Consider the following 144,179-nt stretch of genomic DNA (forward strand, 5'->3'; position numbering starts at 1 on the left):
AAACTCCGCGCAAAACGATATAAAAAGGGAGAGAAGTGCTACAAAGGGGATATTGCCCTTCTACGTATAAGCGCAGCGAGAGATCGTTAATTCTGGCCGGTGATTACGATCTAAATGAAAGGAACGCGTCCTGAATAACCAACAGCGTGTTTCAGTATTTCCTTGGAAATTTATTTGACATTATATTTTCAACATAAATGTTGCAAACGGTACAAGTGTGAATACATAATGTAAAACAGGAAAAGAGTAAAAAGTGTTTCGAGTAACTGTACTTTCGAAAATTCTTTAAATAATTAGTGTCGATATGTTTGTAAACAAATTTGAAAACAATGAATAAAAATTCTCCTGGGTTACTCAATTATACAAATTACTTTTCAAATGTTATAGAGTATGCTTATCGATATAATAAATAACTAAATAATTGTTAATCTGGAGCAAACTATTTTTGCTATTAACATTTCAACTTTTGAGTTTTGAGTCATCTTGAGAATAGACATAATTATGTATATACTTAAAATCAGAAACATTTAAGAAAAATAGTGGTAGTAAAAACGATAATAGAAAAAAAAGAAAAAGATTAGAAAATACAATAATAATAAAAGTAAATTAAAAGATATATAAAGATTAATAACAATATGTATACGATATAATGAACACTTGATAATATAGAGAAAACAAAACTTTTTAAAAATGTACTTATTTTTATTCATTAAACAATTTATTGACGTATAAAAGGACAAAAAATTTATAAATAAAACAACGTGTTTAGAAACGAGAATCAGTTACTCATTTCTAATAATGTTACAATTAAATTGATTTAATGTATAGTGTTTGCATCAAATATCTGAGATGGGTTTCCGCAAAAAATACGACTTAATATTTTTCAAACAAATATAAAAATTATTTCAATATAGAAATATAAGTATCATTCGTATCATTTGTACGTATATTGTTTGAATCTGAACCATCATCCAACCAACTCTAAAAGTCACTATCATCCAAAAAGCAAACTAATGCGAGTGGCCAGTGTCTCGAAGATATCGCCCTCGCTTCTTAAAACCTACAATGTCGCAGATACCGTTTGGACAGCTCCGAAAACTGGCCCAAACCGTCGAGTCCATTTGCCACGACGCGGCGCGGCGCGGCGGAGCACGATCTCACTCCCTTTTCAAGTCTCTCACCTGTTCCCAGGCTGAAGGGATGGCAAGGATGCAAGGAGGGTGGAGAAAGCGAAATATATTAGGATTGCATCCCCACCCGGGGTGGCTTCCCCTTCTCGCAGTCGCGCAAGGGGTAGGAAACCGGACGAGGGGGTGACTTGGTTGTGGCTGCGTTGAACGGGGTGTCGGCAGCCCCGCCCGTCATATTCCGCGAGGGCCAATCCCGCGTGCGCTTTTTATTAGATCCATAAATCCATCATATCGCGCTCACCCCCCACGATGCAGCCATTGGCCAGGCTTATGACTTCGCAACCGAAAACGCGAGCCCAGTTTATGGCGGTGGCGCAATGCGGACGTTCCTTCGACCCACCTTGTTATTAATATTGAATTTTTACCCGCGAACGAGACAAGAAAGCCACGAGTGAGGGGGAGAGGAAAGATCGGGGGAGGAGGGAGGAGGGAGGAGGAGGGGGAGAGTTGAAAGTAGCGCAAGCGCACGCTCGTGTCCACTTCTCAGCCCGAGACAGCCTGCCGCCAACCCTTCCCGAACTTATCACTGTCCATGTCGATTTCCCTGCACAGGAACAGCTGAGTCTTCTTGAAAAATGCAGCATGGCGAGGCTAGATGATCGCGAGGTAGCTCCTCTGCCGGAGGCTGAAGGGTAGTAGTGCGACTGAAAGACCAAGGGACTCCTTGACGGACGCGGGGATCAATAACCTCCGATAGCATACTCGGAAAGCTATATACGAAGCCATTTCCAGCAGCAATAAAACGCCATAGCTACGTGTATTGCGATTCTCTTGCCGACCTCCTATTGGCCGTAAAACACTGGCCGGCTGAAAGGTTGAATTTTATCGCGGGGGAAAGAAATATCGATGCGAAAAGGAGAACACCATCCCGGCCCGCCGTGGAATACATGCATTGGGGGTGTCTTTGGCTGGGGTTAAATTGTTCCAGGGATACGTTCATGTTGGCCGAACGGAGACTTTGATGGGACGAGGATAAAGAGTGAAAATAATCGCGCTCTGTGCGTGACGGGGGCTCCGCGTCAAAGTATTAAACGTTGCAAAATAATTTCAGAAGGCTTACGTTATTCGTCGATATTACTTTACTATTACATTTGTTCGTATGTATGTTCGATTAACAGTTTCGTATTTAGTGTTTAGTGTTTAATTTATTTGACAGCAATTAGTATTTAGTGATACAAGCAGTAGCGAGGCATTCGACATGAGAAAGTGAATTGAAAATATGCAATACAATTTATTCGTACGATACTTCGTTTTCGAGAAATTGATTTTAAAAAATCGTTTGATATATGTGCGATTGAGTATCGTTTTACAAACGTGTCCGTTAATATGGCATATTATTTGCTTTCTGTTGATCTTGCTGTTTTCTAACTAATTAGAATCGTTTAAAATAAGTCATACCATGCTTAAAACACCTAACACAAGTAGAAATAACGAGTAATGAATAGATACCTTAAACAAGTTTTACACAATTGCACACCTATCGTATGAATGTCAGTCATCTTGGAAACAAACACGCTTGACAAAAATTTTGTTGTATATTTTCAATTCATTTTCTCAAGTAGAATAACTATATTGCCAATTGTACTACTAATTACCGGATACCTTATGTATACTTTTATCGAAATCTTTCTCAAATTTATCATGAGCAAATGTTTGCTACATATGAGTATAATATACACAGAGTATTTAAGGATCAACAGAATAAACTATATATAAATGTAAACATATATTATGTATATATATTAAACATAGACAGGGTTTTATACATATTACAGATAATATGTATGATTTTGTTATCTAAAATATTTCTTTCAATTTTCAAAATTTACAAGAAAGTGATGTCTGCAAATATTGTATGGCTTCTGTATAAACAGATTAACGAAATATTAATTATACGTATTTATAATTTTCTCAACGGAACAATATGTTTTTAAAAATATGTTCTAGTCTTTTGAATATAACGTTTCAAGAATGAGATTAATAAAATAAAGCAAGTTACATTGTTTCTCGCTTGTGTATATTTATTTATTTTGTTTATTTAACGTCTTCGTTGCATACTATTTGTAGTATTATTATATATATGTGCATAATAAATATTCATTTACTTTTATAGATAAGATATAAAAAATTAAAATATGGAAAAAGACGGGGGGAGTGTGAGTTTTAATTGTTTATATAATTCAAGTGTTGGGGCTGTTTTCTTTATCCTCCAAATCCTAACCAGTAGGGACGGGGTTTCGAACCACAAACCTCTAGCGTTGTAGCTAAACACCTTACCGTCGCAGCTACAACTATTTAATGATGCCCTAGTTTATGAAACAAATCTAATGGTATGTAAAATTTGACACTCAAATTTCTTGAATACGAGAAACATATTACGACTTCCACCTATCATTCCATAAGCAATTTCCAAGTCTTATTTGATAAACATCTGTAAAAAATGTTCAAGGAAATTGTAAAAATGTGTACATTCATAAGTTGTAAAAATTAAAATAAATTCGCAGTTTCCTACAAACCAAAAATGTATATTATGGTTATGTAATACATAAACTATTTAGTGTTGAGATAGAGATGAAAATATAAATATTGTTTGAAAGCGTAGGTGAATAATTATTCAGTTGAAGAAAAAGGAAGATGTTTCTTGATCCATCTAGTTCTATATAAATGATTTGCTTAAAAATTTATTTTCACTCGGATAAAGTTTCTTTCTATATACTCGAAATTAAAGATGTAAATACTCGAGATTTCAAACTTGTAACTCAAATCAGTGAAACCTGATTTTGGATACCCACAACCCACAAATATTTTTGAATATTTTTGGATATTAAAAATGCTCGTAGAGAATATTGCAAAACATTATATAAAAGAAAATATACCACGTCACATGCCTTAACTTTTTTGCTTTACTTCGTTCTTTCTTTTACTCGTCATAGCTGGATGCTAACTATATTAACTCACACACGTCACATTTAAACATGCACATGCCTTTTTTCTGAACTTCAAAATTCCAATTGAATACATTATTTCTTTGTATTTACCCATAATCAAATCAAAAGTTGTTGAGAGAACGAAGAAACCGTATCTTTGCTCAAAAAACATTGGAAACACGATCTATAAAAGATATAAAATTCATCAAACAATGTCTACTAAAGAAATTAATTCCACTTTATTAATGTAATGAAAAATCTGTGAATTTTAAGATCAAGATTATCGAACACATTTCTGTGTGAATACACGCAGCGAAAATGAGAACAAAGTGTTCTGAATAAATATATCCCTAAAAATGACTGAAAAATTGAGGTTGGAAACATTTTAGGCGACCATGTGTATTATATTTAAATTAAAGAAATTACTTGACTCAACTGAATAATTACTAATTTTATTATTTGAAACGATTCGAATTCTTCTAATCGAAGATTTTTTTTTAAATTCTTCAATGCAAATATATTACTAATAAGTTATGCAAAGCGTATAACATTGATTTTTGAGAACATGTTAATTTACGGTGGACGTCGCTAAGATGTAGAGAATTGATTGGCTTGATTCGTATGAAGAGCGAGTTGGTGGTGCTGACGGTATGTATCGATTGTTCAGCGATATAATGCTAGTCATACACACATGCAACTATGGGCGCAGTCCTCGTGCGAATCGGCGAATTTGTGTGTTCAACACCACCGCGTTGCGTCTTTTCCAGCGTGTTTTATTCAGCCCGTGCCCCACCAGTTGCTACGTCCCGATCTGGCGAAGGGTAGGTAAGTTCAACCGGTGCCTGTTTTTCGAACTGCCCTCACCCCTTACCGCTCGACATTCTCCCAGAGACTCATTTGTGCGTTGAGTTTCCACGAATGTTCCGATTCTTTTTTCTTTGGGGACAGGGAATTGGATGGGAAACTTTGTATATTTTATTATTTCAATAGAGGAGGTGTCTTAAAGATTTGGAAGTTGAGCAATAGGGCGGTACAGTTGAAAATAAGAAAGACCAGATTCCCTATAAATTCGTTGGAGATCAAAGATTAAGTGGAAGGCATTTATCGTAATTACATTATTATGTATTAAAAATGCTGAATAAAGGAACTGTTTTAGACGTTTAAATTAAAAATTATAGAGTTTACAGCTGTATTTACAAAGAGCTTTATACGATTAAAATAATGTTTCTTTCATAAAAATTTATTCAAATATTTAAAATCACACTACTTATTAAGAAATTCGAAATTTGTAAGCATACTTGAAAATTAAGAATTAAAAATAACTCTTCATAATTTTTAAGTATTACGCAAACTTATGTTTAGAAACGGTTTAAAACTTTCTTTCAGTCTAAGAAAAAGCATATCGCTGGAGAATACTAACAAATTTCAACGTCTGGAAGATACTAGTAAAATGTGAAAAACAACGAACACTCAGTTTCCGTGCTAAACGCTCGAAAAATTCGGAGAACGATTGGAAAAGTTTTGATAACGTTCCACGATCTGGAAGCAGCATGAAACGTTTGCAAACTAAACCGAGTCAAAACTGCACGATGTCTTTCGCGGAGGCTACATCTCGAAAACGTCAATGACGAACCGAGTTATCTTGAAAATGGAGGTCTGAACAGTTAATAAACCTACATCAAACTGGAGAGCAAGCTCAGAGCGAGCAGCCATTACCCTGTAGAAGGTCCAGCTTGTCGAGAGAGTCTGTGCTCGAAGGAGGTCGACAAGCGAGTAGCGTCGGCGCTGCCCTTGCAAGCTTCCTCGTGTATTGATCCTCATAATTCGGGGGGTTGGAGGGCACTGGGAATGGTAGGGAGGGTTGAAGAGGGTTGAGAGTCGGCTGGCGGGGCTGAGCCCCACCTCGACGGCCGAGAAACGTATGTGTCGGGGGTGGCTGGAACGGCGGAAGAAAGGACGGAGCATGGAATACGGAGTAGGGTAACTTCGACCAATAATAATCCTGCCGCGTTATGATAATATCATATCATAGCGCGGGTCATATCCAGCTATTTTATGATTGGAGGCTCGGATCATCCAATGAGGTTGCGTGACCAGTTTTGCTCATATTTATACACGTTTGCTTCTGCGTAGATGAAAACTCTCCTCTGAGACTCCGTTGATTTTACCCGGTATTCCACCTATATTCAGCTGAAATGGCGGAGGTATAATTTTGAGAACGACAATTTCTTTTTGTAACCAGGAATCGCAAATTTTCGGTAGAAATTCTTTTCAACGACACAATGCTCTGGCGACAGAAGGGTGAAATTCTATAATTAAGTTCTTTTATTAATCTTCTGAAAATAATTAATTTTAATCGCGTAATTGGTACTTGTTTCTTTCTTCTAATCAACGGCTTAACACTAAAACTATTGACAATTATGATGTACTTACTTATACCAAAGACATTAAAACGATAAATTCTTGAAGAAGTGTATAATGCAATGGAAATAAATGTTTATTCGTTTTCTTATAGAAAACCACGGTTTTGCAAAACTTCAGTCGAGTATATTTTTTACAATTTTTTTTAGAAATAATGAATGTGTCATTTTGACTACTTCGGTAGTTCTAGTGTTAAGTAACTCACTATTGGAATAAGAATTTAATTCGTAATTATTTTTACGATAAATAAGTACATAAAAATGAATAAACTGTGAAAGTACAGGATAAAATAAACCACATGTACAATATTCTTTGGAACGATGGATATCTGTTCCCGAGAACAAACATTCAATACTCTACGACTTACAGTGTTACTGTTCGATTTACAAATCTACGACCTGTTCGAGATAACAGACCCCGATGTTGTTAGGTATCCAAATCGATCTCACGTTAAAACCCTGTCACGCGATTCAGACGAAACAAAGTGTTGTCTAGATGAAACTTTACAATCTTGTTTTCACCTTTTCTAGAAAAATGGTTAACGTATTGCAATAATTATTAACAATAATTAACAGATACTTTGCGTCATATTAAATTGGAGTAATTTCTAATCATTTACAGTCAATTCAACTTATTTCACGTATATTAAGAGACAAGTAAAACATTTTTGGCCAGATCATTACTCGTAAGAGAAAATAAATATTACTTACACTTTCCATTGTTATCGCGACTAATTGTACTGTTGTTTAATTATACGGTCAGTTATTAATTTCTTCATAAGATTACCTTATGGTGCTGAACATTATACAGGGTCCTAATTATGAAACAAACTTGATTAAATAGTAAAATTAAAACGATAATCAAAAGCGAAAGAGATACCCACAATTTTGGACTTGTGGCACCGACAACGATCATAAAGAAGAAATGTATTTGAACGTGGCTAAATTAATACGAAGTTCAGTAACTATGCAGATTGAAAATCCATATTTTGCTAATTAGTAAATGAATTTACATACGTTATAATAAAAGAATGAATTCAATATCACCGTGTTCACGTTCAGAATCTACGTTTGTGAGTTGCAATGAGAAGCAAATAAATATATATTTATGGACTGTAAATAGTCATAATGAGTGTAACACATAGAAAATTTGTCATCGATTGTCACATCCAAACATGCAAAAATTATGACATGAAAGTGAAAATGTTAAAAATAGATATTCAAGATTAACAAAAAGAAGCATATCTGATCGCAAATACGTATATACAGTATTTATCAAACCAGAAGATAAAATTGAAATTAGTATATCCGTCTCCTCAAAGAACAATTACCTCAAATTTAAAACATAATTACGAAAAAGGAGCAATGTATATTGCAGAACAGTTATAAGAAACAAAATAGAAAAATAAATTACTTAGCCTCGCACCAATTTTCAAAATAATCATGCAAAACTCACGTCATTTTACTATCAATGGTAAATTTAGAAAGAAATAATTTACCAAATTAATATGGGAAACTCAGAAATTCTTCGTGAAACCTATACTTGTACAATAATAATTCATTCATTCACAACATACAACTACAAGAAAAAGAAAATGGAAATATATAAGAAATCAGACGACTAAATGTCGGTTGGGACTGAAGAATTAATAAATATAAACACGTTGACAATGTAAAACTTCCAAAAGAAGACGTATAGATATGCTAGGTACGAAAAGTTATAGAAAAATGGATCGAGAAGTGGTTAAGGTTCAAACGAACAGGTTTTCATGATCTACAAGAAAATATACTTTTAACCCCTTGACGTACGATTTAATTTCAAATAATTCGTCAAACGTATACTGTTTAATTTTATTTAAATTTGTTCGTACAAAGAATAGCCATGAAAAAGAATAGATTTGTTTTACGAATATCTTGTGAACGTAAAAATGTGTTGATTTTAATATGTAAGACTTGGTCACGAGAGAGTAGCCTTATAATTGTGAAACTTGACATCAAGTACTTGTAACGAGTCAGACTCGTTATTGTACGGCAAGGGGTTAATTCATTCTACGTGGGAGAAAATCTTAATTATTCGAGGATGCGATACGTTAGATTGATGATGATTTACAGAAGATAAACATCCCCTCTGTACAAATTGTGATAAAGGACTAATAATAAAACGTGTCAACGTATCCAACATACAGAAACATAGAAAAATAAGAAAGAAAAACTACATTGTTAGGTTAAATGTTGTTATGCCGATGGTATATTTAATAAATAAAATAATAAAAAGAAAAAAGTATTCACATTTCCTTATAGATTTCTACGGAAAATATTTGTAAATCTTTCTACGAAGGTCCCTGCGAATGGTCAAAAGCCCCATGATCATTGCACATCGAGGAAATGTAGCTCCATCACCAGTGAGACAGGATGCACCGCCAGCGGGCCACTTTCGACGAGACATCGCAACGGGCCAAAGGTGTCGGCGTGTAAGTATCCCCTAGAAAATGGGATGTTGCGGGGGTGGGAGTCGGCCGGTGTCCGAGAGGAAGCAAGGCGACAGGGTCCTCGGGCAAAAGGAGGAAGTCGAGTGAATTTTTTATCGGTAAAAACTCCATTAGAGTGAGAGAAGCGCCGGTGTTTGTTATTGGTCATCCTCGGAGGGAAGACGCCGAGCTGGAGGGGCTTGTCCGGCGCAGAGATATCCATTGATCCAGGGGATGGTAGATCGCAAAGGGAGTTGCATCCCCTCCGCCAGTAGCCGAGGCATCTACAATGTTCCTTTCGTGCGGCTGCTATCAAAGAAATCAATTACCCGGCAACACACGCGAGTTCCAAGCTCCGCTTCGCTGTAAGGTGGTGCTGGTGGTGCTGGTGCTGGTGGTGGTGGTGGTGGTGGCCTGGCGGGAGGAACGCGGCTGCCCGTTGCACATATTTATTTTATTACTGCCCACTCCTTGAGCTTCAGCGCGGATGGAATCCTTTATCAAGTTGTGCCGCGCGGAGAACTCCGCCTGCCTTTTTCTTCCGGCGCGATCGATGGGAGAACCGCGTCAATAGTGACGAGCTACAAATTCTTACAAATTATTTTAACCGTATCGCACTAACTACCTACCTACTCGGTACGATACATACAGTTGCGGATAGAATTAAGTAGACAGGTAGGAAAAATAGGTATGAATTAAATTTAATCAAAGTACTATAACTATTATACACTCAAATTTTACACACTTCAGCAGTGTGTTCTACAAGTAAAACTAAGAATAAAATGTTATATAACAAAAAATTCATAAATGCTTTGGTAAGGAGTTATGACAAAAATATGAAATGTGATGTAAACGCTGTTGAATATACCTATGTTTCCATTTTAACCCCTCTCCATAGAATGACGAGTCTGACTTGTCACAAGTTCTTGATGACACGTTTCACAATCATGAGCCTATTTACTCGTCATCAAGTCTTATCTATTAAAATCAATTTTATATTCACGAGGTATTCGTAAAACAAATCTATTCTTTCTCGTGGTCATTCCTTGTATGAAAACAAAATTAAATAGTACACGTTTCAAAAATGATTTGAAATTAAATCGTACATCAAGGGGTTAAAGTAACGGTCGTTACGGTTTGTTAAGACACTTTTGACATCGACGTACTATTGAATTTATTATTGACTTTAGTTGATTGTGATTTTGTCGAATCTCTTCATATGCGATTTTTGCAATTTATTGTAGTATTGATGTATTGTAACCTTTCTTTCTCGTTCGTAATACAGTGTACGACTTGCTGCCATAGAGACTCAACATTACAAAAACAGTAAACATATCCTAATTTACATGTTTATGTTACTTATGGTGACATCAACACTACATACGTATCTCGTTTTGTCCTGTATTAAACTAAGAGAAACAGCGTTATCATATCTTTCACAGTTCATATTTTTCTCATAACTTCTTAATAAAGCCTTTATGGATTTTTTGTTGTATAACATTTTAGTCTTATTTTTACTTGTAGAACACACTGCTGAAGTGTGTACGGAAAATGTAGAACACCCTGTATACAGCATTATATATCTTCATGGTACATAGATTATTTAGCGAATAATTGAAATAAATATTTACATCTGTATTGAAATAAAGTGTACTTAACGAAAACATTGCTTGATTGTCGAGAGACAAGAATAAGTGGACACTCGTTCAAGACGTTATTACAACGCGAAAAATGTAAACAAGTGCGAAGTATTCTTTTCACTCTCACACAATAGTCTCAAATGAATTATTTGATGTGTAAGCTTTGCATACAACAGATTATTTGTAAGGAAACAGCAGACCGCCAGTAAGAAAAGAATTTTCAAATCAAATTCGTAATTTGATTATAGCGAGCTGTCGAAATAAAGTTACTGTGTAGTAACAAAAAAGTACAGTTTTTCTAAAAGTACGGTCAACGAAATTTTTTAAAAACATTTACTACATAGTACCTTTGAAAATGTAAAACGTGGACGTAAACGCTGTACCATCGCGAGAGAAAATCGTCAAATTACTCGTAAATGTCGACAAAACCCAAGAATCTCAGTGTGAAATATTGTTGAAATGTTAAAATTAAGTGCGTTATTGAAAATGGTAGAACGAAGTTTGCAGGAAACTGAGTTAAGATACTATAAATCCAAAACGTAAGCCGCACATTAACAACATCAATACGAGGAAAACGCTTTTGCTAAAAAATATTGTATACAGAGTGTTCCCTGGGAAAAATTGTAATGGGAGATTCTAGAGGCCAAAATAGAACGAAAATCAAGAATATCAATTTTTTGACTAAGGCTTCGTTAAAAAGTTATTAAAAAATTAAATTAAAAATTTCAAATCGTTCTAAAAAAATTATTTTCGATTGCAAGAGTCGATTATAATCATTTTTGGTCATTATACATACCACCGAAATCCTACGAATTTTCGAGAAAAAAATTCCTCATCGAAAATCTAATGTGAAGCCAAAAATGCTTCCCTGAAATTTCATGCGAATCTTTAAAATGTCATAACTCCTGAACGGATTGGACGATTTTAATGTTTCAAAATGCAAACAACGCGTATTTTGGTGAAGAATATGTGGAAATTTCCAAAATATTCTTTGACCTTGCAAAATGAAAAAACCCTATAAAAATGATACAATTTTCAAACAGTCATAACTCTTACGATAGTGAATATATTTCATTGAAATTTGAGGAGAATGTAGAATTCAGGAATACCTACAAAAAAGTATTACACAACTTTTCTGTACAGTGTCAAACAAAATTACTAAAAATGGAAAACAAATTTTTAAGAAAAATCGACAAAAAAATGGTAGGCGCTGAAATTTTTCGGCGAAATTGAAAAGATTCAAACCATTCTACAAAAATTATTTTCGGTTGTGGGGGACAATTACAATCATTTTTGGTGAATAGACATACGCCTAAAATCCTACCCACTTTCGAGAAAAAAATTCGAATAGATGCTGAAATTTTTTGTCAAAATTAAAATTTTTCCAATTGTTGTAAAAAAAATTATTTTTGATTACAGGGGCCAATTACAATCATTTTTGATAAATTGACATACCTTCGAATTCCTGCGTATTTTTGAGACAAAAATTCCTTACCGAAAATATAATCTGAGGCCTGAAATGGTTCCTCGAAATTTCATGCGAATATTTGGAACATCATAACTCCTGAAAGGATTGGACGACTTTAATGTTTCAAGATGCATAACGTGTATTTTAGTGAAGAATATGTGGAAATTTCAAAAATATTCGAAAAGTTATTCCTTGACCCCGCAAAATGAGAAAAACCCAATAAAAAATGTCCAATTTTAAAACAGTCATAATTGCTGCAATAGTGAACGTATCTCATTGAAATTTAGTAGGGAACTAGACCTCATGGATACCTACAAAAAAGTATTAAACAACTTTTTGTACAGCGTCAACCATTATTAAAAATGAAAAACGTATTTTTAGGAAAAATCGATAGGGGGTAGGTGCCTAAATTTTTCGGCGAGAAAAAAAATTTCAAACCGTTCTGGAAAAATTATTTTCGCTTGCGGGGGTCAATTCCGATCATTTTTGGTAAATAGACATATCCCCGAAATTCTGCGTATTTTCGAGAAAAAAATTCAGTACACACGGAACTTTAAACGTTAATAACTTCTTAACGAAGCCTCCATCAACAAATTGGTATTCTTGATTTTCGTCCTACTTTGGCGTCTAGAATCTCCCAATGAAATTTTTCCCAGGGCTGGCCGAACACCCTGTATGAATATACCAGTATCATTCTAGAGAAAGATAATATGGAGTGACGAAAACAAATTTAAACTGCAGCAATTAAAACAGAAGCATCATGTATGGAGAAAAAGAAATAAAGCATACAAAAAGCTGTTTGTATTATTGCTGTTAATTTTGGTGGAAGGTCATTAATGTTGTGGGTGTGTTTTTCGTGGAATAAAGTTGGCAATTTGGTACAGATTGACGAAACAATAAATGCAAACAAGTATATTGAAATAATAAACGAAAATTTAGAAGAGGCAGTTGCAAAAATGAAACTCGAAGAAAAATGTATTTTGCAATTGGGCAACGACCCAAGACACACAGCTTAAAGAAAAACAAAAAACTTTTTGATGATTCCAATATTAAATTATTGGTATGGCCGACACAGAGTCTGGATTTTAATCTAATTGAAAACTTATAGAGCATACTGAATGCAATCGTGCAATTAGAAAAACGGCAGAACAAGAACAATTACTTTAAATATTTACGATTGACATTTGAAAATATTGATAAAAATCACATTGTAAATTCGATAAATAGCATTCCACGATGTTTAAAAGCAATTATTGCAACAAAGAGTGGTCATACTAAATATTGATTTTATATTTTTATATATTTTATTACCTGTCCACTTATTTTTGTCCCTCGGCAATTAACCAACATTTTCGTTAAATATACCTCCTTTCAACACTAATGAAAATATTAATTTCAATTATACGTTAAATAATCTATGTACCATAAAGATATATAATATACAGGGTGTTCGGCCACCCCTGGGAAAAATTTTAATGAGGGGTTTTAGAAGCCAAAATAAGACAAAAATCAAGAATACCAATTTGTTGATGGAGGCCTCGTTAAAAAGTTATTATCGTTTAAAGTTCCGCCTGTATTGCATTTTTTTCTCGAAAATTCGCAGGATTTCGGGGGTATATCTATTCACCAAAAATTATTGCAATTGACCCCCGCAACCGAAAAATAATTTTTCCAGAACGATTTGAAATTTTTTTTTTCGCCAAAAAATTTAGGCACCTACCCCCTTGTCGATTTGTCCTAAAAATTCCTTTTTCATTTTTAATAATTTTGTTTGACGCCCTACAGAAAAGTTGTCTAATACCTTTTTGTAGATATCCATGAGCAGTACTTCGGGAAAAAGTTTCATTGAAATATATTCGCTATTGTAGGAGTTATGGACGTTTGAAAATTGGTCCACTTTTATGGGGGTTGTCGCATTTTACGGGGTCATGGAGCAACTTCTCCAATATTTTTAGAATTTCTATATATTCTTCACTAAAATACGCGTTGATTGCTTTTTTAAATATTAAAATCGTCCAATTCGATCAGAAGTTATGACGTTTTTAAGATATGCATGAAATTTCAGGGAAGCATTTCTGGCCTCACATTAGATTTTCGGTAAACAATTTTTTTCTCGAAAATGCGTAGGATTTCAGAGATATGTATAATGACCAAAAATGATTGTAATTGGCCCCTGTAATTAAATATAATTGTTTTAGTATAATTTGAAATTTTTTAATTTCGTATAAAAATTCCTGTACCTACTCGAATTTTTTTCTCGGAAGTGGATAGGATTTCGGAGGTATGTATATTCACCAAAAATGATTGTAATTGACCCCAACCAAAATAATTTTTCCAAAACGATTTGAAATTTTTAAATTTAATTGCTAATAACTTTTTAACGAAGCCTCCATCAACAAATTGGTATTCTTGATTTTCGTCCTATTTTGGCCTCTAGAATCCCCCATTAAAATTTTCCCCAGTGGTTGCCGAACACCCTGTATAAAACTTAAATGTATAATACTTATATTACTTTGGCTAAATTTAATTTATATTTATTTCCTTTATGAAACGAATCAACACTGTGAAGCGACGTAAATTCCAAAAGGAAACTAACACTTATTTATTCATTTTATAGAAAACAGATAAAGCAAGAGGATCTCGATAGAAATGTGATTTGTAGAAATAAAGAATTCTAGAAATATGTTTTTTATTTTGTATTTTTTGCATAACACATGTACATATGTATATGAAGTGTTAGTGATCAATTTAAAATTTTCGTTTTACGAATGTATCATTTTCGTTTAAAAACAACCATTCAAGTTAATCGTAGAATTCTTCAACAATTATTTTTAGTATTTTCTTCATTAATACCTTTCCATTCGGTAATATTGCCCGCGAGTCGTACGAGTAGTAACTTAAGATGACTAAATGTAAGAAAACGGAATAATAAAGTCTCTTCAGAAAACTATGTTTGTACCATTATTTGTATTTTCCAAGACGGACGAACAAAATGTCCAGTGACATATGAGCGGTAAATCGAACTATGTACACGTAAGTCAAAGTTAAAAAAAATTTAGACTGCATACACTCGCATACGAAAGTATTCGAACTCTTACATTTATAACATTTATCTAACGAAATATATATGTATGTTTAACTGAAGAATTTTATAAAAGATGGGTTCTGAGAGTAAATAAATCAAATTATAAAATAATTCAACAATATACACAGTGCGTCTACGTAGTTCCAAGACTAGATCCATGAAAAGTTAAACTGTCAAGAAAATAATTTTATTCCTTTTTAGTCATACTCTGTTTCTGAACCTATGCTTCTGAATTCCTTTGTAAAAATCAATTTTTAGAACATTATTCAGCTCACACGTTACATTATTATAGATTGAAATGATTAAAGTCAACAGTTAGTCTGGGTTGTTATGACTATAAACATTTATGGACTAGCATCTCTGTGTAAACATCTTGAACAAATATTTAATTCCATTTTCTCAAGAATATACGCCAGATGGCTGGATATTTCAAGCTGACACGACCCTAAAGCATGCGTCTCGTAAGAGAAAACAATTTGCTTTATTATGAATTAAACTAACTGTTGTTTTTTTAAATTATTTAGAACTACCCGAAAATCGAATTTGTAAAATAAAAGTACACTTATATTGCAAAAATGACTTTATGAATAGAAGAAAAAATTAGTTAGTAAAGAGTAATCGTTTTTAATTAAAAGGATCAAAACCAAGTGTGTATGTTTAATAGTTCCGAATACGAAAACCCTTCTACGAAAATAATTTTTATAAAAATTGGTGGAAATTGCCAATTATGAGAGTAAGTATTTCGTAAACAATTTTTAAAACGAAAAAATAATAATTTAATCTTTCCTCTTTTAGATTGGTTTGAGAATGATGTTTAACACTAGAACTACCAAAGCAGTCAAAATGACCTATTCGTAATTTCGAATAAAACTGATAAAAAATTTACTCGACTGAATTTTTGAAAATTTACCATAGTTTTCTATAAGAGTATGAATAAACACTTATTTCTATTGCATTATACATTTCTCCACGTATCTATTGTTTTAATTTCTTTGGTATAAATTAGTATGCTATAACTGTCGGTAGTTATAGTGTTAATCAAACTTTACTTTTGATACTCAAGGAAAATACTTAAGAAAAAAAAACTGTTCTCAATTTGCTAATGTTTTTTACGACGAATTAAATAATTTAAACAATTTTTATTCTACTGTATATCTGTTATCATATGTGAAAATAGACACTGCCTACATACAAGGTGGTACGTGTCTTGATCACATATTAGAAAAATTGTTGAGAACCGATGATTTGTGCCGTTTCGCTATAGTTGTGCCATCTAGTGTTTCAACTGCACAACAACTAGAACCTTATTGAAAAGGGAAATGCATTCGTGGTTGCAGCCACAGACGAGGTATACGAATAGGTAGACGTTGCATCATAGATGAGATACACGAGTAGACCTTTCACCCAATGTACTTTTTCGGTCCATTTTTCTGGGGCTCTAGAGCCCCATTATCATTTCGGCGTCGCTCACAACATTACCAACAGGCTAGAGAAAGCGACCATAGCGCTTCTTATTGTAGGAAATGAAATTACAAGAATTCTTTTATTTTCCCAACGGAGTGAAAGAAGACAGGTTGCGGAGACCAAGCTGACTCCTGGACCCTACCCAGAATATCAAACGTGAAAAAATAATCACAACACTAAAGACAAGTGCGATCAAATTATTCATATTACTTGCAACTTGCAACGTGTTTAATATTCGTATTTCGTAACATTACTGCAATTCGAGATTAATGTTTATACGTAACCCTATACTGGAAAAGAAAACGCGAAAATTTTCATTATTCGCAACTCTCAAGTTAACTATAAAATTAATTATAACACTAATGCAAACAGCGATTTAGTCCAAAATACTGATTGTTGTAATAATAGTACCATCTGAAAAACTACAACTACTATAATTACAGACACAGTGACAAAGTAGTCATCCTCATTCGAAGATGAAGATGAAGAGCCATTTGTAGTAGCCTACTCTTGAGACAATTTGTCAGGGCTCTTCGACTCCATCGAGTCTTTCCTTCATTCGGCGGTCCTGCCGATGCCTGAAACTTAATACTAGGCTCAAGGTTCCGTGCAATACACAGTCCTCAAACAATTCGTAGCATTGTTTGAGGAGCAGGTGTGGAGAACCTCGAGCGGGACGAGCTACCGCGGGCGACCACGACCGCGAAGAGCGACTGTAAAGCCGCGCGATTCCAAGAATCGAAACTAAAACCAAAACAAACGGTACAATCCGTTTGGATCGGCTAACGTTTTGATTCTCCAAATCTAGCTACAGGAATAGGTCTTCCACGGAAATAAAATTCGTGACAGCCCTGCCCTGACCCTACCTACTTAAATCTAACACACATACCAGAAAATAAGTTACCTACCTACCTAATCCTGTATTTCAAAAATTGCAAAACTCATTCTCGCAAGCAAACACTCCACGGTTCTCAGACATAATGTCCGGGCGCAAAAGCCTACACTAGAGAGGATTCCTCGGGGTTCCTCCGACACCCGAACATTTTACACAACATTCATTCTTTAATGTACGTACCAAATTCTTGAAATCGGCTGACAAAAACTAACGACCATTGCGTGTTTTTATTATATGTATATATAAGCATTTATACAGAACGTTTTAATATTGCCTATAATAAAATATAATATGTGTAAAGTTGAGAAGTTATTCTATTAAGCATTTTATAGTATTGCTGTTATGTATGCAATATCAACTATTGCCAAATAAATGGTAAATAGAAATTTTATATTATTATTATAATTGATGAGAGTCTAGTGTTAGAAAATTCTAATCTACAAAATAATGGACCTTTGAAACGACGTACTTCCACAGCCTAACCACACACACACATGTGAAAAGTACATCGTGCACGATACACTAGCATAGCCAGCCGCACATATACATATAGATTATTGTTATAAATCTAAGTCAATCGTGCCCGTTGCCTTCAATCACCCAAGTAGCACCTGGGCACTTGAGTGAGATTAGGCAATGAACACGGAAAATAACCTGAACATCCTGAACTAGAAAAATGATTATAGTGAATATTAACTTTATAATAAATAATAATAAATTTAATGTAGGATCTGTGATTGTAAAATAAAGATAAAAATATATCAGAGAAACAATTAATTACTTAATTGACGTTATAGTCTTGTGACGTCAGAATGCAAGTCGCTCATTGGCTCTGCTTGAACATTGAATATCGACCTGTTATTGGATGCACAAGCTACTAGATCGATTCAAATATATTAATTCTAATCATAAAAACATATAATGTGTTAACATTAGTTTTCAACCTAAATTTCAAACAGTTTCTAAACAGATCCTAAATATGTATATCATCAATGTTATTCGAAATATAAGGCCTATACTCCTTATTTTAGTCAGAGCACCGGGGCGGCTCTCTTTGCTTCATGAATCGCGATAGTAGAGTCAGTGGGTCACTGAACAGGAGTATTTGGCGATGCCCACGAGCAAAAAATGTGAGTATCTTCGTACTTTGTTCCGAGTACGTTTAGAAAAAAATTGTTTCTTTGAAATGTTGCTACATTAAATTTTCAATATAAGCAGAAATTTTTTTATTAAAATTACAATCTCTACGATTTAAGAAATAGAGTGTTATATTTACCGTTTCTTTTTATAGGATCTTAACATCCTATCAACGTATATACCTACTTATGGATCCAGGAACCTCATGGATGACTTCGTTGCTGACTACGTTGCTGATTTCGGTGATGATTTCACTGATGACTCCTACTAGCCAACATCGTCGTGCGAGTGCTTGCATTCTACAATTGGTGAGTTGCATGCCAATTTTTATTCCTCTGGCCCCCAATCACGTCGTAGAACAAAAAGGTCAGAATCGACGCGGGTGACCAATTGTATACGTGCAATCTTTGACGAATACAGTGAGCACGGGTATGAATCATACACGTGAGTAGTAACATGTACTATTATATTTTGTTTAGTGTAGGCTAAGGTTTCCTTGTGCTCCGCGATTTCTAATTAGACAAATGAATGCTCTATAGTATGATAAACTATTTTACTTAATTACATTTACTATAATCATGATTATTGGATATATAATTTTGAATATTGACTGTCTTTTTACATTTTTTACGTCTCGCATGTAATTATAATCTAACAACTTCGTATCAAAGATACCAAAGCCTTTCCGTACATATTGAAAAATATGTTTCAATTTATGCACAAGAAAATATTTCGCGACGGATAAATTCTTGAGTCAGGCATTATGAACTATTCTCATCTTTAAAAAATATGCTTTGATGACAGAATTGCCCGAGGGTTGAATATTTTAATTAGTTTGCTTCAATAATTTATCTTCAATTTTCAAAGTAAATTATTTTATCATAAAATCTTGATTAAAGTATTTTTTCTTAAATAATTCAATTTTAATCACAATAATTTTCATTATTAATGTATACTAAACGTTTGTTCCTCATTTATCACAAATAGAAAGTCCAGTAAAAGAAATAAATAAATACTATTTCGTTATTCGTTAATATTCACTATCATCATTTTTCTAGTTCAGGACTTTCAGGTTATTTTTCGTATTCATTGCCTAATCTCACTCAAGTGCCCAGGTGCTACTTGGGTGATTGAAGGCAACGGGCACGATTGACTTAGATTTATAACAATAATCTATATGTATATGTGCAGCTAGCTATGCTAGTGTATCGTGTACGATGTACTTTCCACATGTGTGTGTGTGGTTAGGCTGTGGAAGTGCGTCGTTTCAAAGGTCCATTATTTTGTAGTTTAGAATTTTCTAACACTAGACTCTCATCAATTATAATAATAATATACAATTTCTATTTACCATTTATTTGGCAATAGTTGATATTGCATACGCAACAGTAATACTATAAAATGCTTAATAGAATAACTTCTCAACTTTACACATATTATATTTTATTATAGGCAATATTAAAACGTTCTGTATAAATGCTTATATATACATATAATAAAAACACGCAATGGTCGTTAGTTTTTGTCAGCCGATTCCAAGAATTTGGTACGAACATTAGAGAGTGAATGTTGTGTAAAATGTTCGGGTGTCGGAGAAACCCCGGGGAATCCTCTCTAGTGTAGGCTTTTGCGCCCGGACATTATGTCTGAGAACCGTGGAGTGTTTGCTTGCGAGAATGAGTTTTGCAGTTTTTGAAATACAGGATTAGGTAGGTAGGTAACTTATTTTCTGGTATGTGTGTTAGATTTAAGTAGGTAGGGTCAGGGCAGGGCTGTCACGAATTTTATTTCCGTGGAAGACCTATTCCTGTAGCTCGATTTGGAGAGTCGAAACGTTAGCCGATCCAAACGGATTGTACCGTTTGTTTTGGTTTTAGTTTCGATTCTTGGAATCGCGCGGCTTTACAGTCGCTCTTCGCGGTCGTGGTCGCCCGCGGTAGCTCGTCCCGCTCGAGGTTCTCCACACCTGCTCCTCAAACAATACGTAGCATTGTTTGAAGACTGTGTATTGCACGGAACCTTGAGCCTAGTATTAAGTTTCAGGCATCGGCAGGACCGCCGAAGAAAGAAAAAACTCAATGGAGTTGAAGAGGCCCTGACAAACTGTCGCAAGAATGGGCTACTACAAATGGCTCTTCATCTTCATCTTCATCTTCGGATGAGGATTGAGAGTCATTCTTTGTTACTACTAATGTCACTGAATTCGTCTCTAATTGTAGTAGTAGTAGTTGTAGTTTTTCAGATCGTACTTGTACCACAACGTCCAATATTTTGGGGCAAGTCGCGGTTTGCATTAGTGTTACAAAATACAAATGATCGCGTATGCCTTCACGATAGCGTTACGAATATTATAAACTTATCGGGATTCCATTTAGCGTTGCGAACTTAATATTTTCGCGTTTGCTTTCAGAGTAGTGTCGCAAGTAAGCGCTGATTGTGGTTTGCATTGGAGTTGCGAAACGTGAATGTTATTCGCGTTACTTGTCTAGTTATTTCTGCAAATAATTGGTTTTATAGTTAACTTTAGAATTACGAACGATGAGAATTTTTCGCGTTTTCGTACAGAGTAGTGTTGCATATGAAAACTGATCTCGGATTGCATTAGTGCTGCGAAATGTAGGTATTATCGCGTTGCAAATATCCCGATTTTGATGACTTTTAGAATTGCGATCAGTTATATTCCTCGCGATTGCTTTTGGTGTAGCGTTGCGAATAATCACTGATCGCGTTTGTTTTAATGTAAAGTTGCGATATAGAGAATGCCTCAAATATAATACAGATACCTACCTGCTTCAGCATCAATTCATCCAGCCTGGAACGGCTGTCATCGTTAATAAAATTAGCGTTGCGCATTCTTTAATACGCGATTTTATTAGTGTCGCGAAATATCAATATTAATCGCGTTTGCTTATAGGATAGCGTTGCAATTAATATCAATATATCATGATTACTGTTAGAGTTGCTAACAATTAATATTTTTCGTGTTTTTTTTAAAGCAGTGTTACGATTAAGAACAGATAGCGGTTTGTTATTAGCGTCGCGAAGTATAAATTATTCGCGTTTCTTTGTCTAGTTAAAGTTGAAAATAATTTTTATTAATTGTATAGTTCCATTTAGAGTTGCGAATAATGACAATTTTCGCGTTTGTTTTTCCAGGGTAGAGTTGCGTGTAAATATTAATCTCCGTTTGCAGTTGCGTTGCGAAATACGAATATTAATCGCGTTGCAAGTTGTAATAATATAAATTTGATTATAAATTGTCTTTAGTGTTGCGATTATTTTTTTGCGTTTGATTTTGAAATAAATTTCCGTTAGTTTGGAATATTTATTGTATTTCTTTTACAATCACGATTCCTACCTATGATAACCTCGACAAGAATTTTTTTCTCGAAAATGCGTAGAATTTCGAGTGTATGTGTATTCACGAAAAATTATTGTAATTGTCCACTGCAATCAAAAATAATTTTTTCAGAGTGATTTGAAACTTTTCAATTTCGCCGAAAAATTTAGGCACCTACCCCCCGTCGATTTTTCTTAAAAATTTATTTTTTATTTTTAATAATTTTGTTTGACACCCTACAGAAAAGTTGTCTAATACTTTTTTTGTAGGTACCCATGAGCTCTACTTCCGAAAAAAAGTTTCATTGAAATATATTCACTATTGTAGGTATTATGGTCATTTGAAATTTGCGTTTTTCAATCCGTTCCATAGTCAACTCACATGTATTTACGCATACACTACAGCTGCTGTCCATAAATACTAATTCAGTGAATAGTTTTTCAACTGACCGCCATCCATGAAAAGAGGCTGCTAAAATCACATCCGAATTTTCAGGTCGGTATAGCAGTCAGATTGGGCCACGAAAGTTCATAAGGTGAAAGGTCTACTCGTATACCTCGTCTGTGGTTGCATCCTATGTATTTTATCAGCCCATTTCTCTGGGGCTCTAGAACCCTATTACCAGATTTGTGTCACTTGCAACGTTACCAACAGGCTATGGAAACGGACACAGGAAGGAAATGACACAGAAAATGAAATTACAAAAATTCTTTTGTTTTTTAAAAGAATGAAAACTGTACGGTTCAGAGTTGAACATCGAAGAAAGACGCCACAACCTCTGAAGGACTTTTAATTTAAAGCCGATTAGACATAAGCCTTCGTTCAAAATTTCTTCTTACAATTAGTGGAGTTTACGCACGACTCTCTTTTTTATAGAAATCGAGTTATCAAAGGACAGACGATTCGATCTTAAGACCTGTTGCACGGTGCAGCATCGCGTCGCCCTCAATTTAATTTCATCCTCTTTAACGAAATAATTGCTTGACATAACTAAACTAAAAGATCGATGGAAGTTTGTTTCCTTCTATCTCTTTAGTTTAGTAATCTAGCTTCTAAGAATGTAAAAGGGAAATAAATGAAACTTGGATTCCAACTATCTCTCTTCCGGTCTCCTTACGCAGCAACCTCCACGTTATGAGATCTGGTAGTCGGTGTTAGGCACGATATGAGAGAAAATTATGTTGTCTAAGATTTCGTAAGATCTAAGAATGTACAGGCCTTAAATGCTTTAACGAAATTATTAGATTATTCTTAAAAGAGAACATAACGAAGTGTCGATCGTCCATTTAATGAAAGGCGATTGACACTTCGTTATGTTCCCTTGTCAGTAACATGAACTCATTCCTTGCCTTGGTGGCTATTGTCAAAGTGAATTATTTGAAAGTTATAGAAGTTCATTTCGTGTATCAAATGATATACATTCCTAATTAATAAACTCACTGTTTGTTCTTTATGTTATTCTGATTCTACTTATTAAAATTATACTAGGATTCTTTGTACATTTTATTAAAAGCTGCGAGCAAAACGAATGCGATTTACTATTCGATGATCATATTCGGTAAATTTATTTAACCAGACAATAGTACGCTAAAGAAAATATTCTTTCTTGCATTGGTATGGACGTATTCTATTTTGGGCATATAGTTGTACATAACATGTAATGTACAAACTCTAGGTACAAATAGATGCAACTTATTTTTAATAGAAGTGCAGGTGCACATTATTGAATGTACACTTATTGAATGTACACAAAAGCTTCAAAAAAAAAAACGTACTGGAATGATAAGAATTTCACTTTGTGTAATTTTAGTGTCATTGACTACCATCGCATAATAATGAGCGTAATAATGAAAGTACCTGACGCTTGCACTTTTGTGAGAAATTTATTATGTAACTCAATCTTCATAAAAATAACGTTTTTACGTTTCTTACTTCATGGAAGTCGCCACATTGATCTTTCAATGTAACATGATACTTTTAACAATCACATTTTAATGAATAATAATCACTATTATGCATTTTGTATATACATAATTACTTATTATTCGATGAATTTAATTTAGACAAGAAAATCTAATTTTTGGCAAAAGCGACAAATCCATGTTACCGACCGCAAAATGATCCATAGATCGTACATGACCATTATAAGAAACTTCTGTGCAACATTCAATATTACTAATATCACAGACGAGATATACGAGTAGATCTTACATCCAATGTATTATTGTGGTCCACTTTTCTGGGGCTCTAAAGCCCCATTACCATTTTCGTGTCACTCGCAACATTACCAACAGGTTATAGAAATGCGCACAAGAGAAAATGAGACAGAAAATAAAATTACAGAAATTTATCTTATACCTTGGAGACCTCGTCTGTGATTGCATGCATTACTTTTTTTATCGGTTCACACTGGAATTCCCCGAAATTTCATGCGTATGTTTAAAAAATCAAAACTTCTGAACAGATTGGAGGATTTGAATGTTTCAAAATGTAAATAATCCGTATTTTGATGAAGAATATTTAGAAATTCTAAGAATGTTCGAAAAGTTGTTCCTTAACTCCGTAAAGTGCGAAAACCCGCATAAAAATGGTCCAATTTTTAAACGACCGTAATTCCTACAATAGTGAGTGTATTTCATTGAAATTTATTTATAAAGTAGAGCTCATGAATACCTACAAAAAAGTATGAAACAACATTTCCGTAGAGCGTCAACCAAATTTATTAAAAATCAAAAACAAATTTTAAAGTAAAATCAACAGGGGTGAGTGGTAGGTGCAGAAATTTTTCGGCAAAATTAAAAAATTTTAAATCATTTTGAAAAAATTAGTTTTGATTACAGGGGTCAATTAGAATCATTTTTGGTGAATACACATACCCCAAAAATCTTACGCACTTTCGAGAAAAAAATTTTTTACCGAAAATATAATGTGTGATCAGAAATATTTCTATAATTTCATTTCCTGTCTCACTTCTTCTTGTGTTCATTTCTGTAACCTGTTGGTAAGGTTGCGAGTGACACGAAAATGGTAAAGTGGCTCTAAAGTCCCAGAAAAATGGGCCGAAAAAATACGTTGAATATGAGATCTACTCGTATACCTCGTCTGTGACTCTAGAATCTTTTTACCATTTCGGTGTCGAGTCCATTATTATCGATTCAGAATGGAATAAGTCTGCAGCGCTACCAACTATGAGAATCAAAACTAATGTAATGAAGAAGCTCTATATTTATGATAACTTATGCAAAGCGGATCGCAGCCAATTTGCTCATATTATTTAGTTTTTAATTAATAATTGTATGATTCAACTAAGAGTGATACGATTATTAATTAAACGCTAAGTAATATTGTCCAGGTCTCACCGCGTGGAGGTTACTGCAAATGGAAACCGCCCTAACCGAATCCCAACCACCCTCCATTAATAAAAAAATTTTTGTAACCAACGATCTAAGATCGAAGAAGCAACAAACAAAAGTGCAACCAACGAAGATGCAGAGTTTTCAGAAGAATTTGCCGGATAAAGGCTCACCAACAACGAGACAAAAATTGACCGAATATGGATTGATTCTTCCAACCAAAACGAGATTTCACATTCAAACAGAATTAGCCTTCCTAACACAATGACTAATGCAGACAACCAAACACTGTGAAGTGTTCACTCTTTTTATATGACCTGCTTAACTACAAATCTAAATTCATTCACATCCTACCTATTTATGTATCTAATAAAACAGATGAAAATATAATCTTCCTTGTTGATTCCTCATTGTTGTTTCTGTCTGAATCATACTGTTAGAGCCTGCCTAACTATAAATCTAAATTCATTCGCATCCTACCCAACTATAAATCTACATTCATTTACATCCCGCCTATCTAATTATCTAATAAGATACATCAAAATATAAAAACTTTGTCTTTTTTACCATAAATTTCACGATGATTTCCTAAAACATAAACTAAGCAATATAAAACAAAATTCGATAAAGTTTGGGTTACCAGGAACATGGAATTCCCATATTATAGCAATTCTTACCACTCAATTCTTTAGATTTATATCAAGTTCCACTTTTAATATTCTTGCATTCCATTTTTTGATCCTTCAGAATGTATTATTTAATATTTCTGTAAACCTATAACTTCGATAGGAACATACTCTCTAACAGATTAAACTTCTTTAATGGTTTAGTAAATGAACAAACAAAAATTTGATAGTTGAAAAAAAACATTTCAACGTTAACAGTAAACCTACTATATAGGCACTATATACGTTATCAAATTATTAGTAGATATACACAAAAATTATACAGAGTCAAAATATACATTATTCTTTTTCAATGATAGTAAAATAAAACTCAGAAAAGTAAAATTTAAATTCAAAAATTGTGAGATTTGAAATTCGAATATTGTGTAAGTAAATTTAAAACAAAATATTATTTAATCTCAGATCATATCTCGACGTAAATTAAATTAAAGTAACTATATTTTACTGCATTTAAATTTAAATTATTTTTCATATAAAAAGATGTAATAACGAGCACGTATCAATACCTACTGGTTAATACTCTATCAATGTAAACTATCGAATTGCATTTGTATACCTTTTTATTGCAAGCTTTTTACTTATCATTTTATTATAAATAAAGATCGCGAGCAAATTTTAATCTTAGATAGAATTCAAAATATTTATAGAAATATACACTATATTTATGTCATACAGATATATTTGTTATTTATAACACAAAATTTGTTATTGATATTAATAGGAATTTATACATTAGACTAAACTATATTATGTTGTTGCTTGTCTCAAAAATGTATAATTATAATAAATAAAATAAACAATTTTGGATAAAATGCACCTTTATGTAATATTATAAAACTGCAGTAAATCTGATATTGATAAGATGAACCTATCATTATTTCGGCCACTATACGTTGCAAATTGAACTCGAACGTCTCCTTCGTTCTCTATTTAGTAACGTTTGCATTCCATGCTTTACATGCGTTTCATCCTAACATCTCTGATTCTTCGAATATCAAACCAGCGCGTCAGGTTGTGACACGTCCAGGGTGGGGATGGTGGTTGAACAGGTGAACGAGGGAGGGTGGACGAACACGATGAACGCCGGCCGGCTGCAGGAGACCGATAGGATACGGGAGCGGTGTAGGATCTCTTGACGCGTGCATCGATGTCCACTGACTCCCGAGGGAAATCCACTTCATGATGGGAATCCCATTATTTCCCGAGCGATATAAAAGTAGGTAGTCCATGTGCTGTCCAGTTCAGGCCATTCCACCTCCATCCTACCCCTCCACTCACCTACTTTCCACCCCCGCTAGACCGTTCTTTTTCCCCCTTTGCGATTGTCTCTCGGTCCATTCGCTATTCGTTCCGGGCCCGATACTTGTTTCTTGCCAAGGCGACACCGTAAAAACACATTTACTTGGAATTAATACACGGGTTGTCCGATTATCAGCTTAAATGCAGCATCTCAGCGGATGATTTCTTTTTTCAAAAGCACATGGATTCATATACACGTGTATTAGAAGTGGGAATCGAAGTTACGTTTCTCAATTACGGTATGCTTAGTTGACGTACACCTGAAACAGTATAAAACAGTATTAAAACATGGATCTATATGACAGTACCTAGTTTAAGACAATCGGGTTGGAAGACGGAAGGTTAAATCGCCTTTAGATATCTTGTTGTGGTCAACTGATGGTGTACCCTAGTGTATGCAAGATGTTTGTAAAAATTTGTATCAGCATCTTTTTTGTAAACGGTACACATTAGAAAAAAAAGAAAGAGGTGGAAGTTGTAGTATATTTTACCGGCAATATGATATCCAGTTTTGACAATAACATCGTGTGTAATTTATAATACATAATACGCATTTTGGTGAACTGAGAATTCGAAAAACGGACAAATTTCCAAATACGATTCAAAACAAATGTTTGGTGTAGAATTATTGATAACATTTTACTAAGACCATATTTTTACACTGGAATTCTAAATAGAAATAAGTAGTTATAATTTTTTAATTGTGAATTACAAAATTATTTAATTTTTACAAAATTTTTTAATTGTGAATTATAAAATTATTAGGAAGCGCATAATTCGTTCATAATTGTAGACCGGTAAAAAATTTGTTGCATAATATGTTTAACAATAAATGGATCGAGACATACAGATCCATAAAATGGCCTGCAAGATCCCCCCATTTGTCCCCCCTTCGTGGCTGTTGCAAGTCATGTGATTGTGTTAGCCTAGATGCACACGAGCGGTGCGTTGCCGTTGCATTTCTATGTTCTTCCTTGTTTTGCAATTAAAACAACGAAGACAGACAAGATCGGCATTCCTACGTCTGCCTTGGTTGTTTTCAATTGCAAGGCAAGGAAGGGCATAGAAACACTTGTGACGGAAAAAGTTACTCGTTTGCATCCAGCCTTACTAAAGTTCATTTTCTCGTTGGATTAGGCATACCTGTGTGTGGAAATCTTAATTTAAGAGATAAACTATGGCCACATTAATAATAATGACAGTTCACTAAATAACAATAACGCATAACGAAAACAATTAACAATATGTCATTTACTATCGCAATCAAATGTATATAATATATATTTGAGTGCTATTCGCCCAAAATTAAAAGTTGCTCATCTAGTGTATACGTCTGTCATAGTCTCTAGAGATGGCATGAATTGCTACTTTTGAATCACTCGTGATTCGATCACGTTCATTCCCAATCATAGTGATTCGTAATTCTTCGAGATCGCTTTTGATTGGTGGTGAGCGTTCTTTTCACTTTTCACGAATTACACATATCTTTACACTGTATATGTATCTACTATATTATAATATGATCTAAAAGCAATGTTAACATAATTTTCTTATTAGGAAAAAGAAAAGGAAAAATTAAAAATAATAAATAGATGTAAGTATATGTTTTATTTCTCATTGTATCAACGTTCGTTTCATAAATGTTCGTGAAATTTTTCAACAAAGTAATGTATATGCAAAACTAACCTGTTTGTAATTTGAAATTCTAACTTATTTCTTTATAATATAAATATATACAAAATGTCATATTAAAGTATAAAAACGTATATAAATGTATAATGTGTATGTTTTCATATAAATGAACATAAGAATTTTCATTACTGATGATTTTATATTTTTTCTTATTTTTAAAGTGAGTATTTTACACCTAAGCAATACTTCTTTTTCATGGCAACAAACTTATCATTTATTTAAATAATCGACTGAAACAATTTGACATTTAAAATGTACAAAATATACAATTAAGCAGCCTTTTTCATTGCTTAGACTACATTACTTTACAATTTAAATTTGGCGCATTTGTAATTTTTTGAATTTTCACTGAGGGGAGTTAGCGGTCATGCTACTAAAACGTCATCTTTTGAATCACGGTCGTGAATGGAGTTCAATGATTAAACTTTAATCACGAGCGTGATCGTGATTTTGTGATCACTGTGATAAATCACTATTAGTGATTTTGCACGCCATCTCTAGTGTCCACCAGAGATGCCAGGATTCAGCATCCGATGTACTACTCACACATGCCAGATCACGCGTACGTGAACTCGTGGAGTTTCGGAAAGTCGACAAAGGCAAACTGACACATGCCCTCTTTCTCGATTCTCCGAAGCTGCCCGAAGTAATTTCGGACCGCCTCGTGGGAGTTGAGAGAGAAAGGCTCACATTTGCCTTCTCGCTCTTAACAACTGAAATCCGACCTCCCGTCAACGGCATACGATTTGGAATCTCGAGTCGAGATTCTCGACTGCCCAGGCATTTTTACTTTCCGACCTATGTACTACTATACAGAAATGACTTGATGGCTAGGCACGCTGATTGGCCGTAGCGTAATAGCGACGCCTGCTCTCACACGCATTGTCATTATTGACTGAGCCGCTCACAACTACAATTCCATCACGTGACAAAGGACGTGAACAAAACGTATAGGGACAAAGTAGGATAGAACAAGACTGAGAGGCATTGGCGTAATCGTACGCTCAAAATACTAGCCGTGAATAGGACAAAAATGTATTTTTTGTGGTATGGAGACCCTACTACTATGCAGCGTGGCGTCAGAGCGAGCCTTTCCAGTTGAAATAAAGCGGCGCGAAGCCTTCTCTCCTTGCCCTTGCTCCGTTTAGTTTGTAGGTGCCTAGCCAACAAGTGTCAAGAAGTCATCACTGGATAGTAGACGCACACAAGCAAAGTACCCACAATGAAAAAAAAATTTTGTAAAATTTATTTTACGGAAATACACGTTTTAAGACCTGATAATATTTTAATTATTGAAAAAAAAGAAATTTTTTTGTATTATTCCTATGTATGAGCGTAAGTACATATGTATATTAAGTACGTAAGTACATTTAAGTTTTATGTTCTCATTTCAAAATCCGGTTCGACTTTGACTATAATCAGCCCATGGATAATAATGAATATACCTCTTGCTTTATAGTTGTTAATTAAATCTTGGGAAGAATTCAATTTTATGTAAAAAAAATTAAATAAACTTTTTCTCTATCTTCTCTAGAAAAGAAAAACTTAAATGAAATCTTATACATTACATGCTTACTTAAATCGCATTGAAAACGAATACCACAAATGTTTTAGAATAATGTGCAAAATGGTCTCACTCGCAAAGGGTTAATTGAGAAATAAATGTTTGGTAAATGAAAACAGGTAAACAGCTTAACCAGCTGTGATTTTCGCTAAGACAAATTGAAAACTCGATTCTAATAAGAAAAAATTGAAATGGTATCCGGTTTTGGGTTAGGTTATTACAAATATTTATCTTCAGAAATAAAACTATATCTACCACTAATAGCATAAGTGATAAGGTGTTTGCCTGCAAGTTCGAGCTTCTTTCGCTCTGCAGGTTCGAACCCTGGCAGAACAAATCTTTTTTTTATTTTTTTCAATCATATTTTAATTGTACACTAAATGTGATATTATATTTTTGTCTGACCTTCGAATATTTTTTTTTTTTAAGTTAAATTTAACCACTTACATTTAACATATGTTATTTTCAATGTACGAAGTACATGAATCTGGATGGTACTTTTCGTAAAAACAGTCAAAACATAAAAATGTCAAGCAACACGTACATCTAATGAAAGTTTTGTTTTCACAGAAATTACAAAATTTTGTATTTAACTCTAATGGAAAGGCCGCTTCATTTACATTGATAAAATGTGAACAATTTTCGGATAGTCGTACCTTGTACCTTCTACTTTTTATCTTATACTTCAGGTAAAAAAGGATATAACTGGGTAAAATAGTTTTATGACATTACCTGCTAACTCATGTTACTGTTCTAAAATGAAACGCTATGTTTTGTACCTTTAAAAATATTCGACCATGTCCTTTTAAAATTTAAAATTCAACCCATACTTTGTATTAAACTGGCAAACGGGATCACTTTTCCTTTGTTTCTAAACGGTTTGATGGTGCACGTTATTAATTTTGATGGACCGATACAATTATTTTTTTATACAAAGTTAAGCCAAATCAAACATAATATTTTATTCGTCATAACAAAGTGATACGATTATCCCAAAACATATCGAGGAAAATCATTATTAATTAATTTCTGCAACTATTAATTCTACTATTTTGTTTACGTTACAAAAATAAGAACTCTTCTTATTGAAAAATGTCACAGTGTGCACGATACTGGCAAAAAGTGGACTCTCATTTTAATTTATTAATTTTCAATCTAAAAGTATTTTGATTTTGAAAAATCGTATTAATAATATACATATGTTCGCCCACACATAAGAATAATGAAAAAATTTCTTTTTTTTTCAATAATTAAAATATGATCAGAGGGTCTTAAAACGTGTATTTCCGTAAAAAAAATTTTACAAAATTTTTGTTTCATTATGGGTACTTTGCTTATGTGCGCCCACATAAGTCGGAAAGTAAAAATGCCTGGGCAGTCGAGAATCTCGACTCGAGATTCCAAATCGTATACCGTTGACGGGAAGTCGGATTTCAGTTGTTAAGAGCGAGAAAGCAAATGTAAGTCTTTCTCTCTCGACTCCCACGAGGCGGACCGAAATTACTTCGGGCAGCTTCGAAGAATCGAGAAAGAGAGCATGTGTCAGTTTGTCTTTGTCGACTTTCCGAAACTCTACGAGCTCACGTACACGTGATCTGGCATAATGTGCGAGAGCACCTTCGGTGCACTTCCTGCACCTCTGGTGTCCACGCCTGTCGTAGTCTCCTCTAGATGACGTAACAATCATTTCGCCAACCTTTCAGAGACGAATTTTAAACCTAGGGACAATCACCTAGAGTGTCACTACACGTGTCATCTTTCGCAGAGCGTAATGGTGAACATGGTGAAAACACGAGGCTTTCGGAGCGCCACCTTTTCAGGTTTGGTCCATGTTCTTTTCAGAACGGTCGAAACGCTGCGTTCGTGTTGAGAAAACGTGACCACAGAGAATATCGTGTGGCGATCGTGATTAGAGGAACGGGTGTTATGCATGATATTGCATATTGACGTACATTAAGATTGTCGTGTGACGGCATGCAGTTGTCGAAGTAAATAGGCCGCAGTTACACGGGCACGGGATTTTTCACAATAACACGGGTATCCGGAAGCCGGCACATATCAATATACGCGAGCACGGAGGATTGGTTATTGAAAAAATGGCGGCGGAAATGCCAAACAAGAATCGAATGATGGTTTTTAAGAACAAAGGCAAAGATCAAGAAGTAAGTACCCAGTTCGTTCATCATTGTGCGCAATTATCTTGTGCGTCTGAAATATTTGGCCGTCGTTCGAAGCATACGATTGCGAGATTATTGTGCTCGCTAGTTTTCTCGAGATAATGAAACATATTTCTACACTTTGTTGTTCCAATCGAAGTTTTAGAAATTTCTATGCGATTATTTTCTATAAGACACAATAATTTAAGATCGATCACAATACAATTAATCATTGTATTCGAAACAAGCGGAAAGTATCGTCGATCTTCCAAGTATTGTCAAATACATCTCCAAAAAGGATAGGGTTGGATAGTTAATTACGAGAAATATGATGAACTTTCTAGAAACGATATTGTAAATGTTCACTAAAACCCTTATTCGTGTGTTTACAATGTTTTTACACATTTCTTCATATAAATACTTTAATATGCTATAACTCCTGTAATTTCTTTATACTTTTATATTATAATTAGGATGATTACAAACAAAAATATTATAAACAATATTGAAATGTCTTAAGATTTAAATCATTTACATTTAAAAGATAATAATATTATCCCTTCAGAGAATCATAATTTATTCAAGTAAATTTGAACTTTTAATAATGAATTAAACAAATGCTATCTAAGAATAAAATCTACAAGAATATTATACATGTATGTCAAATTTTATCTTAACCTTTTAACTTATTATATAGTCTGCATTAAAGTAATATAATAAAATATAATTCTGTAATTATATTAGATAATAAATATATAGGTTAATGTATAATAATTCTAGCAAATATATTTTTGTAATATTTGGGAATATGTTGCTATATTATGAAAAGTTTGAAGAAAAACATATCTTTGGTGTGTAAATAGCATTCTTGGGCAATAGTATGTTGCAAAGCTGAGAGATATGGTTCTAAATAAAGTTGTCAACTATTCTGAAAGATCCATGTGTTTCATGGTTCTATGGTTCTTTCCTATAGAGTTTAATTCAAGGCCAATAGAGTCTTGAAGTTGTTTTACAATAATAGGTATCTTGTGAAGTATGGTAAACACTTGTTACACAGCACTTAATTTGAAAAAATTACATTAAATGCATGAGTATATATTAAAATTGTATATATTTTTATATTTATCATGACTTTGTACAACCATTATATATTTAATTTTGTATAATTTGGTGCTATTGCTAAAATGGAGCAAATAAATCTTATTACATAGTAATGATAATAATCTTTCATAATACTGAAATTATTTAAAATTTTATATTATTAAAATTAGTTGAGGAAATTTGAAATTCATATTGAAATTATAAATGTTAGTTTAATGTGTTGACTATGAAGCAAAATGTAGTGATTTCTTCATGATCCTGATCGCTGTTTAAGATATATCAATTCTTTCATAAGATTATGGTATATCGTTCCTTCTCAATTAGCTTATTGTATTATCTTCGGATAGATCAGATCATCTGATTGTTATAAAATTTATAAAGACATATGTTTATAAAAATAAAACTGAAAATTAAATTTTGAATCACAGTCTGGCACCGTGCTGTGCAAATACCATGTATCAGCTCAGATAACTTAGTATGGCAGACAATGTGTTAAATAATAACATGAGATAATAGGAAACTATTTATTTTTCATTATTATATTTTGTTTTTATAGATTTAAATTGGAATATGGTAAATTGCTTTTTAAAATAGCATTATATTTGAAAGGTATTTAAATTACTTCTTGTTATATGTGACAATGAATAACAAATATTTTAGGAAATGAGAAGAAGAAGAAATGAAGTGACAGTGGAATTGCGCAAGAATAAACGTAATGAGACTTTACTAAAACGAAGAAACGTGCCTATTGTAGATTCTACAGGTAAATTTTTTTACAAGATCGATAGAAGCATTTATTAATAAACATAATACTAACATTTTCTTTCAGATGAAGATGATGCTGATAAATATTTGTCAAAAATTAATTTGAAAGAGCTGGTAGCAAATGCTGGTAGTTCAAATCCAGATATTCAATTAGAAGCTGTTCAATCTGCAAGAAAGTTACTATCGTCAGATCGTAATCCACCGATTGATTTATTAATTGATAGTGGCATTTTACCAATCCTAGTTCATTGTCTTGAACAGCACAATAGGTACGGGAGTATGTAAATTCATGTGTTGTTTTTATGATTTAAAATATCTGATTCATAACCTATTTTATAGCCCATCTTTGCAATTTGAAGCTGCATGGGCTCTAACAAATATTGCAAGTGGAACGTCACCCCAAACACAAGCAGTTGTAGATGCTGGTGCAGTTCCCCATTTTCTGCATTTGTTACTTTCAAGTCAACAGAATGTTTGTGAACAAGCTGTATGGGCGTTAGGTATACAATCTAATATGAAAGTAAAAAATATAAAAATTGTATTAAAACTAAAATAATTTTCTCTGGCTACTTGTTTTACATTTAATTCAGCATTCGCTGATGCTACGTGATATTATAGTTTCACTTCTTAGAACATTCGTAAATATTTGTCTTAACTGCTTAATATTAAAAAAAAAATACTATTATTTAAATAAACAAACCATGTTGTTATACAATATGTACAAACAGGCATAAAAATTTCTATAGCAAGGCCTAATAGAAAGTTCTATGGAAAAATAAACTAACGAAGATTTTATTTGTCGAATATAGACATCTATAATAGAGCTTAAAAATTAATTTGCTTTTATAAAAGTAATTCTAAAAATGTTACATTTATTGACAATATGAGATTTAAGGCTTGAGTGTATATTTTAATTCATGGCTTCCAGATGGATGCCGCGTCTATCCGGAAACCATGAACTTGGTTCATTGATAATATTTTTCTTTACAGGAAATATTATTGGAGATGGTCCAATATCTAGGGATTATGTTATTAGGCTTGGCGTTGTACAGCCATTGTTAACATTTGTTCAACCGGATATACCTATTACTTTTTTGCGTAATGTAACATGGGTGATTGTGAACTTATGTAGAAATAAAGATCCAGCACCACCTGTTCAAACAATTAAGGATATTTTGCCTGCTCTTAACGTGCTCATCCACCACACAGATATTAATGTAAGCGATGAAAGTAATTTTTAATGTATTTGCTGTAATTAACAATTGAAACAAATCATTACGCCCAGTGTGTATTGCAGATACTTGTTGATTCAGTTTGGGCATTGAGTTATCTCACTGATGGTGGTAATGAACAAATTCAAATGGTTATAGACAGTGGTGTTGTACCTCGTCTTATACCACTTCTCTCGCACAAAGAAGTTAAGGTACAAACAGCTGCTTTAAGGGCAGTTGGTAATATAGTAACGGGTACAGATGAACAAACACAGGTTGTATTAAACTCGGACGCGCTTTCACACTTCCCTAACTTACTGACTCATCAGAAGGAGAAAATCTGTAAAGAAGCGGTTTGGTTCATTTCTAATGTAACTGCGGGGAATCAATCACAAGTTCAAGCTGTAATGGATGCTGGTTTATTGCCACTTATCATTAGCAATTTGGCGAAAGTAAAAACACATTCTTTATAAAATTATTGGAAACTGTTAAATTAAACTGATATTACCTTACTAATATATTTCATGTTAAATAGGGTGAATTCCAAACGCAAAAGGAAGCAGCATGGGCAATTAGCAATTTGACGATAAGTGGTAATAGAGGACAAGTTGTGCAGCTTATACGAGAAGGTGTTATTGCACCTTTCTGTGACCTCCTTTCCTGCAAAGATACTCAAGTTGTACAGGTTGTTTTAGATGGTATACATAACATGCTCAAACTTGCTGGAACACAAGTTGAACAATTGGCTAATATGATTGAAGAGTGTACAGGTTGGTCTTCACAGCATTGAAATCATTTATTTTGGCACCTTGTTCAACAAATTTATTTATATCTTTTAATGTGGACTTACAGGTTTGGACAAAATCGAAGCACTGCAAAATCACGAAAATGTAGACATTTATAAACTAGCATATGATATTATTGAGCAATACTTTTCTGAAGAGGTGTGTATTTATTTTGATTTAGTAACTAGTAGCTTACATTCCTTTTATAGTTTTAAGTTTCGAAAAAAATGTATTTCGTAATGATTTTAGACGGATGACACGAATTTGGGGCCACAGGTCGGAGAAGGTACATTTGAGTTTGACCAGACGTCGACTATTCCGAGTGAAGGTTTTAAGTTCTGAGAGGGCCTCCATTATTTCTTATCCGATCGTGCCGTCCCTCGACAAACTTCATTACGAAGTCATTCTGCTTACCCTTTCCTATTCTTATGTCTCATTCTTGCTCCAATGACAACACGTGGCATTATCAATATGCCACCGCTGAACCAAGAATCATGTTTTTTTTTGCTAATCCAAAGGCATAACATTGACTGATTTTTTGCCCGATAAAAGAGATATCGGATCAAAGTAAGGGCGAAAGTTACGGAGCAAAGGTGTTTCTTATCGAAACGAGAAAGTCTGTATTCTTTTGTTTTCCTTCTGATTTGTTTTAACGATATGTACGTTAATTTTTTTAAATTGCACATAAAAAAAAATCTGGCAGAGCGGAACTTAGTCGGACGCAGCTAGGATTATGCAACGTACCAACTAAATTATTCTAGTGTACCTACTAATTATTTTGCTCTCTAAATCGAGTAGCAACAGAGGAAAGAAGTAAAAAACCATTTTATTGCTTGATCATGCTGCTGTCCACTCTAACTCGAGATGAGTCTTGGTTAGCGATGTTACATTTATAAAACAATTCGTGTATATTTTAGGCATGTTAAATTTATAATATCGATTACTAAATAAATGAATCGATTAACTACTACTCTTTATTAGTTTAATTCGCAACTATGGATCATTTCTGTAAGAGGAAGTAGATGAACAATAAAACTATAACGTTAATTTGGTAACATTCACTGTCAATTTTTACTTGAACTTTTAATCACACAGAAAAGACGGCTAATAACTCAAAATCGATTTAATTTCCTTCGAGAAACATGGTATTTTTATTACTTGTTACAATTATGATTCAGATGCGAATTCGATCGTGGCATCATTGAATACGTGAACTTCATCATCATAAATATTTTCAGGAAGTGTATCTTCGTTGGTGTTTGGTAAATACGTAGGAAAATGCGGCGAAGATATTCTTTTCGTTGGAAGTATCGAATCGTATAAATAGCACATGTTGTTCGTTTCTCCTGGTACATTTTGAGCCAATACCCAAATTACATTATATTTCGTGTTTATTCGTAATATCTGCAATACAAAAATGTTTGTTAATGATAATATTAATCTTTACACTACAAAACATAACTCATTGATCATTGATATTGACTTAATCCATTTCCTTTGTTGTAATTATCATCTCTGTTAAAATTATATCAAATTGAAGCTCTTTATTTGCTGTTATACATAGTGTAAATCATGCAATCAAGGCAAGTCATCTATTTTTTACTGAAAAGTAGAAGAGAGTAATAGAAAACAAATTTTGTTATTGAATGGTGTAAAATTTTGATTTCCTTATTCAGTGTTCCCATTTTAAATGACAAAAAGAACCTTCTCAACTTTTTCTTAAACTATATTGCGAAAAATAGAAATGTTTACAAGTTCAATGAAATATTTGATATTTTGTAGCATTCTCAATGACAGTGACGTTATTCAATATTGTATAAATATCAGAGCTCATTTGTTGCTAGTATTCTAAAGAAACATTGTTCTTAGCTTTATGAATAGAAGAAAAACTTAATGAAAAAAAGGAGATCCTTTACGATAAAAACTAAAACAAATGAAAAGGTCGTATCTTGAATTGTTACAGGGATACAAATTTTTTTGTAAAGGTAATTCTTATAAAAATCGATGAAAACTGCCAACATTAAGGGTCAATGTTTTTTAAAGAATTTTGAAATCAATAAAATGATGACTTAAACCCCCCTTAGTATCACATGGACTACAACATATTTCGATTTGAACGAAATCCCCAACAGCGAGTAGAATAGTAATCGATTTGGTGTGGAATGATGAATTGTTGCATATTTCTGGTATCAAAATATCCAGTAAAAATATTTTAAAAATTCACTCTGCATACAATTTTATTTACATATTAAATTATTAATAGTGTACGTTTTTTTATTCTACTAAATACTCAATATAATTTCATATTTTAGTTCAATACTTGAATAGTATACAATGAATAAAATGTTTATTTAATTTTTTTATTTTAAATTTAGTTCTCTTTAATATGTATTTAAGATAATTTTTAGATTTTTTACAAATGACAAATATATCAGAAAAATCAAAAGCCATAAGAGGTAACCATCATTATCCATGTATCTATTTTGCTAAATATTTAATCAGATCTTGAGATGAGAATATAGAATTTAAACATAAATTTTTATGGAAAAAAAAAGATTTCGTATATTTATTCTGTAGATAGTATGTATCGTATGAGATATATAAAATGTAAATTTTCTTCTTTTACATGTAGAAAATATAGAAATATGCAAAGTGTCTTATATTTCTGTCCAATACTGTAAGTCCGGTGAACAAACAGGCCACAAAAGTAGTCCCCCCCCCGCTCTATCCACCGATTCGGAGAAATACCATCAAGTGCACTTATTACACTTATGCACAATATACAGAATCTGCCATTTTGATACCACTTTCTCTGGTAATTGTTTAGCAGTATGTTTTCTGATAAAATTCTTAGTGCAAATCATGGATATGCTTCTATTCAATATAAATGGAATTTATGATGCGTGTCATAGGACACGCCTGCTGATTACAATCTTATATATTATTTATCTCGAAGTAACTATATGTTTATGAATTGCTATTGCAAATACACCGATTTACAGTAATGCCTTGAATATTGGTCGACATTCGAGGTCAAAACTGAAGGGATGTAGATTTTCCAGAAAGTTCAATGTGTCTTCTTTTTTTTTTAAAAACTCCGAATGAGATAGATACATAACACGGCACATCAATATCTCACAGGTTTAACACCAGAACTACCGACAATTATAGTGTACTTATTTGTACCAAAGAAATTAAAACGATATATACTTGAAGAAAAGTATAATGCAATGGAAATAAATGTTTATTCATTTTATAAAAACCTACGGTAAATTTTCGAAAGTCCAGTTGAGTAACTTTTTTACAATTTTTATTAGAAACTACGAATGTTACTGTTAAAAACATAAACATACTTGACCGCCGACATAAGAGCCAATTCCAAGAACTGGTGGGGAAAGTAATCGCCTAATTTCAAAAGAAAAATCCCGGCGAATTTCCAAAGCATTGTTGTAGTTGTCTTCATGACATTCTCTTTCGATGTAAACAAATGTAAACTTCATAGTGGTAGCTGTTTAACATGTGAATTGAGCTCTACCGATACCAACAACAAGTTCAAGATTACTATTTTCTAACAATGTCAATTTAAAAAATTCACTATTTACCGTTCTTATCATTTATTTGTTTATATGAACGCTACAAACTAGATCGTCAACATAGGAAAATAAATATTGCACTAAAAATAAAAAAGTATGAAGTTCTAATTAAAAAAATGAAGTTGACTTTGAAATCTCTATGCCTGCACAAAAAAGTTATGCTATCATATGTCCCCTATTATAACATATAACTTTTTTCTATAGAACATTCTTTTCTATGTTTAAAATAACGGAAATATTTCAGATAGACAGAGTTTCCGTTTCATCCTGTACGAGCAAAATAATTAACTAATAATAATTATTGACTACCTTTACACCTCTGAGAATACGCCAACGATTTCCCATATGTCCAGGCAACTTGGTCCCAGGCATTACTCTAGCTTTCCCACCTCCTGAACCTATATTACCTGGTCTTCTATGAGTTTTCGTTACACCATGAGTGGCAGGCATACCTTTGAATCCCCAGCGTTTCATAACACCCTGAAAGCCACGGTCTACCCTACATTTATAAATATTATAATTTATAATTAAATGTCTAACATAGAATAAAAGTATTAGTAATATGTTTACGTTTTTCCCCTAATGTCAAGGAATTGTCCAGGTTTAAAATGAGCTGCACACAAAGGAGTTCCTGGTTGAAGGGCAGCATCTGGTGTAACAACAAACCTCATTAATGTTTTCTTTGGTCTAACTCCTGCCATGTTAAATATTCCATAGTACTCCTTAGTAATCTGTAAAAATAAACAACATGAACATTACATTTCAGTCAGAAACATTAAAAAGGAACAAAAATCACAACATACTAGCTGTGGATCAATATTCTCTGCACCTATTACAAGGCAACCATTTTTTCTTTTGATTTGTCTTGCTTTAGGGCCAATCACTGGATTATATTCTTCTGGCGGCATATATTTCACAACTTCATTATCTAAGATCTGTAAAAAAAAATGAGGTACATAATAATTCAGTAAAATTGTTTAAAATAAAAAAATGATTCTACAATTACAATAATAAGTAGTACCTGTATTAAACTAGTTAGTACTTTTTTTCCATTTTTCAACCACATTGGATACACTCCTATCTTTTTGCCAATTAAACCAGTACGCCTGGAAAATGGGGTCCATTCTGTAACTGGTTCAATTACTTCCATATTCAACGGTGATTTGTGGTTAAAATTGAAATGTGTTTGGTTTAAAGCAGACATTTCTGAGAGAAATTCTTTGTTTTCAGGAGTAAGCGATTCATCATAGCGCTAGTAAAAAGAATAATATTACACATTATTTATAGATTGAAGAGAAAACAGAATGTAATTTTTATTTTAAGAATACATACTACGCGTAGTGGTTTTGGAAGCCATTCTGGATGACGCTTCCTTGGAGGTGGATTTACTCTACTGCGTACTCGTACAATGTCAATGCTAAGAACAAATTTTTGCAATATTGTTGTCTAACAATGAAATCATAACAAATGGTAATTATGTAAATAGCACATCATTTTTTTCGAATAATAATATATTTACAAATACCGAGGGTACAAGTATGATTGAAATATGCATACCTTACTTTCATACATTTGTTAAAAAGTTGAAAGCCATTCAAAGTTTTTAGTATCGATGCCATATTTACAGAATTAGTAACCCTATATGAATAATATTGTAACAGTGAGATGCTAATATAACCCTAAAAAGGAATACAAATTATTACTAAATAGATTAAGTTTTACATAAACACAAGTAGTTACTTAATGTTTGCACGTAATTTAAAAATGCAATAATTATAGTATATCAATGGTTTTTATCATAATTCTGTGAAAAATTCTAGCCACATACAACACATTTAAAATAAAAGGCTATAGGTTAGAGCAGTATGGTAAACAGAATTAAGTGCATCGAGAATGACAATAGTAACGATGAATTTACTATAACCTCTAGAGGAGCAATGGAGAACATATACATCATATTTTCTCTAATAAAAAAAAAATTTTTTTCTACTGTGCCTCTCCTTCTCTTTCTCTTTCTTTGAAAAATATGGATGTTTGTTACAGCTTCAGTACCTAAAGTAGAAATGTAAGGCTTATTCCATGTCAAATCTATTAACTCATTCTCTGCCAATGATGCTTTTTTATAATAAACGTATTTTGAAGTACCAGTTTAATTGTTCAATGATTATTTTTTAATGAAGTATCATTGTTCGATGGAAACTATGGGAAGATGATAGGCTTCTTTCTTCAGGAGAGGTGAAGGATAAGATAAGATCAGGCCTCGATGTATCATATGACTCATAACTAATTTGAATAATTTAAATAAATAATAATAAAATATAATTTTTGTAAATAATTTTTGATCATAACTTTTATCAATATGTCATCAGAAATAAAATTACAGAATGCATTGTAAGGCTACTGATTTTTCACGTGGTCGATATTTCAATTCATTAGAACACAAACTCTTATTAAATCGGTCGTATAATTGGTGATTAAACTATTGTTTATAAAAGATATATTTATTTTGAAACGTGTAATATTGATACGGTGAGTACTATGAAATGGGAAGTATCGATAGATCCACGACATTCTAACTTTACAACCGGTTCTCATTACAAAGAATAAATTTTAATAAAATACATATCATATTACTTGTTCAGAATGATTAAATACTCTGTCGAAAGAAGAATCACTTTTAGATCAATTTTTGATTTAAGCTGACCATGACAATTATTTTATATATCCAGAAACAAAAAGAATAAAAGTTTGTTTTATTAGAAGATCAAACATTCTTCGATCGATAATCGAATAGAAATGTTCGTCGTCTCACGTACCGTCCTTCCACGAAAAAAAGGCACAGCGTGTTTACATCCCCACTCCTGTTGCAGTTCGCTGACTCACAGGTATTGGTTGAAAACGGTGACGGAGATCGATGACAGCTAATTAGCGGACTGCAGCAAGTGTGGAGATGTAAACACGCTGTGCCTTCTCGTGGAAGGACGATACGCACTCTATGCGTAAGAAATGTGACTTTGTGGATCATAATTACATGTAATCCCTCCAGGGGTGCCCCCCTGAATTTAATTACGATCTCTTGTAATACAGTTAGAATTTAATAATTACTTAATTATAATAATTGTTCATGTATTTTAATTTTTTTTTTGCTTTTGTTACAGTCTCTTATTGGAATTCGAAGTCAAGGAATGTTTCGTTGGCACGTAAACGACGCCATGATAATGGGCAAACGACTTGACAATTTCACAAGAGATATTGGTAAAATTTAAATTATTATAACAATAAGTAATACATATATTCATTATTCATTTACTTACTTTTGTCTATTTGTTGAGATATTCGTTATAAGCATGATATATAATTTTAAAATCAATCAGTGTTAAGATGAAACATAAAAATGGTTAACAAACTTTTTATTTACTTCGATATATGTATATGTTTTCTTTTCTGTGATATTTCGAAATAGTGTCGGTAGACATTAACGGTAAATTGGAATGTTACATTCTAATCGCGATAGAATATTTCCGAGTATTATTTATTTAATTGATTGTTTGTATTTCTGTCTTTATGAATTATTGTAATTGCAATTTGCATACATATTTCGATGCCAGTTTAAGCAAATGTAAAAACTGCGTAATTGGAATATGCTATTCAAGCATGAATAATCAACGAACTTTAATTTTTTCAAATTTTGGAATATTTATAAAAATCACGAGATATTCTAACACTCGATAAAATAAACATAACCAAAAACATAATCACATAATTAGAACTCTTATTGCAAAAGTTCCTCTTATTAAAAGTAATTACTTTCTTGGATAATATTTTATCCACTTGTAATTATATAACATAATTATTAATTACATAACAAAAAATATGAGCTAATGGTTGGAATCTTCCTCGTATAGTTTAATATAATTATAGCTTCTTCATCACATTCAAAGCGATCAATACTTCGATCGTTTATCGGATCGTAGTTTTCGCTACATTTAGTTTTAATTCTTATAGTTGAATTTCATTCTCCCGCGCACCCATTTGGTTGTCTAGGCGGCAGGGGAGGTGAACCCCTTGGGGGCTCCGAAGCTACGTTCGTGGGGCCGCAAGGAACGTCCATCGTCGATTTGACGTGGCAACCCCTGCGGCCCTGCGACTCGTCTCGGCCCTGCGATTATGGGGGCGCTAGACTTTCATCGTGTGCCCCCATACCTGAGGAAGATAGTCGGGTCCTACCTGAGCGACAGGTGGATCAGTTGCACCGGCCCGGACGGAGTTACAATGCGGAGGGGAGTCGTGCGCAGTGTTCCGCAGGGGCCAGTTTTGGGGTCCCTGCTGTGGAACATCGGGTACGACTCGGTACTGCGGGCCCCTCTGCCCGCTGACGTACCACTGGCGTGTTATGCCGATCACACGCTGATGCTCGTCAGCGAGTCAGACTGGAGAGGGACAGCGCGTGCCGCAGAGGTGGCGGTGGCCATCGTCGTCGTCGAAATCCGCAGGCTGGGCCTAGAGGTGGCACTCCAGAAAACGGAGGCCATGTATTTCCAAAAACTTGGCCCTCAGGGGGTGCCGCCGGCCGGCCTGCGGATCCGAGTTGGGACAGCCTACGTCGAGGTAAAGGCCCACATGAAATACCTGGGCCTGATCCTCGACAGCCGGTGGCGCTTCGTCGAACATTTCGACCGCTTGACCCCCCGTGTGGAGAAGGCGGCTGCCGCGTTAGGCCGCCTTCTTCCGAATATCGGGGGGCCAGATGTTGGAGTCCGCCGCCTCTATGTGGAGGTGGTGCGTTCAATTGCCCTCTACGGGGCCCCAATTTGGGCCCCACAACTGGATGCCAGCCGGCGCAGCATCTCCGTGCTGCACCGCGTCAACCGTCGGCTGGCCATCCGGGTTGTTAGAGGGTATCCCACCATCTCCCACGAGGCGGCGACTACCCTGGCTTGTCTCCCGCCCCTGGAGCTCCTAGCCTGGAGAAACCAGTTGGTTTTCAGGCATTCCAGGGAGCTTTAGGAGGCTGGGAGGCCGCCAAAGGAAAAGAGGCGAGCAGTCGAAGCGACGAGGCGTCATGCCCAACAGACCGTTTCGTTCGTGTGGTTACAACTAATTCAAGTTGGCAGGAGTGGCAGGATAAACCGGATAGGCTGTCCTATAGCATGACACAGGTGCTCACCGGGCATGAATGCTTTGGTGAGTACCTGTATCGAATCGGGAAGGAGGCGACGACAGTGTGCCACCATTGTGGTGATGCCCAGGACACGGCGCAGCACACGCTGGAAGTCTACTCAGCGTGGGCAGATGAGCGGCGTGTTCTGGAGCAGGAAGTTGGGCGGAGTCTCTCGCTGGCCACCATAGTGGCTAAGATGATGGTTAGCGAGAGAGCATGGCAAATGGTTGTTAGTCATGTCGCAGAACGAGGCCGCCGAGTGGCGGAGCGAACGGGCCGCGCATCCCGCTCGAAGAGGAAGGGCTCGAAGGGGGCCCAGGGCGAGGCGACCTTCGCCTCCAGGCACCCTCCTATAGCCTCGAGGTCCATGTGTCTCTCACCCTTTCCCTTTCCTTAATCCTTCCCCCCCCCCCCCTTCCTATTTTTGGTGGACCTCCAAGACGTGGAGTAGCCCGTCAGCGCTCTCCACGCTCACCACATCGGTGGCTGGAGGAATGACGGGCCGCCGCTGGGGCCACGCACCCGTTTGGTTGTCCAGGCGGTAGAGGTGGTGAACCTCTACGTGGCGCGTCCCCAAGTGGCGAATAGGGGCAGCCGCTGGGATGGGATGCGGGGATGAGGTCATCAACCTGAGAAGGCTGGTGGCCGCATTCTCGCATGGTATTCCGGAGGTCGGAGCGAAAACTCCCGCGGACCAAACACCGGTATGAATGCTTTGTGTGTGTAAGTGGCCCGGAACATGGGATATTTGCCGCGGGTTTTACCTAAGGCTGCAGGTTGGTCAGGTGGCTGCGGATAAGTTCTGCGGCCAACGTGGTCACCTGGACGGCGGCTGAGTCCCATGTCACGGAGCCGCGGGCGCTGGTGACCAGGCGCCTGCGGTTGAGTGTGAATGCGGTGAGGAGTGCCTCCCACCGGGAGGGGCCTGAAGAGGCACGACGCGGCGGGGGACTCTGTGATGTCTCATTAGAGTTCCCGGTCCCCCGTTTAGCGCCTGAGGATGATCACCGGGGTGTTTTAACCGGTAAGAGTCCAGACCTAACCCGCCGGTCTTCCTTTTGAACGGGCCCGCGGGTGTCCATGAGGATTTCCCACGTACAAAAAAAAAAGTCGAATTTCATTCTGACTCGATACTGGAATTTGGCAACGAAATAGTAATGAGCGATTAATTCTATTAATCGTGACTTAATTTTGACGACTAAATTTTTAATCGCTTCCGTTAATCGATTAATTGCTCCAATGTAATTAATTGATTGATGCTCAACTCTGGACCGTAATGTTTTCATTTCTTTATAAAACAAAGGAATTCCCGTAATCCTATTTTCTACTATTGCAAGTGACATCACAGTGATAATGGAGCTCTAAAATCCCAGAGAAATGGGTTGAAAAAATCTCGTTTCTAATTATAAAAAAGTTTATAATTCTCTTGCTCATAAAACTACTACATGAAAGAGTTCTAAATGCTCTTATCATACTACAAAATAAGTCAGGACTGGCAAAAGATTAATTGATGATGAAGAAGTTTTTACATATTTCTGTCCTATAATACTGTGAATTGCTTCGACTACTCAGCAAACTTACGTCCGCATGTTAACATTGGGGGGAAATCCATTTGGATATAAAAATATGTCAACCTGCATAAATCTTTATCAATAATTAGTTTAGTTGAAATAGGTTGTCTTGTCAAATAAAAATAAAATACATGTTTATAATGACATTATTGTATTTCATTAATAAAGACACATATGAGTTTAGTCAAAGATAAGTGATTGCATCAACTACACAGATCAAAAACTCATTTATGTACAATACCATGACTGACTTTTATTTATGTCTTATATTCATAATGTAATAATGAACGAATATACAATAGTACATTTTTTACAGGGTTCATAGTGAAAAGTGCATAGCATTGTCACATTAAACTATGTGTTGTGTTGTGTTGTGTTGTGTTGTTGTGTGTGTATGTGTATGCGCGCAGGCGTGCATGTGTATATATATGTATGCATATTTCATTCTTACAATTTTCAACAGCCAATACATTGTATAATTTACTTACGTGAAGAAATGGTTTTACAAATATCAGGTACATATAACGTTCTACTAAATGTTCTTGAAATGAAACACTTTTACAAAGTAAAATTTTTCAAAAAACATTGATTTAGTTAAATTTATTTGCAATTAAAATTGGATGTTATTTAACATTTTTCTTATAATACAATTATAATTCGCAATTTTATCATAACAGACAATAAATAAATATTTCAGTCAAGTCAATGCGAATGTTCGTATCGTCAGGTACTTAAAATTCGAATCTAGAAATTTGTAAATTTCCTACATTATCTTTCAACTAAACACAATATACATATACTGAGATACAAATTTTCAGTGTGTCAAAGCTTCGTCAAAATGTTTTATAGAAGCAAGATTTTGTGTCTTGAACATCGTATTTGGCAAAGGAAAAAATAAATATCCATTTTTAATCGTAAACAATAATTTAAAAATCATTATGTTGCAATTTTAAGATAGAAAGCTTTTATTTTCTTGGATACAATAATGTCTATGTAATGTAAATTTGAACTGTAACTTAAAAAAGCATTAATTTACTATGATAAATATCAAATGAAAATCTATGCTACGAGTGTGAACAGCACTTTTCATCGTGAACACGTAAATTATTGATTGAATTATTGGTCACGAATTATTTAACTGTTCCGCTTAAAAAATCAGAAAATGAATATTGTCTTTTGTAATATTATATAAACGTTGAGTTACGTTATACTTCGCTTTGTTCGAAACACAATCGTGGTCATTTAATCAGTATTTGATGATCAAAACGTTGGTAGAAATATACCAAGTATGTAATTCGTACATTGAAAATTACGATTGCGCTATTCATATAATGCGTGAATTTATATTAAAGCAATTAAATTCATAGTTTTACGATCAAGTCAGTTTCTTTGGTACTGAACGATCTTTAATATCACGTTCATCGATACAACTAAGAATATTCACATTGACATAAGAAATTATATGCGCGAAAACGTATATACGCAAACTATTTTCAAAATAAAAAAGTATTTATAGTAATTATATATTTTAAACATGAAAATTGTATTACTCCACAAGCGAGTTTGTGACGTCGAGTGTCCTCTCGGTTATTTTGTTAAAAAATAAAAGTTTTAGCGATTGAAACATAATAATTCGTACACATTTATCTAAAATAATTGATTCGCTATTAATTTTTTAAGGATACATAAATTGTTTCACATTGAAATCGCACTTGAACAGACGAATCTATAATAATTTCCATGATAATCTAGTCATTTTCACAATATATTACACCGTTTGCATTATTTTTACACGCTGAGTTGCTTAAAGTAATGTCTGCAGAATATTGACATCATTGAAGGCGGAGCATCAATTTTACACAACAGCTTTTGTTCTTCTTCCGTTAATCTTTCTAGTGATAAAGTATATTCTTTGTCGAAAACACCTAAAACATGTCAATAGATTGTTTAAATATGAGACTAGTTAATGAACTAACTAAATATTTTAAAAATAGAATAATATACAAAGCATTACCAAAAATGTGGAACCTTTTTTAGGCATTTACCATTTTTCCATCTGAAGCCTCATTACTACACTCACACAAAAAAAAAACACTCATTCGTAGCTTTAATACATTTTTTCACTAATTTTAATAACTGAAAATGTGTTAAATGTAAATTTTTATGTTCACCAATGTGTAACAAAAAAAGAAAAATAAGTAATTGCAACAGGAGACTGTATAGGAAGACTATATGAACTTGAGACATATAATAAAGCAATGACTACTATGAATGGACATAGTACTAACTGTGTTCATGAATGGCATAGAAAGTTAGGATATAGGTATCTAGAAGTATTAAAGCTGATGGCAAAGGAAAATATTGCAGCTACGAAGAGGTACGCGAAGTATGCATAAACAGAAAATTAACATGGAAGTCTTTACCAAAGAAATCTAGTAAAGAAACAAAGGACATTCTAAAATTGGTTCACAAAGATGTATGTGAGCTCATGCAGACCCAGCCGATTGAATCAAAAAAGAAAAGATCATAAATAGAACGCATCATATTAACCGAAAATAGCATTTTGCTAAGCGTGAAACAGCGGAAAATGAAATTGAGCTCCAGCACGTTCCATTAAAAGAATTAGTGGTGGCCATTCTAACAAAACCCTAGTCAAAGGAAAAAATAATTAAACATTGTATACCATTGACTGGAATTGTATGATGATATGTAATCATTACTTAATGTTAGAGTAAAAGTAACGGTTCAGCATATCTAAAACGTTATTAGGAGTAACGAATGTATGTGTGTGTGTGAATAAAAATGGTATGACTCATTACCTGGAATAGCAATGAATGAGACATTTAATCAAAATAGAGAATACGTATAGAGTGGACGTACAAAATAGAGATTAAAGAAAGCAAAGTTAAAGTGGTGTGCTAAGTGTAATCGTGTAAAATTCGTATATTTCATTTCTCTTTTATTTTGTTATATTTTGTGTTAAAATCTGTGTATATAATAATTCAAAATTATATGTCCGTTATTCTTTTTCTCCTTTTTATCTAACAGTAAAAAATAGTTTTTGTTTCCATTTAAATAATTGAATAAAGATTTAAATTTGCGGTAAATATTTACTTTAGTGTGAGACACAGGGAAATAAGTACCGAAGGGCTGATTGGCTATTAATATTAGACATTGTGAAAGACAAAACGGTGGAAAATGATACAATTAAAAAACTTGAAGATATACAAAAAATAATCTGGAGTGTATTTTAAATAAATTTAATGTGTTATTTAAAGAGGGTTTAGAAAATTATAAAGGCTAAAATTAACAAATTAGTAAATAATGGTGTCTTAATTCTTGTGGAGAGTAGCGAATGGACGACGCCTATAGTGCCAGTTTTGAAAAGCAATGGACAGATTAGTATCTGCGGGGATTATAAAATTACGTTGAATCTAATCCTTAAAATTGATAGAAATTAAGGAAAATTAATAGAAATTAGAGAAAGATTCCAAAATGTTGACAACGATCTCAACACATAAGGGTAATATTTGGGCATGCTTAGCGCCATGTCTATTTCAGAGAGAGATGGAAAAGTTATTGTCGTGAATTAAGGGTAATTAAATTTTTTGATGATTTCTTAATTACTCGATTGAGCTTCTCAGGAGTGAGCTTCGTAAGCGTGCGTCAACGGTATCTTTTTAATTCTCTGTATCTAATCTCATTTATATATAATAAAACATTTAAATACATTATATAGTGGCTTTGTTCGAAATCTGTTAATTTTTTTTCGGAGTTTTATAAAGAAATATTAAGGATTATTATTAAAAGTTCTCATGTTTAATATCATTATTATCTTAATGAATTCTTCTTAGCATTACATTTTGCAAAAAGTATGTTTAAAGTTTGAAATTATTCACTAGCAATATATACCGTTGTGTTTCTCTTAACATTAGCTATAATACTGTAATGATAAAAATATTTAAACAATTATATTAAATATTTATTAATATAACTAATATTAAATATTTAATATAACTCGTGCAAAAAGTTTTGCCAATTACAACATTTGTAGCTTTGAATCAAATTTTGTTGACATTTTTTCGTATCAACAGCAACGGAGTTATGTTTAAGGCGCTCGAGGTAAATGGGACACCTTGTATATTTATTTGTTCACTTAATAATATAAAACTTACCTTGATCAATATTTCCTCTACCCAAAACGGTAAATGCTAAAAACAATATATCTCGATATATAGAAAATAGGGGTTGGTCAGGTGCTTGATTTCTGCTTCTTTCTAAGGCCACTCTTTTTATAGGTTCTGCTAAGTCGTTTCGACGAACGTTCGTAATTACTAACTGCATTAACCTAAAACAGATATAAGTCTTAGTTATTTATATATATGATAATGAAATTCATGAATTTTTAATTATAGAATGTTATACAACTATATGTTGTTTTATACATCACAGAATTTAATACTTTTACTAGTTTATGTATCATATATATTTTTTTGAACGAAACAATTTCTCTGTTAAAGCAAATGACTGATCTAAAGTTATGTAATAATAATTATAGCAACTAATAAAATGGCAAAGAAGATGATTTTGATGCTAATGTGTAATATATTATACATTACTGTAGACAAAATTTTCGACAAGTTTTAAATATTACAATATATAGAGTAACTCTCTAATGACAAAATTTAAACACAAAGAACACGAATAAGATTTTTTTCCAAGATCGGTGAACTTATGTAATTAGAAAGAGAAAAGCAAGGTAGGGTGAACCCCTACGTGGTGTGTCCCCAGGTGGCGAATAGGGTAAGCCGCTGGGGTTGCATGGGAGGTTGGCGTCACCCGATCTCCACGCACCTGTTTGGTTTCGAAGCGGCAGAGGAGGGGAACCCCTACGTGGCGCGAGGTGGCAGATAGAGGCAGCCGCTGGGATGGGATGCGAGGATGAGGTCATCAACCTAAGAAGGCTGATGGCCGCTTTCTCGCATGGCATCCCGGAGGTCGAAGATAAAGCTCCCGCGGACCAACACCGGTATGAATGTGTATGTGAGTCGACTAGGGCATGGGATATTTGTCGTGGGTTCTTCCCAAGGCCGCAGGTTGGCCAGTTGGCTGCGGGTGAATCCTGTGGCCAACGTGGCCACGCAGCCAGCAGCTTAGTCCCATGTCACGGAGCCGTGGGCGCTGGTGACCAGGCGCCTGCGGTTAAATGGGAATGCGGTGAGAGGAGTGCCTCCCACCGGAAGGGATCAAAAAAGGCACGGCGCAGCGGGGGACTTTGTGATGGCTCACTAGAGTTTCCGGTCCCCCGCCAGGCGCCTGAGGATGGTCACTGTGGGGTTTTAGCTGGTAAGGGTTTGGCACTACACATAGGTCTAGTGTCCATGAAGATTTCCCCACGTATATACATACATATATGTATATAAAAAGATATATCTATTGCTCTTTGAGGAGCACGAACGACAAATTAAGAACCACTGCTTTAGGGGAAGAAACAATTTAAGAGCGAAGCAGGACCGTAAAGGTTACCCATTACGTTGGACAGCACTGTTTTACAGTGTATTTTTGTGTTTTTGCATTCTACCATCTAAAAAGAGTAGAATAGGTATGATATGTACTTATTTTTTCGATGCCTTTTTCACATAATTCGTTTAGAAAAGTACACAAACTTCAGTAATGAATTGTATAATATTTCAGTTGAGAATGAAAGTCGCATCATTCTTATGGGTTTCAAACTTGATTATAAATATTTTAATAATAAGACTCCTTTAACAAACATGGGTAAAAACCATAAAAATGATATGTTATTTGCAGAAAACACGACGAAAAAGGGAACTGCCTACCGACTTCAGAACTAGAATGTTATGCTTCATTTGTAAAAGCGTTTCAGAGTTAACTACGTACAGATAAACTAGAAAATAATTCTATTACGGATACAGCTCGGAAAGATAAGAATATATAGAATTAATTCTAATATTTATAATGATGATTTTACATGTTGTGTATTTATGATATGGTATATGAATTCTACTTACATTTTATCTTCTGTAATATTGAGCTTCCATTGAAGGTACATGGGTAAACGATCCATATGAAGTCTTTCGTTGTCCCACATAGTTTTAACACCTACTGCACCATAATTTATTTGATCCTTTTTCTTATCATTATTCAACCATAAATCTGGGAGATGACTTGTTAAATTAATCCTTTCAAAGTACCATATAAGGTTCCAATATACTATTGGATGTTCTTCGATGAATTTATGTTTTGTAAGACATGAATCACCTTCTTGACTTAAGACACTTTCTAGTTCCTTTCTTAAAACAAGAGGATTTAAATATGGCACTGTGGTGGGTTCTAATAATTCTTTCGGTTTATCCAAAAGTTCAACTAGTGCTCCCATTAGAGGGTCATTTTTTCTTTCATTTTTCTCGCATCTTTATAAACATACAAATTCACAAGCGTTGTAAATACAAAGTGTATACAATATATAATGCTAATGTAATACATATATATTTATATTACCTGTAATCTAATATTGTTATAGTAAGTAGAGGTACTGTCGCTTTGTCACAATATTGACAGACCGTATTCAAATTTGAGTCCTCTGGTTGCCAACCAGCCATTATTTCTTCATCATAGAGTATAGAGGCACAATGATGACATCTACTAGCACTAGAGAGCACAAGTTCAATAGCAATTCGTTCATCCAATTCTCTTGAACCTTTTGGATATAAATTTTCGGCCAAATCACACAATGTGTAAGGATCTATATTTCCGTCTCCTATTATGAAAGAAAAATATTATATTGAAAATCGATATTTTGTTCTGCGTATTTATTTTTATCACTGCAATTAAGTTTTTAATGTTACGAACCAGATATTCTAAGAGCTTCGGTTCGATCTTGAACAGATCCGTCTGTCATGGAATCCAACGATTCATGCGATGCTCCATGTGTTATTTTATATTCACGTTCTTTAAGTTTTACTGGTGTACTAGTCGCAGAAATAGCTTCTTTAATTTCATCAAACTTTTTTGCTACTGTCGTAGCAGCCGATTTTAAGCTATTTAGGCCACCGAGTATTATTTCATTAGATTTTTTCCCAGTCAGACTAGTCGAGCTGAAACAGATATTTTTACAATAAAAATAATACGAAAATGGTGAACGATAATGTCGTGAAAATTAGTTAGATTTATTTTGAATTTAATTATAATACCCAGCTTTAAAAAGTATATACTCTCTATCAAAGAATACAGATTTCGTAAATACATATTCAACAAATCTTTGTTGATTATGAATTTTCCTCATAAAATAAAAAAATTATTTTCCTTAAAATCCACTAATACAAAAATCCATCATAAAAGACAATCAACATATTTAAAGTGGTCGCAATAGAAAATGTACATGTGAAGTCTGAATACATGAAAAAGTTTCTTATGAGTATGCATGTTATTCATGATAAATTATAATTGAAAAAAATAATATTTTTTAATTAATAAGAAACTTTTGAGGAATGCCATTACATCTGCTATTATATACTTTCTCTAACGTTTTGATTTTTCTTTCGGAGATTTTTTTCCAACGTAGATATACTTCACTGTGTACGGCTTTTCAATTTTATGGGAAGAGATTTTTATTGTAAAATACACCGTTTATCTGAAGAATAGAATTACGTCTCGTATTGTGTAACGTGTTTAAGTTAAAACGAGTATTAATTTTAAAAAGAAAACATTAACATAAAAAACGAAATTTACATCCAATGTATTGTTTTATAGCATTTAAGGCCATGCAGACAATAAACGTTTATCACAAATGAGAAAAACGAGAAACTCAAAATGGTGTAGATTTTATTCACGAATAACGAATACAAATTTGAAATTTATTTATAAACTAATTTTCGTTTATGTTTCATCCGCAATTTTATTTCTAAATTAGATTCCATTAATAAACGCTAGTAGACTGAATGAAATTGAACCAATTCTGAAAATGAACTATCAATACTTTTTCAGATAAAATGTTAAAAACAAGTATTTTTATGTACACTGGCCAACAAAATGATAAATGCTCGTGTAGTGCGAATGTAAAATAGCAAACTGTTATAAACTACACAGAGTGTTCGGGCACTCCTGGGAAAAATTTTAATGGGAGATTCTAGGAGCCAAAATAAGACGAAAATCAAGAATACCAATTTGTTGATTGAGACTTCGTTAAAAAGTTATTAACGTTTAAAGTTACACCTGTAGAACAGCAATCTGCGGGCAGCTGCATACGCGTGATAGTGTTTCTCATTCACAAAACTGTAAGACTGTCGATACGTCAGTGAGTAGAGTTTCTCATGCTAAATGAGAACCACTATCACACGCACGCAGCTGTTCGCAGATTGTCGTTTTACAGGCGAAACTTTAAACGTTAATAACTTTGTAACGAAGCCTCAATCAACAAATTGGTATTCTTGATTGTCGTCTTATTTTGGCTCCTAGAATCTCCCATTAAAGTTTTTCCCAGGGGTGCCCGAACACCCTGTATATTTACTTTTTTTAGAACAGTCAGTGTTGTTTAAACTCGTAAACTAACAATAGTTAAATACAAATTAAATACAAATCATGGAAATTGATAAATAGAAGACAAAAGTCAAATATGTATAAGAATATTTTCCACATCCATATGATTTCCATTAAATGGTAGCAATTTGAATATTTGTAACAATAAGTGCTACTGATAAAGAGCGAGTTCTAAAAATCTATTAACCGTATTAGACATTGTTGCACTTTCGTAACTTGGAGTCGTTTTTGCTTTGCTGTTACTGTAGCTATTTAGTAATAAGCATGACGAAAACAATTTGTGTAGCTAATGAGAAAATGTAAATTCAAAAGTCCACACTATCAAAAAAATTATAAGATTAGTATAATAATAAAAAAAGACTGTCTAATTAATTAGCGTTAATTTCAATCAATTGTCATATGACCAATTTAAAAGTGTTCATACTTACGAAAATACGTCTGCAAACAGAACAAACAGAACTATATCCTCATTTATTTTTAAATTTTTTAATTTGTCCCCACTTATTGTAGAATTGCATTTATTTAAAACAAATGCAAAAAAAATGGTTAACAAATGTTTTCGGACTAAAATAATTTTTACCTAGTATTCCTACATCTTCATTGTAAACACTCAAAGTTCATTATCATCCAGTAGGTAGTTCAACAGCTATAGTTTATTTAAACAAAAATAGTGCTATATTTCAAATAGCCATAAAATCAATAATTTAAAAAATTTTGAAAAATTCCCAGAGACACGTTCAAATATTGCTGAAGACTACAATATGTACAAATTTCAATAAATTTGAATTGTGACTTTGAAAAGTATCTCATATTGGATGAAAACTCCCATTAAATGTAACAAAGAATAAAAAAAAATGATGTATTGTATCTATGGAACACTCAATTTCTAATTATTAATTAATTATTAGATAAGTAATTTTTTATAATGTTGGCAAAACTGACTATGCATGGAGCATGCAGTCCCATGAAGAATCTGTGATATAACATTCGACCTGTCAATATCAAAATAATCCCTCCATCCCTGGTCTAAACATTATGTAGTATACAGGATGTTCGGTCGTCCTTGGGAAAAATCTTAATTAGAGATCTAGAGACCAAGATAAGACGAAAATCTAGAATATCAATTTGTTAATTGAGGCTTCGTTAAAAAGTTATTAACGTTTAAAGTTCCGTCTGAAGAACGGCAATCTGCGAATAGCTGCGTGCGCGCGATAGGTTGAGGCAGGCTAGTCCTAGTAGTTCTCATTCACAAAACTGTAAGGCTGTCGATATGTCAGTAAATAAAATTTCTCATGCTGAGTGAATACCACTATCACGCGTACGCAGCTGTTTGCAGATTGCCGTTCTACAGGCGGAACTTTAAACGTTAATAACTTTTTAACATAGCTGCAATCAACAATTTGGTATTCTTGATTTTTGTCTTATTTTGGCCTCTAGAAACTTCCATTAAAAATTTTCCCAGGGGTGGCCAAACACCCTGTATATTATACAAATTAATTTTCAACATCTTTACTATGACATAACAGCTTAAAACACACCTAAAATGTAAATAACAAGTTACATCGTATACCTTGAACTTATCTGGATTAATAATGTTAAAGATATAATCCTGACAAATGTAAGAAAATTGAAAAGTAGACGATGCGTACAGAATAAAGTGTATTATAAAAATAATAATAAATTATAACTAATGAAAGATTTTTATTTCTCTTTGCATCTCCTATTATCCAACATTCCCATAAATGCCAATTAAACACTTTTCTTGAGTAGGTGGGTTATTTGCATCATGTCCTATCTTTACAATAGCATAATTCCTTGGTCTGTGATTAAAGGAAAACTAAAAAGTGTCGTCTACTAAAACTACTGCTTTTTTAAAATATTCAAAATATTTGGTATTAAATAAGTTGACAAAATTATTGACGTTGATGTTATTGTTAAAGTCGCTCAGTGTACTGAAACACCTAAAAGTTGGTCAAAATACAATTTTTGAGAGTGACAAATGTTGCTTGCTTGGATTACAAGTTTGATTAGTGTTTGAGAATACCTCCATGTGGTAGACCTTTATAAACTATTCTAGTTAACAAGTTGGAGAGACTGTATATAAATGTAACATTTTATTCATGAATAAGGAATCGATAAAGCTTAGAATATTGTGTGGGCATCCAAGAAACATCTTATAATAATTGCTTGTTCTTTTGCCGGAAACAAAATATTTTGGGCTACTGTCGCGTATATCGTGTAACATTTTCTGCCATTCTTGACGTTGATTCTTGTGACTTCTGGATATTCCTGTAGTTAGGAGTATCCATGTTATAATTGATGATTTTTGATACTGCCCTCTGCCCATCAGAGGCCTAAGTTTTCAATTTGTTGAAGAGTTATACTGATAATTATACGCTTTTCAAATTCAAATAACAAAAGAACAGACAAGCGAGCGACGCACTACAGAACACCTCTCAGCGTTTGTACACACATCTAATTCGTTCAACAGTCAGAAGAACTAAACTGATTACTTTTGAGTTACTACTGTTAATATAAAAAAAACGTTTTTAAGTCAGAAAAATCAAATATAGTATTAGTATGGGAGAGGAGATTGCCTAGCTCATGATGTACATATTTCTCGTAAAGTTTAATCGAAAATTCCCCTGACGTTGTAATGAACGTTGTGTAAATAGACGATGAATTCTGGTGTACTTCAAAGTAAGTCACTGGACTTTTTATTTGTGGGAAGCTATAGAAACATACGTCTATAATAATAATCTCATTATACCGAAAAACATGCATGAACGTATTACAACTGAATGTGCTTAGATATGTCAAGAAACTATAAACAAAGTCAGAGAATTATTTATTTTCGATTATAGAAATGTATTAACGTTAATAAACATAGTTTTGAGCATTAAGTACAACAAATTTAAGTAGTACTTTTCCATACTTATTTTCAGATTTTAGAAACCTCTACCGAAATATTACCATTCTTCATTTTTCTCTTATTTTGGCCTGCAGAATCACCCCCTCAAATATTGACAAATGGTACGCGAACACCCTGTATAATTTACTGAGCCCAGTACAAGAAACATGTTCGTTCTAATTATTGTATTATACTAATTTTGAAAGATTGCATATAATATTTTGATTAAACAAAGCGGTTTACTAAATGCGGGGCTTTGCAAGTCGTGCAAGTCATTAAACTTACTCCAAGACTTGTAGAACTTCAAGCTTAATAGGTGTTTCTGTGATTCGGTTTGAGCCGTCTTGAATTTTATTTTTTACCTCAAGTTCTAAGTGCATATATAAGAAACTTGATTGTGTAAAATTACAATTATAACTGATGAATTTTATAAAATGTTTTAGACATTTTTAATCTTTCAGCGATTGCTGAAAATAAATAACCTTCGTCTCTCACCAATAAAATTTGTTTTCTTTGCACAGAGTTAATATTCTTTCCTTGGCTTATGGCTGTGAACTGATTTTCGACTGTTTGCATTGTTGAATATATTAAACCATGACAACCAAATTAACAATGATGGCAAATAAGCAATCACAACGATAAATGATCTTCGGTCTTAAGTAGCTGTCCACTGTATTAACGGAACAACATAAGAAAATAATAAAAAATATTTGTAATGTAGAAGTTAAAAATAAAATTACTTTCGTATTATGGTAGAATATAGTTCAATGTATATTACACTCAAGTTTAATATAGCAAACATCTAATTAATGAAATGTTCTTTTGTTGAACAAGTAGTATTAAGTAGCTGGCCATGACTTTATATAAAAAACGAGAATAAAATACAATTAATACGATATGAACAAACCTAAGAGGTACTAGATACGACATCAAAGCAATTTCACAGATAATACTGTAGATATAGAGTATTTAACAAAGTCAATTGAATGCGTATTCCGTTGTAAACATTTTATAGAATTCAATAATATTTTAATGATTTAATAATAATAATAATAAATTTGTTCGAATCTCTAAAGACATTCCTTTACATGATATGATATGGACTCTATATCCCTTTTTATATTAAATACCAGTTTGTTAGTAGAATATCGAGTGTATTAATATATGCATGTAACTCAAAGATATACATATCACAAAAATAAAACTCAAGCAGTGAATGTGATTATATACTTTATATTATATCTTTATATTATATTTATATCTGTTAGTGTAGATTCCAGTTAATAAAACTTATGCCTTACCCGAAACTCAGCTTCAAACTAGAGCCTAGATTTGACAGACTTGAGGTAACGCTATCCTTTTGAGACCAAAGACTGCTTATTTCTAGTCTTTCTTTTTCTTTATCTTGTTCGCCTTGCTGTGCCACAGAATAAGGCATTGTTTCACTTCTTTGCAAATGGCCGCCTATTGCTACATCACTTTCATCTACGGTTTGGTGAAATGTTGCGCTACGAGGCAAGACATTGCTGGAAGAAGTTATAGGATGAATATAAAGAGACTTGTGATAATACTATGTTTTGAATTACGTTATAGGTAATCTTACAGTGTTACAAATTCAATAAAATTCGTTGAAATTCAAAGGTATTTTCAGATACGTAGTATTTATAACTCTTATAATGTAATGTAATATCATGTAATAAGTACATAGTAAGAAGTGAATTTCTCCAAGTAAAAATCTGACTTATTAATTAAATTTTTTACGGTCATAAAGAATGAAATACTCAAATCAATGATTATGGTTTGATGGGCATATGAGTAATAACTTATGAGATGTATAATATTGAAGTTTTGGTATCCGTTTATCTGCTATAGTACAAGTACAACTTATAAGTAAAGTCCTGTAATGGACGGGTTTTCGACCTAGCGATCGCTATACCACCATATTAATTTATTCGACTAGCCAAGCCATCAGTCGTGACACGAAATGTTCAAACAGCCTGACTATGTCGTCAGTGTTACAGTTTGCTTGTTGACTCATTTCGCAATAGAATTTGTATTATCGTTTAAAAAATAAAATATTTTTACAGTAAATATGTGATTTGTCAAAACAAATATCTGATCCTTCATGAAATAACATCTATTCGTAGAACCATAGACATGTTAATGTCGTGTAATTCATAGAATGACATTATAGGAAAAATACCAGTATTGTAACGCCTCGCATTTTTCACCGCATGAAAACTCATTTTCCTAACATATACCTATATTTTTTATTTCGAAATCATATTTTGTACAAAAAAAATGCACAGTTTTGTTATTTCAAAATTAACTTTGTTTTTCTATTACAATGACAACATCATTTTCTTCCGAAAGATACTTCATTTCATTTAAGAAGATAACTGATCTCGAAGAAGATAATATGCCTACTTGCACGCTGAAAGTAATACCGCCGAAATATACACCTATTTGCCAATTGTGCAACGTGTATTTTTTTTAGGCAGATTAAAAATTTCCTTTCACGACTCGAAAACGCTCCAGCATTGATCCGCGAAAATAGTGAACTCACAAATAGACAGGATATAATAAAATTACATTCTATAATCCATTATCAATTATCTGCGTCAAAGTATGCGTTTAAACTCACTCCTTCAGATTAGAAAAAAGAAATATTCTGTAACGTAAATCAAGTATGTTTTCCACACAAAACATTCCGCTTTTGTTCTTCAGGAATGATTACTTTACAATATGTCTCACACATTAAAGACTCCTACACAGGGTCCAGATCTTAATCTAATCGAGCACTTATGGGCCCAAATAGGAAAAAAACTTGGGAATTACGAAATGACATCGAAAAAAATGTTAAAATCTAGAATAATGGAAATATGGTATTCCATACAAAAAAATACAATAGAAACGCTTGTATGTAGTACGGAATATCGATTAGCAACAAGTAATTAATACTAAACCTACCGATACTTCGTGTATACCCATTTCTACCATGACCGATCAAATGACCAGGCTTTCTTTCTCTTTTTTATGAGGTAATGTACTCTTAATGTTTGCATCATACGTATAGAATGTTGTGTTTTTAAGTTTATTTGTAAGACTCCTTTTTCTTTTATGTCGCGTATCTATTCTTCAAGCGTGCATTTTAAAAATCTGTACAAAAATATTCAATACTCTTACTCTAAATGTGCATACTTAGTACTTACATTGAAATTTTTTTATTTTTATGAGATAGAAAATAAAACACCCTTAAAAACGAATTTGTTTCAAATCGGTACCGTAGTTAATTCCGGAGAAAACAATTATTTACGAAAAAATGCTAGCTAGTAATTATGCAAACATCTTGTATACAAATTAAAATTTTTTTTCAATTAAGTAAACAATTTATAATCCAGTTTTATCGCATACCAGTTGTATAATTGATAGAAATTGCTGAAACTTCTTTGGGCGCATTAAGTCAAAGCAAATTTCAAAGTAAACATAGAAGACAGTATAAATAATAATAGTTAATATATTTGTTGGATAGCGCAGTTCCAGAGATTTAACGACTTTTGTTTCAAATTGATAGTGTGGCTAGTTCCGGAGATATAAGGGTTCGAAGCGTTTGTTTATTTTTCGTTGTTGACATCGGCGTAATGCCATTGACCTCACACGTAAATAGTAAATTCTTGGAAAGACTACGTTACTTGGTCACGACTGTCACGATCTTAGAGTAGGTCAGCACGATGCACGTGCGAGAGAGAGAGAGAGAGAGAGAGAGAGAGAGAGAGAGAGAGATATCTGACGAGTTAGACGGAGACAGAGATAGTCGAATTAAGAAAATTACCCCTTCATATAAATTACGATATCTCCAAAACGAAAAGTCGAATCAACATAAATCAAAAACCACTTTAAAGGGGAGGCATTACCGCTTCTAACAGTGGCTCAATTATGAATAAAACACTAGTAGTTTCGGAACTCTTCGGGTGTAAAGTTTAACTATTTTTAATACGCGTTGTTAGACTGTTTTAAGACAGTGGAAACTGAAAATTCTCTTCTTTCATCTTTGCTATATATTTCCTATTTATATCGAAAGCTAACCAGAATTTGATACCTTTTGTCCAATTTTTTACAAAAAAATATAAATCATTCAATCGGGCAGATGACCGGTCATGGTTAATTTGGCTCGGAAAAAGTATGGCAAACTACATATTTTTCTCAGAAAACAAACAATAAGAATAAAAGTGAATATTGAAAAATTCATTGTACGTATACTATAAGAAAAGTCATGGAGTTAAATGGCACTAAAATAACATTATATGTTAGAAATTCTAAATGAAATTTTAAAAACGGTCATTTGACCGGTCGTGTTAGGTTTAGTGTTAATGTCAAAAGTGGTCCCACTAAGTATTAACATAAATTAATACACAAGAAATTCATGTTCGAATATGTTTGTGACCTCCATAAAAGGTAGGTGCGCATTTAATATTCGGCCAATTGTGTATACATTATCAAACTTTTTCAAATTTTACCCACTCATTCTCAAAACTTGTATCTTTCATTTCTTTCAGTGTTGTTTTGTAAATGAGGGTCCAGTGTGGGAATTTCATTTGTCACACAAGCGTTCGAATACTTTAGCGAGCAACTATATGTATGCGAAGATCTAAAATACTCAGAAATAAATAGTTGAAACCACTACACTAGTTCATTAAAAAATAAGTCAAGTTTTATGTAAAAAATGAAGTGTACGTAAGTATGTGATCGTCACTGTATGTGTAAGAAATTTGTGTTAAAAAGAACGAGAGAAAAGAACAGAAATCTCTGGAAGTCCTTTTATTCTTATCGCCATCAGTCGCGTCTAGATTGCTGTTATAAACAGAGTAACAATAAAAGTAAAAGCTAAATTACCATGCACACGTTTTGAAATCCTTGACATTATGAGATAAAATTCTTTGGACGGATGAATCCATGATTAGACTGAAATATAGTCATGGACAAATGTATTGTCTGAAGAAGTAAAGAAGAATTTACGTCATACAAATTTGTTAAACCAACATTAAAGTCAATGGAGCAAGATATTGTAGTTTTACGTTGTGATTCATTTTCGAAATAGAGAAAATTGTAATCTTAAATGGAAGAATAAACTCTCAAGTTTATCTAAACTTAGTATAAGAAGTCATAATCTCAAAGGGAAAACAGATGATAGGAGATGACTTTATCCTTCAGTAGGATAATGCACCCATCAATAAGGCGAGAATTGTAACAAAGTATTTGTAAGTGCAATAAACATTATAGAATGGTCTCCACAAAACCGTGATCTTTCGCCAATAGAAAACATATGGTCAATTTTAAAATTACACATTGCCGAAAACAGATCACGCAATATAAAAGAACTACAGGTGTTAATAGAGAAAATGGCAGAAAATTTTAGTGTGTTTTCCATAAGGGATAAAAAGTTATATTTTAATAATATCATGATAAATACATGATTTAATCCTCTTTTTTTCAAATTTTACCAAGTTATAATTATTATCAGAGTAAATTTATTGTAATAGAGTTGCCTGAAATCTAATGGTTCCTATTACAAAAGATTAAATTGAATGCAATGAATTACTATAAATTTTTTGTCTATTTTTATAAACCAATTGGTGTATGCATATTGCAAATATATACATATTGTAAAAATATGACGGTTAAAACATGACAAAATTATCATTTAAAAATTTTTAAAATAAGTTTTAGTAGAATTATCATATACTAGTAACAAAAATAATGTACCTTCGAAATAAAAGCGGTCCTCCGGCCCGTTCTTCAACATTATTAAAGACTGTCAAAGTACATGTGGAACAGTTTGAATCATTCTCTTCGGAAGGTGAGACAATTGGTGTTTCATCATTAATTAGAGCACCTAGCGGATCATTTTCTGTAACTGGCGTGCGTATGGGACTTTTTAACGGCGATTCTAAGTTCCGAATCAACCTAAAAGCAACAAATCAACAAAACAATATAAAATCGTTTTTTATAAATACATGAAGAGAATGAAAAACGAAATGAAATTGAAAAAAATGATAGCCTTGCCAAACTTTTCTGTAGAATTTATATTTTGGGTTTTATCTAAATTTAACACCTTCTAATAATGGAATTTTAATGGGAGATACTAGTGGCCAAAATAAGACGAAAATTAAGAATACCAATTTGTTGACTGAGGCTTCGTTAAAAAGTTATTAACATTTAAAGTTCTGTCTGTAGAACGACAATCTGCGTATAGCTGCGTGCGCGTGATAGTGGTTCTCACTCAGCATGAGAAACTCTGCTTACTGATGTATCGACAGCCTTACAGTTTTTTGAATGAGAACCACTATCACGCGTATGCAGCTATTCACAGATTACCGTTCTACAAGCGGAACTTTAAACGTTAATAACTTTTTAACGAAGCCTCAATCAACAAATTGGTTATTTTGGCCCCTAGAATCTCCCATTAAAATTTTTCCCAAGGGTGACTAAACACCCTGTATAATAAAACTTCACATATCAGGTCTGGATGACCAAGGCACGGTTGTCCCCCCCCCCCCCCCCATCATGTAAATGTGCTGATTAACGTATAACAACAATTAGAATACTGCTTTAGAACAGCGGATATAACAAAATAAATATAACAGATGTTTTCAATAGGTTGACACATCTTTGGTAAATTCAAATTCAAAATCGTCCATGTGTCACGTATTGGTGCAGCCTTATCGTTCCTCATAAAATGAATCGAAAATCATAGGAAAAAATCGTGCGCCAATGTAAAATTAAATTACAAAAAAATTTTGTATCAAATTTTGCAGTAGTCATTGTCAAATATAGACTTTAATCTCGAAATCCATAGTAGTTTTAGATGGGTACAAAATTTTGTAAACTTTTGAAAACTATTTAAATTTGAAACATATTTTAGAGTAATATTATTCTCACTTTCTCAGTCGCTTCTTGGCGTAAAAGAGTCTTCAAGAAAATTCAATTTAGGAATGTGAAAGTAAAAGATTCAACTTTTAAAATAACTCCAAGAAGATTATTGAACAAATTCTATTTTTGAAGTTATAATAGAAATAATTGTTATAAAGATTAACAATCTTTCAACCAAGTATCCTCATATTTATGAGCGACAGTGTGCACTGAACAACGTTTACGCCAGCGACTTGTCAACTTTGGAAGTGAATAATAAATAACAGAACATGTAAAATATATGTGTGAGTAATATTTTAAATATGTTTCGACATCAGTTACAAGAATAAATAATAAAATAATATAGGGATCCCTTAGAAAATTTTCCTAGTAACCTTTCGAAAGCTCTCCAAAGTCAAATAATTATTACCACAATATCCTCCCTTTCGATACTTCACAACTTTCGTCTCAAACATTTTTTCGTATTTTGCTATTTCAACTGAACATACTGTGTATATGTACACGCGCGCACTCGCTGTGTAATAATTAGTACGTCTTGTTTCAGTTATCGTTGAAAAACAAATTGATATCCTTATCACGTTTCCAATAATATTAATTGTTGTTATATTATATTAGAAGATAGGAAACGATTTATATATGAAAGGAAACTATTTTTTATTTGATTTTAATTAAGAAAAAATTATAGAAAAATCAAGAACAATGTATAATAAAATTGCAAAATTACCTCTGTGTCATCGCCAAATTATTAAACTCTTCTGCGTGTATAACATTTAATGCTGCTGTATCTTTAACAATACTATTTTGTCGTGGAAGCTTTTTTATTTCTAGAGGCCCATAGTCCGGTAAATCCGTTGTTGAACTTCCTTTAGTCGCTGCAGATAAAAAAAAGTATAAGATAATAATAAACCTGCTCTAAAAACTAAAACATTAAAATAGACTAATTTATTACGTACAATCACTGTGTGCAGCTTCTGTGTCTTGAGAATGAGAACTATCAAGGCTAGATCTAGAAAATGCATGTTCCATATTTGCAAGTTTACCATCAACGGTTAATAAATCTGCAGTTGAACTTAATCTTCTTTTAGCACTTTTTTTACCAGCTTCTTTAAATAAAGCTGCTCCAACTATAGCGTTTCTTAATTTGTTCCACATCAATTGACTGGAATTAGTTACGTCAGATGGCCAAGTTGCTTCAAGTACAGCCTGTGAATTCAGTAAAAAAATTATTTTGAATTTAGCAAAGTCTATATTTTGCTGAAAAAAATATTGTGATCAATAAGAAAAATTACCTTGTTATAAAACCCATATGTAAGAGCATTTGGTTGAACACCGCTACGTTTCATGTGGAATAATAATTTTACTGCTAGCACAGGTTGTCCGTAAACACCGCAAAGTTGCATCATAGCTCTGTAACAAACCTAAAATCGACACAGTCTATGATAAGATTATGCAACATATAAAATATGCAACTTCTAAAATAATCACTCAACAAATCTGTAATTGAAACAATCAGTAATTCCAATAAATATTTTAACCTGAACTTTGTAAGTATTATTTTAATAAATCATATAGTCTTCTTGGAATGTAAACATGCAACGATATTCTATCATTTCAGAAGATATGACCCAGAAGAAACGAGCAACTAATATATTTTTTTATTTAATTCCTCTCATTCAAATGATTGTTTTGTGAAATTTTTTATTGTATCGTCACATTCAACGACGATTTGTTGGGTAATAATCTTATGCCGGAAATACACTGCTGCTCGTGAACAACTCGCGGCTGTGCTCGCCAGCAGTGTGGAGACTTTTGCGAACAACGGACAGCGAACCCTGTTCGCTCGGGAAGCGATATATCAAAGGGACTGTTCGGGAACTCGAAGTTTCCATAGATTATAATTGTTCGCAAGCTGTTCGCGAGCTCCAGTGTGGAAACGTAGCTGTTTCCATTGACAAACAGCTCGCGAACTATCTGTAAGCAGTTCATGAGCTGCTCGCGAACTGTTCTCTTCAGTGTATTCCCGGCACTAGGTGTTGCAATCTGCAGGCATACAAATAAAAAGGTTTACTTCTTCAATTGGATCAAGATTTAATTTCGGCATTTTAACTAGTAAATCATAGGCCTGATGTAAAATCGCAGCCGGTTGGTTAGACACTTGTAACATAGCTGGCAAATGCAAGAACCAAAGACTATAACAGGTTCCAAGTAGACATCTGCCCCACCTATCTGGCATTGCTGCCTGCAAATGAGATATTACTTATAGGGATGAATCTATAACTAATTATATAGAATTTTCAGCCTTTGTTATATAAAAAGCACAAATTGTAGTAAGAATAGTTCATACTTGTTTACGTGCCATCCTTTGTGCCACTTTAATTTCATGTTTGGTTCTGCGTGCCATAGGACTACCTGGTATTATTCCAAAGGCACATAAATTTGTGTTTTTTACGTTGAAATGTTTCTGCGGTCTTATTAAATCGTGATTTAATTTAAACGTGCGATATACAATTGGTGACTGATTCGGTCCTGCTTCAGGTGGAGGTATGAACACAGTTCGTTCGCTGTGCTGAGATTCGTCCAACTCCAAAAGTGGCACTAAATAGTAAAATCAGTAATTACAAGTAATTACAAGCTACAATGGAAAAGTAAAATTGCATGTTCAAATAATGAGTTTTGTAAAATCACGAGTACACGTAAAATATGATAATAAATAAAATAAAACAATATGAAAAGTTTAGGCTCATTCTACATAAAATCGTACACTTTATGTAGAATACTATTAGCAGTACTGTTTGGAAAATAGTATTAATCATTTCAATAAATTATAACTTTTAACTAGTAATCAGATGGGAATGAACTTTTAGATGTTTATACGTTTCGGTAGATTATGGATTAAGAAATAAAAATGATTTCAGTTTAAATAAAACTTTTTATCATTTTTTCTACAATTGATTTAGAAAAATATCTGTTTTTTATAGCTGGGAAAAACGTAAAAATTTAACAAAAATTGAGAATATAAATAGTACATTGAGTATAAAGCTATCAGTTAAAAAAGAAAGTGAAACTTTCAAATTGGTTATATGAAAATTAATTGAACAAAGTTGCATCAAAGTGGTTTACAAGAAGAATTAACGGTGAAGTAATGCTAGACCATATGCAACAGCATTGCCTGAATACATGTAAGAGAATTATTTCCATTGCAAAATTTTCTTCGGCGCAAGAAATTCATCGCTTCAGATGGCAATAATTGTATAAACAAAACTTAACTGGCCGAACTTCTAAGCGATTCTCTGCATACGTATCGAGTAATAGAGACTAATATAAACTAAAATCTTCTTTATTTTTCATTGTATGTTTATGAGAGTATTATCTGTGTGCTGATAGAGTGTTTCAGGTGGAAGTGCATGTCCACGCATCCATTTGGTTGTTCAGACGGCAAGGGAAGTGAACCCCTACGTGGCGCCCAGGTGGCGGATAGGAGAAGCCCCTGGGATGACATGAGAGGATGGTGTCATCAGGCCTGAGACGGCTGGTGATCGCATCCCCGTATAACATCCGGGACCAAACACCGATATGAATGAGTGTGTGAATGGACCGAGGTGGGACGGTAAGTAGCCGGGATTGTACCCAGAGTTGCGGGCGCTGATGACCAGGCGCTTATGGTTGAGTGAGGGTGTGGTGGGAGGAGTGCCTTCTACCTCCTATCGGGAGAGTCCACGGATATTCATGAAGATTACCCCAGGTAAGAAAGAAAAAAAAATAGGACAGAATTTACGTTGATATCTGAGTCTGTGTTCAAATGAGCACATAAGCGACTACAAAATCGGTAAGCGGCATCATTCTAGGCGAGTTTTCTTTGATTATTAAAGATGACGCACAGATTCACACAGTATTGTACAGACTGTTCTGTTGTACTGTTCTGTTCGGTCAACTCGGGATTTTGCATTCTTTGTTTTGTCAAATGCGGGACCATCACTTTGTTGTGCGAAGTTCTCGAGACTTCCGCATCGTGGCCTTCGATTTGGGGAGGAAGTCTTAGGCACCATTGGCACCGGATGACTTGGGACCTTCCTCCACTATCGATCAAAAGCAAGAAAGCAGTTTTTCATTCACGTGGGGCACTAAAGGGTTCTGTCTTCCCCAATTCGGTTGCTATACACTCATTTTTACAAACTTTAGTAGAATTCTCAAATAATTTTCTACGAATCTTCTTATAAGTGAAAAATGCAAAAATAAAAGTGTAGTCGTAGTAATAAAAACTAACAATACTCCAAATCAATTCTAACAAAAATGTTAAAAAATGCAACCTCACCATTTTCTTCTTCAATGCGTTCGGTGCATTCGTCAAAAAAAGCTAAACCTGCCATGTCCATATCAGATACGAAACTTCTTTCTTCTATAAATCTAAAAAATACAAACTGCAGTGATATTATACCAAAGGTAACTGAAAATCAAATAAAATATTTTATGCAGTTAATATTAACCATACAAATTGTCAAAATATTTTGTGCAGTTAATGTTAACCATACAAATTATCAAAATAAAGACTAATAAACTAAATATACAGCACATTTTATTCATAATAATCACATTAAATATAAAATATATCATTCAAAACTAATACAATAAACATCAAAATACAGTTGAGTTGTTAGAGTATATAGATATATTATACGAGAGTATATAGACATATAGATGATAGAATAAATTATCAGAGAAAAATATTATTAGTTTGGAAGAAATCAATATTTTAATAAACAAACAATTTTTTTGATAGTCATATTTTTAGAGATTTTGAGGTCATCGATGTTGTCCTAAGCGAAACAACGTATGTTTATTGTTGGACTGTTGTAGCTAACAAAAAAGATAAATTTTAACTTATTTGTAAAACATATTGATCTTCAAATGACCTTAAATTATAATATATATCTTTTATTTCAGGAAATATCCAAAATATTGTCTTGCTTTCAATAGTGTCTCAAACTCATGACTATACGTTTTCAAATATGATAAATAAATTTATGAAAATTAACGGTAATTGTTTTGAACATGTTTTGAAATAAAATAATTACATGTATGTACTACTATATGCAAATTTTGTAGCTTACCGTTATCTGAAGGTCAACATATCACATATGATTGAATTTGTTCTTTTGTCAGCTACAATAATCTAATAATAAATATACGTTGTTCTGTTTAACAAAATGTTTGCCTGTTATAATATTTGCCCCTTATAGACAAATGATATTTTTTTTCTATTATCAAAAATAAATAAAATATTTTAAATACTCAAGTTTGGCCACCAATTCTTTGACGGGGTGATTCTACAATTCAAAATAAGACGAAAATGAAGAATGACGATATTCCGGTAGAGGCTTTATCTTAAAGTTATTAACGAGTAAATATCTGCCTGAATCATGGCAATTTACGAACGTTGATAGTATGCATGTATTGTTGCAAAAAAAATCAATTTTAATACTTTCTTTGTGTAAGGTTTAAACACTCCTAAAATAATCTCTTGAACAAAACGTGTTAAAATTTCTAAAATTATGTTTATATGACTTCTTTTCATTCTTAGGAAGTACAACATATGCTACCAACCTACATAACAAGGTTAACTACTTATGAATATCTAAAATTATTACTTAATATTTTACATATACTAACAAAGTATTCTACAAAACTTGGACTAATAAAAATATCTACATGCATGGTTTTAAGATATCTATTGTTGCCAAGGCATGTACAGGATGTTTGTTATACAATGTCAAAATATCGATGATAAGAAAAACATACCTTATGAACATTTGAGTCTTTACTAACATACTATAAAATTTTGCATGAGCCTTGTCTCGACTTCTGAGAAAAGCTTGTATATTGAACAAACTAGTTGGATCAGTTGAACCAACTGTTGGTGCTTTTGTGATTGGTAGTAAGAAAGCACGGTATCCTTTTAATATAGTAGCAGTAAATCGTAAAAAAGCATCTTGTATTTCAAGCTCTAAAGCTTGTTCTTTTCGTTTTTGTTGAAATTCTTTATCAACACTAAACTCTTCATCGTCCATATCTGAAAACAAAATATGTACAAACAAAAAAATGATATCGAAATAAATTGAGTAACATTACACACACCTTTCATAGACGAATAACTCTTTCCTAATGAAATCAACTTCGAATAGAGGTGTTCTAACCAATTTCTAAGCTGTCTGGCTGCTTTTTTGGGTAACAATTTTATATTTAAATATTTTTTATCGTCACAAATCGCTATATTATTCGTGTCCAAATTTACACAATTAACGTCTGCGGGTGGATCGTACAAATCAAAAAATCTTGAATCCACGCCAATTAAAAATGGTAATGGCGCATGCAGAACCTAAAATATAAAATACACTTTGTATTATGTTATATCTCTTTGTCAACTGACAAAGTAACAAGATACGTTACCTCTGCCAAACCTAAGGGGCATAGAGGTATATATGGGCACTGCCATTTAAATGGAAATAATATCATAGCAATAGCTTCACTCACTGATGTAAGTACATCAGGACGTAGCGAATGTACAAGTATTTTCTGTTCAGTTAAGATTAGCAACAATATAAGTAAACAATTATCAGGTCCTAAATTGATGAGTAACTGCCGAAAACTCGCACCAGATCTAGGTAGTGCTAAATCTTCTGGTTGCGTTAAAATCAATCTGTTTTTACTATTTAATTGTATTTGAATTCTTGGTCTTTGTGGACTTGGGAACGGTATATCGTACAAAAAATATGCTATGTATTTTTCGATAGGAACGTTTTGGGGTTTGTTATTGGCCATGCTATGCAGGTAAACTAAAAATTTTTCGAACGTGTCGAAAAATGGCCAATGAGATAGTATGCATATAGATTTACTAATATTTAAAGATTGTGTGACGGGGTCTGTATATTGCAACTTTTCCAATTGTAGTAAGGTAAGTCTCTTAAGTATTCCACACTGTTTAAGTGTTCTCATTTTCAGTTGCTGATTGTCAACTTCTGCATGCTCAACTGAAACAAAAATAATTTTACGACACAAATTAGCATAGAACACTCACTTTCAACGTTAGTTTATTTGTCTCTTCACTGTTCGAGAATGAGGTCAGACGTTATAGAAATGTATTACTGAATCATTTCCTAAACAATACCTATAGCATTTTGAACTCACATTCCCAAATATTGAAAATGTACAAACCTTAATCTTTATTTAGGACGTTCAACCTAAGTAGATTTAATCAATAGTATCGCTCGATGCATTAGCATAACAATTCACAACGAAGAAGTACACATAGGTCAAAAAGTGTTATTTTATTTGGTTTAGAAGACAAACTGAAAAACGTGAGTTCTAAAATTGTGAATAATTTACAACAGCAACATCTAACGATTTTGGTTACTACGAAACTGATGCAAATATCAGATCGAGCCGAAAAATAACAGTTATAGAATCAAAATATATAATATTGATTCTTAAGAACCGAAATCGAAACTGATATAAGCCAGAAATGTTATATCTGTAACAATTATCAAATCATTTTGGTTTTTATGACCATTTGAAAAGCCAAAACTGACACTATAATTGTTTTCAATGCCTGCCTATATCTCAAATAAGAAGTTTCAGATTATAAAATGGCAAGAGATATTCAACATGTGTAAATATATACAATGGTTGTTAAAATAACGTTCAATGTATGACTATTAAAATAGGACATACAATGACAAAAATTGTGTGTGTGTGCATGCGTGCACGCGTATGTATGTATGTATGCATGTATTTTCATACCAGAAATCTTCAAATTCTCCATGAATTCTTCAACTGGTTGATTTTCTTTCGTATTTTTTTGAGTATCCATTTCTACTTCGAATTCTTCATAAAATGTTATTGCAGAACCATATATTTTTTGGGCTGCATCAGCAACTGTCAACACAAATGTCGAAAACACTGGTTTAGGTTTACATGCCACTTTGGGCCAGCATTCCACTGTTGCTCCCATTGGTAAGCAGAACATTGCAACAGAGTTTGGAAAACCAAAACTGCTATAATCTGCCATTGGGTATTTATACAGTACAGCAGGTTTAAATGATATTAAATTTGCACGATTCATAGATTTCTTGTAGCATAAAAATACATCGCTTCCCAACATGCCTTTGTTCAAATTTTTATTAATAACACAAAACGCATGTGGAGGAGTTTCTCCTTTATTTGTTAAGATAACACATATATCTGTCACAACTAAAGAATTGCATGGCATTTTACGACTTGCACGTCTGAATGTCACAAATATTCTTGATGTTGAATTATTCACATTTGCTACGTATCCTTTTGGAGTTTCCAATACCATTTCTGCATCTTGCATTATACGTTCTTTGCCATCATATATTACGCCTGAAATTTATACATCTTGTTAAATATATTCTATAACAAATAATGGTAATTAAATTTTATAAGATCACAAATTATTCAAAGCACAATTATTTGAAATATACAGTAGAATCTCGATTATCCGAGGTAATAAGGAACGGTACTCTTTCGGATAAACGGAAGGATTAATGGATGTTTGTAAATCGTAGAATAAAATCATAAAAAACATTTTAATAATGAAATATTTAAATTTAACTATGTAGTTATTTAATAGAGTGAAAGCTTATTAAACTTTTGAAAAAAATCAAGTTATACAATATTAGAAGGAAATATCTACCATAAAGTTTAAAGCACTTAGATAATACCGCTTAAACGAGACTCAGATAACCGAGATTCTACTGTAATTCAATAAAAAAAGTATTCTGGTTAGAAGTTAGTAGAATTGTGCTACATATGTTATAGTGATTATGTTAGAAAACACAGTAAATGCTGCTAAAATTGTTAACAATCATTTTATGAGTATGCAAATTCATTTATAAGATATAAGAATTGCCTTTTATTGCAAGTAAGTTTGACTAAAAAATTTTATATTTTATATTACTTATTGATAAAACTTTTATATGCCACTATTTATAATAGATCTAACTGCAATTTTCGTTAATAAGTACTCGGGTAACCCGATTATTGAACAAGCATATAAGTATATTTAAAATCCTTCTACTCAATAGTTTTCCAATAAATTTTCATTTTAAAAACATAAATTAATGTAGAATTGTCCAAAGAATGAGAAAGGTACCTAGTTATTGATATAAGGATTAAATTGTAACATAATAAATTTTAATTAATACCTATGCACACATTTGCTTTTGTTTTCAAAACAACTACAATTTTATTAACCATGTAAATTGCGGTATTTAAATATGTGTTTAAATATACAGGGTGAAGCACGAATTAGTCCCCACGATTTTTCAGCCCCTTTCGATGGTCTGACAATAAAATGTTTCCTATCGAAGTTAGTTAATATTTAACTGGCAAGAAATTGCAGTTGCTTAAATTTAAAATCAAATTGATTTTCGATAAAAAATTAAGGTCACTGTTATATTTTTACATGAAACTAGATATCTTTAACTTCATAGTTCTGTAGACGATGTCAAGACAAATTCAACGACTTGTTACACGATGACTTTCAGACGACATTGAAGGAAAAATTGCCATGAATCGATTGCCACAATATTTGAAATAATTCAGATATACATAATACTACGGCCTCGCATTTAGACATAAACAGATAAATTAGTAATATGCAATAATAAAGAAATGAAACTATATTAATTAGAATGAGAAATTATTATTAAATATTCATTTCTGTTCATTTACAAAAATGTATTTCAATTAAAAGTAGAGTCATTCTAATTATATTGTTTTAGCCATCATGGGTGTGCGGGATCCTGAAAATGTTCGGGATTCCCAAAGAAATTCGGGATCGAGTGTTTCAGTTTTTCCACATATCTATAAATACAAGTAATCTTTTCGGATTCTTGCGCGTATCTAAAAACTATGTCAACATTACAAGCTATAATCGATATTGAAGAAAAGTAATATCTAAAAAACATTTAGATTGTCGATATTTGTGGGAATCCCGATATCTTCGAGATTCCGTTCCGTCCCGAGCATCGGTATGCCGCACACCCCTATTAGCCATGGATCTAAATATTCTGAAAATAACTATTTCAAACTGTTATATAAAGACTCTAACTAAGACCCTTTAAGAACCAAAATGGTATTGTAACAGTTGCAAATAAAAAAAATGTTCTAATTTGTATCACTTGTGGTCATGGTTTTACAGTCTTATACTGGTTTCGAAATGGTCTTGCATTAGCTTTAAAGCTGTTCTATATTAGTTTTAAAACAATTTTTTTACTTCTGAATAATTCTACTACTTCATCCATTATTAATAAATAGATAAATAAATTTTTTATTATAAATTTGTCAATTTGTACTTATTCTATGAGTGTAAAATTATGTATAATTTATTTATTATTGTAAGTACTAATATTAGTAATAATAATGAAACAAATAGGGATTAAAACTACCCAGTGGATAATGATTTAACACTAACATTTGTCCAATACAAAGTTTTGACAAAATGGATATATTTTTAAGAGCATGTAGAATGCAAAAATAATACACAATTGACATAAGAACACTTTAAAATTGTTTTGTACCAACATAGAACTGTTTCAAAGCCGATATAATAACGGCTCTGTAGAATCATAAACCATAACTGGTACACATCAGCACCTTTTTTATTCATAATTTGTACACTAACATTATCTGTTTCACAACCAGAATCAATATTATAACTGTTTTCAACCTCTAGTTTTAGCTATTATACAGTTATAAAAATGACAAGTTTTGATACAAATTACAAAAAAAACATATAATCATAAATGAAAAATAAGTTTATTCATATGTGAATAATAATCTAAATATTATCAATAATATGCCAAGTGTAATATCTTATGAGAAGATGCATAAAACAAAGAATATTTTCTACTATAATATACATTTAAAGTGTTTTTTGTATGTGATTATGTACATATTATATCATGCAACAAGGAAATTGATAATATATAATGAATGTTGAAAGTTGAACTTTAAAATTTATACTTTTTATGTCTTTAAATGAGAGTTGTACGTTAAAAAGACATAAAAGATTTGAAGATTTACTTTGCAAAGAAATACACGCATATACATTTTGTTGTTCAATCTTAGGATACTTAAAATTTCCTGCATAATATTTCAAATTTTGTCTTACCTATATCAACTAAAGGAGGTTTGTCTCGTCCTCTCCGGTAACATAAATAACATTCATTTGTTCTCAAACTTCCATGGTTTAAATCAGCAGGTAACCCTGTAACAGTATTTTCTAACAAAATATACCCATCTGGACACTGCTCGCCTAATGCAGGGAATATAATGGCAAGATCAGTAATTGGAGCTTTCATATGCATGTCTTTGACATGCGTTCCTTCTTGATACCAATCTTCTAATTTTTCTTGACTTTCATTATCAGTATCAAAATCATTGTCTTGACCAGGTAAACCAGCAATGACAAAGTAATCTGCTACCCTCCTTTCGTCCATGATTATCTGATTATAACAGTGTATAAACATTTAGAATATATACAATGATTTAATCTATAATTTTTTAAAATAAGGAAATTTACCAACTTCAAACAATAAACTTCCTTACATGGCATTGAAATAATCCCTTCCAAGCTTCTCCCATATAATTTAGAATTATTGTTGTTGCTTTCCGTTAATAATAATTTTACTTAGATAATAATCTTTAAATAAATTATTTTGTAAATACATCCTATAAATAGATCAAACTTATCATTATCTAACTATTAGTCTTGGTATCAATATTTTAAATATTGATACAATACAAATAACTGAATTACCTCTCAAACAGAAAACTTATTCGAATCATTACAATTTCCTTAATTAAATGTTTGTTTGAAAGTTATCAAGATTATTATTTAATAGAAGCATCAAACTTAAAGTATGAGAAAAAGAATATATTTGTAGATATGTTTACACTAGTCACAATTAATTCACTAAAAACGTGTTTTTTTTTTAAATACACAATGAAACGTATACTGATTTATATTGCTCGTATATTTTTCTGTATGTGCAAGATGTTATGAAATAAATAGTTATTTTTTTGTAAAATCTTGATGCTACAAAACATCAAGATTGTATTGATATTGTTTGCACATATTCACTAATATTCGATGTATCTTAATAATGACATCAAAACGTTTTTCACAATTCGTTTTGAAAGTTAAATATTTCTAGGTTATGTGTCATACCAACTATGTACATATATGCGTTTACTCTAATCACGAGTGACGTTATTGAAATGTCATACAAATTTTCAATCGAAAACTAAACTTTCCTGGACTTTATATATTTTCTCATCATATGGCTAAAACAAAATGTTCTACTGAAAATTAGAGACGCAACACATAATTTCCAAATAAGAATCACAAGCGTATAAATTAGTAAAACTACAAAATACCTCCAATTTTTTGTACGATAAGTGTTTAAATTCAATTTTATTTTTACTTTGGAAAAATATATGTATACAACTGCTTTTTATATTTATATTATCTCTTGCAAAGTACCATTGCACAATGCATTACTAAGTGCCACAAATATACATATTAAATCAAAGAAAGTTGTAGTTAGCTAATAAATATTAATAAATATTCCAAGTCAACCGGATTAGCATAGGTAACATATGATGCGCCTGTGCATGTTTCTTAAATTTTGTAACATCGCTAAGGTTTTGTTTATTCCCCTAGAATAATTATAATAATGTAATAACTTTATGGTATAGTTATTACGTATGAAGGTTCAAATAAAAAATTAATCTTTCAAATAAATGAAAAGATAGTGACATATACATACCCTACTGTCAAATATATTTACTTAAAAAATCATCTTATTTTATATGAAATAGACATATTTTAAAGGTAGAGATTACATCAAATACATTTATTATATATAAAATTTCTATACTAAAACTTATTGTAGAATTTAGAATATATGTTGTTATTTAAACGTTACAATTTTCGATAAAATATCTTAAAACATATAGAGGACAATAATTTGTAATGTTGGATACATTGGTGAGCAATGTTTATCTGTTTTATAAATTTCTGTTTATTTATTTGTTGAAGTTACTTAGAAAGTGTAAAAGTAATTTTGAATATTATAACATTGATAATAGTAGCAATTATAATTTATTAACACTTTATTTACAAGAATGTATATACAATATACAATTAGAAACTAACCACCATATCACGGCTATTTTAAATAATATGAGGAAGTATTTTTGACAAATATTGTATATTATCAAGGGGAACATGATACAGTAATAATAATTTTTTACGAGCGAAGACATAGGGACGATTTAAAGATCAAATTCCTTTTCCAAAATAGGATATCTAATTCTATGGTAAAACATTATAAAATAACTAATCTAAGGAAAGATGTATTATGTACATCTATTATCAAATTGATAGTTTCCGAGATATTCTGCTACTAAATTATAATCTTTTGATGTCGTATGTATCACCGGGCGTATTCATTTCGACCATTTGAAACGGTATATGGTGCTCAAATGCAAACCTTTCCCCTTCTTGACAAGATCTATCATATAGCTGTGTTGCGGAACGCGTGGTTGGTGAGTTAGGGAATTAAGGTCGTGGGACGGTGCCCGTGGAGCGCTGAACCGCTCTGCTCGGCGAGGCGCGCGGAAATCAAACAACTCAATACTTTAAAAATACTTTAACAAACTTTATTCAGTACTTTTCTTTGGATATCTCTAAATAGCGATTGGAAACGTTCTCTAGCGCAACACGTTAGCTCATATAGACTGAGAGAGAGAGCCCCGGCCACGCGGGCTCGGTCTTATATATCCAGTCGTCCCGATCGGCGTTTGTTTCTTCCTTTCCCCGGTTGCCAAGTTTTCGGCGCGTGCCATGGAATATTCCCGATCCTCCGAGCGAGAACCGGCGACATGGCCAACCGAGCGATTCTCACACACACACATATCCGCGCCACAAGCATACAGCCTACCTCTAACGGTCAAAACTACATTGTATGCACAAAGTATCGCCAACGGTCTACAAATGCTCGGTTTGTGCCTGGATTTCCTCGCGTTGAATTTCCTACAATAATAATACGCATTACAATACGCGATTTCGTTTGAATCTCCCTCGCTCAAATCGCAGCTTCGATGGTGAGAAAACCAGTTCCAGCAATTTCCCGTCGCGCCGCTGTATGTACCTAAACCCTACGTCATGCAAATGCGTAACACCTTCCCCCTTATACAAAAAGGTGTTTTCATAAAACAGCTTTTAAGCAAAAGTCAACATTTATTATTACTACCCTGAGCCAGGTCGGTGTCGGTTAACAATATTTACCACGTAAAATATACTCATACTTATCACGCGCCTTATGATTTCGAGATTACTTAATATCCGCAGGTAAATAGTTAATATCTTCCGGTATCGACATGTATTAAACTAGACGGTTAACAAAAGTCGGTGTGGTGATTTGCAGTAAGCTATACAGAGTCAGTTGGGATATACATTATATATGGAGACATAAATTAGAGCGTAGTCCCGAGTCCGCAAAACATTACATTGAGTAACTACATCACGTATTACAGGTTATTTACTTTATTTAATCCCCCGCGGAGGGAGAGTTCGGTCTTATATGCGCTAGTTTTAATTTATTGGTATGCACTATCTTAAATCTATTTTCCGTTAACTCTATCTCGGCAGTTAAATCGCTAAATAATCGGTTTATCTTATAGGGGCCTAACCAAGTACAATCGAACTTGGAGGTTCTGGGCTCCTTAAGCAAGTATACCATATCGGTTAAATCAAATTTACAAGGTCTAAGTGTTTGATCATAATAATTTTTACTTTTCTGTTTCGCCTTTTCTAGATTCTGTGCAGCAGTTGTCTGAGTAGTGGTGATTTTTACAAAAAGTTCATCTAGATGTTGCGCGAATGTTCTGGGTGCTGAACCCGTGGAGAATTTTGAGGGAATATTGGCCCTTTTGCCAAAAATCAGTTCATGGGGGGTGAAGCCAGTAGCCTCATGCACAGAGGTATTGTATGAAAAAATGCAAAATCTTATCCACTCATCCCAGTCGGTCTTTGTGCAGTAATGTTTGAGGTAATTAATGAAAACACGGTGTGCCCTTTCAAGGGAGCCCAATGATTGTGGGTGAAAAGCAGTAGAGGTTATTCTCTGGATTTTAAAAATTTTACAGAAGTTCTTCATGACCTGACTAATAAAATTCCTGCCTTGGTCGGTGTGAATAGCTCCCGGACATCCAAATCTACTGATGAATTGTTCAGCAAGAGCATGAGCAACGCTTATGGTATCTATGCTACGTAGCGGGATTGCATCTAAATACTTTGTAAGGTTATTTTGCAGGGTAAGTAGGTACTGATTACCTCTTTTAGTTACGGGTAGGGGCCCGACTATATCTATTTGCAACTTTTCAAATGCGCGTTTAGGGGTGTCGGTAATTCGCATCGGCTGTTTTGTTTGCCTAGTATGATTCTTGTTCCTTTGACAGGTGGGGCACGAACAACGAACTCTACAATTTCCTTTGCCATACCGGGCCAGTAAAACCGTTCTTGGATAAGTTGATGAAGTTTAAAGGAGCCACGGTGATCTCCGACTACCGATTCATGGTGCTCTTTAATAATCTGTGACCAGTCCGACCTTGGTGGGATTATAGTCTCCCTACTGCGTATGGTAATGTTGTGTTGCGGGTCATTAACGATTTTCCTAAGTAAGTTTAATATACTATACCGAACGGGGAAAATTTAATCTGTTTGGGTCTACCGAATTTTCTACCGAGGTCACACCACTGGATATCCCTGTGCGGTCCTGGTCATCCCCATTCACACTTCCATCTGGCATCACCCGCCAGGATACACGCAAACCTCGGTCCACCTGACCGAGTTGCAACCATCCACCCGGTCCACCTGACCGGATGGGATACTCATTCACACTTCCATCTGGCATCACCCGCCAGGATTCACGCAAACCTCGGTCCACCTGACCGAGTTGCAAACATCCACCCGGTCCACCTGACCGGATGGGATACTCATTCACACGGGGCGCCCCTCTCCCCTGAGACGACACAGGTTGCACGTCGAGTACAGATTCCCTCTCACGGCCCCCGAAGCGGGTTCCTGGGGTTCGGATTATACACCCGTTAGCCAACGAAAGACCGAGTTGAGGAGACTCTGGGGTACTCGACTGGGGTGTTCCTTCAGGAAGTTCTCTCGCGACATCTATTACCGAGCATGATTTTTCCGAATCAAAAATCTTTACTACGCCGTCGGTGACCTCGTTTACTTTCCCCTCTGTTTTCCTGCGCGCTAGGAACACAGAGGCAATGAATCTATCGTTCTCCGCGGATTTCGCGTCATCTCTCCTGTCCGTTTTGGAATCTACGATTGGTGGTTTGTCTGCGCAGACTTGCACCCTTCCCAGACGCCTCGGACCAGAATTGAAGTTCGCGCAAGATCGTATAGGTTGCAGTTGAAGACTGGAATTTATGTCGGCGACGACGGAATTACGACAGGCAATTAGCCAATATTGGGTTTCATTCGTCTGCTAGTAATTTTATGACTTAAATATGCAATTTCCTTTTTGCAGGAACGACATTCCTCTGCTTGAAGAGCCAGTCCGACGTTTTGCTTCCTCGGGAAAACGATTTCAATGATAAGTTTTTAGCGCCTCGCCAAAGTGCCTCTCTCTTCCCATTGGTTCGATGCAAAACGCTCGCTAGGCGTAACCGGCTGATACCTTAACGTCCCACCATCGTTTTCCAAAATTGAAGAACTACGTTTACAATAGAACTACCCGATCCGATTTTCGTTAATTCTTGATAGTCTATTATTCTCGCAGATTCTACAAATAAATTCGAAAGAAAACATTCGTGGATCAGGTGATCAGATACACGCGCGGTCTCGCAATCACTATTCATATTCGTAATAAAGAGAGACATGGGGCGGCCAACTTTTCAGAGTGTATCTCCTCTTTCGAGTTCCGTCCGTATCGTGTTTCTCATCGTGCCGTTCGAGCCTCTCCATAGAGGATGATCGTCGGATTCGTTTGATAAATTATCATTTTTCCCTGGGGCTGTACGAACGAACAGAGAGGAAGACGACGATCGATGGATACCGCAAATTCCACGTGGTAAGATACAGTATATAAATATTTATCAGAGCTTAGTCAAATTTCTTTCCCGTGTTCCTTGTTATGCTCAAAACTAGCTTACTTTCTCTTCCTCCTTTTGCATAAATTACTTTAATATTAGTCCATGGGTCTGATTTTAATTCCTTCCGTTCTATTAGGTTCAATTGGAAGCCGGTGTCGATCAAGAATTTAACTGAGCCGCGGTAACCTAGGTGCTGTATCCGCGACGGAGTTCTCGGAGTTTCCGGCGGCAGGATCGAGACGGGAGATCGAACAGGGGTGGCGATCGGGTTAACGGAAAGAGTTTGAGAGGCGCACGATATAGGGGGTGACGCGAACGTGCTGTTAATTATGATTAAGGGACCGTCCATCGCGTTGGACCCGTGAATTATTGACTGTACGGGGATTAAACTTGTTTCGTTAATTCGCGGTACCACGGTTTCAGAAGTAGGGGGGTCTATGTGGGGAGATTTTAGTAACTCTTCCATAAATGTCCCACTACCACCACTCAGACGCTGCTTACGGCTCCTTTTAGCCCTCACGTATTTCTTTAAAAACGGCGGCATTTTCACCGACTAACTAAATCTAATTGAGGCGAGTATATCAGACTAGTACAAACAAATCTAGCTACTAGTCTGCGCAGTGATTATTACTAACGTAGTACTACACTTACAGTGCGCTAGCAATTACGACGGAAACGCTCAGGAACGTCGCTGATCGGTTCTCCTGCAACGGGACCCTCCACTCGTCGTCGATCTGCTGGGCTGGCGGTCTGCGTCCCGGACGAAGATGTTGGAAACCGGCGATGGTCCGCGATGTCCTCCAAGTGCTCCAGTCGTCGGGGGATGGTCCGTGATGTCCTCCAGGTGTTCCAGTCGTCGGCGATGGTCCGCGATGTCCTCCAGGTGTTCCAGTCGTCGGCGATGTTCGTCTCTCTGCTTTACAGGAACCTCGTTCGGTGGCGTTCGTCTTCTCTCCGTGCTGAGTAAGGCGGAAGCTCAACCGCGACGTGAACAGGGTGCATGTGATAACGGTGGTGGCTTGCACGGCCGCCGAAATCACCCGTCTCCGGTATTTACCCGTGCCCTTAGGGAAACCGTGCGAAAACCCAAGGGAGAGCGGATGCACTGATTCTGATGTTCACTTTGTATTATAGAAGTTCAATAAAACGGTTCACCAAAATTCAAAGTTTTGAAGCGCGCACTCGCGAGCCGGCAAAGTTTGTCTTAGGTCCGAGTGTAATTCTAATTTACTTTAAACTGATCCCACCGCTGTCACCAAAAATATATGTGTTGCGGAACGCGTGGTTGGTGAGTTAGGGAATTAAGGTCGTGGGACGGTGCCCGTGGAGCGCTGAACCGCTCTGCTCGGCGAGGCGCGCGGAAATCAAACAACTCAATACTTTAAAAATACTTTAACAAACTTTATTCAGTACTTTTCTTTGGATATCTCTAAATAGCGATTGGAAACGTTCTCTAGCGCAACACGTTAGCTCGTATAGACTGAGAGAGAGAGCCCCGGCCACGCGGGCTCGGTCTTATATATCCAGTCGTCCCGATCGGCGTTTGTTTCTTCCTTTCCCCGGTTGCCAAGTTTTCGGCGCGTGCCATGGAATATTCCCGATCCTCCGAGCGAGAACCGGCGACATGGCCAACCGAGCGATTCTCACACACACACATATCCGCGCCACAAGCATACAGCCTACCTCTAACGGTCAAAACTACATTGTATGCACAAAGTATCGCCAACGGTCTACAAATGCTCGGTTTGTGCCTGGATTTCCTCGCGTTGAATTTCCTACAATAATAATACGCATTACAATACGCGATTTCGTTTGAATCTCCCTCGCTCAAATCGCAGCTTCGATGGTGAGAAAACCAGTTCCAGCAATTTCCCGTCGCGCCGCTGTATGTACCTAAACCCTACGTCATGCAAATGCGTAACAGCTGTAATGCAGTGTTACTAGATTGCGCACCGGGGGCATCAGGAATTTTTCGTTTCACTTTTGCACACTATGCTCGATTACGAGGATACGAGATCGTAGTTCTGCAGAGTCGAGAAAGAGGGCAGGTATCAGCCTTTTGCGAGTAAAGCTGCAAGAGTCAATATTGCATTGGATAGACAGAGACACGTAAATGTTGCGTACACTTTCTATTAACTGTAAAATCAGACTCTTGCAGCTTTATTGTTTCTTGTACAGCATGGCTAGTACTAGAGTACTGGATTTGGCTGTGAATAGATCAGTGTATATACATAGTCAGTGATTTAGTCCCAAATAAGTATTTGTGGTGGCCAGAGGTTATCGCTAGTAACATAGATGTGTATCCGAGCTGAGGAATTGTCCTAACGTGCTGTCCTTAATCCTTTTAAATCGTAGAAATCCCCAGATTCCTCAATAGAAATGACGTGCAAAATTATTAACCGATATTTCTCTCAGTGAACGTGATTCTTTCATTGTAAGTTATGTATGCTTGCGTGCATTTACTCACTATGATTCCAATTTTTGATCTTGATTGATTTTTTATAAAATATTTAAATATGGTTTGCATATAATATAAATTTTTAATTACGCTACGTTTTCTGTGTATAACGTTATAGCTGTCGCGGCGCGAATTTCTTTTACTATTTTTGTTTGGTCTTAGGTGAATCAACCAGGTTTATGACAGTGGACTGTGTTTTGTAAAGTTTTAAAGGCCAGCATGGACAAAAAATATTGTAGTTTCATCAGTAAAGTACAAAGTGTCATAAACTTAGTCGGCGAAGACAGTCTCGAGTGGTTGTAACCCCAACGGACTGTCGGATGGCCCACATGTGCTCGGCTTCGCGTACCTGGAACTCCCTTGTTCTTGTAGCTATTTTGCACATGAGCCTAGGGACCGATGCACGCGGTGGAAAATCCCCGGAGTTGCCAAACGCCGCCTTGGATGCCAAGCTACTTACGTTAGCATCGTTACACCCCCGCCACGAAAACCCTTGGTGGAAGAGGGTGCACAAAGTCAACATTTTGGCAAACGGTGGAAACGCCGAATAGATTCGTTTAAGATTCGTATTAAACACAGTAAGATTCGTTTTGATTAGTAACAAAATTCGTTTAAGCACTTGGAAGAAGATCGTTGTACATACCAAGAGAAAATAAATAATATATTCTTGAGAATTTCTATTAATTCTTGCACAAATTTAAGTAGGCGTACAAGGTGCGCGTTTACCAAAATTATAATAAATAATTTTTTATTATTGTGTACAAAGGAATACCGTATAATATTAAAAATAAAAAGTAATTCAATTTTCTTTCCTCGATCTTATGTCAGTATTTTTAAAGGTAAAGTATTAATTTTTCTTCTCGATGTCAACATCGTAATATTATTCATTTAAATAATAGTGGTAAAGTGTGAACAATTTCTGTTACGTTTATACATATATCTGTACTATGTTATGTGTAAAGTTCCGCAAAATAACAATGCATTACTTGACTATAATATGAAACGCAATAATGGTTAACCTTACATTCCCGTATGTATCCGTTACGGCGTTGTAATTTCCCGCTATAATAAACGCGCATAACAAATTTAATTTAGTATCAATGTTATACAAGAGTAACGTTGGTGTAAAAATATTTGAATTTGTGGTGACCGGAAGGGTGTTACGTTGTGATTCTGTCGGTATCGATAAAAGAAAACTTCCCTAGCCTTACTTGGTTTAGTTCTCCTTCGGGGGCGGCGTGGCGATCTGGCAAAAGAGTTCCAGGTAGCACTGCCGGTGTGGATCGTCCTCGGGGATGTTGAGTCAGGAAGTTGGGGTGGCACCTCTAGCCAGATGAGCTGTCAGTGCTGCCACTGGGTTGGCGTTGGGGGTTCTGTGGGAAGGTTGGGGGTGGATTACGGAATTCGCGGTTACGCGACGGGAATGGCGGGTTCTGTTTGACATCTGAATTATGAGATATACAGTGATTCGCTGCTATTTTCGGCGGGCTGCCACGTTCAGTAGCCCAATAGAATAATAGGATATGCTGTGGTCTTTGAGTATTCTTTTAAACGTTGTGAACGGGCTTTGACGCTCAATAACCCACTAAATAAGAGAGTACTAAAAGACTATTTCAATTTTGATAAAAATGCTGTTGCCATTCAAAGAATTGAATCGGAGAAAAGGAATAAATTAACTACCACTAAAATGGAATTACTGTGACTTATTTGTCAGATATGAGCCCTTGCACGGCTCTGAAGTACATAAATGATTCGCGACGTCGTGGCCTATTAATTATTATTTAACGGAGTTGATTGAGTGAATTAATAATGAACTTAGTGAACTTAAAGTCAGAATTTAGTGAATCTTCTTGAGAGGAGACTCTCCTTTTTATGTAACGCTTCTTGCTTAATTCTGAGTAACCAGAGAAGTGGGAGACCAACATCCAGTGCTCCAGTCTCAGAATCCCCGAATATTGCCGACTGAGACTCCGCGCCTAGAACTGTTATCATGCTTCTCCGGTCACCTACGCCAGATGTAGATAATATTCTTCGATTTTGTTTTGTCTGGCGATCATGTTTAGCTAATACCTTACGTCCAGTTCACTTCAAAGATTTATAACTCCATATTTCTTAATCCTACGCGTGCTTAAACTCTATTACATTAATTAATTAACTTTTATAAATTTATACAAGACTTAAATGAATGTGATAATTAACAATGGATAATCATAACAGTTAATATATGAATAAAATTAAATACAGTGTTTAGTGATTGAATATAATACTTACTAATGTATAAATATAACGGTTAATACTCGAATAAGTTTGAATACAATATTTAGTGATATTGAGAGCGATTTCCATAATCTAGTTACTTACTATATAGTAACTAACTATACGCAATGTAGGGACAAGGAGCCAGAGTGGAAGAAACGTACGCTAGGCAGATGTTACGAGGGTACGCCTAGTTACCTAGAGGACGCTGACTCGCTAGGGATTTGTCCTAACTGGTCATCATAGTAGAAGGTGGCGACACTGGTGACGCACAAGGCGTCGCCCCAGTCTTGCACGAATCGTCTGTAGAAACAGTAAAAATATAGTAAAGTTCCACCGTACAATAAATTATAAATACTTATAACATTTTAGTAGTAGGTGGTTATATTCCTCTTAATAATACTTTATTAAAAGTCAGAATACCAATTTAAGAACTGACGACGTACAATACAACAGACTGCTCGTAGACTAAACTTGATGTGCTTGTGTAACTGCAAAAATTTAATTCTGTCTAACGGACAAAACGTGAGAAAGGTGGGGTTATTCAAGAAAAGGGCGCGACAGAGAATAAGTTTCCAAAATGAAGCAGTGGCCAAAGTTCGGATGTGAGCCAGGGTAAACGATGAAATTACCAAGGAAAGGAATTTAGAATGTTTTGCAGTTTTGTATAAAGAGAATATCAATTATCGATATGTGCGTAAACATGATGAGACATACTTACTTGGCATACAACAGGTCTATATTTTAACGGTTCTTTATTTCAAGTTCAAAGTTTTCTTATAATATTATACAGAGGTAAATATGTAAAGAATACAAACAGTAAAAATTAATATTATATATTTTTTTTACATTTAGTTAAGTGGATTTTTATATTAATCTGGATTTCCTCATTACAAATTTTTACATATTAATGTGTTATGTTTAATCTTTCTTAAATAATAACAACCGAATTATTACATAAATTACATTATTACATATTCTGTGAGTAAAGAATAATTTTGCAATGAATAACAGTTTTAAATTTTCTTTATATTATTTTAAATATATAAATACGTAGAGACCAATTACATTTATAGTAACAGATAATTCTTCATTTACATTTCCATATGCAGTATCAAATTGTACTATTTTATAGTGTTTTTAAAAATTTATATTTAGAATTACAAAAATGTTTAAAACAAACTTAGCAAGTTACAATACATATATGTATACTAATAATGCCATTCTTATATTCGATTAGTATGTCTTAAGTAATTATTTTCATTAGCGGGCACTTCGCCGATGGTGTGTGGATCTTTAAATATTAATAATTTTTAAATGAAATCTCAATTAACAAATTACTATTTTTGATTTTCGTCTTATTTTGGTCTCTAGAATCATCCCTTAAATTGTTGACATTGCATAAATTAGCCTGCTTAACTGGAGGTTTAAAAAGGAAAGCAGAAGTAAACAGAAACATAATACACAAACGGAGAAGTAAATCAAACGGCCACTTTTCGTAACAAGCGCCCGTGAAAACTAACACCACAGTTCGCCTCGAGAATTATTTCGATCCTCAGCGAAAACGAGACAAGATGAATGCGCGAGACCCGAAACATGATATCCAGAAGAAGAAGAAGCGCGCGTTCGCCATGAGGGTCTGAGGGCCGTCGGTCAAAGGGTCAACGCGGGGTATCGTCGACGTTAGAATACGAAATGAAAAGATGCGCATAAACAACTTCCTCGCGATGCATTCAATATTATAACGCGTTGGCGCGGAGACATACCTGCGGAGTAATGAATTTTAAGCTGGAAGGAATACGTCGCGCGGCGTCGGTCAGAAAATCTAGCTGAATTTATTCAAATCCCTATCGTTTTGCCCCTCGTGCCAAGGAGCAATAAGTCACTGTCGCGGTTCGGCTTTATGAATAATGCAATACCCGGAGAGGGGGAAACTTATTTTCACGGAAATACGAACAAGATAGCGAGAGACCGGTACAAAGGTACCAGAGAGACCAGTGTAAGTGAATTCTCTTAACCCCTTAACGTTCATGCCCGAGTCTGACTGCTTTGAAAAACGATATTTGTTTAATCTAATGGTTTAAGGGATGATAATATTTGTTTTCTTTCAAATTATACGTTGAATACAACATTGTAAGTAACAAAAACTGCATTTTTAGAAACAAATCCAATAAAGAAACCTGATCATTCTTGGTTAACCCGAAAAATATGAGCGTTAAGGGGTTAACACTAAATCTACCGCGATCGGTCAAATGACCGTTTTTAAAATTTCGTTTAGAATTTCTAATATACAATATTATTTTAGCGCCACTTAACTTCACGACTTTTCTTATGGTATAAGTACAATTAATTTTACAATATTCACTTCTATTCTTATTGTTTGTTTCCTGAGAAAAATATGTAGTCTGTCTTGTCTACCACGTCCAGTCATCTGACTGGTTGAATGATTTATATTTTTTTGTAAAAAACTGGACATTTGGTACAAAATTCTTGTTGACTTCCGATGTAAATAGGAACTATACGTATAGCAGAGACGAAAGGAAGGAATCTTCAGTTTCCATGTCTTAGAACAGTCTAACAACGCGTATTAAAAATAGTTAAAATTTCGACGCGTGCAGTTCCGAAACTATTAGTGTTTTATTAATTATTGAACCATTGTTAGAAGCGGCAAAGCCTCCCCTTCAAAATGGTTTTTGGTTTTCGTCGATCCGACTTTCCGTTTCGGAGATATCGTAATTTATGTAAATGGTAATTTTTTTAATTCGACTATCTCTGTCTTCGTCTAACGGAGTCGTACGTCTTTGTCGCACGTGTGTGGTGCTGACCAAAAGAATTTACTACGCACTGTTTACTATTGTTGCGCGCTCGAGTTCATTGATCTTAATGAAACGTAAACAAACGCTTCGGGCCCTTATATCTCCGTAACTAGCCACCGCATCGACTTGAAACTAAAATCGCTATATCTCCGGAATTAATAAAGCTATCGACTTGTTCGAACGCTCGTTTTAAAGGGTATTTCATTCTCTACCTAATGATCATATTACCTACTATAATTTTTGCTATCTTCTATGTTTAGTTTGATATTTACTTTGACGCTATATACCCAATGAAGTTTCAGCATTTCCTATTGATCATACGACTGGTGTACGATAAAATTGGATTGTAAACTGTTTATTTAATTGAAAATGAAGTTAAATACAGGATGTTTGCGTAATTACTAGCCAGTACTTTTTCTTAAATACTTGTTTTCTCTAGAACTAACTAGGGCATCGACTTGGAACAAAATTCGTTTTCAAGGGCGTTTTATCTTCTATCCGATGAAAATTAAAAAATTTTTTAACATAAAAGAGAAGGATATCTTACGAATGAACATCAAAACACAACTTTCTATTCATATAATGGAAAAATTAGAAGTACGTTGCCTTGTAAAAGAGAAAAAGAAAGACTGGTCATTTGACCGGTCATGGTAGGAGTGGATATACATGATGTTCCGGTAGGTTTAGTGTTAACCAACGGCTTTTGTCGCGTATGCTACGATTTAAAAATAAATGAAAATTTTATTTACGCCTACTTGACTTGTATCATCTCTGAAATTTAACATAAAACAATAGAATTGTTTGTCGCTTCGTTCAACGTCGTTTGATAATATATTAGGTCGTCCCATAAATTCGTGTCGAATTTTGTACTAGAATTAATCTTAAGCTCATTTTTCAATATATTATTTAAACAAATACATTTTTCATCAATTCATCTGTGCAATAAAATTCATCATTAAGGGGATAGTCTCATGTGAGATCTCAAAAAAATCAATTTTTGTTTTATTTAATTTTTTGAAAGTATATATATTTAAGAATGTTCTGTTAAATTTTTAGAGATAAATGTCAAGTATTGTGTAATTGCTTCGGGCGATTACCTTATACAGCTCAGACATTATTGCACAGACGAGGTATACAACTAGACCTTTCACTTTATGGAATTTCGTGGTCCAATCTGATTGCCATACCGACCTGAAAATTCGGAGGTGATTTTAGCGTCCTCTTCTCATGGGTGGCGATTAGTTGAGAAACTATTCACTGAATTAGTATTTATGGGCAGACAGCTGTAGTATGTGCGTAAATACATGTGAGTTGACTATGGAATGGATTAAAAAACGCAATTTTCAAACGACCATAACACCTATAATAGTAAATATATTTCAATGAAACTTTTTTTCTGAAGTAGAGCTTATGGGTACCTACAAAAAAGTATTAGACAACTTTTCTATACGGCGTCAAACAAAATTACTAAAAATCAAAAACGAATTTTTAAGGAAAATCGACAGGGGGTAGGTGACTAAATTTTTCGGCGAAATTGAAAAGTTTCAAATCACTCTGGAAAAATTATTTTCGATTGCAGGGGTCAATTGAAATCATTTTTAGTGAATGCATATACCTCTGAAATCCTATGTACTTTTGAGAAAAACATTCTTTACCGAAAATATAATGTGCGGCCAGGAATGTTTGTGTAATTTCATTTTCTGTCTCACTTCCTCTTGTGTTCATTTGTGTAACCTGTTGGTAATGTTGCGAGTGACACGAAAATGGTAATGGGGCTCTAGAGCCGCAGAAAAATGGGCCGAAAAAATACATTAGGTGAAAGGTCTTCTCGTATACCTCGTCTGTGATTATTGTTTCGAAAGGTTTACGACAGGGTCAAGAGTAGAGATGGCGTGAATTGCTACTTTTGAATCACTCATGATTCGATCACGTTCATTTCCAATCATAGTGATTTTTCACAGTGACTCGTGATTTTTCGTGATCGCTTTTGATTGGTGGAGAGCGTTCTTTTCATTTTTCACGAATTATGTCCTTAGACTGTATATGTATTATATTATAATATGATCTAAAAACAATATTAACATAATTTTCTTATTAGGAGAAGGAGAAGGAAAAATTAAGAAAGATAAATAGATGTAAGTATAAGTTTTATTTCTCATTGTTTCACCATTCGTTTCATAAATGTTCGTAAAATTTTTCAACAAAGTAATGTATACGCAAAACCAATCTATTTGTAATCTTTAATTCTAACTTATTTCTTTATAATATAAATATATACAAAATGTTCTATTAATGTATAAAAACTTATGTTATAACTTTATGATTAATATTATTGTAAAAGCAGTTCAGCAAGGTTTGATTAAGCATATAAGAAATATATTTATAATAATATAAGAATAACAGAATATAAAAAAAATTTAGTTAAAATCATTGTCTTTGCGTACGAGTATATCACAAGATAAATTTATATTATTAGAAGAGCCAATTATAGCTAACGCAGCTATTGTGAGTACAAAACTACCATATACTTTTAATATGCAAAGTAGGAAATATTAGATGAATTGGCGAAAGGATATTTTCAAAAGCTGGACTAATTTAAAACCATCAAAATTATCTATATTGTTATTTTTAAATAATAACCCAGACCTAACCCAGCCTTTTTCATTGCTTAGACTACATTAGTATACAATTTACAATGTGAAAAACCCAATAAAAGTGGTCCAATTTTTAAACGGCCATAACTCCAACAATAGTAAAGGAAATTTTTTTTTGAAGCAGAGTCCACGGGCACCTACAAAAAAGTATTAGACAATTTTTTTGTAGTGTGTCAAACAAAATTATTAAAAATTAAGAACGAATTTTTAAGAAAAATCGACGAGGAGAAGGTGCCTAAATATTTCAGCGAAAAAAAAAGATTTCAAAACGTCTGGAAAAACTATTTTCGGTTATACAGGGTATTTGGCCACCCTTGGGAAAAATTTTAATGGGAGATTCTAGAGGCCAAAATAAGACGGGAATCAAGAATACTAATTTGTTGATGGAGGCTTCGTTCAAAAGTTAACAAAATCAAATTAAAAAATTTCAAATCATTCTGAAAAAATTATTTTTGGTTGCGGGGCTCAATTACAATTATTTTTTGTTAATACACATACCCCTGAAATCCTACCCACTTTCGAGAAAAAAATTCGAGTAGGTACTGAAATTTTTAGATGAAATTAAAAAATTTAAAATCATACTAAAAAAATTATATGTAGTTACAGGGGTCAATTACAAGCATTTTTGGTGAATAGACATACTCCGAAATCCTAAGCACTTTCAAGAAAAAAATTCTTTACCGAAAATCTAATGTGAGGCCAGAAATGCTTCCCTGAAATTTCATGCATATCTTTAAAACGTCATAACTTCTGAACGGATTGAAGGATTTTAATGTTTAAAAAAGCAATCAACGCGTATTTTAGTAGAGAATATATAGAAATTCTAAAAATATTGGAAAAGTTGCTCCTTCATCCCGTAAAATGTGAAAACCCCCATAAAAGTGGTCCAATTTTTAAATGGCTATATCTTCTACAATAGTAAAGGTATGTCATTGAAATTTTTTTTTGAAGCAGAGCCCACGGGCACCTACAAAAAAGTATTAGACAATTTTTCTGTAATGTGTCAAACAAAATTATTAAAAATTAAAAATGAATTTTTAAGAAAAATCGATGGAGGGGTAGTGCCTAAATTTTTCAGGAGAAAAAAACATTTCAAAACGTTCTGGAAAAATTATTTCCGGTTGCGGGGGTCGATTACAATCATTTTTGGTGAATAGACATACCCTCAAATTTCTACCCACTTTGGAGAAAAAAATTCGAGAAACTGTGAAATTTTTCGACAAAATTAAAAAATTTCAAATCGTTTTGGAAAAATTATTTTCGGTTTAAAATTTAAAATTTAAATTTAAAATTATATTGTATAATTTAGTGCAAGCCTACAGTGCTTCATTAAAATCAAAATTAGAACGGCTACTACCATAGTATGTAGATGTACGCGTAAGATGTAAATCATCAAAATCTGCAAAACTATAGGAGGCAATTTTAAAATGTTACATACTAATGGATTTGGAATAAAATGCTCGTTATTTTTTGTCATTATGAAAATTTCAACAAAATGAAAAATTAAGATAATACATTTTTTTTTGTTATAAACAAATTGTATTTTGTTAAATTTTTTAACACCATGTTATTGTACATAAGAAATCATTAACAATTTTTTTGTATGTCTTTCCGTTTTCGAGACAGCCGTTTCGAGCCAAAACTTCAAGGGGTGGTTTCACCCTTTAAACTCGAGTTACCGCAGCTAAAAAAAATACGTGTCGATTATTTTTAGCTGCTTTATAAGTGTACGAAGTTTCATCAAAATCGAAGCCGGACTGTTCGTGAAGGTTCCTTGTCAGTAGTAGGGATGACTACCGTTCACTTATCCAATAAAAAATGACTTGCAGTTATCTAAGTCTTTTTGCTATTATATTATAGACCATCTCTAAACGAATACAATGACTTATGACACTATGATCTTCAAATGCCTTTGCGTAAAAGAAATCAGAAAATGCATGATAATAAATAAAAATAATGAAAATATCACAATAGTGAAACTAGTAGAAAATGTTCATTTTAAACATTTTCAAAATGGTATAAATCAAGACAAGTAGAAGATTCCTTAACCATTCTTACAGTCCGTTGCTTAATGTAACAGATGAAATTCTAATATGTTCGTATTTTCTGGTCTCGAAATAACAGGAATCCAATTAACCGTATTATACAAGAGTAATAAGTAATTACAAAACACAAAATATACAACTTTGTTATTTCCTGGTTCGTTGACTACTTTGTAATCTAAAACACCGTTGCATCGGTCGCGTGTTAAAAACCAGATCAAGGCACGTTTGATGCGATAATTCCAGGAAATGGCGAGGGTAACAAGTGTCGAGTGGACGAGTAAAAATAAGATCTAAAAAAGTGAATGTCACTGTACTGTAAAAAAAGATGTTATTCCGGTCAGGAAAGCGGTCGGGCGTTTTAATGAAATCAATACGAGGTGGACTTTTTCTAAAACTGTATGTATTCTACATATATCTGCTCGCGGCAAGAGCCAATACAATTCTGTACCTTGACAGAGGACCAGGATCGTGAGGGCACCCTTGACAGTACGGCCCTCCCTTTTCCAAGTGTCCTGGCCGATCCTCCTTTAAGAGGGGGAAACGCGCCAAGGAGAAGCACATGGTCCGCTTCGAGCATTTATTTATTTCTACGTTTCTAACAGTACGTTGACTTACGAGCAACCTTCATTACATTAACTTCGAAGATGTTAAGATCAAAATAGTTTCTTTAAACATTCAATATACATATAAAGGAGTGTTCGTTTGAAAACTTGAAATCTAAATACCTCAAAAACAACGATCTGTATATCTAATTATAAAAGTGACCTAAATTAATAATTTTTAATATTTTTTTTATTCCATCTCAGCATGCTTCGATAAGTAGTATATTAAATTTTTTGTTATTTTACTACACTCGTACGTTTCATAGAGTTGAAAATCCAAAGAAAACGCGAAAGAAATCGGTACTACGGAATAGATCTGTTGCAGGCTGAAAACTGGGAAACAATTTCTTTGTGGTAAATCGTCCTACCGAGTCTCGTGCATGCATTTCGCTTGCAACGTGGATACCGTATTCAAAGATTTTATTCTTTAAAAAATAACCGCACGCATTCACACTGTGTATTTATACGATGCACTTTGTCATCAGCTCGGCGACCCAGTAGTTACGCCATAGTTAAGCGGAGGCACGTGCACACGCATAAAGACGTCGCGGAGACCGGGCTGTCCCGTTTATCACGCGACGCAAGGAACAGAAGGAGCTCTGACAAATATCAGATACTGCATTACCGTGGAGCACTAACACCGCATGGAATCAATTGTAGAGAAGTTATTGCAACCAACAACCGCGAGTTACTCGTTTGAAGTTGCAAGTTGAAGGTGCAAAGGATGTTGAAAATATACAGGACATCCGGTAACTGATGGTACAAGCAACCGTATGGTAATTCTACATGAAAAAATGAATCGAAAATATGAAATAAAATTTTTTTATACGAGACCTTATTTTCGAGAAAATTAATTTAAAAAATTAGCAGTGTATAGTCCGAACCACGATATAGCGTGCTCGTAAAATTGAGTAGACGTTAAAGTAAAGATGTTTCAGCTACTGGGACAAGCGAATTGACAGAAATACGAACAGCTAAGGACCTTAGACCATGGTCAGGGCCATATGAAGAAATGTTTTAGCTAGTGTCGCCATTTTTAGAAGTACCGTTAGAAGTAAATGTCTTACTCAAGTCTTTAATATCTTAATTTATCTGCTCATAATACAGGGTGGGGCAGTAACTATTAGCACCTCAGATATCTTTGAAACTATAAGTTTCACAGAAATGTTTGCTAAAGTAAATTGCAGGTGGAGGTACTTCGGACATTTGAAGGTCATATCCATTTTTTTAAATGGATCGGTATGTTTTTGCTTCCGTATCACGATGGAGGATCTTAAAACGAGTTCAACGACCTATTACACAAGGTCATTGAAGGTCATAGAAAGTAGAGAAAGGCGATAATATTTACGGTTTTGATAGTAAATGAAACATGTTTATAGTAGGTGTTTGAAATGATGACCATCACTGTCAATGCACCGTTGGATTCTTTTTACGATTGATTGACTTGCAAGTCTTACAGCGTCAGAACTTATTGATGCACAGGCTGCAATAATTCGCTGTTACATATCGTGAGATCTAGTTGGTACTTCTTTGTACACTTTCTCTTTCAGTGTTCCCCACAGAAAGAAATCTAAAGGTGTTATGTCTGGTGAACGAGCTGGCCACGATATTGGACCGCCGCGTCCAATCCAACGATTTCGAAATTTTTCATCGAGTTCCCTTCGCGCAATCGATGAATAATGTGCTGGGCATCCATCATGTTGATACCACATGGTTTGTCGTGTAAATAAAGGTAACTCTTCTAGAAAAAGACCCAATGTATCCTTAATAAAATTAGCATAGACGTTGCCATTCAAATTTCCATTGATAAAATAAGGTCCAATAATTTTATCACCTATGATACCGCACCATACATTCACAGACCATTGTTTTTGATGTTCAACCTGTCGCAGCCAATGTGGATTTTCCGCTGCCCATAAATGCATGTTATGCAAATTAACATTCCCGTGATTTGTGAATGTTGCTTCATCAGTAAATAAGACGGTATTAAAAAAAAGCTCATTGTTTTGAATATTGACGTATAGCCCATCGACAAAACTCAACCCGATTCATGAAGTCGTTCCCATGCAATTCTTGGTGAAGACTAACGTGATACGGATGAAATTTGTGACGGTGCAAAATGCGAAGTACGCTCCTCCTACTAATGCTAGATTCGCGTTCAATTTGTCGCGAACTAATATGAGAATTTCTAGACACACTAGCGAGCACACCGATTTCCATTTCTTCGTTAATTACTCGTTTCTGGCGTTCACTTTTACGAACACTTAAACTACCGGTTTGTCTAAGTCTATCATACACATTTTTAAATGTTTGACGAGAAGGCTGAGACCGATGTGGATATCGTTCAGCATACAAGTTTTTCGCGCTTACAGAATTTTTTTGGCATTCGCCATAAATAAGAAGCATATCAACCTGCTCTTCAAACGGATACATCGTGCCGGATTGACCGATTTATCGACACTAATCTTATGATGTTTATCTTACTCTGCAAACTATTAAAGTGTCCTTCAAGCAGTGTTTATTCTCAGTGAAGTAAACAGTAAGCATTACGCATTCCTCTACTGTTGACAATACGTATGTTTCATTTACTACCAAAACCGTAAGTATTATCGCCTTTCTCTACTTTCTATGACCTTCAATGACCTTGTGTAATAGGTCGTTGAACTCGTTTTAAGATCCTCTATCGTGATACGGAAGCAAAAACATACCGATCCATTAAAAAAAATGGATGTGACCTTCAAATGTCCGAAGTACCTCCACCTGCAAAAAAACTATTATCGCCACTCAATAGCGCCCTTCGTACTGTGCAATTTACTTTAGCAAACATTTCTTTGAAACTTATAGTTTCCAAGATATCTGAGGTGCTAATAGTTACTGCCCCACCCTGTATATGCAGGTAGAAAATGAAAAAAGGTAGTGCAGTTACGGATACAGAAAGACATTTAGAAAGGCATCCTCAAGCAAGATGTCATATGCGGCCCTAAGTGCCGCAGCAGTAGTCGGTGTCGACTCTCGAGAGTTCAGTTTACGACCTCGCTATATCGTGGCCCAAACTATACACTATTATATTATGTAGAAGTTCCTTTTCGAGCCATCATACCAGAACTTGATAGTCTAAAATCAGTACAAATTCCAAAATTAATTGACTTTATTAAAAATACATGATGTTGGGGAATATAATATAATTGTAGCGGCCATTGTATAGCCACTACGTCCTTGCCAGAGTATGAATGGGAATGGGATGTAAGGCTAGTTTTAAGCTTTCTATTTTTCCATTTTCTCAGGGTTTCGTGTGAGCCTGGTCGTCCTGTTAAACACTTGGGCGACCAGAGCCGTACGAGGCGCCTGTTTTCCTTCAAGGTTTCGCTTGGGCCTCGGACTACCCCGATCCGTTCCCGGCGAGCCTCTTGACTTTTATTACTCTCTTTCACTAGCTAAACTTTTCCTACGCTAGTTTTTTTCCAGTTTCGTTTTTCTGTCTTTCTGTCCTATCTCTTTTTCTCTCCCTTTGCTATTAGGGTAAGGCATGTATATAGAGAGTAGGAGTTTAAGGAATAGAGACAGTCCGTTAGAGACGTCGTAGTAAAACAGTCCGTTAGAGACGTCGTCGTGAGACAGTCTAGTAAAGACGTCGTCGTAACACAGTCTGGTAAAGACGCGTAATCGCGGTTCATGGTTCAGAGATGTTGTAGTTTAACCTACGTGTGGCTGCGTGTGCCCCACATCACTCACTCGCGTAGATAATAAACAGTAATAATTGTGGGGTAGCTTGTTGGGTTATAATTTTACCCTCTAGCCCCCTCATAATTATTCCCTAGGTAAGTTAAAAGCCCTTTACAGTAATGATTCTTAACCTTCAAGCACACAACTGGGTCTGTGAGTTCCGAGGCCTTCCAAAAATGCGTGATATACTTAAAAAGCAAGGGTTAGGGGGTCCAGGTCCCTGAAGGGGAAAAAAGTTCGATAGTTCTAGCAGGTATTCCACAACATAGTAGCCTTAGTCCTTGTCAAACTGCTGAAATACTAAGACTGCAACCTTAAAAATGGATCTGAAACCTAGTTGTGTCTTAACATCAGAAAATCAGTGCCGCGAAAAATACAAAGTTGAAGTAAGTACAATTTAAATTAACTTTTGTGATTTGAAAATTCGTGTGTGATGTAAAAAATGAAGAAAAATGTTTTGTTTTTCTACTGTTATTGATAATACACGACTGTGAACGGCAAGCCGACTGTTTATAGCAGCGTTCTTTTGAGAACAGCGATTTGCAAGGTAAGTAAGAATAAATAAAATTAATTAAACAAAATTAATATAAATACAAATTACTACAAATTACTTGCTTTTATAAATCTACGTTTATGTTATGTATGTATGTTTGGCTTGTGTCTAGCAGAATGGAAAGATACTACAAGTCAATCTGTCAAGAACATGTTGCTAAAGTTTGCTGGAATTGTGTTGACAATAATACATAAATTTTGTATTCTATCAATCATTTAGTAAATATTAATAAAGATTTTTTTAGAACTTCATACATTGAATTTTTCCATTCTTTTAAATCTAATTTTCAATACAACTTTTTTAGATTTCCGTGGTCGCCACATTTATTTATCAGTTTTAATTATTTTTTATGAAGTTTGTTCATACTTGAGAGATATTGTATTAAACGTCACAAGCGATTACTTGTACTTTTTCTTATAAAACTATCATTTTTACATGCCAAAACGATCATGACGTAAACGTAAAAATTCATCTACTTTCATTCTGCAAAGTAATTGTAGTTTTTGCAACGAGTCGTTTCAGCATATTTTTTTTCGTGGAATACAACTCATGACCTTTCCATTTTCGTGTGGTACAACCCTTTTATCTTTTATTAATAAAAAGATATGAGTTTTTGAAGAAAATGAAATTTCTGGAAAAATGTTTCATTTTATCTTTTAGTTTTTGATAAATATCTTTACTGTACAAACACATCCGACAATTTAACCTGCAAAGCGTTATTTTTAAATCTTTGGCGTGTCGATTAGAAAAAAAGACACTTGAATCCATGCACTATAGTTCCGAGATATAAGCGATTGAAGATGCGGTGGGTCTGGCAGACCCAGTTGTGTCTCTCCGTAAGTATTTGAGCGTGTGTGCTTGAAGGTTAAGATGAACGTCGCTCCGGAGTTGGTATGTTCATTTTTCGTACAACCGAGGAAAAGGACAGCGAGTGAGAACGAATGAAAAAAACATCGCTTTTTAAATGTCTCCCGCTTTGCTGACTCCAAGAGGGATCCTCCAGTTGGAAGGGATAGAAATGTTCAACTTACGAATTACGACTGGGGTTGATTTTAAGAATCATTACTGTAGTTAAAAATCTATTTCTTTATAACAAATCTATGTAATCCCTATTATTACAAAAGGAGTTGACAATCACTGTCTGAAATTTCATTGAATTCAAAAATTTCATTTTATTTAATGAATGCTGAAAAATATAAATTCACAAATAAAAATATATTTGTTACGTGGAGGTCGTGATATTAAATATCATAAATATCATGAATTTCACCAACAAGCAACGATTGGAATAGGCACGTGCTATAAAGACAAATAAAATTTAGAAAATGGCTACGATTGGAAGAAAGTTGAGAATAATTTGTTTTGTGCAGCAGCACAATGTCGCACGCCAACTTAATTTTGTGCAAACTGATTAGGGGGATAAAGACATAGCCGTACACTCTGTGTAGTTTATTTCAATTCCTCTCTCTCTACCGAGTTTTCTAACATTACTAATTAAATAGCCGCCTTAAGCTGCGTCTCCACTGCGTCGGCACGGCTCGGCATTTGCCGATCAGCACAGCGCGGCACAAGTCGGTACGGCCGGGCCGTGCCACTGCTATGCACGTCTACGTGACAAAACTATTTCTTTCTCATTCGATTAATAGTGAAACGCAAAATCTCTTTCGTAAACGATGTTGATTTTTCTCATTATACCAATTTTTTTATTCAATAAAAAATTAAGATCAACTTGATTTTTTTAGTAAAACTGTATCGTTTCCTTTTTTTTCATAACTCGATGCATCTTTGTATCCTTTTGAAAAAAGTATTAGAGGCTTTAGGTCGAAAAATGAATAGTTTAAGAGTTATTAGTTTAGTCCCGAATTCCCATATACAGGATGTTCGGCTACCCCTGAATGAAATTTTAATGGGAGATTCTAGAGATCAAAATATGACGAAAATCAAGAATACCAATTTGTTGATGGAGGCTTTGTTAAAAAGTTATTAACGTTTAAAGTTTCTCCCGTACTGAATTTTTTTCTCGAAAATGCGCAAGCTTTCGAGGGTATGTCTATTCACAAAAAATGATTGTAAATAACCCCTGCAATCGAAAATAATTTTTTCAGAACGATTTGAAACTTTTCAATTTAATTTTTTAATTTAGGCACCTACCCCTCGTCGATATTTCTTAAAAACTCGTTTTTAATTTTTAATAATTTTGTTTAACACCCTATAGAAAAATAGTCTAATACTTTTTTGTAGGTGGCCATGGGCTCTGCTTCATGAAAACAATTTCAATGAGATATCTTTACTATTGTAGGTGTTATGGCCGTTTAAAAATTGGACCACTTTTATGGGGGTTTTCACATTTTACGGGATCAAGGAGCAACTTTTCGAATATTTTTGGAATTTTCACATATTCTTCACTAAAATACGCGTACTTCGCATTTTGAAAAATTAAAATCGTCCAATCCGTTTAGGAGTTATGACGTTTTAAAGACACGCATGAAATTACAGGGAAGCATTTCTGGCTTCACATTAGATTTTCGGTAAGGAATTTTTTTTCTTGAGTATGCGTAGGATTTCGGGGGTATGTATAATGACCAAAAATGATTGTAATCGACTCCTGCAACCGAAAATAATTTTCTTAGATCGATTTGAAATTTTTTAATTTAATTTTTTAATAACTTTTTAACGAAGCTTCAGTCAAGAAATTGATATTCTTGATTTTCGTCTTATTTTGGCCACTAGAATCTCCTTTTAAAATTTTTCCCAAGGTTAGCCGAACACCCTGTACATATAGTTCGGGCTACGATATAGCAAGGTCGAAAACTTGAATGGGTGTCAATGTTTACATGTTTCAGCTTTCGAAACAAGGGAATTGACAGAAATACGAGTAGCTAAGGTCCTTAGACTTGTTACGAGCCAGGGCCGTGCAGCGCGCGTGGCCTGCGAGTGCGAGAGAGAGTATGGAATATGGTATCAATTTGTTAGTTAGGTACACGGACGAACCCGATGCAAAATCGGGGAGCCGCCAGGATAGTTGATAACGAGGACGAACCTGACGCGAAATCAGGGAACCTCTGGGATGGAGTCACGTACGGACGAACCTGGTACGAAACCAGGGAGCCGTAGGAGGGTGAAACGTCGTGAACGAACCCGATGCGAAATCGGGGAGTCACTAGGATTGTTGATAACGACGCAGACGAACCCAATGCGAAATCGGGGAGCTGCTAGGAGGTTGGAAGAAACGCAGACGAACTCGATGCGTAATCGAGGAGCTGCTGGGAGGTTGGATAAATCACAGACGAACCTGATGCGAAATCAGGGAGCTGTAGGATGCGGACGAACCTGATGCGTGATCAGGGAGCCGCTAGGATGGTAATAGATTGCGTGGACGAACTCGATGCGTAATCGAGGAGCCACTAGGTTGTAAGAGGTTGTATTTGGATTTGGGGATGTGTTAATTGAACTCGTAACTATGAATTATTAAATATAATATAACCCGAGCGGTAAGGTTATATTATTATGGGAACGTTTAACTAATGATAACCGCTTTATATAATTATGGGTTAAAGAAGTTGGGTAACTCTGATTTGATAATAAAAGTAGATATATTCTTAAATCAACAAATAAAATACAATTGTTTCGTGTATCTTATGTCGCGATCAAAGAATGATTATATTTACCTAAAATGACCTTGCACGGTGTTGACGCACTGGCGATGCGGGGGTATGTCAGGTGGAAATAAAGGCCGTAATAGAATTTATGCCGGTTCACGGATTCTATATGGTTTGATACGAAAGTGTACGGTAGCCCGATCTCGCAAGATATAACTGACTATCAAATCGTATACGCGTGACAAGAGACGTGACGTTGACTCTAACGTGACGGTACGATTATGATCCCCCGAGTAAGAAAATCAAGGGGTTTATATACCCAAAAATCCGTGGGGGAGGATTCAAAAGTACGTTAGAAATCACCGTGTGCACTATTCTCCGAATTGTATTAATTAACGAGCTGCTCTACTCTCCGAATTGTATTAATTAACGGGCTGCTGCATCGCGACGGAAGTGACCCCCATTTCAAAGGTTAGATAAGTAGCAGGGCGATTTCATAATGCACGCAAGTGGCAAGAAAAATTTGAGGAACGAAATGTTCGACATACGTAACAGACTATGATCAGGGCTTAATTTGGTCAGGTTAGAAATTAATTTGTTTTTGAATTTAAGCAACTGCAATTTCTTGTCGATTATATACTGACTAACTTCAATAGGAAACATTTTTTTTGTCAGTTCATCGAAAAGGGCTGGACAATTATGGGGACTAGTTCATATGCCTCACCCTGTATAATAATAGATGAATCGCGTCTTCAATCAGATACGAATACTGACTCTGATTCAGATGTAGGCATAATATAATATATAATTGATTTAAAAAATATATTTAATGAAAAAATTCAAATAAGCGTTAATTTTTTATTCTTTAACCCTATATTCTATGTACTCCAGTGATTAATTCGATTGTTTCAATCATTCTTGATAAACTGACAAAAAATTTTCCAATAAAAGTTACTCAGTAATTATGTGACAACAAATGGTGAACGAAAAAATTGGGAAAAATCTTTTTATTCAATAAAGAATTAAGATCACCTTAATTTTTGTAATAAAATTGTATCTTTGTATCTCGATGATGGTTTTGGAACGCAATTGACATGAATCTCTGTACGTTGAGGACTCAACAGACTACTTGACTGATGCACTCTGCATTTTTTTTGTTTGTTTTTTGGGAATACAAAAACAACAAAAGTTAATTGCCGGTCTTGGCACGATCTCTTTTGATGGTTACCGACATCGTGCTAATCGACTTGTCGGCATGCCATTCGGCTTTTCAAGCCATGTTATCCGAGACGATGCAGGTCGTTAGAGTGTTTGGCTTTGCTGAGAAGTACTTAGGGTGCCGATCGGCCGTGCCGAATGGCAAAAGCCGACTCATTGTCAGTGGAGACGCAGCTTTAGGGGCACTAGGTTGTAAACAAAAACCTTCATTGTTTATGATAGGTGTGACTCTATATCCGCTAGCTTTATGAATTTACTGTTACGTTACAACATAATTGTTCTAACCGACATGGCAACGCTAGATTGCAACTTTGTTCGCGGCGTTGAGGGCTCGATGAAGACGAAGAATTCGGTTAAAGCGAGTCGTAACGGTGCGTCCTGGTCGCAGGACCACTAGTAAGAATTACGCTCCATTCTTGCCCCTTGGAATTATGGCGAGTTCGTCCTTCTTAACTTCGCGGCAGGAATTCCGAGATAACGAGTGCCGAATAATAACGTTACCTTCGCGCAAATGACTCGTGTCTCGGGCTAGTCGGCAACCCGAGCGGCTCATATTTTTCTTGCACGATTACGAATGGTAATCCGCTTTCGCGAAGATGCTCGGAAACCGTTCGCGCAGCTAGGTATTGTAATTTCAAACCGGACGCTGGTCTTAGGAAAACAGCTTCCTCGCGTGGGGTTTAATTCGCGCGCCATGCCCTTCGAATCTTTCACGAATTTTTCGGTGCCATTAGAATTCTGTGTTGTATTTGAGTTTCTGACAATTGTGTATTAAAGTAGAATTACATAATAAAAGACGTGTCTCCATAAATCTCTGTGAATCCTTTTGGTGCACATCATAAATACATACACCAAATTGAAAGCTTAACCCTGAAAATAATCGGTTAAATGTTTAATTTTGCAGGAACTAAAAAAAGCATTACTTATGTTGAAAGGATATTTATGTAGGAGATTTGTATTGAATATTTGTGCAGCGCTGTAGTTTTATCGAATGTTAATTAATGTGCAAAAGGGTTGAAAGTATTTTGTTCGAGAAGGAATGGGTAACCAGGGACAACGAGACAACAGGGAGAACAAAACGAGTGGTTATGAAAGATAGAGGTGATTCCATAAATCTCTCGTATATGATGGAGATATGATATTAATTTGTGATTTGATTAAAATTCGTTTATATAATTATATCATTTGTACATTTGTTAGAAATATAATTTAATAAAATTTAAATAAAATTTCTTATTAATTACTTAAATAAATAAATAAATTACTTAAATAAAATTTCGAAATAATTTTATCACGGAAAAATATGTCCGAAATTCTCCGATCGTGTTTTTGCTTTATTTCAATGCTTATATTTGAGTTTTACATTCGCATCTTAAAATCCAAGTCAAATTTTAACAAAATTAATCATAAATTATGATGGCTATCTTTTGTAATCTTTTGGTTTTTCTGATACACATTGGGAAAAGTCTAAAATTGGTTTTAATAATAAAGGGAATAAAATGTTACATAAAAAAGTTATATAAAGATTTCCTCTATCTTCTTTAATACAGAAGAAACAACATAATAAATGTTGTAACTAATACATCTGTGAAACTATTGTTTTATGTATATAATTATTAACTGCATTAAAGTAAAATTACAGTTATATGTGGGAATGTTGTTATATACTTATGATTGCAATGATTTTTCATTTTAATGACACACATTACTTCCAACTTACAGTACAATATTATTTTTATTATTATTTCAGTATATTGAGCTTATTAATACAATTTACGTACGCATAGTTAAAAGCATGAACAAAACTAAACAAAATTACGATAAATTGCTCTACAATAAATGGTTTTTCAACTAATAATGAAAAGGTTATTTCTTTTTTATTTATCAAATATACAGGGTGTTCGGCCACCCCTGGGAAAAATTTTAATGGGAAATTCTAGAGGCCAAAATAAGACGAAAATCAAGAATACCAATTTCTTGATGGAAGCTTCGTTAAAAAGTTATTAACAATTAAATTCAAAAATTTCAAATCGTTCTAAAAAAATTATTTTCGGATGCGGGGGTCAATTACAATCATTTTTGGTCATTATATAAACCCCCGAAATCCTACGCATTTTTGAGAAAAAAATTCCTTACCGAAAATCTAATTTCAAGCCAGAAATCGTTCCCCGATATTTCATGTGTATTTCTAAAACACCATGACTCCTGAACGGATTGGACGATTTTAATGTTTAAAAAAGCAAACAACGCGTATTTTGGTGTAGAATATGTAGAAATTCTAACAATAATGAAAAAGTTGTTTCTTGGCACCGCAAAATGAGAAAAACCCCATAAAAGTGGTCCAATTTTTAAACGGCCAAAACACCTACAATAGTAAATATATTTCAATGAAACTTTTTTCTGGAGTGGAGCTCATGGGTACCTACAACAAAGTATTAGACAACATGTTCGTACAGCATCAAACAAATTTATTAAAAATGAAAAACGAATTTTTAAGAAAAATCGACAAGGGGGTAGGTGCCTAAATTCTTTGAGGGAAAAAAAAATTTCAAATCGTTTTGGAAAAATTATTTTCGGTTGCGGTAGTCAATTACAATCATTTTTGGTGAATAGACATATCCCCGAAATCTTGCGCATTTTCGAGAAAAAAATTCAGTATGGGCGGAACTTTAAACGTTAATAACTTTTTAAGGAAGCCTCCATCAACAAATTGGTATCCTTGATTTTCGTCTTATTTTGGCCTCTAGAATCCCCCATTAAAATTTTTCCCAGGGGTAGCCGAACACCCTGTATGTTATGTAGTGTTATAACCTATACAAAATATCTTATGCATATTCTTAACCACGTACTTCTTGTATATGTTCATTATATCACAATTTATTACCCTAAAGTGTCTGAAATATGTCAGCTTGTAAAGTTATGAGGCTTAAATTGCACAGTCTGCGACGATTATTCGTCGAAGAATGTGAAGACGTACTGCAAGTTAAATGAGATATTACTTGTTCCGTTTCGCGGTATTCTAATGAAACGGCAGGTGTTATTTAGGTTTATCTGTTGTTGAACAAGTACTGATTGGTTATACGAACATGACTGTGAAAGTATTTCAGTATCTTGGTTGATCCAAGCAGTGGTTTAGATTCATACACTTCGTTACAAGCTAAGCTTAGCATTGCTATTATACTGTAATACGTACATCAAACATAAGAAATTGTTCTTTTATTATAAAAATAGATATACATACTTTTAAAATATTGAAATACAATCGTATCCTAAATTAACATGAAATTACTATAATTTTAAAACTTTAATTTAAATATGGTGCGGGTTCCCATTATCCAATCACTATGAAATTGTGCATATATCATTTTCTTATCTAGTATTACAATTTAGACGGGTAACACGACAAAAAATTAGAAGTTGAAAAATAAGGACCACCCTAGTATGCATGTTTTGCAAAATCAACCATGTTTGTTGTCTGTGTGCTATCCATTACTTTGCTGAAAATGCAATTTAACGATTGAAGAATTAGTTGCAGCAAGGGGGTGAAGTTATCGATTTGTTACTTCTTCATCGATTTTTATAATATGTTATTAATATATTGTAAAGGGCATTATTTTGAACAACTTTTCCGAGATATTAGCAAAATTAAAAATTTAAAAAAGGCTTAAAATATTTTATTAAGGGCATCGGTTTGAACAACTATTTCCTCTTCGAATTAGCATCGATCGACCTTAATATTTGAGATAAAAGTTTTTCAAGAATTAAAAATAGTTATACTTAAATTTTAATAACTCATGCTTTCTATTATTGTTGTTAATAAAAGAATACACATTCTAATTTTTAGTTTTATTTCTAAAAAAGATACAACTCGGCATCGTTGAAATACAAGGGTCGTTCAATAAGTCCTTAGAAAATCCAAGACCTGGCACTCGTAGCATCGGAAATGGCTTGTTTTTAGTAAACATCATGTCAAAGTCTCACAATCAGTTATATCCACCACATGGTTTCATTTTTATTGTCGATTGAAGCAAGAAACTTCCTCTTGCATCAAGACAATGTACGGGTGCACACCTGTGCAGTTTCGATGGCCAAAATCATGGAATTAAAGCTCGAATTATTACAAGATCCACCGTATTCACCGGATTTGGCCCCCAGTGACTTTTTTTTATTTCCAAACTTAAAAAAATTGCTCGGCGGACAACGGTTCACGTCGAACGAGTAGGTCACCGGCGAAACAGATGACTATTTTGAGGACCTTCCGAAATCTTACTTTTTAGATGGCTTAAAAAAGTTGAAGAAACGTTTGGAAAAGTGTATAGAGTTAAAAGGAGATTATATTAAAAAATAAAAAAAAAATCTACCCAAAATAATTTGTTTTTCTATCTTTTTCTAAGGACTTATTGAACGACCCTCATACCTATCAGTCAGAATTAAAACTATGTCTCATGCACTTTTTTCTATACAATAATTTATTTTATGTTAAAAACGTTGAAATACATCTCTTATATTATAGGTATTATCCAAAATTCTAAAAAAACTTGCATTAAAGATATTTGCATACGTTGCGTGATTAATTGCAGAGCGTCATGATGTTGTTTCGTTTAAACGGAAAATTATTCCATGCGTAATATACTTAACGCGTAGCCGTAATCCCCTCGTCGATTACGACAGAGAACTCGTACCTTTACCGTGGTCGGGTAATTGGTCCCCGGGAAGTTCTACCTTTACATCAATTGCCGCAGCCTTCACTCTTCGTTCACTTGATTAGAGAACTAAATCCCAAACCGCTAACGTAACTAATTCACTAATGTATCCAAGTTCCACGGCATCTTACCTTCTCTTTGGCCCTAGAACGCTAACGTCGTCATTTAATTTACTTTGCTACATGCGTGCTTCCTGCTGCTTTCTCCTCCCGTCGTCTTATCTCTCCGCACGCATTTACATATCTCGATCTTTTACGCGTGCAACTGTCTATCGCCTCTTTCATTTCGAGAATTCTTTTCTTAATAAAAACGAGTGATTAAGTGAACGTGTAAGATGTACCTCTTATTAAGGAAAAAAAAGTAGAAACAGAACTAAAACTGAGAATATATATAATGTTGAATGCATATGTACGTTAAAAAGATAGATTGCTACAGGATGCTATTAAAATGATGTACATTTTTAATAAGAACTCGAATCAGTATTTTATCGTTGATCCGAATGTTTCACAAATTTTTCCTTCCAATCGCAAATGTAAGTTAATTCAACCGAAGCGTTAAGAAATTAATTCTGGTATTTATCAAAATTACTCTGAAAGATTATTTAATTTATTAATTTGTTTTGTAATGAAGCATTGCACCGCCGAATGAAGAATACAGAGTTGACAGTGTGGAACGTTCAGTTCTTCAATACAGTGCGTTTTCGAACTGAAACCTAGATCAGAAAGTAAAAGAAACTTTAATTTTTTATATAGATTATTTAGTTTTAATTTTCCGAGTAATAGAAAATTGAATAAATTGCATGAGCATTGCTATCTGTAGCGCTTCTCCGAGTATATGAAATATCACACAAAATAATAATACAGAAATTTAACGACTACTGTTTTGAAGAATAAAAATTTTAACAAAGAATTAGGACTAAATTAGTATCTCTATTTTGAAAGTGATTATCCTTTTTAAATTCGTGACATAGTTTAGAAGTAAACTTTTAATATTGTTGGACTCGTAGCATAGGTTAGAAATGAAAGCCAAACACAGATTTTAATCATGAATAATTAGAGTAAAGTAATAATGTGACTTCGTACTTGTTCTGTATAAACATTAGATATTTTAACAGTCTTTAATAAACTCAATAATTTAACGTTTTCAACTCTTCGTTTTAACTTTCCTTCAAAAATAAGTAAAATTTTTAAATTAGAATAGAATTCGAGTAACGTGACGCACTATGTTGTTTCTTTAGACACGCATGCCTTAATAAGTTACGTAACCTTGTGGTCGTTATACATTTCAAACATTTTTTTTAAATTCATTGATCTTGAAGTTAGTATTGTTGTTATAAATTTTTCGAATACACAACTTCTACTTTCTATTTACAACAGTCCTTCTTCCTTAATGATTTATAATATGAAGTAAAGGTCCAATGCATAATTACTATCGAAGTAATACGAATGAAATTAATATTCTATATTAACCTTCTTTATGTTCGAATACTTTTACAATTTCACATTCTAAGTTACTTATTTCTGAAGGGGAGGCAGAGAGAAAGAGTGCATCGAGTTTAAATTTTCAATTGTAATGACTGTGTAAAATAAAAATTTGATAAAGTTTTAGATTTATTACCAAAGTATAGTCGACTCCATTTAGAAGACATCAAATTTTCCCACTTTTAATAATCAACGCTTCTATCAATTCTAAGGATAGAGAGGAAGGGGATGAGAGTTCATTTTTATGCTTTTAAAAATATGAAAAATTAGAATCGAATGGCGTCAATGCCCCATGTATAAAAATCCCGTGCCAAAATTAATGAACATTTTATAAATAACTCGTGATATATAAAATGAACAGAGTTTTAGAACCAGTAATTTGCATTTACAGGGCTAGGGCATTTCAAAACATTAAGGACTCATCTGTTATATTCAATATAAACTTGGAAAGCAAAAGGAACAAACTGAACTACCTTCGTATTCCTGTTTCCCAATCAGAGTATCTTACTTGCGTTCATTTAAAAGTAAAATCGACTCGCACTGCTCTCAATCTCAGAGTATGACACATAATCGTGACTCACCTGCCACGCGAATTCATCTTGGATTTTATATAACGTTTACTTCTCGTACAAATGTACTTCCGGTTTCGCTTAATTTTTAGCATCGAATATAACTGGTTTCCCATTTAATATTCCATCTCATGATTCATTTCACAAACTCGTTTGATAATAGCACCAGCCCGGATACAGCAATTACCTGTTTGTCACTTATATTCACGCTCCAAAGAAATTATAACGTTAAAAAAAAAAAAAAATGGTTATCATATAATATAAATCCTTCCGTTCACTTTATTTTCACAAAATGTTTATTCGCCAAGTGGAGAAATTTCCGACGTCGAACGTTTAACACTGATCGATAGCGACAACGGTTACGAAAAGAAGAATTACGTTAATTATCGTGAATGGTATTAGCTTCTAGTAGAAGGCTTTTAATCGATTGTTTATTTTTTAATACAAGAATAGTCTTTAGCAGCTCGAGCATTCGTGAAAGTACGAAAAGCATGAACAGTGAACGGCGAATCCTGCGTGTGCAAAAAGCATGATTCGCGGACAGCGTGTCGTCGAAAAGCTACTGGCGGCGGATCTAACAATAAGTTAGATCCAAGGTAGGTGCCCGCCATGTTACGGTGTACAAATGAATCGAAGAGGTTTGGAAGGGAGGCTGCGTGTGCGCAGTGAAAAGCCACTCGAGAAGTGGCATTCGGAATTAGAGTGCATGCCGCGGTGTTCCTTCTGAAAAGCACGTTTATCAAACTTCTGTTCCAGGTGACGGGCTAAGTGTAATTGCAATTTTAGGTAAGTCCCAACGCATTTAACACTCGCTGTGTTCTTCGAGCATGCGACGAAGAAAGCTCCTAAAACTCCATCCTTTCAATTCGAGAACTTTCCAGTCCTCCAAGAACAAAGTTACAACTAATTTATCGATAACCATCCGTTGCACGAATTTTACTTTGTCTTAATTAATAATTTAGGCAAATAAGTCGTTGAATTTGCAGACGTACTAATACCGAGTTCCGTTTTCTCGACGAACTTACAGTTTCTATCGAGTTCATTCTCGGAACGAAAGGAACAGGAAGAAATAATCACGTTCCTGGAGTTCGTTTAAAAATAAATTTTTCAAAGGCCGAAATTGTCTTCGTAACGTCGTCCAATCGACATTTTAATTTTTAATACAAAGATGGAAAAGAAAATTCTGAGAACTACAAACACATGCCTGTTCTCGAAAATACAAAATTAAACGTAAACCTAAGTCGGTCAGGAGGCGTCGTTGATTGCGATTCAACGAAAACTATGTCACAGAGCTTATAAGCGACAAGCACCAATGGCGACAACGCCCTGCGTCTAAATATATCGGAGTTGTTGCGCGCACTCGAAGATTTTCGTGCGTTTTTCATGACACGTTCCCGCAACTGTCGCGACTGTTACGCGCTGAAACGACAGTATGAAAGAGGCGCCCGAACGATGAACGAACGAACGAAAAAGAACGCGTCAATCTGAATGCGTTTGGCAGACTGACAGTAGAGATAGGACAAGTTCAACATACACGGTGCATCTACCAAGTATTACGATTGATTTTTTCTTAAGAGAAAATCTGATCTTCATTTATGCCGACTTTTATGAATATAATTACGACTATTTGAAAATAGATCTTTGTTGAACATAACCTTGTTATACTGTATAGTCATAGATTCGAACGTCGAATAACGATTGACCATAAAATTAGATCTTGGAACGGTTGAAATGTTCCGTTGAGCGTTTGGAGAAGAAACAGTAACGTGTTCGAACATATTCCGCTTGCATGGACAGTTCCAAAATGGACGGGAGACATTGACAAAAGAGTCGTTCCACGTGAAATCGAACACCTTTTAGAGTAAATTTCAAATTATGTACAGCTTTAGGCACGTTGTAGTCTTTAGCGATATTTAGACGTGTCTTGAAGGATTTTTCAAAATTTAAAAAATTGTTCAAGTTACAGACACGTATAGTTGAATGTTACCTTTTTGTTTTAAATTATAGCTGCTTACAATGAAAACAGAATACGAAACAAAAATTGTATCGATTAAAAGAAATTATTTTTCACCATTTTCCGACCATCAATGTCGATTTTTGCGAACCGTTACAAAGCGAAGCTTTTACACTTTCCTCGTTCAACTGAAACGATCGACCAGAACGCAACGCATAATTTACAAGGAAAATACCCTCGTGAAATCGTTCCAAACAATTTTAACTACTTCAGAATCACGATTAATATATCGAGAAATATATCGGAGATATTCAGTTTTGTTAGCCTGCGACTCTAAAGTTGTTGATTACTGCTTCTTTTATTATTACTGCGGAACAAAGAATTTCATCAATAATCTAAAAGAAGAAAACAAAAGGTATAAAATAATGTGTAATGTATAGTAGATAGCTAAATGTTTTTTTCACGCCTGAAACAATAGCGTCGACGTGCAAAACGTCGAAAGAGAATTTGACAGACCAGAAGCCCCCTTCGGTAGGTTTAAATAAATAACGGAACTCAATATTGGAGGACTGATTTTAGACGGATGTAAATGTTTACGCGCGCCGAGAATTCGGGCGTGTAATAGTTTCCGTTTAGTTTACACAAAGTCTTACGGTTAAGTGCTCGTTCAGATCTCAGCAGTCAACAGCTTGCAACGAATCGCGTATACGTGATCTTCTTGCAAATAAACCTGCGCCGACCCGTATGCTGGCTGCCTTTGAAGCTAATCGCGTCTCGTCGAACTGCTTTACGTCGACGCTAGCCGAACAATGAATCTGAATATGTGTCCGTCATGAATTTTTCAATAGAAAATTCTACAAAATGTTGGCAAAAACATTTGTTCGCTGCATTCCATGGTAAATGGAAGCCATAAATAAAAATTTTAATTTAATTTTTATCAGATTCTTTTAATTTTTATTAAATTATTTTAATTTTTATTGGTAATCACTAAAATAGAAATGAGGCTGCTTGACGGATGCTATTAAAACTCGACATAAAATAATTTGAAATAAAAAGTCAAAGAAATTGTTTAAATTTATCTCAATGACACACGTTTAAACAAAAAGATGCCCGGGTATATTGTAATTTTATTTATTTCCGTGGAGATTATCGGTTGTTTTTAATTCTATACATTTTTATTTGTGATATAGCGGTGCGACAATTAAAAAATAGTGTTCTAAGTATTTATGAGTCTTATCAAATAAATAACGATTGATTATCATTCTGAAACTATTTTTATTATCGCATTTGACTCATACGTTTTGTCACTTTTGAAATAAACATAAATATATCGCCTATATATTGTATTTATCATCGTATATATTTCTCATCTGTGTATTTAAATAATTATTGTGTTTTATTAAACCTTTCATTATTTTTACATACCTTTTAAATTTCTATTAGTCCATATTTAACTTATTTTTATTATTATTGTATTTATAGACTTTAGTATCATATTTATTGCTTCCATCAGTTCACTTAAATGTTATATGATTTATCTTATAATCTTCCTACCAGTTTTATAGATTATACAATAATTATGTTGACTTTAAAAATGGCTCGCAACGTATTAATCGAAACTTCTTAAAAACATTAACTTTTTTAGAACCGGTAATTGGTCGTTGTTATTATATCAATAAACATGCTTTATTATAAAATAATTATACACTTGTAGGCTTGGTTGCAGAGTGCAAATTAGCCTTCGGGAAAAATGAGTTTGACATGTTTATTGTATATAGATTGTTGAGATTGTTTGACAAAGTTTATTACGAGTTCTTACTTTCAATTGTTGTTACAGGTTAATTGTTGCTTTCTCTGCGTAGAATGATTACAAGATGTTGATCAAATGTCTCCCGTTGATCTTGTTCTCCTGTGCTCTAGGATTCCCCAAAAGGGTTCATATAGGTAAGGGAAAGTACTTTATTTTACTTATGTACAAATTAGAATAGAGAAGCCTCAAAATATGCAAAAAATCACTTTTTCTTTTATTATTCATTTATTAATTTTACATCTGTCCAAATTCACATTTATTTGACGCAATAAATATTCTTTGTTCTGATTCAAGTAATATTAATTACATTTAAGTATAATATTTGGAATACGTTTGTATACAAGGTGTTCGGCCACCTCTGAGAAAAATTTTAATGGCAGATTGTAGAGGCCAAAATAAGACGAAAATCAAGAATACCAATTTGTTGATAGAGGCTTCGTTAATAAGTTATTAACGTTTAACGTTCCGCCTGTACTAAATTTTTTTCTCGAAAATGCGCAGGATTTTGGGGGTATGTCTATTCACCAAAAATGATTGTAATTGACCCCCCCCCCACTGAAAATAATTTTTCCAGACGATTTGAAATTCTTTTTTTTCACTCAAAACTTTCAGCACTTACTCGAATTTTTTTCTCGAAACTGCGTAGGATTTCGGGGGTATGTCTTTTGACAAAAAACGTTTGTAATTGACCCCTGCAACTGAAAATAATTTTTTTAGAATGATTTAAAAATTTTCTTTTTCGCCGAAAAAAGGCACCACCCCTCTGGGTCAATTTTTCTTAAAAATTCGTTTTTCATTTTTAGTAATTTTATTTGGCGCTGTATAGAAAAGTTGTGTAATACTTTTTTGTAGGTACCTATGAGCTCTACTTCAGAAAAAAGTTTCATTGAAATATATTCACTACTGTAGGAGTTATGGCTGTTTAAAAGTTAGACCATTTTTCCGGTTTTTTTTTTATTTTGCGTGGTCAAGAAATAACTTTTCGAATATTTTTGGAATTTCCACATATTCTGCTTCAAAATACGCGTTGTTTGCATTTTGAAACATTAAAATCGTCCAATCCGTTCAAGAGTTATGACATTTTAAAGATTCGCATGAAGTTTTAGGGAAGCATTCTGGGCCTCACATCAGATTTTCTCTAAGGAATTTTTTTCTCGGAAGTGGATAGGATTTCGGGGGGATGTGTAATGACCAAAAATGCTTGTAATTAACCTTCGTAACCAAAAATAATTTTTTCAGAATGATTTGAAATTTTTCAATTTAATTTTTTAATAACTTTTTAACGAGTCAAGACATTGATATTCTTGATTTTCGTCTTATTTTGGCCTCTAGAATCTCCTTTTAAAATTTTTCCCAGAAGTGGCCGAACACCCTGTATAATCTGTATTCAAATCTGTTTTTTTTTATAGAAACACTAAAAGTGGAGACAATATAAAATTTTATATTTTTATCAATTATGCGAATATTAACCCTTAACCATAGAAAACAAAAAGTTATACTACGGGAATATGTAAAGAATTTCGTTTTATTTTCTATTTATTTATCGTTACTATAGTTTGGAACAATATTTTGTATTTTAGTATCTTGCGTCGTTATGTTACCTTCTGTTGTTTCATAAAGTAAGGTTATAAAAAAATTGTTGAAATGCAATGGTTAATTTCTTTTACACGATATTAACGAAATATCGTTAAAAGCCGTGTCGATTTTTCATATTTAAAAAATAATACTTTAAAATTCATACAATGCTAAAAAATATGTTTACACCTTTTTAATAAATTTCATTCAAATATTTTAAACGAGATAAAAGTTTTGTTTGCCCCATATCTTTTGTTTACACAGAGATGCTTTTATATTTACGCGACGCTTAAATGGAAAGTGAAGCAAGGTCAGCGTTAAACGCGTGAAAGGAAAATGAATAAAAATCGATTTGTTTAGCTTCCTAGGTTTACGTACACCGTTGAAATAAATTCGTAAAGAGAGACACGCCTGCTTATGTTTAACTCTTTCAGGAGGATTGTTCGACGATGGCGAGGAGATACAGAGAACATTCGAAACGTCCGTGAAATCGGTGAACAAAGAACGTTTCAAGAACGCGGAGTTAGCCAACGTGTTCCTCGTAGCAAAATCGAACCAAGTTGTAACGGACACGTATGAAGTGTTTTTGAAAGGTAGAGAGCTTTTGGGTTCGAAGGTTTGCGTTTCCATTTCACCGTAATTTCACCGATTTCATTGAAATGTTCCTAGTATGCGAGCTGATGGGCACGGGAATCGCTGCGATTTTTGGTCCCCAGAATGTAGTCACTTCGGAACACGTACAGAGTATATGTGACACCATGGAAATGCCTCACATTTATGCCAGATGGGAACCCATGCAAGCACGCGGTAAAGGGATAAACTTCTATCCTCACGCGGAAACTCTCTCGGTGGTACGTGGAATGTGACGAGTTTCGCAAGTTAAATCGAAAAATTTTCAATGTTAGGAGGATGTTAAAAACGCCCAATTTTAAGTATCGTATAGTATAACGAGTATATAGAGAGAAACGATCAAAAATCAAATTTTCAGTAAAATAGTCTTATTTACGTATCATCGATACGTTAATCACATTTATACATTGAAAATTTAATTTCTAACGTAAAATAATTAATTAAAAGAAATATTTCTCTATACATATAGTAAAGATGAAACAAAATTGTTTGAATAACTTGCAGTGATAACTTTGTTATTATTCGTTATTGTTTATCGATTCTGAAAACAAATTATCTCGAGAAAGAGCACTCAGGAGCAGATGAAGTTTATACTAATTCAAACTGTTTAACACGAACTGATCTTACAATTACTCGAAAAATGAAAGAATATAAATACATGTTTCGATTTTTTGTAATTCTCTCTAGCGTTTGGGAAACACGACAAAAAGTAATAATATTAGAATCATTGGAACTTACCCATACCATTCAATGTGAGAATTTTTAATTATTAAAACTAAACCAGAACACTTTAAACCTAATTTCAAAAAGAAAAAAAGAATAATAACTTAACAAAAACATGTAACAAAAACGTACTAGATAAATATATGCTACGTGTTAACTATTCAGGCTTGCGAGATTTTTATACGTCCTTGAACGTAATTATTTATCCCAATCTGTTATTTATGTTACAATTCTATGAAATGAAATACAAAATCAAAACATTCAATTTTTTTCGTTTCATTCAAAAATTCGTAAACTGTCAGAGTGTCTTCCAAAGAGCAAAAGTGTTACCACTTCTTCGAAATACGATGGAAAAGATGTTAAACTTGAGTCCAAAACGTGAGTATGATAGTGATTCGATATTAAATTTTTTATTTCCAGACAATGCTAAAATGGGTATTTTTTAACGTCCCCCTTTATTTAATCCTTTTAAGTACGACACCAGTACTATGTACCAATCCACAAACCCTCGTTAGTTGTTGACGTTTAACCGTGTATTTTTATGTTAATGAATCAAATTTTATTACACAAAGACCGTAAAATTGATGGTAGATTATATCTATTTTTTTTAAGATCTAAAATTGTGTTCTTGAAGCATACGTAGATAAACACGCAAATTTTTAAAAAACTATCATCAATATACAGGGTGTTCGGCCACCCCTGGGAAAAATTTTAATGGGAGATTCTAGAGACCAAAATAAGACGAAAATCAAGAATACCAATTTGTTGATTGAGGCTTCGTTAAAAAGTTATTAACGTTTAAAGTTCCACCTGTACTGAATTTTTTTTTCGAAAATGCGTAAGATTTCGGGGGTATGTCTATTCACCAAAAATGATTGTAATTGATCCCTGCAATCGGAAATAATTTTTCCAAAACGATTTGAAATTTTTTTTTTCCGTCGAAAAATTTCACACCTTCTCGAATTTTTTTCTAGAAAGTGGGCAGGATTTCGGGGGTATGTCTATTCATCAAAAGTGATTGTAATTGACCCCCGCAACCGAAAATAATTTTTCTAGAACGATTTGAAATTTTTGAATTTAATTGTTAATAACTTTTTAACGAAGCTGCCATCAACAAATTGGTATTCTTAATTTTCGTCTTATATTGGTTTCTAGAATCTCTCATTTAAATTTTTTCCAGGGGTGGCCGAACACCCTGTATATGTTTTGTTTAAATAAAATATTTATAACGAAATTCAAGTTCTTTATTGCACTAGATGAAAACTCCATTGAATAGGAATAAACTGTTGTTGAAAGCATGTTTCTTATTCTATAATATAAGTCTATTTTCAAAAACTTTTATAATGGCACAAATATGTTTATAGACCCCAATTTGATAAATACTGATATAGTGCGTAATAAAAAATTACTTTATTATGTTGCTTGCTTTATCATACCAATAATTATCTTTCAGAAATACTTAGCACAGTGATTTCATTAAAGAAATATTTTATATGTTATTAGATTTTCGATCTATTGATTACGGATTTCGAATGGAAATCGTTTGGAATATTATACGAAAATACCGACAGTTTAATTCGTACTCATCGTTTGTTGGAACGTTTGGATGCTCGCAGTCATACGATCTTTCTGTACCATTTAGGACCTGGTCCTAGTTACAGGTACGTAAATTTATATTAATTGTCATACTGTAGCCCACGAATTGTTCATCGTTGCACCGAATTTCGTCCAGGAAGGTGATGCGAGAGATAAAAGACGCGGAAATCGAAAACATTATTATCGATTCTTCCATCGAGATTCTCGCAGAGGTGCTGAAACAAGCACAACAAGTCGGTATCATGTCGGAGAAGAATAAGATCATAGTGACTTCACTGGTAAAGTAATTTTCTCGTTCTTTTATATGGTACGAAAACAATCAATTTGCCAATAGTTACGCAGTTTATCGAATCAATATATTCATTTACATTCTAGATTACGGATTAAAATTTTACTAATAAGTTGGATAATAAACAGTTTTGTTTTTATGAATCTAAGAAAGGAAAGAGAACAATTTTATTCATTCAATTTCGTTATTTATTCATTTACATGCATATTCCGACAACCAATTGTCTAATTGTCACAAAGTTTTCTTTCTATTTCACGATTCTTTGTATATTTCTAGTTTGAGTGAATACTATGTGGATTCACATATTTTTATTGCAAACTTTGACCAAGTCATTTCTATTATTAGAAATAACTATACTAGGAAAACAAGTAACAAATAATATTTACAGCTTTGAAGACGTACTCTTCTTGTAATTCCTTTAAACAAAACAAAATAAGAGATCAGTAATGATTACACTTATCTTAACACTAAATCTACCGACATTTCGTGTATATCGATTCCTACCATGACCGACGAAATGACCAGGCTTTCTTTCTCTCTTTTACAAGGTAACATACTCTTAATGTTTGCATTGTACGTATAGAACATTGTGTTTTGAAGTTTATTCGTAAGATACCTTTGTCTTTTATGTCGCATATCTATTCTTAAAGCGTGCATTTTAAAAATCAGTACAAAAATATTCAATAATTTTGCTCTAAGTGTGTGTGCTTAGTACTTTAACTTCATACAGAAAATTTACAAATTATGTCGAAATTTTTTAATTTTTATCACATGGACTATAAAACGCACTTGAAATTGAATTTTGTTTCAAGTCAATACCGTAGTTAATTCGGGAGAAAACAATTGTTTATGAAAAAATGACATAGTAATTATGCAAACATCCTGTATACAAATTTAAATTCTTTTTCAATTAAGTAAACAATTTATAATCCAGTTTTCTTCTTCAAACATCTTTGGGCGCATAGAATCAAAGCAGATTTCAAAATAAACATAGAAGACAGGATAAATAATAGTTGATATATTCGTCGGATAAAGGATGAAGAGCCCTTTAAAATGAAACTTGTTTCAAGTCGATAGCGTAATTAGTTCCGGAGATACAAGGATTCGAAGTGTTTGTCTATTTTTCATTGCTTGCGTCACGAGGTCAATGAACTTTCACCGCGGCTTTGGTAAGGTCGTTGACCGCGTGTGTTCGTAGTAAATAGTAAATATTACATCACTCGCAAGAAATCTTCGCGAACGGTCCGGCTTCGATTTTGAAGAAACTTCGTACACTTATAAAGCAGCCAAAAATAATCGACACGTATTTCTTTTAGCTGCGGTAACTCGAGTTTAAGGGGTGAAACCACCCCTTGAAGTTTTGGTTCGAAACGGCTATCTCGAAAACGGAAAGACATACGAAAAAATTGTTAATGGGCGAGGTTAATGGTTTTTTATGTACAATAACATGGTGTTAAAAAATTTAACAAAATACAATTTGTTTATAACAAAAAATATGTATTAACTTAATTTTTCATTTTATTGAAATTTTCATAATGACAAAAAATGACGAGCATTTTATTCCAAATCCATTGGTATGTAACATATTAAAATTGCCTCCTACAGTTCTGCAGATTTTGATGATTTACATCTTGCGCATACATCCACTATGGTAGTAGCCGTTCTAACTTTGATTTTAATGAACCACTGTAAATTATACAGTAACAAGTAACAAGTAACAATAACAGTAACAAGTTTCTTAACAGCAATGAAAAGATTAATTGTTTTTATTACCCACCTATGGCATCGTGGTACAGGTGGAGCGATTTATAACTTATAAATACATACAGTGTTTATAGTAATTACTCTATGTAGTTTCGGTAATAGTGATACTTTTCGAAGAAATGTTTGAAATATAAAGAGTTCTTACACCATGCGCATTTAATTATTGCCACGTTACCGCCAATGTGGCATCTTGGTTCATTTTTAACAGAATAGCAGTACTCAACAGGATTCTGGAATGCATTTGGTTTTTCATCTATACAGGGTATTCGGTCACTCCTGGGAAAAATTTTAATGGGAGATTCTAGAGGCCAAAATAAGACGGAAATCAAAAATACTAATTTGTTGATGAAGGCTCTGTTAAAAAGTTATTGACGTTTAAAGTTCCGCCCGTACTGAATTTTTTTTTAGAAACTGGGTAGGATTTCGCGAGTAGGTCTATTCACCAAAAATTATCGTAATTGACCCCCGCAACTGAAAATAATTTTTCCAAAATGATTTGAAATTTTTTTTTTCGCCGGGAAATTTAGGCACCTACCCTTGTCGATTTTTCTTAAAAATTCGTTTTTAATTTTTAATAAATTTGTTTGACGCTGTACGGACATGTTGTCTAATACTTTTTTGTAGGAGCCCATGGGCTCTGCTTCAGAAAAAAATTTCAATGAGATACCTTTACTATTTTAGGAGTTATGGCCGTTTAAAAATTGGACCACTTTTATGGGGGTTTTCACGTTTTACGGGGTCAAGGAGCAACTTTTCCAATATTTTTAGAATTTCTATATATTCTCTACTAAAATATGCGTTGATTGCTTTTTTAAACATTAAAATCCTTCAATCCGTTCAAAAGTTATGACGTTTTAAAGATATGCCTCACATTAGATTTTCGGTAAGGAATTTTTTTTCTTGAGTATGCGTAGGATTTTGGGGGTATGTCTATTCACCAAAAATGCTTGTAATTGACCCCTGCAACTACATATAATCTTTTTAGTATGATTTGAAAGTTTTTAATTTCATCTAAAAGTTTCAGTACATACTAGGTAGGTACTATTCAGTAGAATTTTATTCTCGAAAGTGGGTAGGATTTCAGGGGTATGTGTATCCACCAAAAATGATTGTAATTGAGCCCCGCAGCCAAAAATAATTTTTTCAGAATGATTTGAAATTTTTTAATTTAATTTTATTAACTTTTTAACGAAGCCTCCATCAACAAATTAGTATTTTTGATTTCCGTCTTATTTTGGCCTCTAGAATTTCCCATTAAAATTTTTCATCTGTATAGATGAAAAACCAAATGCATTCTAGATTCCTGTTGAGTACTGCTATTCTGTTAAAAATGAATCAAGATGCCATATTTGTGGTGACGTGGCAATAATTAAATGCGCATGGTGTAAGAAATTTTTATATTTCAAACATTTCTTCGAAAAGTATCACTATTACCGAAACTACATAGAGTAATTGCTATACACACTGTATGTATTTATAATTTATAAATCGCTCCACCTGTACCACGATGTCATAGGTGGGTAATAAAAACAATTAATCTTTTCATTGTTGTTAGGAAACTTGTTACTGTTATTGTTACTAGTTACTTGTCACTGTATAATTTAGTGCAAGCCTACAGTGCTTCATTAAAATCAAAGTTAGAACGGCTACTAGCATAGTGGATGTACGCGCAAGATGTAAATCATAAAAATCTGCAAAACTGTAGGAGGCAATTTAAAAATGTTACATACCAATGGATTTGGAATAAAATGCTCGTCATTTTTTGTCATTATGAAAATTTCAATAAAATGAAAAATTAAGTTAATAATTTTTTTTTGTTATAAACAAATTGTATTTTGATAAATTTTTTAACACCATGTTATTGTACATAAGAAACCATTAACCTCGCCCATTAACAATTTTTTCGTATGTCTTTCCGTTTTCGAGATAGCCGTTTCGAACCAAAGCTTCAAGGGGTGGTTGCACCCCTTAAACTCGAGTTACCGCAGCTAAAAAAAATACGTGTCGATTATTTTTGGCTGCTTCATAAGTGTACGAAGTTTCATCAAAATCGAAGCCGGGCCGGTCGCGAAGGTTCCTTGTCGGTCACGTCTCACGTGCGAGAGAGAGGTCCGACGCGTTAGACGGAGACAGAGGTAGTGGGAATTAAAAAATTACCCCTTCATTTAATTTTCGATATTTCTAAAACGAAAAGTCGGATCAACATGAGACACAAATCATTTTAAAGAGGAAACTTTACCATTTATAACAGTGGCACAGTTATGAAGAAAATACTAGTAGTTTTGGAACTGCACGTGTCTAAAGTTTTTTGTACTTTTAATACGCTTTAAGAGACTTTTCTCAGATGCAGTGTGGAATATTAAAAATTATCCCTTTACTTAAATTACGGTATTTCCAAAACGGAAAGTCGCATCGATATAAAACAAAAATCATTTTAAAAGGGGGGCCTTTTCACTTCTAACAGTGGCTCAATTATGGAGCCATTATTATCGGAACTGTACGCATGCAAAGTTTAACTATTGATAAAACGCGTTGTTAGACTGTTCTAAGACAGTGGAAACTGAAGATTCTCTCCTTTCTTTTTTTCTTTATAATTTCCTATTTACATTGGAAGCTAATCAGAATTTGATATCAAATTTTGTCAGATTTTTTGTCAAGAAATAGAAATCGTTCAATAGGTCAGATTAGCCGTCGTGATAAACAAGATAGGCTACATATTTTTCATAAAAAACAAATAATAAGAATAGAAGTGAATAGTGAAAAATTCATTGTACGGATACTATAAAAAAAGTCGTGAATTTAAATGGCGCTAAAATAACATTATACGTTATAAATTCTAAACAAAATTTAAAAAACGGCCATTTGACCAGTCGCGTTAGGTTTGGTATTAAATAGAAATATACCACTAATTGCAGTTATTAAGTCATAATAACAGGTTGATATTAAAGCAAGTAAAGAATCATAGATGCCGGATGGGCATCAGGACTATGTTTTTACCGTGCAAATTGCTTTTAATTATCGTTGACTTTTATTTATTGACGAACAATTTAATAATCGAGTATCATCGAACGGTTCGTCGGTTGTACGGTCGTTTCAGGACTTTCAAACGCTCGATCTGGAGCCGTACCAATTTTCCGGTGTGAACTTTACGGGAGTACGTCTGATCGATCCCAACAGTACCATCGTACAGAATATCGTGAAAATGCACAAGAACGAATGGGGCTTGACCGATCCTTCTCAGCTACGCGTTGAGCCAGCTCTCATGTACGACGCCGTGCAACTTTTCGCGAGGGCTTTCAAACGTTTAAAGGACGCCATTCACGGCGACGTGAAACAACTATCCTGCAACGGTAGTTTGAGTTGGGAGCATGGCTACAGTTTGAGCAACTTTATGCGTCTCGTAAGTATGTTTGTTTACTTATACGGGATGTGTCAAAATGCCACAATCGAGCAGATTGCAATTTTACGCATAAAATTAAACTGGAAACAAGAAATATTTTTGCTCGTAAGAAACTTAGTTTTCGAAAAAATTTAGTTTAGTCCATTATAGATCAAACAGTGAAAATCATTCTTTACAAACTGCGTAGAAAATTAGTTAACTATTGGGTTGTTCGGAAAGTAGTTTTGTTTTCTTACCAACAGAGACGTTAATTGTATTTTTAACCAGCCAACTTTATTCTAAACCGTATTTTCATTATATATTTTCACAGCTGACACTTTAAGGCTTGTTTGTAAAAGCTTTTGTTTGTTTCTGTGCAATTGTGATCCTTTGGTGTCCCGTCAAATATAGAAAATCAGAAACTGCACATTTTGCTTTTTTATTATCGAAAAAGTAAAAATGTCGTTCAAGCAAGAATAAAATCGTATGACGCGTATGGAGAAGATGGTTTTAACAGAATGGCAGTGCCAAAACTCGTTCGCAAAATTTCGTACCTACAATTTTGATATCGAAGATGGCCCACGTTCTGGAAGATTAGTTAAAGCCGAAAAAGGGAAATGGAGCTATTGCTTGAAGCAAACCGACGAACAACAACACGAGAAATTGTTAAGTGGTTGAATTTGTTGAATTTTTTTCCCCCCTTACTCGGTTAACACTTTCCTTTCTCGACCAAGTATCTCCTCGCTAATGGTTATCTTCAAATTCCTAGAGAACCATTGTATATATATTTAATCTAAATCAGCTGCTGATTTTCTGTAATTTATAATTTTGTATCATTAACTGTATGCAGATAATCTCAATGTAGTTATATATCCTATTTGTATTACGCATTTATATGCGTTCCTAATAATCCTGTAGAGGGTTACACAGCATTCAATAAAAAAAAAAAAAAATTAGTCGAATTCGACTGTTTGTGAATGAAACACGAAACGACTTGGTTTCGTTTCGAAGCTCGACATTTGGGTTCCAACATGATAATACCAGACCTCACACAAGTTTAGTAACTCGTCAGAAGCTATTGCAGTTTAGATGGGATACATACATCATATTCTCCAGATCCGGCACCATTGGATTATTACTTGTTCCGGTTTTTAAAAAATTTCTTAAACAATAAAACATTTACTTAAAGCGACGATGTCGAAAATCGCTTGCATTAGTTTTTTATAAATAAAGGTCAGAAATTTTATGAGCATGGAATCATGCTACTACCAGAAAGATGGCAAAAGATGTTGGACCAAAATAACGAGTACACAATTCAATAAAATATTTATACAGGGTGTTCGGCCACCCCTAGAGGCCAAAATAAGACGAAAATCAAGAATACCAATTTGTTGATGGAGGCTTCGTTAAAAAGTTATTAACAATTAAATTAAGAAGTTTCAAATCGTTCTGGAAAAATTATTTTCGGCTGCGGGGGTCAATTACAGTCATATGTGGGAATGTTGTTATATATTTATGATTGCAATGATTTTTCATTTTAATGACACACATTACTTCCAACTTACAGTACAATATTATCTTTATTATTATTTCAGTATATTGAGCTTATTAATACAATTTACGTACGCATAGTTAAAAGCATGAACAAAACTAAACAAAATTACGATAAATTGCTCTACGATAAACGGTTTTTCAACTAATAATGAAAAGGTTATTTCTTTTTTATTTATCAAATATACAGGGTGTTCGGCCACCCCTGGGAAAAATTTTAATGGGAAATTCTAGAGGCCAAAATAAGACGTAAATCAAGAATACCAATTTGTTGATGGAGGCTTCGTTAAAAAGTTATTAACAATTAAATTCAAAAATTTCAAATCGTTCTAGAAAAATTATTTTCGGCTGCGGGGGTCAGTTACAATCATGTTTGGTGAATACACATACCTCCGAAATCCTATCCACTTTCGAGAAAAAAAATCGGGTAGGTGCTGAAATTTTTCGACGAAAAAAAAATTTTTCAAATCGTTCTAAAAAATTATTTTTGGTTGCGGGAGCTAATTACAATCGGTTTTGGTCATTACACATACCCTCGAAATCCTACGCACTTTCGAGAAAAAAATTCTTTAACGAAAATCTAATCAGGTGCCTAAATTTTTCGACGAAAAAAAAAAATTTCAAATCGTTCTGGAAAAATTATTTTCAGTTGCGAGGCTTAATTACAATCATTTTTGGTGAATAGACATACCCTCGAAATCCTACGCATTTTCGAGAAAAAAATTCGAGTAGGTAGACTTTTTCACCAAAATTGAAAAGTTTCAAATCGTCCTAAAAAAAATTATTTTTAGTTGAAGGGACCAATTACAATCATTTTTGGTGAATAGACATATCCCCGAAATCCTACGCATTTTCGAGAAAAAAATTCGAGTAGGTAGACTTTTTCACCAAAATTGAAAAGTTTCAAATCGTCCTAAAAAAAATTATTTTTAGTTGAAGGGACCAATTACAATCATTTTTGGTGAATAGATATCCCCGAAATCCTGCGCACTTTCGAGAAAAAAATTCAGAATGGGTGGAACTTTAAACGTTAACAACTTTTTAACGAAGCCTCCATCAACAAATTGGTATTCTTGATTTTCGTCCTATTTTGGCCTCTAGAAAAAGTTTTCCTAGGGGTGGCCGAACACCCTGTATATTATAAGAAAGTTGTTCCTTTTCACGAAGGAGAAAAACGAAATTACTTTCCGAACAACCCAATAAAACATTTAATTACGAAGTATTATTTTGATGGAACGAAACTATAAAATAAATCATTAATATCGACGATCAAAGAAAGGAATATATAACCTTGTTAGATGTTTCCGCCGACTATTTTCAGAGCGAAATGGAAGGTTTGACAGGTTTGATTAAGTTCGACACGGCTGGCTTTCGCAGCGATTTCCAGTTGGACGTGTTACGCTTGGCGGAAGACGGTTTGAAGAAGATTGGAGTGTGGAACAGCACCAACTCCATAGAATGGCAACCGGAAAGCGAACCCCCGAAATCAGACGCGGAGTTCAGTCTTCAGAATAAAACGTTCATCGTTTTGATAGCCATTGTACGTGAACAATCGAAATTCAAACTCTTCGAAAACTTTCGCGATATCGATTATGTTTCTCTAACAATATTTTAATTAACAGGAAACCAAATGGGAATTAAATTTATTCACTATGAACTACTATTATATTAAAAAAGAGCAAAATCATTAAAAGTTGGTTTCCTCGAAGCGTATTAAAAATAATTAAAGTTTGGGAAAAGAAATTTTTTTATGTTTATGTTTTCATATACACGCGAATTAGAAATACTATTCAGATAGTCTAGTTTTAAATTTGTCTTTAATTTTTTATATTACAACTATATATTTTTCTAGTTTTCATTGTTAGGCTGAAGATAACTCGAATTTAAATCAAATTTTAAAATTAAATTTAAATTTAATTTTCTCAACCATTTGTATTAAGATGAACAAAGAGTCCAAATAGAAAATAGTTCCTTTCGATGGAACTAAAAACCGCGATAGAAAATAGAATGGAGCAAAGTTAAATTGCTACGAACATTGTACATTGCAGAGCCACCCTTATGGCATGTTGAAGAAATCTGCGGACATGATGACCGGAAATGACCGTTACGAAGGATTTGGTATCGATATTATTCAAGAGCTCAGCAAAATGCTCGGCTTCAATTATACGTTCGAAGTGCAAGCAGACAATGTTTACGGGTCCTACTCGAAGACTCTAAGAAGATGGACGGGGATGCTGGGAAAAATTATGGCCGACGTTAGTTTCGATGATGTTCACATTGAGGCATGCTATAATCCAACAGCGGAGAGGAATTAAAATGCAATATCCGGTGAAATTATGTTGCAGGAGGCTCATCTAGCTATTACTGATTTAACCATAACGTCTGAACGGGAAGCAGCGGTCGATTTTACGATGCCCTTTATGAATTTAGGTATAACTTCTTAAAATCAACCTAATACACCAAGAACCTATAACCGGAAATCATAACTATAATAAGATATACGTATTTTACAAGTTATAGTGCAGTGATTAATATTTGATTAAATTTTTTTTTATATTAACTAATCATTACGAATTATTAAATTTCCTTTGGTAAACCTTACGTTTAGAGGAGACAGCTCCGATTTTAGCCGTCGCTTGTTTTTGATTAAAAAGTTATTAGCATATAAAAATAAACAATTTACAAGATAATATATTCATTTAAATAAAACGATTATATTAAATTATATTTTATTAAAAATGGGTGTCGGTATTAGTGTAGTTTTTAGGGGGAGTCTGGGAGGCGCAATTCGTGGGGGATGTTTTATTTTATGCTCTGTAGGGCTCATGGAACGAAATTCCATATTCTTATTTTTTGTTTTCGGTAATTTTTATATACTAATAACCTTTTAATAAAAAACGAGAGGTAGCTATAACTTTTTGGGGGATACTCAAGAGTTTGACTTTATAGTAGGTAACAGATAATAGTAGTAACTAGACAATAATACATTTTTATTAATAACTTTTTAATAAAAAACGAGCGACGGCTAAAACCTTCTGAGGGGGTGACCTTGATAACATATGTCAAGGTCAAGGTCGTCGCAGCTGCCTCCCCTAAACGTAAGATTTGCCTTTTTTTTTATCATTAGTATTATCGATAATTGGAATGTTATTTTGGTTACTCATAACCATTAACGATAACGAAAAGAGAATATTAGAAATTGGTAGAAAAATTCTTGTAGGACCATTTACAGTGACATCCAAGGAACAAAAAATGTCCTTATCACTTTCATGATCAAGTTTTTAAAGAATTCAGGTTTATAATCATTGAATTGTAGTTTTAATTGCTAAAACAAAATGTCGAATGAATCATTAACGTTTAAGATATACGATATGCGCAATACAATTGACAAGAAACGTAATAAAGACAAATTGTCGACGAAACAAAATGGTATCCCATGAAGAATACTCTCTACATATACTATCAACATCCACCACAAAATAATTAAACATTAAAATCTTTGGAATATCAAAATTCTTGATTGCAACTTCGAAAATTTTCAACGTTTTAATAACCTAAACTCATCAGATTCAAATTTTTGTGACAGATATTTGGATACATTAATTTGTTCGATTATTTGCAGGAATAAGCATCTTATACCGAAAACCAACGAAAACACCACCCAGTTTGTTCTCTTTCTTGTCTCCATTCTCTGCTGGTGTCTGGTGGTATTTGATCGGATCCTACATATCTGTGTCATTGCTACTATTCGCGATAGGCAGGATATGCCCGGCTGAATGGAACAACCCCTATCCGTGTATAGAAGAGCCTGAGGAACTGGAGAATCAGTTCACTTTCAAGAATTCCCTCTGGTTCACAATCGGTAGTATTATGCAACAGGGTTCCGAGATCGCACCTATGTAAGTTTAATTCACTTGAATTTGAACTAAAATAATTATATACGTGACTGCACGGTTAATTAATCGCACACATCGTTAAAATAGTTTTATCGTATGAAGTAAATTTGTAATTCCCTTTCAACACTTATCAAAATTCAAAATATTTAATGAAATATGAATTTTATTTCAAAAGTGAATGCCTACTGTAAAGAAAGTACATGCAACAATGACGATTCAATCAAAATGTTTAAAAGAAGTACATGTACCTGTATATTACAACAAATTGACAACATCATTTATTATAGTCAACGTCCAATGTAAAATTAGTTTCAATAAAAAAAAAATAATTCTCGAGGTGAAATGTTAAAAAAATAAAGAAGTGGGAAATAAATTGAATAAAAAGTTTCTTAATTATCATTTCTTTAAATTCTACTTCTTCTAAAGATAAAATTAAGAAAATTAACAAACAAACAACTATGGTGTACTTATTCTCAATTGTAATATTGATTGAATTTCCGTTAACAGAGGACTTTCGACGCGAATGATGGCTACTTCCTGGTGGTTCTTCTGCTTAATCATGGTATCGTCTTATACAGCCAACTTGGCGGCGTTTTTGACCGTTGAAACAGTAGTGTCACCGTTCTCAAACGTTGAAGAATTAGCAAAGAAGGACACGATCAAATACGGTGCTAAAGTGGGCGGGTCTACCTTGATGTTCTTCAAAGTAGGTGTTTACTGCGAATATTTCATATTCTTTAGGCAATTAGTAAATATCGAACGTGAAGAAAGAATAATGTAGTTGTCAGTAGTAAACAATTTTACAGGATCAATACAGCACCCGATGTTCTTGTTTCGAATGTAAGATATATTTACGAGTTTTAAGTAGTTGTTGATGTCGTACTATCCTACTGAGTTCAAGTTAAGCGAAAGACTGTTGATATAAATGCTTTATTTAACCCTGAATTATTAACCCCCGTCTAGTCATAAGATATAATTATGAACAAGTCGCCTGAAAGATCGTGTGCACTAAATAAGATAACACGGTGTGGAGAATTAATTTTAATTTTGATACAAGATTGCTGCAGAATGTAAAAGAATAGCAGGTTATAAAATTTAAAAATTATGTATTTTCAGTTTGCCGTAGAAAGTATATTTTAAATCAAATTAATTTTTGAATATTTTGATTTGGGGCCTCATCTGGTAGATAAAATGTCGGAATAAGAAAAATAAGTATTATAATAAATATTTATAGTCCAAATAAGGACACTCAATTTCATATACAATTTTGGATTACATTTATTGTATTTTTGTATAGAGGAATTCTTTTTTTTTGCGTTAGATATCAATCAATAATTAAAAATGAAAACTAAATTTTCATTTTGTCTATACATAAATCCATCCATAAGCTATGACAATACACGTGCATTGTAGGTTAATTTTGTAATAATGTTGATAATAATAATTTGGTAATTAACTGACTAAATTTCTTTAACTTGTAAAGATACATCACTTTGGAGATTTTAAAATTCTCTTTTATATTCTATATACAGGTTGTTCGGCCACCCCTGGGAAAAATTTTAATGGGAGATTTTAGAGGCCAAAATAAGACGAAAATCAAGAATACCAATTTGTTGATGGAGGCTTTATTACAAAGTTATTAATTTTTAAAGTTCCGCCAATACTGAATTTTTTTCTCGAAAATGTGCAGGATTTCGGAGGTATGTCTATTCACCAAAAATTATTGTAATTAACCCCCGCTACCGAAAATAATTTTTCCAGAATGATTTGAAATTTTTGAATTTAATTGTCAATAACTTTTTAACGAAGCCTCCATCAACAAATTGGTATTCTTGATTTTCGTCTTATTTTGGCCTCTAGAATTCCCCATTAAAATTTTTCTCAGGGGTGATCGAACATCTTGTATTAAAGAGATATTCTGTCTTAACATAAAATGAAGTATGAAAAAATTGGATATCAGAATATTTTTACATCACTAAAAGAAACAAGACTTCAAAATAAGAAAATTAGAAAGGAATATATGTAAAATAGAAGGAACTGTCTTAATTTGTTTAACACAAGAGGTATAAATGAAAATAAATAATTGTAAAAATAAACAAGTGTATAATATTCATAATAAAATATATTATATTACTTTTTAAACAGGCTTATGGATATTCTGAATATTCTCGATGAGTACACAAATAGGGAGATCGAAATTTTTAAACCAGAATTGAGTATTTTGTGATAACTAATAAATTACTATTTTTTAATATTAAAAGAGTAACTTTTTTGTCGAAGAATATCTTATTTTTTCATATATTGAATACAAAACGGAATTTCTCGTGAAAAATCTCTCACACGATACATACTGTATTTAAGGCGAATTAAATAATCCCATAATATTTATTATATAATCATAGAAAATAGATCGTCCAGTACCTGCTTAATCGCGAATAGATTATCAACCCCAATAGTTTACCATATCCCTATCATATCAACGTAGATGTAATGTATTTTAAACAATGCTTGAATATATACATAATATGAAACCAATAATACAAGATCGAGAATAGTTTAGTTAAAAATGCTCCCAAAACTATCTTTTTAGCTTTAGCTTTAGTCCCACGTGTTAATACTTACATATATGTATCGATTCCGTATTTGCATAATAAAGAATTAAACCCAATGTCGCATTAATTAATCGCATAATCAGTCGAATACGTACATTGAAATTCAACTATCTCCACCCACACTAATCAAATGTAACGATATAACAGAAAGCAATTAGTGTCGCTCGCTAGGCAAACAATATTTGAAGCCCTTCATTCTAATTCAGTTTTTTGAAAGAATTATGCCCATGTCAAGGAATCCAACTACACGGTCTACAAAGATATGTTCGATACGATGATGGCGAACGCTGAAGACGTTTTGCCTCCGGACAACGACTCTGGCCTGAAGAAAGTGTTGAGGGAGGAATACGCGTTCCTAATGGAGTCCAGCTCGATAGAATATATCACCGAAAGATATTGCAACGTGACGCAGATCGGTGGACTTCTCGATGCAAAAGGCTACGGAATCGCTATGAAAAAATGTAAGTTTCAGCCAAATACAGTATTGCCTGCCATATTGTCATAGACTCCAGACCAGTGGTTCTACACCTTCTTTTTTGTACAGACTCATTTTAAAAGCCTAATAATGCTCATGGACCCTTTCTATGTAATGTTTATGAGAATAATGGTTTTAAATATTAGCTAAATCAATGTTTTTTAACCGATTTCCTCCGTTTACTAGCGTAAGTCGTTATTTTCAATATTGAAAATAGTGAATATTAGACAAATTTAAAAAGCAAGTACACTTTTCCTTCCCTCCCTGTGATCTCAACATTTTCTGCTAAATATTTAGCTATTAAAAGCTAGAAAATTTGATACCGTCTAAATTAATACTGGGAGAGTTCTATAACGACGTAGTCTGCTTTTTTTTTACTTATTCGTGAAACAGTAGTCATAATTGTAAATATTTTAGATTCGCCTTATCGTCACGCATTGAATACTGCTGTACTGAAGCTCCAGCAAAGTGGCTTGATCACGGAACTGAAAACGAAATGGTGGACGCAGAAGCGAGGCGGAGGAAAGTGTCGGGTATGCGTGCATGAATATTTAAGTAGAACCAGATGAAACGGAAATGCGTTAAATACATTACGCGTGAAATTCAATTCCAGTTATACAGTATCATTAATGAACGATACGGATACACCTTTTAAGACACGCTAATATTAAGATATCGAGTGATATCTTATAGTGAGATTATTAGTTATGTTAAACTTATCTTTATTAAACGTCTTCGACTCTTTAATATACATAAGTCGTCCTTCGAGTTATGTATATAATATACAAAAACAAATAACCTACAGAAAAATAACTCATATCAATGGCTGTCTTTTAATATAATACTTTATTTCTGCATTTACTCTTGAAATTTATCTGTTGCAAACAAGAATTCAATAATAATTTAAACTTGAATCTTCGGTTGATCCGTTTTAATTTAATAGTTATATATTAATTTTCATTTTTCTACATAATCATATGCAATTTTAATCTTTTTAACATCTATTACTTTACGTATACATATTAGTATACATACTTATACAGGCTGTTCGGCCACTCTTGGGAAAAATTTTAATAGGAGATTCTAGAGGTCAAAATAAGACGAAAAACAAGAATACCAATTTGTTGATTGAGGCATCGTTAAAAAGTTATTAACAAAATTATTAATAAAATTTGTCCACCTACAGGAATTTTTTTCTCACAAGTGCGTAAGATTTTGGGGGTATGTCTATTTACCAAAAATGCTTGTAATTGACCCCTGCAACTAAAAATAATTTTTCCAAGACCATTCGAAATTCTTTTTCTTCACTCAAAACATTCAGCACTTACTTGAATTCTTTTCTCGAAACTGCATAGGATTTCGGGGGTATGTCTTTTGACCCAAAATGCTTGTAATTGACCCCTGCAACTGAAAATAATTTTTCCAGACCATTTGAAATTCTTTTTATTCACCTAAAACTTTCAGCACCTACTCGAATTTTTTTCTTGAAACTGCGTAGGATTTCGGGGGTATGTCTTTTGACAAAAAATACTTGTAATTGATCCCTGCAACTGAAAATAATTTTTTTAGAATGATTTAAAAATTTTCTTTTTTCGCCGAAAAAAGGCACCTGGTCGATTTTTCTTAAAAATTCGTTTTTCATTTTCAATTTTGTTTGACTCTGTATAGAAAAGTTGTTCAATACTTTTTTGTAAGTATCCATGAGCTCTACTTCGGAAAAGAGTTTCATTATAATATATTCACTATTGTAGGAGTTATGGCTGTTTGAAAATTGGACCAGTTTTATGAGGTTTTTTTCACTTTACGAGGCGATGGAACAATTTGTTCAATATTGTTAAAATTTCTAAATATTCTTGATTAAAATACGCGTCGTTTGCCTTTTGAATCATTAAAATCCTTCAATCCGTTCAGAAGTTATGACGTTTTAAAGATTCGCATGAAAATTCGGGCAGACATTTCTGGCCAGAAAATATATTTTCGATAAGAAATTTTTTTCTCCAAACTGAGTAAGATTTCGGAGGTATTTTTATTCGCCAAAAATGATTGTAATTGACCCCCGCAAACGAAAATAATTTTTTTAGAATGATTTGAAAAATTTTTTTTTCATCGAAAAATTTCAGCACCTACCCGATTTTTTTTCTTGAAAGTGGATTGGATTTTGGAGGTATGTGTATTCACCAAAAATGATTGTAATTGACCCCTACAACCGAAAATAATTTTTCCAGAACGATTTGAAATTTTTGAATTTAATTGTTAATAACTTTTTAACGAAGCCTCCATCAACAAATTGGTATTCTTGATTTTCGTCTTATTTTGGCCTCGAGAATCCCACATTAAAATTTTTCCCAGGGGTGGCCGAACACCCTGTATATTTCTGTTCGTTATACAATTCTGGAAACACCAAATTATGAGGTGGAAAATATTTAATAAAAATTTGCTCGGTATAACTAGCAATCCTTATAGTCGAATATTTGTAAAACAAACATTATCGTAAATTGATATTCATTATAATAAGTAGATACAAAATTGAATTCTTTTGGATCTGATGGTAGCATATAAAACGTCCATGAAAAAATGGGGGAAACGTTAAGTTTTAGCGTTTCTCAAAAAATAAAAATTTATTATTTAGTGTACATAGATGTACTTGCTTAATTTTAAGTAATATGTAACACATTAAACTCTACACAATGAAAACTATTTTTATTTTAACTATTAATTTCTTCTAACTTAGGAAAAATTTTAAGTCAGCGATTAAAGACACTCAAACTCAACTTATACTTAAAATTCATTACAATTCACATTTCCTCTTTTATTGTGGACACTTCATATGTGTACACGATATTTTGAAATCAATAATTTTGTGACGTATGATATACAGGGTGTTCGACTATCTTTGGGAAAAATTTTAATGAGAGATTCTAGAAGCCCAAATAAGACGAAAATCAAGAATATCAATTTGTTGATCGAAGCTTCATTAAAAAGTTATTAACATTTAAAGTTTCGCCTGTAGAACGGCAATCTGCGAACAGTTGCGTATGCGTGATAGTGGTTCTCACTCACAAAACTGTAAAGCTATCTATACGTCAGATACGTCATACTGAATGAGAACCACTATCGCATGATTGCCGTTCTATAGGCGGAACTTTAAACGTTAATAACTTTTTAACAAAGCTTTAGTCAACAAATTGGTATTTTTGATTTTCGTCTTATTTTGGCCTCTAGAATCTCCCATTAAAATTTACATCATACTTGCAGCTTGTTCAAATCTGCTCAAAAAATAATTAGTAGTTAACGATAAGATATTTACTGTACTAAAATAAATAATTGTAATAGTGAAATGCACAAGCAAAGTGTCATATATAAATAATTTGTAGGAGGACGGTGGTCAAAGTCAAGCAGAAGAATTGGATCTCGATAACGTGGGAGGTGTTTTCTTAGTACTGACTGTAGGCGTTGCTCTGTCCTTTTTCTACACTATATTAGAGCTGCTCTGGGACATTATCGCTACATCTAGACGTGAAAACGTAAGCACAATTAAGAGTTCTAATTCAGTGTTTCTCTATATGTAACAATTTGGATTATTTTTAGGGTAATTAAAAAATTTCATTGCATTCATTGTCTTCGACACCGATTTAGTAAAAAAATTGCCATTATTTTTTTATACTAGCAGGTATTTCTTTCAGGTCGTTAAAGTGGAACGTGATCCAAAATACGTTTGTAAACTTTACTCTGACCACATCAAACAATGCTGCTATATAATACATTGCCATATTGCACATATAATTTTAATGTCGGTTAATTTTATGGGCACGTAATATTCTGAATTATAAATAATTTAAAAAATCTCTATATCTGATTTATGTACATGAATTATGTATCACTGAAATAAATTTAGGCGGCTAGAATTTTTAATTTCGTAACTCACGTTAGCAGACTGATTTTACACGAACGTTCAACTACGCAAATAATATAACATTTGCGACAATAAAAGAGACAAATCACACATAACCATTGAAATGTATCATTATTCCTCAGGTTTCGTTTAAAGAAGAGCTAATGGCCGAAATAAAATTCATCGCCAAGTGCAACAGTTCACCAAAACCAGTGAGAAGAAGAAAGGGTTCGTCGAATAGAAGCAGGGAAGACAGCACCAGAGGCTGCACGCCTCCTTATGGTTTTATACCTGCAATTAGAACTACGAGCTCCGACGACAAGTGAAGAATGACAGAGAAATTAAACGCAATAAACAATATGATTATTAAAAGTTTTTCGTTTACAACCAGCAAGTAAAACTTTGACCATTAATTTTACGATCGATTCAAATTCATTTTAATTTAGTTCGACGCATGCCAACATGGCGTAACTAAATTCATTACAAATTGTATAATGAATTTAATGCCCAAAGGATTCATCAAAGCTACTATCGTGGATCTGTCTCTCTTTTGTAACATAACCTGCTTTCGAATAAATTGACGAAGTTAATTTTGTTAATTAAAAGTACTGTGTAACACAATTACATTGTATTAAATCTGTAGGACTTCACACTGATTCGATACGTAAATTCACTTGTAAATTAGGTTAAAGAAAGTGTATTCTATAACAAGTACAAGAAACTGTCGAAATCTCAAATTTATTTTTTGAATCACTATGTTAAGCGAAAAAAACATTTCTCTTCATTGGAAATAAAAGGAAAGCTTTCTTTTCATTGCAGTGGACAAAAGGTATTCTCCCATCCACCCCCTTTTAACATTGTTTTTAAGATTGACTTAACACTAAACCTACCGTGACCGGTCAAATGACCGTTTTTAAAATTTCGTTTAGAATTTCTAACATATAATATTATTTTAGCGCCACTTAACTTTACGACTTTTCTTATGGTATAAGTACAATTAATTTTACAATATTCACTTCTATTTTTATTGTTTGTTTAGTGAGAAAAATATGTAGTCTGTCTTGTCTACCACGACCAGTCATCTGACCGGTTGAATGATTTATATTTTTTTGTAAATAACTGGACAAAATTTGGTACCAAATTCTGGTTAGCTTCCGATATAAATAGGAAATGTATGTATAGTAAAGACGAAAGGAGAGAATTTACAGTTCCCACTATCTTAGAACAGTCTAACAACGCGTATTAAAAATAATTAAACTTTAGATGCGTTTAGTTTCGAAACTATTAGTGTTTTATTAATTATTGAGGCATTATTAGAAACGGCAAAACCTCCTCTTTAAAATGGTTTTCGGGTTTTGTCGATGCGACTTTCCGTTTTCGAGATATCGTAATTTATGTAAAAGGTAATTTTTAAAATTCCGCTCTCGGCCTTAGAAAAGGCTATTAACGTGCATTAAAAATATTAAAAACTTTAGACGCGTGCAGTTCCGAAACTACTAGTGTTTTATTAATAATTGAACCACTGTTAGAAGCGGCAAAGCCTCCCCTTTAAAATGGCTTTTGGTTTTTCTCGATCCGACTTTCCGTTTCGGAGGTATCATCGTGTAAAGACAATCGTAATTTTTAAAATTCCGCTACGTCTGACTCTCCGCCTTACGAAAGCCTATTAATGCGTATTAAAAATACTAAAAACTTTAGATGCGTGCAGTTCCGAAACTATTAGTGTTTTATTAATTATTGAGGCATTGTTAGAAGCGGCAAAACCTCCCCTTTAAAATGGTTTTTGGTTTTTGTCGATCCGACTTTCTGTTTTCGAGATATCGTAATTTATGTAAATGGTAATTTTTTTAATTCGACTATCTCTGTCTTCGTCTAACGGAGTCGGACCTCTTTGTCGCACGTGCTTGCTGCTGACCTACCCCGCGTACGTGACTGTCGCGACCTAGGTTCGGCGTAGTATTTCCAAGAATTTACTACGCACTGTTTACTATCTACGCGCGCGCGAGATCAATGAACTCGCGAGCGCACAACAAAACGTAAACAAACCCTATCTCCGAATCTAGTCACCGCATCGACTTGAAATTAAAATCGCTATATCTCCGGAACTAATGAAGCTATCGACTCGTACAAACGCTCATTTTAAAGGGCTTTTCATCCTTTACCTAATGATCATATCACCTACTCCAATTTTTGCTGTCTTCTATGTTTATTTCAATATTTACTTTGACGCTACATACCCAAAGAAGTTTCAGCAATTTCTACTGATCGTACGACTAGTGTATGATAAAACTGGACTATAAATTGTTTATTTAATTGAAAATGAATTTAAATACAGGATGTTTGCGTAATTACTAGGCAGCACTTTTTCTTAAATAGTTCTTTTTTCTAGAACTACGGTATCGACTTGGAACAAAATTCGTTTTCAAGGGTGTTTTATCTTCTTTCCGATGAATATTAAGAAATTTTTTCACATAAAAGAAAAGAACATCTTACGAATAAACATCAAAACACAAGTTTCTATACATATAATGTAAAAATTAGAAGTATGTTGCCTCGTAAATGAGAAAAAGAAAGATTGGTCATTTGACCGGTCATTGTAGGAATGGGTATACATGCAGTGCCGTAGTAGGTTTAGTGTTAACTTTTAAAGTAAACAAATATATCGTAACTTCTTCAATAGTATAAGAGTATTAGTAGTATTACAGTAATGTATTATTATTTTTATGGGTTTTGACTCTGTTGCATTATTTAGATCCGATACTAACAAAATCTCTCTCGTACATCCTTATCTTGATACCCTATTTTATTAGTTAATTCAATCCTTGATAGACTAATGCTATTTTTATATTTACTTTCTTTCAATATCCATTTACAAAGAATTGAAAAGCGTACGAGTTGCAAAGGATTGTATTTGTATAAATAAATTATTACTTCAATTAAAATTTATTAAAAAAGAAACTAAAATTGAAATTAGATTATTAGGTCACTAATACCATTATCTTGAATCTTTAAAGTTTCTGTTGTTGAGGTTTCAAGATTAGATGTTTACGGCCAACAGACTTTCAGAATCAACGTTTGAAGGTCAATCTCATGATTCGATCGTTACTTTAACCTGTTTAGGTTCAGTATATCAGCACTTAATTTTTTATCTTGTATAAGTACTATTTACGACGTCATCGTTAATTAATTTTTAATTAATTGGTAATAACTATCAGAGAACACTTTAGAGAATCCATGTTTTACTACCTAGTTTACGATGTCCAAATATAGCGATCAGTATTTCTTCTTTTTAGTTTTATAATTGCTTTTGCTGATCTAAAACAATATAAATGATTACCTTCTTTTGGTTCAATACGTTCAAATAAGAAAAAAATACTGTTATCACATTTTAGTATTTTTTTCGAACGTAACCAAAAATGTACGCTTAAAACAGGAAGATCGTCTACAACGAATGAAAAGATACGCCTTTGTAAACCATTTTGGTTAGCGTACTCCGTTCCAAAATATTTTCACATCAAAATAGGCTGAAACTTTATATCACGAAAGAAATAGACAGAAAAGTTTATGCGTAGAATTTTTCCTTCAGATTGTGGAAACTTTCAATTTCGAATCTTTACTTATGCTCTGTAGCAGTGTTATCCAAAGATGTTTAGAGCATCCACGAGGATGGAAAATGTTTTTTATCGTTTTTATAGTAAATGGTAATTTTTTATTTTACACACATCGTAATTTTTTTGCATTTAAGAATTAGTATAAGCTAATTAGAAGCCTACCGTGTACGAATCTATGTATTCTGCCAAGCAAAGATTGAATAAGCAATTTCTGTTTTACTTCTTCTATCATTTTTTACTTTAGTCATCGCTGCTTCTTTTTAAAATGCAAGTGACTGGCCATGTGGGTGGTCCAAATAGTCGATAATAAATCTCTGGTGATCTGATCGAATGGAAAGATGCTTTCGATCGTTGAGGGATGAGTTGTCACGCGTGTCTAGATGTCCCTGATTCGGGGTCCTCCTCTTTGCCAGACGTCAAAGTCGAGTCATGCTTCCAGAGTTCGCGACGGGATGCTGGGAGAAACGTGGAACCCGCTGATCAGGAACGTCGATCATCTTCCTCTTCGACTGAATTGACTAAGGGCTTCGCAATATCCTAGGGCCTACTGCATGGTTCGTGTTGCGTCTCTCCTAATTTTACATTACAGTGAATCCCATAAGTACCTATTCGTACCCTCATTGCTTATGGGAGAAATTTGTTGAAATCAAACGATACATATAAAATTTTGTAATAAACCTTTTGCTATCAATGAACACATATTTATTTATACCAAATTATAACAAAAGTGACTAACTAATAACAAAAATACATTAATTTCACTCTACATAGTACGTAATAACAAAAATATTCGCACCATTTTTAGCAAACTCGATTTTCTTTTGTTTTGAATGTCATTTCACATCGAAAATAATTTCCACAGTTCACAGTCGGTTCAATGAACCGCCAACAAAGTAGTCTAGTTCGAAATTGTGACAAAACAACATGAATAATTAGAAATGGGTCAAAGGAAGTTTGAAACTACTTTAGAAGAGCGTAAAATAATTTTTAAATTACACCAAGAGGGCAAAAGTTATGTTCAGATAGCAAAAATAATGGCAGAAGTAAATCGACTATTCATTCATCATTAAATGGATAAAAGCAAGCTTGCTTTAAACGAATAGCCTTGATTATTATACTTCCGAGAGAATTCGATTTTTTTAAGTTTGTTCTTTGCACTGATGAACGGCTATCTTCTTGCTACTCGACCATGATAATTATTTTTCCGTAGTATTTTATGAATATTTTTTGGGTGCACCATTTTATTTAAATGTATTTCAACATCTGCAGCTATTTCTGAGGTACTTTTCCTGGGATTTTTTTTAATTTGTCGCAAAACATATCGCTCATCATGATCGTTTAAAATCTTCTTATTTTTTTTAATTTGTTTGATATGCGGTTTTCACTTTTATATCTTTTAAGAATGTATTCTACTGTAGTACGACTTCTATTTATAATTCGTGCAATTTCATGTTGAGATTTACCTTCATTATAATGAAAAATTATTAATTTTCGTATCTCCATTGTTGTTTGCTTTCTTTGAGATTCCATTTTTCCAAATCGATAAATTAATGAAATAGTGTGATAAAACTATGTTCACCTAATGCTTACTAAGCGAAAAAATGTGAAAAACAGTTGAACACACATATGTATGTTAGTTAGGAGAATCCCCGAATATTATAGATGGACGATTTTTAGTGTGAGTCAAATTTCATGGATGTCCTTACATATATTTGCTAATATTTGGGTTTCTTTTTATGTGGAAACAAGTAACAATAGAGATTAAACATTATGAAGTTAATTACAAAAATCTCATGTTCATATAATACATATTTTGGCAAAAATTAAGAAAGCGAATGTGGTGGACGATATTCACTGTCAGCCATTGTAAGTATTTGTACTCTAATTGCTTATTGGAGAAATTTGTTGAAATCAAACGATGCATATAAGATTTTGCAATAAACTTTTTGCTGTCAATGAACACATATATAAAATTTATTTATACCAAATTATAACAAAATTGATTAACTAATAACAAAAATATATTGATTTCACTCTACATAGTACGTAATATTCTTTTGTTTTAAATGTCATTTCACATCGAAAATAATTTCCACAGTTCACAGTCGGTTCAATGAACGCCAACAAAGTAGTCTAGTTCGAAATTGTGCCAAAATAATATGAATAATTAGAAATGAGTCGAAGGAAGTCTGAGACTACTTTAGAAGAGCGTAAAATAATTTTTAAATTACACCAAGAGGGCAAAAGTTATGTTCAGATAGCAAAAATAATGGGTAGAAGTAAATCGACTATTCATTCATCATTAAATGGATAAAAGCAAGTGATAGTTTATTAAATAACGAACATACTGGAAGACCAAAGATTTTAATCGTTCAAGAAAGAAAACTTATAATACGTGAAGTGCAACAAAATCCTCAAATTAGTGCACCTAAGTTAGCTGCAATGTGTAACGACATGTTTAGTAAGAAAATTTCTGCTGAAACTTGTCAAAGAATATTGAGAGGTGAAAATTTTCATGGTCGAACATCGAGAAAGAAGTCCTTTATTAGTAAAATTAACAGAAGTTAGAGATTAGCATTTGCGAAGGAGTACAGAAGTCGAAGTAATACCTTTTGGGAAAAAGTTATTTTTTCTGATGAGTCGAAATTTAATAATTTTGAATGTGACGGAAGAGGAAAAGTTTGGAGAAAGCTTAATGAAGAACTAGAATTAAAGAATTTACAACCGACTGTAAAGCACAGCGGAGGCTCCGTGATGGTTTGGGACTACATGACAGCATCCGGAGTGGACAATCTTATTTTTATCGATGAAATTATGGATAAGATAAAGTATAAAAATATACTAGAAGAAAATCTACACTTAAGTGTGATTAAACTGGGTCCATAAGATGACTACTATAATTTTCAACACGACAGCGACACTTTACCACGTTCCCCATTTTGTACATACACCTCCTCAGAGTCCAGATACAAATTCCATACAAAATTTATGGGCGGAAATAGATAAAAGCCTACGCGAGCATGAAATTTTCAATAAACAAATGCTAAAAGAAAAAATTGTGGAAGTTTGGAATAGTATTGAACCAAATATCTCTTTAAAATTGGTAGAAAGTATGCCAAATCGATTATACGATGTAATAAGTCATAAAGGTGGACTCACGAAATACTAA

General features: G+C 33.7%; 4 protein-coding genes across 12 annotated transcripts; 2 read left to right on the plus strand and 2 right to left on the minus strand.

Annotated features, from left to right (window-relative positions):
* Nucleotides 1–32,462: 32,462 nt before the first annotated feature.
* Kap-alpha3 (karyopherin alpha3) lies at nt 32,463–37,701 on the plus strand. The gene is made up of 9 exons (XM_076783591.1): nt 32,463–32,790; nt 34,546–34,648; nt 34,715–34,919; nt 34,990–35,150; nt 35,641–35,867; nt 35,948–36,313; nt 36,397–36,631; nt 36,714–36,805; nt 36,896–37,701. The coding sequence occupies exons 1-9, from the start codon at nt 32,725–32,727 to the stop codon at nt 36,986–36,988; spliced, it is 1,548 nt and encodes a 515-aa protein (XP_076639706.1). The 5' UTR covers nt 32,463–32,724; the 3' UTR covers nt 36,989–37,701.
* A 73-nt stretch (nt 37,702–37,774) lies between these two features.
* On the minus strand, nt 37,775–45,933 carry Mrpl3 (mitochondrial ribosomal protein L3). 3 transcript variants are annotated; one of them, XM_076783625.1, is made up of 8 exons: nt 45,923–45,933; nt 41,797–41,877; nt 41,572–41,656; nt 41,261–41,491; nt 41,043–41,174; nt 40,810–40,970; nt 40,549–40,738; nt 37,775–38,050 (listed from the first exon to the last, which is right to left on the minus strand). In XM_076783625.1, exons 2-8 carry the CDS (start codon nt 41,856–41,858, stop codon nt 37,814–37,816), a joined length of 1,098 nt encoding a protein of 365 aa, XP_076639740.1. In that variant the 5' UTR covers nt 41,859–41,877; nt 45,923–45,933; the 3' UTR covers nt 37,775–37,813. The 3 variants fall into 3 exon arrangements, with proteins under 3 accessions (XP_076639740.1, XP_076639729.1, XP_076639720.1); XM_076783614.1 differs by lacking the exon at nt 45,923–45,933 and adding an exon at nt 41,980–42,124; XM_076783605.1 differs by lacking the exon at nt 45,923–45,933 and adding an exon at nt 41,980–42,124 and having other exon boundaries at nt 41,797–41,918.
* Nucleotides 45,934–47,157: 1,224 nt separating this feature from the next.
* Nucleotides 47,158–78,046, minus strand: Crag (DENN domain-containing protein Crag). Of its 5 annotated transcripts, XM_076783274.1 has the most exons (21): nt 77,831–78,044; nt 77,211–77,305; nt 77,000–77,122; nt 76,563–76,896; nt 73,166–73,768; nt 71,816–72,396; nt 71,504–71,744; nt 71,168–71,438; nt 69,684–69,775; nt 67,716–67,966; nt 67,440–67,610; nt 66,661–66,789; nt 66,325–66,574; nt 66,096–66,243; nt 64,205–64,405; nt 59,743–59,967; nt 53,845–54,089; nt 53,494–53,752; nt 53,004–53,405; nt 51,147–51,319; nt 47,159–48,896 (listed from the first exon to the last, which is right to left on the minus strand). In XM_076783274.1, the coding sequence occupies exons 3-21, from the start codon at nt 77,033–77,035 to the stop codon at nt 48,760–48,762; spliced, it is 4,749 nt and encodes a 1,582-aa protein (XP_076639389.1). In that variant the 5' UTR covers nt 77,036–77,122; nt 77,211–77,305; nt 77,831–78,044; the 3' UTR covers nt 47,159–48,759. The 5 variants fall into 5 exon arrangements, with proteins under 5 accessions (XP_076639422.1, XP_076639389.1, XP_076639396.1 ...); XM_076783281.1 differs by lacking the exon at nt 77,211–77,305; XM_076783298.1 differs by having other exon boundaries at nt 76,978–77,122; nt 77,211–78,044.
* A 33,867-nt stretch (nt 78,047–111,913) lies between these two features.
* LOC143343366 (glutamate receptor ionotropic, kainate 2) lies at nt 111,914–138,267 on the plus strand. Of its 3 annotated transcripts, none has more exons than XM_076768207.1 (16): nt 111,914–112,039; nt 115,045–115,151; nt 117,027–117,185; nt 117,262–117,443; nt 119,449–119,606; nt 119,678–119,819; nt 124,692–124,994; nt 127,846–128,064; nt 128,573–128,779; nt 128,870–128,954; nt 130,147–130,423; nt 130,928–131,126; nt 133,250–133,493; nt 133,925–134,040; nt 136,882–137,031; nt 137,543–138,267. In XM_076768207.1, the coding sequence occupies exons 2-16, from the start codon at nt 115,082–115,084 to the stop codon at nt 137,723–137,725; spliced, it is 2,694 nt and encodes an 897-aa protein (XP_076624322.1). In that variant the 5' UTR covers nt 111,914–112,039; nt 115,045–115,081; the 3' UTR covers nt 137,726–138,267. The 3 variants fall into 3 exon arrangements, with proteins under 3 accessions (XP_076624322.1, XP_076624338.1, XP_076624331.1); XM_076768223.1 differs by having other exon boundaries at nt 133,268–133,493; nt 137,543–138,266; XM_076768216.1 differs by having other exon boundaries at nt 111,917–112,039; nt 115,070–115,151.
* The last annotated feature ends 5,912 nt before the right edge of the window (nt 138,268–144,179 follow it).

The sequence above is a fragment of the Colletes latitarsis genome, chromosome 1 (assembly GCF_051014445.1).
Source record: "Colletes latitarsis isolate SP2378_abdomen chromosome 1, iyColLati1, whole genome shotgun sequence".
Classification (NCBI taxonomy): Eukaryota; Metazoa; Arthropoda; class Insecta; order Hymenoptera; family Colletidae; genus Colletes; species Colletes latitarsis.

Excerpts from the sequence above, each read along its gene's own strand:
- Kap-alpha3 (XM_076783591.1), top strand. The coding sequence starts at position 32,725 with ATGGCGGCGGAAATGCCAAACAAGAATCGAATGATGGTTTTTAAGAAC. Across the intron at positions 34,920-34,989 it reads TGTCTTGAACAGCACAATAG|CCCATCTTTGCAATTTGAAG; the intron begins GTACGGGAGTAT and ends CCTATTTTATAG. Across the intron at positions 36,806-36,895 it reads AGCAATACTTTTCTGAAGAG|ACGGATGACACGAATTTGGG; the intron begins GTGTGTATTTAT and ends TAATGATTTTAG.
- Mrpl3 (XM_076783625.1), bottom strand. The coding sequence starts at position 41,858 with ATGGCATCGATACTAAAAACTTTGAATGGCTTTCAACTTTTTAACAAA. Across the intron at positions 41,175-41,260 it reads TACTAACTAGTTTAATACAG|ATCTTAGATAATGAAGTTGT; the intron begins GTACTACTTATT and ends TTTTTTTTACAG. Across the intron at positions 40,739-40,809 it reads CTTGACATTAGGGGAAAAAC|GGTAGACCGTGGCTTTCAGG; the intron begins GTAAACATATTA and ends TTATAAATGTAG.
- LOC143343366 (XM_076768207.1), top strand. The coding sequence starts at position 115,082 with ATGTTGATCAAATGTCTCCCGTTGATCTTGTTCTCCTGTGCTCTAGGA. Across the intron at positions 115,152-117,026 it reads CCCCAAAAGGGTTCATATAG|GAGGATTGTTCGACGATGGC; the intron begins GTAAGGGAAAGT and ends TAACTCTTTCAG. Across the intron at positions 133,494-133,924 it reads CGGAATCGCTATGAAAAAAT|ATTCGCCTTATCGTCACGCA; the intron begins GTAAGTTTCAGC and ends TAAATATTTTAG.
- Crag (XM_076783281.1), bottom strand. The coding sequence starts at position 77,035 with ATGGGAGAAGCTTGGAAGGGATTATTTCAATGCCAT. Across the intron at positions 73,769-76,562 it reads ACCTCCTTTAGTTGATATAG|GCGTAATATATGATGGCAAA; the intron begins GTAAGACAAAAT and ends TATAAATTTCAG. Across the intron at positions 54,090-59,742 it reads AGTTTGAAGCTGAGTTTCGG|CTCGACTAGTCTGACTGGGA; the intron begins GTAAGGCATAAG and ends TATCTGTTTCAG.